Genomic DNA, 144179 nt, shown 5'->3' on the forward strand with positions numbered 1-144179 from the left:
ATGGACAGAGGATCCGCCGACACCAACGACCAAGGACCCGCCGGCACTACACACGGAATCCAAACAGAATGTGTCAAGTGTTCGACCGTATGGCCCAAGTTCGCTGCTGAAGGCGCCGAAGCTAGAACAGTTTACGACGAACAATGACTGGAGAGAAGTCCTCTCTTGGATGGACATTGTTTTGTTTTGAGGATCGAACACTGAACTGTTGTGGAACACTTTGTTGTTTTGTATAGTAGGGTCGTCGTCATTGGTCTGTTGTATCTTTGTTTGATTTCTGTGTGAACATTTTGGGGACCAGAAGCAACATTGATCAACATCCTTTGAGGACACCATCATTGTTTTCTAGACAAAACTAGTTATTGAAATGATTTTGCTTTTAAAGTAGATAACAAATAAACCTGTAAATAATGTGTTGTTGAGGGTAGCCCCGTCGATTGTGGATCCTTGCTTGATTCTGTGTCCCCAAGTTGTGGAATAGAATCGTCATCGATCACCATTCCCCGAGGAAACCCCATAAATTGTTTTGCTTTATGAATGTGCTGCTGTATTGAAGCTGTTGCAGCTATTCCGGAGAATAGGCTGATTCTAAGGAGGGGGCAATGTAACGAACTGAAACTGTGCGCCCCGCCGGTGCGTTGGAGTGGCCCCGCCGGATCTTGGAGGACAACGCTCCCACGGCAGCTGGCTTGAACTTTTGGTGAACTGTTCTGTGATTGGACGAACTATCGATGATGTATAACATTGTATAACATAATTATAAGAGATTATCCAGGTGCGCGGACCGGATGCGTTGTTTTGGCGCCTTTTCTAGCAATGTATTGTGTATGATTAAGATGTGTAGACAGACCAAATGTTGAGTTCAGTGAGTGAGCATGGAATAAGTTGTTCTTCTCGAAGTATTAAATAAATCAGTGTGTTTCATATTGAACGGAATTTGAGTTCGTTTGTTTTCTGTCTGCGTTTGGCTCCAGAGCAAACAAGGACCCTGGCCTGGCAGTACGTTACACTATCAACAGCTCCCCATTACTGTTACCAAAAAGGTTTTATATGATACAATTATTTTGAGTAATTACCAATAGTGTCCACTGCCTTTAATGTACTTAGATCAAAGTTAAAACCCCATGTTAAGTCACGTACTGTATGTGTAGTTTTTTCTGCCTTTTCGTAATGATGTTAGAATGTCGCACGAAGAAGACTAAAAATAATGTCCGTCTTATCAACAATGATCACCACAAGAGGGCGTTGTACAGGTTTGTTGAGTGTGCAAATAAATCACAGAGCGCCACATTTTGCATTTTGACAGCCGGTGTGCATACTGCATGCTCTCTATTTATTAGTATAGTAAAGAGTTTTGTTAAACAGTCAAAAGTTTAGTAATGCAATTAATGTTTCAAAATGAAACGGACCAAGTGTAAAAAAAAGTGTTCAAACAAACGTGTGTGAGTTGCATCCAGAAACAGCCCCCCCCCGCGCTGTGTGATTCACACAGCAATCCACAGCAAGGTCAAGGAAGGAGGACCAAACAACCGAAGTCTGCGCTGTGATTTTGTGTGCAGTGCACACACCGGTACACCGTTCATATCGTCGGGCATCATCAAGTGCCCCCTTTTGTAGTAGCAGAGAGGTTCTTAACAACCAATTGACAAGTAAGTACATAAGGAGAAACTATAAATAATACTTACACGTATCGTAGCGTCATACGTTATCGACCCTCATATGTTTTCGGTCCCCAACTTTGATTCCCGTTTACCTCGAGATTGTGCAAGCTGCACCGGTGACAGAAGCTATGCAGTTTACTCACTGTCTGTATTTTCATCAGGCTTAATCATGCTGAGAAAAAAGTTTCCTGTCGTTGGTTATGCTCAAACATTTATAAAATGATTGATTTTTGGTACTAATCACTAAGTGCATTATTATGCCAACATTCAAATGAGTCAAAGAAACATCATCCAACCTCAAAAGTTCAAATAGTAGGCCAGCCAAAGTGTGAAATTACACTTTGGACGGCATAGTTTGTTAATGGCTGGCATCCATGCTAGATGTATGGATCATGGGCTCGGGAAGACGATTAGGGTGGATGCCCAGCTTGATTTTGAATTTTAAGGTCATTTTGGGGTAAAAAGGTAAAAAAAGGTCAAAAATCAATATTTTCAAAATTTGTGTCAAATTTATTCAGATTTGATAGATCTATCCATAAAATGTATTTTAAACTTTATGTTGATACTACAAACCTATGTAATTAACGTATAAACTTTGACCTTGTGCACAAATGTATAGCAAAACGAAGTGTAAAAGTGTGATTATCTTGAAAAGGGTACATTTTGAGTACACCAATTATTTTTGCACTCCCCATCCTCATTGGTGCATATATTGGTTTCAAACAACTTTTTTTGAAAGGTAAATATACCCAGGCAGTTTTTGAGAAAAAAAAAATAATTCAAATACCACCTTCATGTGGGGGTCTTACCGACTCATTTTAAGGTCAAAATTTCAAATAAGGCAAAAATTTTGCATTTTTTTAATTTTCACAAAATTTAACCCCAAGTGATAGATCTATCAATAACATGTATTTTTACGTTCATGTTGATATGACAAACGTATGTAATTAACGGATAAACTTTGACCTTGTACACAAACGTATACAAAAGCAAAACGTAAAAGTGTGATTATCTTGAAAAGTGTACATTTTTAGTATACCAGCATTTTTTGGCACTCCCCAGCTCATTGGTGCATATATATGTTTCAAACAAATTTTTTGGGAAAGGTTAATGTACCCAGGCAGTTTAAAAAAAAAAAAAAAAATCAAATACCACCTTCGTGTAAGGTCATTTTGAGGTCAAAAAGTGCCAAAAATGTCAAAATTTAATTTTTTTTGACTTTCTGCGCCTAATTTTACCCCAGGCGGCAGATCTATCCATTTAATATAGTTTCATGCCAAGTCTGTGAAATTATGAGTTAATCTTTTGTCTTGTACACAAACGTGTAGGAAAATTTAATCTTAAGTTGCAATTTTCTCAAAAAGTGCGTATCTTGAGCACAATACGGTGTTTTGCACTTCCTATCCCAGCAATGCATATAATTGTTTGAAAACAATTTTTTTTTTGAAAGGTCAATATACCAAGGCATTAAAAAAAATCATATCAGACTTTCTTATGTGGTAAAATGAAACAAAAAGGTACTTGTATGCTATTCACGCAGAACAGTTTGACATAGTTTTACAGTTTGACTTGGTGCCCTTTGATTTGCACCTTAATAAAACTAGCTCAAATCAAGCATCTGAGATAGGGGTAGTCTTCCAGGTAACCCCACTCTTTCTTTTAAGCTCATGTGTGTCCGTGTCAGTGTGAGAGATGAGACGTCCATGTATTCCTAGTTTATGCTGTGTGAAGTTTCAGTGCATCTCTTGTTGGCGGTAACATCTCCAGGCACTTCTTCGCCTTATTTATCAAAGAGTTGGAGCCTGACAAGGTTGATGATTTTATACCAAGGTGCACAAGTGTTACCAAACTGCTCAATGAGAGCAAGTTCTCCTTAACGGCCGATTCCCTTGACACATATTAACTTCGCTTTTCGGAGACTTGCTTTTCCCAATGGTCATGTAGGAGAGGCTGTGTTGCATCATTTAAGAGCATGTAAGCTTGGCAAGTCTCTCAGTTACTGCACCGATCGGGTAACTAATGTGCATTTATTTCCAAGTTTCTGACGCTTTTGAACACACAAATGTGACATTTCTCCACCTGCAAATCACTCTTATCCTTCATTGACTGCCTCTATGCATGGAGCATCAACCGGGTGTCAGCCTGCTAAGGTGTCCTCAAAACGTCATCTCTCCTAAAGGACCATGGCTTCCGTAACATAAAGGAACCCCCGCCTGTACTATTCCTCATCTTTCCAGTAGACCCTTGCCCTTTCTACAAAAACGTCTGACAAGAACTTGAGATCAGGTTTGTTCAATAGCCCATACCTGACGTGTATAGGTGTGGAACCCCGGTCTATCGATGAACTTTCGAATTGGCTTTTTCTTTCCCATTCTCTTCGACTGTGTCACTGCCTTGGTGGAGCCCTCTCCAATCTAGCGATCAAGACCAGGTTGTAGGTTCCAGTGGCAGCATTGAGCAATTGTTGCAGTAACTTTCTGTCCGTTTTGATAGGCTTTTGTACCGTACATAATTCGTTTGTTTGAAACATTTGCATTGTACAGATCAGAGAAAGTTTTTGCGCAATGTTTTCTTCAGGGCGTCACTAAAACCATCAGTTTCTTGAAGCAGACGGTGCTTCCAGATGGTTATTATATACTGCGTTTCATGATTTGGAGTTGTTAGAAGATCACTTTACCACAGCAACTGGTGCATGTCTTTGGTTGTCAAAGACACCAGTGGTATCTCTCTAACAATATCAGAGTCTGTGTCATCTTCTTCGCCAAGGTTGGGTTTAGTCGGAACACATCAAATCTTACTGTTTGTTATGAAAGCTTCTAAACATCATCAACATCTCTGCCTTCTTGAGGAGTTTCATATCTGCCAGATGAACACATCCATATCGATCAAAGTTACTGTGGTCATAGATGATGGGGACGGCAGCATTACGGAAAAAGCTTCCAGATTGGTGATCAAGTATCTGTCTTTCCGAGTCCTGGATCTCAATCTCCACCATCACAATGTAATGAGACCACAGTCGGGAGTTTGGATTTCTAGAGTGCTTGTTGAATTTGTTTAAGCAGACGTAGTCCTCCCTTGAAAAAGATTTAAATCTCAAACTTTGGACTTGCCCGTTTAAGTTCATTTCTTCCTGAAGTGTATAGTGGCCGGGCAACTGTGATGATGGAATGTTTCTGACCTGTGTTATGTCCACAAACTGATTGATCAAAGTGATGAGATTGTCATTGCTGTCTGCTAGTGCCTGAAGAGTAGTGAGAATTCTTTCATCAAAGAAACTTGGCATAAAAGTATGTCAAGCTGTATTGGTTTTGGTGTGCCTGGTTACATGTAGCTCTGGAGTTAGCTTTGACTAATGGCACTCCAGATAAGAAAGTATACAATGTTCCACTGCACGATACCCCATACCCCCAATCGTAGCTACAATGTGTAGGCCTACCTAGGAAAAAACAAAATTTTACTGCAAAAAGAATGTTCAACTTTGTTAATTCACTAATAAAAGTTGTGTATTTAACTGCATATAATGTACTTGGAAAGATTGGGAGTGTTGGAATAACTTTGATACAAACATGCATTTTTTGAGCACATCAAACTATACAACTACTATATCAAACTAATTGCATGAATCAGCATACGCATTTCTTGTTTCAATTTACCAATGAGGAAGGTGTAATATGAATATAGTTTAAACTAAAACTGCCTTGGTATATTGACCTTTCACAAAAAAAGTTGTTTTCAAACATTTATATGCATTGCTGGGATAGAAAGTGCAAAAACACTGCTCAAGATACGCACTTTTTGAGAAAATTGCAATTGAAGATTTAATTTTCCTATACGTTGTGTACAAGACAAAGGATTAACTCATAATTTCACAGACTTGGCATGTCATTTTGACGATGAAACTATTTTTTATGGATAGATCTGCCGCCTGGGGTAAAATTTGGCGAAAAAATTAAAAAAAATTAAATTTTGACATTTTTGGCACTTTTTGACCTCAATATGACCTTACACGAAGGTGGTATTTGAGTAATTTCTTTTTTCAAAAACTGCCTGGGTACATTAACCTTTCAAAAAAAATAGTTGTTTGAATACATAACTGCACCATTGAGTGCAAAAAAAGCTGGTATACTAACAATTTACACTTTCAAGATAATCACACTTTCACGTTTTGCTTTGCTATACGTTTGTGTACAAGGTCAAAGTTTATTCGTTAATTACATATGTTTGGCATATCAACATTAACGTAAAAATACATTTTATGGATAGATCTATCACTTCGAATCAAATTTTGTGAAAATTTCAAAAATGCTAATTTTTTGCTTTATTTGAAACTTTGACCTTAAAATAAGTCGGTAAGACCCCACATGAAGGTGGTATTTGAATTATTTTTTTTTCTCAAAAACTGCCTGGGTATATTTACCTTTCAAAAAAAGTTATTTGAAACCAATAAATGCACCAATGAGGATGGGGAGTGCAAAAACAATTGGTGTACTCAAAATGTACCCTTTTCAAGATAATCACACTTTTACACTTCGTTTTGCTATACATTTGTGCACAAGGTCAAAGTTTATACGTTAATTACATAGGTTTCTAGTATCAACATAAAGTTAAAAACACATTTCATGGATAGATCTATCAAATGTGAATAAATTTGACATAAATTTTGAAAATGTTGATTTTTGACCTTTTTTGACCTTTTTACCCCAAAATGACCTTAAAATTCAAAATCAAGCTGGGCATCCACCCTAATCGTCTTCCCGAGCCCATGATCCAAACATCTACCATGGATGCTAGCCATTAACAAACTATGCCGTGGTTTTTTTTTCTAGAGCACTTTTTAAAGTTTGGCTGGTCTACTAAAAACAAAATTACTATCTGCTAGATTGAGTTTCATTCTGCTTTAGTCACTAGATGGATGATGTGAGGTGGTTACTATTTGGGATTCTATGGTGTGCCAATATGGGGAAAATATTAAAATATTTTAAGTGAAAATGACCAAAAATAATTTTTATTTTATTTACTGAATACTGTAATAAATTCCGATTAAGCGTAATAAATATTAAGTCTACATTATATTAAAGATAAAATATCATAGATTGGTTTATTATCTCCTGAAACCAAACATTACTGGTCTGAAATGGGGGAAAACGGATTGTTATGAAGTGTGTGTGTTTCAAGGGGGGGGGGGGGGGGTGGGGTGTTTTACTTTCATGCCTTATGATATCTCTGGATTCTAATATAGTAGCCAAAATGCCTTAGGACAAAATTGTAATTAAATTTGTTAAGTAGTAGTTGAATAATATTTTTGATTTACTTTGCACGCCATACTAGCTTCTGAATATTCAATAAAATCCAACCAATGAAAGGTGTTAAAACATGTGCGTTGCTCCAATGTCGTGCATGCATAAGCACTGTTAATGGCGGACTGTCTCTCGCAACGTAAAACCAAAACTTGAAAAATTTCGACACATCATGAAGTGTAAGGGTTATTGTTAAAAAATTGGATAGATGATTTGAAAAAAAGAAATTTAGTTTTTGATTGTGAACAATTTTCCTGTTATCCTACTGAAAACACATGACACCAGGATAATACTAGTAAACTTGCGGGTACAACCATCATGACCATGTGTAAATCTTTTTTATAAAAAAGGTGAGTGTTGGCTCTGAAAAGAGCCGGTTGGGCCTCGACTACTCCTAGAACTATCGGTTTCGTCCGGCTATCGTAATATAGTCGTACGAACCCGAAATAGTTCTAGGAGTAGGTCTCGACCAGAGTATAGTGTTCGAAACATCGAGACCCGACCGGTTCTTTTCAGAGCCAACACTCACCTAATTAAGAGATTTACACTTGGTTGTACCCACAAGTTTGCTATTTATTTATATACACATGTACATGTAGTTTCTTCTTATCTCTCCACACCACCATGCAAAGCTTCAAACAATACTAAGTAAGTACATCACATATGTATAAGGGAATTTGAGAAAAAAGGTAGGCCTAACAAATATAGTATGAGCATGATGAGATGAGAGAGTGAGCATGGGTGAGGTGGGGGGGAATTATGGTCATGAAGGTCGTCGAGGATAGCGGAACGAATGTCATCATCATGTTCCTCTCATCATGATCATAGACCTTTTCGCAGATACCATTGTGCACGCGCAGACTGTCTAATGAGGTGCATTGCTAGACCACAATGCACCTAATTCCAAGCTTTACGTACGGGCCCCAGTATTTGCGAAAAGGTCTATTGAGTATGGAGTAGGCAGGCGCAGGGGAGCTAGCCATACTCTTGGATGACTAGTGTAGTACATGTATACACATATTGACTGGCAACGAGGTATTTAGTATACTTCTATTCCCACGAGGGACTTTGAGTGACCAGAAGAGCAGGGAAATAGGCTACTCCTCTGGTCACTCACAGGCCCGAGGGGGAATAGCCGTAAACTAGTTACCGAAATATGCCAGTCAACATGTGTTTTATAACACAGCTCGTCGGTCTTAAATGTCAAATAAGAACAGAAAAAGGAGTTTTGTAGTTCACGGTTCAAGTTAAGAGAGGGCGCTGTTACCGCGGGCACTGTATATTCAAAGACTATTGCCCGCTCTGGTACTATTCCCGAAACACGCGCGCGATCACTAGCCTATCTTATTAGTTCATCCCACGTGACCGTGTTTCAGCCAACCAGAATACAGAACGAGCAAGAGGTGTGTTATAATGAAATTTACTACTCGGCTAGTCGCGACTATGACACTAGTCGTGACTAATTTTGAGTTCTCAAAAAAACGCAAATATAGTAAAATTTCAAGCTGAAAAGGGTTGAAGGTTTGTGTCATTGATGTCTGATGATTGTGTTTTTAGTACATAAATTATGTTGTCATGAATAGTCGTGAGCGACACAATAGGAGACTTTCCAACGCTAGGCGGCAGCAGACATACCGGGTAAATTTCCATTGTTTACGTAGTTCTGAACATGCGCATAATTCTGAGAACAATGGATTTACCCGGTAAGTCTGCTGCCCTCTATCGTCCCAGAAAGTCTCCCATTGGTTCACCAAAAACAAGTAGTCGCGATTTTTTGTGTAGTGGTCATGGTAGCACCATTAACCGAGTACTTGAAAAATGGTAGCAAGACTTATCTGCTAATGACGTACCTTGTTTGATTTAATAATTATTTTTCTGGTTTATTCATTCACTGCACTGGCGGCCAAGCAGGCTGAAAAGCACATAATTACAAGTAAAAAATACAAAAACTATATTATTATTGTGTAATTGATGCTTCATCAATCAAAGAATAAAATCCTGTGGTACGTGACGCTCAAACGAATATAAATTAGTAAATTTTTGGTATAGATCACTGTCGCTTTATTATACCAACAATCAAAATGATCGTCTGCTAGATTGAGTTTCATTCTCCTCCAGTCATTCAGTAGATTACATGATGTGGTTGCTATTTGGGATTCTATGGCTCGCCATAGTGGGGAAACAAATTCAAAAATATGTAAATTACATTTTTAATTTTTTTTTTATTACTGCATACTGTAATAAATTCTGATAAACATAATACATAGTATGCCACGTAATGTGAGATGCACGTATACGGCCTGCCCTACAAGATGGCCACTTTCGTTGCAGCAAAGTGTTTATTCAACACGGTCTATTGGAGCACCATTGTGACCACCTGGATCCCTTTTGTTAGAGTCCTTGGATTCATTGTGTGGACTGCTCAACAATAACTAATCACATAAAAAACACTCTATACATGTACAGCCAATTAACATCTGGTCCCAATTTCATAGAGCTGCTTTCAAAGTCAGAAAATAGTGCTTTCCGTAGTCTGCTAAGCAGAAATGAGCAGGATAGGCCTACTGGTAACTACATATTTAGTGACATGGTAATTTAGCTACTTTTTGTGCTTTATAAAGGCACTGAACACGTTTGGTAATTCTCAAAACCAGTATTCTTGCTTGGTATATCCCCACATGCATAAAATAACAAGCCTGTGAACATTTGGACTCAATTGGGATTGAAGTTGCAAGAAAATGATAAAGAAACACACCCTTTTTGTAGAAAATAGTGTGCTTTCAGATAGGAATAAAAGGCTTCTGGCCAGTAGTATTTTATTATTGTAGTGAGAAATTACCTCTTTCTCAAAAATTACAATACTTCAGAGGGTTACACACCTTTATTCCGACCCCCCTATAGATGTTCCGACACCCCTATGTTCCGACACCCCTATGTTCCGACAAGTCAGCCTATATTCCGACACCCCTATATTCCGACACCCCTATGATGGAACATAAGGGTGTCGGAACATAGGGATGTCAGAATATAGAGCAGTCACCTTTCAGAGGGAATTGTTTCTCACAATCTTTTATAGGCCTACTATCAACAGCTCTCTGTTGCTCACTACCAAGTAAGGGTTTACTCTAGTATACACGTATGAGTAATTACCAAATGTGTACAGAGCCTTTAGGCAGCTCTATTAAATTGGGCCCAGACGAGGTCTTCTGTTCCCAGCTTTCCCCAAAATGTTAGGGTGTCTTGGGTTGGGAGTGCTTTCTGAGTTGAAAATATGATGGCCCTATTGCTCACTTGCATGATGGAGGTTACATCATAATAATATCGAAGTCTTAGGGCCTATAGCGCACACGTGTATCTACCAAACTAGGTACTCAAGGCGCTGAGTATTCAGAAAGATAGGTTATTGCAGTGATGTATTCTGAGACGCAATGGCGCATACAGCAGCCACAGCCAGAAACACCGGGGCGAACCCCTTCTTTTTCTAAAAAGTGCACTGGGTTCTTTTACATACATTACACAACACATGGGATCAATGCCTTTACGCCCCATCCGAAGGACGAAGCAGTGGTAAAGAGTTTTGCTTTTAAAGGACACAAGTGTCACGGCTGGGGATTCAAACCCACACTCTGCTGATCAGAAACACCAGAGTGTGAACTCGGTGCTCTTAACCGCTCGGCCACGACACTTCCACTTCAAGTTGGAAGTGGGTGGGAACAAATTCAAAACTCTGTGCCCTAATGTGCAGTTCTGTAGACTGTGAAAAGGAGACTGTTTGTACAATCCGCATTAAGCAGGGCCAAATTTCACAGAGCTGCTTCAGCACAAAAAGGAGCTAAGCACAACAGAAAGATACTTTCTGGAAAAAAGGATAACAACTAAAATACCATACTGCTTATTTTTGCTTAGCAGAGACTTTTTTAAAAGCAATGTTTGCTTTCTAATACTACACATACTTATACTACCGAATTTGGCTTTTTAGAGCCCCCCCCCCCCCTTATGTCTTTGAGCATTGAGTCAATACCATATCACTCAATGCAAAGTTATTCTCTTTCAAATTACTACACACCCAAGCGCGCTATTACAAAGGGCACCATCAATCATATCAATGTTTTTTGGGGCGGCCAGTTATCAAGGCTGCTAATTTATCATACAAACAGTCCCCTTTATTGTACTGTACAGTGTGATTGGTTTGTAACCATTGTTTGCTCTTATGTCTAGCCGTGATTTTGCCCTTGTAAAGGTCAATGTACAGAGTCACAGTCCTCAGTGGAAACCACTCAACATGAAATCAGTATACGATTTAAGGGGCATTAGTTTAGGTAGGATTCAAGGGGAATTAGTATAGGGTTCATGGGCATCAGCAAGGCAATCAAAAGGGGGCAATCAATAAGGGCACACTGGAGATATAATCAATTACTGGTTACTCATGTGCTTATAAAGGGCTATGTGATTTTGCCGTATTTAACAGGCCTCCCCCCAAACGAACCCTAAATAAAAAATTAACCCAAAAAATAAAAAAATAAAAAAATTATTTCCCCCCTTTTTTATGATTATATTTTATAACTTAGATAAAATCCATATAAGACAATGAAGTGAAAACTATATGGAACACCCCAGATTGCAGAATATGGCTTTCAAAAGCAAAGATAAATTTACTTTTAGAAGCAGGCTTCGTTCCTTCAAGCTGTCGCCCTCTCTAGCTTTCACACTTTGCGGTCGCAAGCTTTCAAAATTTTCACTCACAATTAAGTTTTTTGTTCAACAGCCTATCCTTTAATACATGCCAAAAAGGCTGCAATAATTTAACATGCACTGTTTGTATACAATCTGCGAAAGTCATAGTTGGAAATTTCCTCTCAGGTTTAATTTAACATTCATAAATACCTCAGACAGTTTCGCTATTCCTTTTGGTGGAGAGCCCGTCACGTGGGTGTGTACAAACCTTTGTTTAGGACTAGTAAAAAGTGTTGGAAACATGGGGGTAACACGCGTGCTTGCACCTGTGCTTATAAGACAGTTTCTTCATTCCTATTGGTCGAGAGCAACGGCTGAACATCACGCGACATCACGCGACATCACGCGATACGCTCGACGCGCATAGCATTTCCTTATTATAAGGAGTTGTTTACCCGAGGGCCTTTGAAATCATAGCTGGAGGGGTGTTGTGTTGAAAGAAATCATTGGACACTAATAATTTTTGCATTTGTTTTACTTTTTGACCAAAAAGTGTTGATGGTTTTTGACCGAAAAGGTATTTATGAATGGGAATCAAAGTGTGTTGAATCGGTTTTCAACTAGTGGTTTAAACCCGTCGTCGAGGCCTCCTAGTTCTTGATAATTTACCACACATTGATTCCCTTAATCTAACGCATGGTGGAGGAAGGAAGGGATGGAAGGATCATCTATTTGCTTATTCAATATGTATACCCCCCCCCCCCCTAGAAAAAAACTGTGTACCATCTGGATATTTAAACATGATTGGCTTCTCCATCTACAACTTAAAACTCACATCTACAACTAAAAATTCTCTATGGATGTGTCAGCTTTGTTCTATAACCCTGTAGGCCCGAATCATATAATACTGAACATCGCCATTGCAGTGAACGTCCACATTGTTCGTATACATGTACAATACTTACTGCTTTGACAAAAACAAAAAAGTACTCGGTTTAGTACAATCATATCAGCTCAATGTGTATCTTGTGGCAAATACAGAAGAGGAGTTTTGAACCATACCACGGGAGTTGGACTGTGGTTATATGAAAATATGTACGTTTATTAGGACCCTGGTATTGTCCGTGTAGGCCCCCTTGCGTACAATGATGTACCACTTTCAAGCAGTGCCCTACCTGGTGGACAAAGGAGGCAGATCATTGGATGATCGTCGTTCTTGATGCGTAAAAGAAGCGTGTGACCTCAGCTTACCAGCAGGTTTCGCAAGGGGTCAACTGCAGGTAAGGCTGGGTCTGAAACGGCGACTTAGGCTAGAGCTACACATGTACAATGTATAGACAAATTCAGACGCGCACCAGGCGCACATGTGTTGAGCACCGCGCGCCACTGCTGTGGTGTACATGTGTCTAGTTTTGTGCACAAAGACATGAGGAAATCATGTTAATTTTCACTCTTTATGGAAATTAAATGTTGTCCTCAACGACTTACACAATTTCCTTTCCAGGACACCATGAAGTAGATCACTGACCAGAAATATTTGCAACTAAGTAGAAACCGAATCATCTTATAAAAGGTGATGTCTTAGGTGAGCTTGGGGAAAAGACGCGGAAACTGCATAAAATAGTCACTAAAATGAGTATTTTGTCAGAATTTCAGTATTTTCCTCTGTGCTTAATTAAAAAAAAAAATATCAAGAATGTTGTAAATCGTCATTTTACATGCAGCCATGTCAGAAAAATCACATAGACTGTCAAGGAAGACATTAAATTTCCATAAAAAGTGAGAAGGGAACGATTTTCTTGTGTCTTTGTGCACAAAATTAAGCACAGCTACACCGCAGCAGTGGCGTGTGGCGCCCATGGCGGCGCCCAGGACTTGCACGCCTGGATTTGTCTATACTGCTAGATCAGCCCATTTGCCAGTGTTGAAGAATAGGCAGATGCGCGCGATCTAGCCGAAGTCACCTTTTCGGACACAGCCTAATTTAAAATTGAGGGAATTTGGCCTACCATGTTTTTCTTGGGTTAGAAACATACATTGAGATGTGATAGCGAAATCAAAGTAAATTTGATAACAGTTTTGTATTTCATTTTCTCACCAGCACTGATCTCGCTATCAAAAGACTTCATCTTCAAAATGGCTGATAAAAAAGCTGAAGTTGCGTCACGGTGAGTATTTCCATACCAGTCATGATAGTTGTTTCAGTTTTTCAATCTTTTTACTACTAGCTTTGTAGAACTTTATCTCCTTGAAAGAGAGCATGGGAAATTTATCTTGGGCCCTCGTAAATGCATCTTGGGGTAGGGGCATCCTAAGCAAAATAAAATAGCTAAGCACAACAACACTTTGTCCTATAGGGCCTATTGCCTAGTAGAAAGTTTTTAAGCAATATTTCATAGAACTGCTTGTGAAAAAAGTATTGCTTTAAAATGTTTTCCTGCTGAGCAGAAATGAGCAGAATACCAGTAATAAAATTATGACATTAGACTTTGATATTTTTGTGTGTAACCTTTATTCTGGTGAGAATGATTTGGTAGTGCTACCTAGGTCTGTTGTGCTTCCTAAGATTGTTTTCCTTTGTATAGACTCCCTGTGTAGGCCCTCGGCGCCGAGGTCAAAGGATTGAAATGCAGAGACCAGAAGCAGAGACCTTATTGCAAAGGCTCGGTACAGGCGTTTAAGGCGTGGAATGTGGTGCATTCGGGTCTAGCCTAGCAATCAAGCTTGATTGCTAGCTATATAGCTAGTTTATACTAGCATGCACCTCATTCAACAGTTTGCGCTTGTGCAATGGGTATTTGCAAAAAGGTCTCTGTACATGTATGCACTGCGCACAATTCTTATTCAATGATATGTCGCTTTTGACCTCAGTGAGGGCGCTGTTCAAAGTTATAGACGTCACATACAAAGGGGTTTATAATGAAACCTGTTTCGTTTTTCAAATGCTCGTTTTTATTATTTTACAGTTCAGAGAGGTTTCACTACAATGGCTTCCTGCCGGACACACTGAATTCCTCCTACCATGAGGTGGATCTCAATGCTGAACCTCCTCCCTCTGATGCAGACGTGGTCATAATTGACGGGCAGCAGTCTCGCACCTTGAAAGACAAAGAACTCTTGCAGCAAGCGCAGAGGGAGGAGGATGATTCAGATGAAGAGCTGGACTTTTATGAGGCAAGCCCGTCACAGAGACTTCTTCCATTGAGTGAAACACACGTAGGCTTTTTTATTGTATAGTGCTTACTTGCTCCTTCCATGTTGTAGTATACTGTGTACATGACAAGCATACGTGTATACATGTAGCACGTACAGACAAATTCAGGCGCGCACCAGGCGCACATGTGTTGAGCACCGCGCGTCACTGCTGCGGTGTACATGTGCCTTGTTTTGTGCACAAAGACATGAGGAAATCATGTTAATTTTTGCTTTTTATGGAAATTAAATGTTTTCCTCAACGACTTACACAATTTCCTTTCCAGGACACCATGATATACTAATGTAGATCACTGACCAGAAACATTTGCAACTAAATAAAAACCGAATCATCTTGAAAACGATGATGTCTTAGGTGAGTTTGGGGAAAAGATGCGGAAACTGCATAAAATCGTCATTAAAATAAGTATTTTGTCAGAATTTCAGTATTTTACTTTGTGACTATTTTACTTTGTGCTTAATTTAAAAAAAAAAATATCAAGAATGTTGTAAATCGTCATTTTACATGCAGCCATGTCAGAAAAATTGCATAGATTGTCGAGGAAGACATTAAATTTCCATAAAAAGTGAAAAGGGAACTGTTTTTCTTGTGTCTTTGTGCACAAAATTAGGCACAGCTACACCCAGCAGTGGCGCGCGACGCCCATGGCGGCGCCCAGGACTTGCACGCATGGATTTGTCTATAGCACAGTAGAGTTATCTTTAGCACTCTGTATGTTTTTTGAAGGCACTGGACACCTTTGATATTGTCAAAGACCAGTCTTTTCATTTGTATCTCAACGTGCATAAAACAACAAACCTGTGAACGTTTTAGCTCTATTGGTTGTCGAAGTTGCGAGAGAATAATGGAAGAAAAAACACCCTTGTCGCACAAGTTTTGTGCTTTTAGATGCTTGATTTGGAGACCTCAGCTGAGGTCTCAAATTCAATTCAAATACTTTAGTGAGAAATTACTTCTTTTTCCAAAACTATGTTACTTCAGAGGGAGCCGTTTCTCACAATTGGTTATACTATCAACAGGTCTCCATTGCTTGTTACAAAGTAAGTTTTTATGCTAACACTTGTTTTGTCGTTAGTGTCCAGTGCCTTTAAAGCGGAACAACCGGTAGGGCTAGCTCGGTGGTCTAGAGGTGAGACATCTCCCCCCGCAGTGCAAAGGTCAGGGGTTTGAATCCCACCCGAGGTAGTCTTGGTTCCAAGACCATTGATGTTGCGCGGTCACACACAACCAACGTTCCGATTATGCACGGCAAAAACTATACACGCTTGTAATGAACGAACGCTAGCGGGCGCTCTGTTTCTCTGATTTCCGGATCTCACCATGTCCTGTCAGAGAAACAGAGCGCCCGCTAGCGTTCGTTCATTACAAGCGTGTACAGTTTTTGCCGTGCATAATCGGAGCGTTGGTTGTGTGTGACCGCGCAACACCAATGGTCTTGGAACCAAGACTACACCCGAGGTTACATGCCTGTATTTTTTTCCACAGAACTCATGGAAAGTGTTGAGTAGTGCTTAATACATCGGTGTAAGGATGCAAACAAAATGTATTCTTTGTCTCCCTGATGAAAAATATATTAGAGTGTGATAAACAATTTTGTATTCCTTATCTAATCTGGAAGGTAATGTATGCAAAATTCAAGTCCAGATTAATGTGTGTATTTCTGAGAGGGAAAAAATTGAACTTAAAAGCGAAAACCCTTGTTCCTAAATAAGGAACCATTGGAAAAGTGTTGGCCCGTGAATCTGGAGGTCTTTAGTTCAAATCCTGCTCTAGTAATTTTTTTCTTTCTTAAACAGCAAATCAATTTAGTAAGAAACAACTAGATTAATTCCAAGGGCACTTTATACTGAAGCTTAAACAAAAATTATACGCCACACTGAAAAAAAAAAAAATGGCACGAAAGAAATTAATACAAAGGGAGGTATATCCCAAGTGGGGTGTCAAAAAGATCCCCCCTCCCCCCATTTTGAAAAGGCAAATTTTATCAGCACATCAGTGAACGATTTCCTTTGTAGAGCTACACATTTGCTACTCATTTGCTACTCAATGAGATGCATTCAGTGTGAACAAAACATGTTCAGGCTGATTCTGTTTTTCTATGCAAATTTCCTGGAAAAAATTTGTCACGGCATTTAATGACTTAAGCCCGGTTCATACTTCATGCGAATGCCAATGCGAATGCGAAGTGAATTTGACGTCACAACCCTCCTTTCGCAGTAATATTCGCAAGTGAGTTGAGCGGAGTTCAACTGCTGCGAATTTTTCGTTGCGAATTTGTGACGTCAACATTCGTATCGCATTTGCATTGGCAGGAAGTATGAACCGGGCTTTACATGTAAAAGTGAGCTGTTTTGATTATGTTGATACTGTTTCTCACTTGAAATTTCCTCTGTACAGCTACATAGTTGCTGCTCAAAAACTAGCATTTGCTACCCAATGAATTGCATTCATTCATTCATTCAGTAAAATTTATTTCAATGCTGTCATACATGTAAATTTACAAAACAATAATACAATAATGACACATTTATGTTGAAAAATACAAAAGCAATAGTATTCAGTGTGCACATAACATGTTCACAGTCTAATTGTTCTGCTATATGTACATTGTACAGTGTATACAAAATTACTAGACAAAATCATTCCCTGCATCTAATGACTTGCATATAAGTGAAAGTGAGTAATTTTTGCACTGTTTCCCACTTAATATTTCCTTTGTACAGCTTCATAAAATGTTCCAGTTGCTAGTCAAAAATTAGCATTTGCTACTCAATATTAGCATTCAGTGTGCACAAAACACGTTACAAGTTTTGCTATAATGCAAAATTGCTGGACGAAATCGTTACCTGCACCAAATGACTTGCATGTGAATGAGCAATTTTTACACTGTTTCCCACTTGGAATTAAAACTTTAATTTGTGCATGGTAGAAAGATTGTTGATTGAAAGTATCACCATCTGCTGTATGAATTATACCCATCCTTCAGTTACATCCCCGTCATGTACAGTGCAAAGCATAACACCCTATTTTTTTTCCAAACACTGGTTTTCTTTTTGTCCATGGTCCAACTAGCATTGACTAGCTTTTAAAAAGCACTATGTACAGGGATTATTTTGTAAGAACATCCTATTGCCACTTTGTCAGTGGCAATTTCACAGGTTTGCGATCTATATGTATTCTGAAGTTGTCAAATCGAGCTTTTATATTTGATATGCACCCAAAAAGTGCCTTCAATCGTACAATGTACAACCCATAATATTATCACAAGAGGGCATTAACACTAAAAAAATACTATTAATTGGGATTAACCAAGGCAACACAATTCAACAAGATGGATATTTTTGTTTGGTTAGAAAAATACAGATTTGTTTATTTGTTATACAGAATTTCAAAAAGCCTCAAAAAGCTGGTAATTTTAAGTTTGAAGCTCAAACATAAACTGGGCACATTCGAGCCCTGTAACTGTGTCCCTTTGGAATGTGATACTAAACCTTTTCGCAAATACCCATTGCACAAGCGCTAACTGTTAAATGAGGTGCGTGCTGGTCTAGCTAGCGATCAACTTGATCGCTAGCTAGAACAGCATGCACGCCACGCCTAACACGCGTGTACTGGGTATTTGCAATAAGGTCTCAGATGCTGCATACATTTTCTAAAAGAATCTTGATCTATGTGTTAAACGGTGTAGAAAAGTTTGTTTTCTCTTTTTGATTCTGGTCTTGGAAAACAAATTTCTGGTCATCAGTAAAAATGTTGAACCATAAGCCGTGTGAGTTGTTTCCCGAAATTCGAGCTCTGTTACCGTGTCCCTTTAGAACATGACACACAACCCTTTACACAAATGCCCATTGCTCTTCCTTACAGGTTGCAACACAGCGGAAGAGGACGCCCTCTTTGACTGCCCTGAGGGACGGCCAACAAGGACACGATGAGCTTGAGGAAATCAGCAGCGATGAGGCCCACGATTCTCAACAAGGTAGGCTTTTGGAGAGACCTGGACCCTATTTCACAAAGATCTAAGATTGATCGTAAGGCCATGTTTCGCGTCCCCGCCCGCTTCCTTTTTACAGGCCGCCTCCTTTTTTATTTTATTTTTTATTTTATTTTTTTATGCACATTTTTAATTTTTTTTTTTTAAATAGGGTGATTTTAAATGATCTCAGCAAAAACAATCTGAATGTCTTGTCTGAATGCCTCGACTAAATTGTTTCATTTATGTTTTGTGTATTTCAGCAGTAGAAAAAACAATGGATATTTGACATTTTAACAAAGAATGGCGGCCATCTTGAAATAAAAAATAAAAAATAAAAAGCCCCTCTTCCTCCTGTTTTTGAAAAACCCGGACGTGAAACATGTTTTTTTTTTTTACTCGGCCTAACTGCAAATCAATCGTAGTTGCTAAGAAAAGTGTCACAATACAAATCACTATGGTACATGTACAAGTATACTGAAAATATGCCTTGCGATGAATTTTATTGCTGTGTGAAATCGGCCCCTGGTCCCCATTTCATTGCTCTGCCTACCAAAGCAAAGAACATGTTAGGGAATTCGCGCATTTCACTGGTAAATAGGGGGTGTCGGCTTGTGCATAGTGTGCACTCCACGTTACTAGGCATGCTTTGCTAGCACGCAGAAATTCAGCGCTTGGCCTGTAAGTGGAGAATTACAGATGCAGGGATTTCTGTTGAGCTTATTTCATAGGTTAGCAGGGAATTTTGGCTTGTGCACTTGTGTACTCCCTGTTACGAGGCAGTCTTTGCTTACACGGCTAGTGCAGAAATTTTGTCCTAATTAGTTATGCAATTTCTATATTTACATATGTTGCAATGTTTTACAATGACACTGGATACCATTGGCACATGTAGGTGTCAAAGACCAGTCTTTTCACTTGGTGTTGTGTATCTCAACACTTGACAATTACTAAAGGTGCCGGGTGCCTTCTATACAGTTTGAATCAAATTGAAACTGTGGAACCCATTCATAATTTCTGAGCATCAAACAATATTTCTGTTCTACAGTGGATGAGCATGATTGTAAATAATACCTGTAGAAGTCATGGACATGTTCATGTAGATCCTTCAATGAAAACCTTGATTTCACCACTTGATTTCATCAAGCTCATAAGTGTATGAATAGCAATATCGAGATTCCCCGAAAGAGGGGAAAAATAAGACTGTTGAAGTAGACATTAGACGATTTTCTAAAAATCCTAGAGTTTTATCCTGATGAGAACAATTTGACAATAACACCTACCTCCCTCCTTGACAATCCACTCGACAATGTAGGCTTTGTATACAGTGGTAACAGACATCGGTGTATTGGTAAAAACCAACAAAGAGTATTCTTTATTCCTGATGCAAACTTAAGTGTAGGCTTTGCAAAGACCTGTACAAATATCATGAGGTTTACATGGAACGACCAATTGAGTTCATATTTTCACAGTGTTATTTTTGTGAGAAGACTAAATATGAATAGTAACTTGCGGGTACAACCATGAGTAAAATGTCTTTTGAAGGACGTTCCAAACAGTATACTCTGCACACTGTTTGAAACATTGAGACCAAACCAACGGCGCACCCAAGGGGGGGGGGGTTGAGCCCCCTCCCAAGAGGGTCCCCCAACAGAAAAAAAGAAAAAAAACGGGGGAGAAAGAGGGAAGGAAAGAAGAAGAAAGGAAAAAATAATAATGGGGGAGGGGAGGAAGGGGAAAGGAAAAAAAAACGAGGGAGAAAAGACGCAAATGCATGTGTAGTTTTTTTTAATTTTTATTTCCGGTGGTAGTATTTTCTTTTCCTCCTTTGCCATTCGCATTTTTTTCCCTGCCAAAATAACTCTTTTATCTGGGATATTCGATAACGCGAGGTGCGAGGTGTGAGGTGTGAGGTGAAAGATTTTAATTGTGTAAACTTGCAACAATAACATATTAAGCATTTGAAACCCGTTGTCCAGGATAAAATATATCTCACGTCGTTCTTGGTCGCTCCGGCATTCAATGGTTTTCTAGTACTTAAATTTGAAAAACGCCGGAGAGTAATGTTTTTTTACCCGCGATGTTTTTACTGAATATGCATGAAACCAGACACCGACCGACCCGATCATGTTTGACGCCGCCTTATTCATGGAATTTGCCGCCCAGTGATGAAAAGTAGGTAGCACCGCCTATAATGTTCTCTTTTCAACCACGTCCGCAGCATTACTATTTAAAACAAAAACCTTTGCTGACAATGTACCTTGCACAAGTTGATGTTGCACATCATTGTTTTTAGGACTCCATGCGGATTGCGGGCATTATCTGCCTTTTTTATTGAGACAAACCCCAACCCAGATGAGTGACAATCCAGAGACGGCTTCATCATCGGTATGTACTTTATAAATTGGAAGTACAGTGGGCTGTTTTTGCAGCACTGTACACGTATTTCACCAACATGCCATAACAATTTGGGGGTTCATGCTGGCATCAGCCTAACCCATATGAATGGCAATAAGTCCTACCATATACACATACATTTATTGACTGGTTTGTGCAGTTCGTAATTATAGACGATACATTTATATGAATCAGAAGTGCTTAAAAAGTATGTTTTTCTTCTAAATTTATGCATAAAGAGGCTATATTTTTCACCCCCAAAACGCTAGAAAGCTTAGGGGTCCGGGAGAAAGCCCCGGACCCCACATGGGGCCATAACGCTGGTCCCTGGACCCCACCCAATAAATTGGTTTGAGACCCCCGCAAAACATAATCCTGTGTGCGCTGTTGGACCGAACCGTCTTTTTTCAGAACCACCACTCCTTCAAAAAAGACTGATGCAAAGCTTCAAACACCATTTAAAAGCAGATTTCTAGGATTCAAATTTTTGCGTGGTGGAAATAGGATATAGTAAGGTTTGCGGTAACACCATGTAATGATAATCTCTGAATGAGTTGGGGTGGTTCTGAAAAGAACCGTAGGTTCCCATGTTAAGTGAGGTACTATTCTTACTGGGAAACAACTTGGAAGATGTTTACTGATTGTTCTGCTGCCACTACAAGATTGCCAGATGGTGTGAATGTGATGTCATAGGCATGACCACATTCCTCAATGACACATCCAATGTACTTGCCATCAGGACTGTACTGGCATATTCTATTGGTTCCTCCATCAAATTGAGCAACAAAGATACTTCCATCTTTATCACAGCAAATACCCCAGGAACCTTCAGACTGATCAATATCTACTGAGAACACCTTTCCACCCTGATAATCAACTGAGTGTAAATGTTTATTACCTCTACGGTTGTAGATAATCCTCTCATTGTATAAAGTCAAATAGTCTGCTCTTACTGGAGTAGAGAATGTTCTGATGAGTGATCCATCAGGGTTGTAGAGTGAGATCTTCTGCCCTTCTGAATAACCCACTGCTATAAGATTGTTTTCATCCACCGCAAGTCTTGATGGGGAGAAGTTTCTTACCATTAGTTGGAACTGATAGAGGGGCATATACTTCCTGTTAAAGACCTTGACTTCTAGATTGTCAATCACATACAGGTGATCATTATTGCCCACAGTGAGTGCTGATGGTTCAGAAAGACCTTTTAGTTTGAATCTTTGTGGGCAGTGAGTAGACTGTGATGTGTTTGCTGCTACTTGAGGTTTTAATGTAGAGAAGGCAAATTGGTAAATATTTATATCTAATACTACTATTTCATTGTCGGAGAAAGCTGCAACAAACCTTACCATCTGAAATTCTGGGAAGTCAAGTGTACTGAAACTTTCCTTCAGTTCCCACTCCTGTTTTGTATGGATTGTTTCATGTTCCTTGGCTTGAGCCTCTGCTTTAGCTTGTTGCTCATCTTCCAGCACCAGTCTTCCCACTGACCTTTCACCTTCTTCAAACTCAAGAAAGGAAAGCCTGTCAGACACAATCTCATTCTGTTTTTTAGTTAGTTCATCAAGGTTGTTTATAAGTTTCAGCTTGAAATCCAGAATCTCATGACAGCTTGCTTGGGTCATGAACTGATTCACTTCATCCAGCTTGTGCTCTACCTGGGTCACTTCTTTTGTGTTGGTTGCCTCTGCAGTTTCAAATGTCTGGACTCTGTCTTTGTAAACACTCTCTGCCTCTTGCTTCAGCTGATTTTCCTCTTCGGTAATCTTTGATCTCTCCTTGGCAGCCTTCAGGGAGATTTTCATACTGGTTTCAGCATATGAAGATTCCAGTTTCTTGCGAGACTCACTAGCTTGTTCCATGGCAGTTTGAATATCAGCCTTGCATTTCTCAGCTTTTGCAATCAGCTCTACAACTTCCTGTTTGCATTTGTCTAAAGCCTCGGGTATGCCGATGGGGTCATGTGGTTGGTTTGCATGATCAAGAATGGTACAAGTTGAGCATTCTAACTTCTGGCATGTGTTGCAGTAGATGTTGAGAGTCTGATCACTGTGCTTGCCACACTTTGGAATGTACTCCCTGATTTTACTCCTGTACGTGTAGTTGACTTCTCCGGAATGCAGCTGTGCCAGCATGTAGACCTGATGAGATTTAGTAACAGGAAAACGTTGATGTGCATTTTGGCAATCCTGACAAAGGAAATAATCACAGTCTACACACCTGGCAATTGCTGCATGCTGTTCATCATTACAGGCTTGACATTTGACCTCTGACCCATGAGCCTCCATGAGTTGCTCCTGGACAGTAAACTCATCCACCAGGGCATTGAGTTTAAAGTCCTTAGGTAGACTGTCAACCTTGTTGTCCTCTAGTGTTGTTTTCTTTCTGCACAGAGGACACAGTAGGATGGAGTTGTTAGGATCTTGTTGGTGAAGCTCCTTGAGGCATGTGAAGCAGAAGCTGTGTAGACAGTCTAGCATTGTTGGATTGATGAAGCGATTGGTGCATATTGGACATTCTAGATGATCCTTACTGATCTTATCAAGCAGTGAATGGACTGTGATACTGGCAGCCATCTTTGACTTAAGCTTGTTACAATCTTTCCCTGTTGGTACAAAAGGGTAAATTCATTGTAGTTTAGAATTTGAATGTTTTTATCAGTCATGTGTTAAATGATTTAGGTAGGCTAGTGTACTTGCCTTGTAGTGTAAAGTCAGTGTTCTTGAACCACGTTCTTACAAATTACCAATGTACCCATTGTAACACTACTATACTTTAATTAATGTGCTGACTTGGGTAATTATGGATGAAGCTCCCAAACCTACACCCTCTTCTGGTAACTGCTTGTATACAATGTACATTTAAGTCTAACGTGATTCCTATCTGTTGAGGAACCTCAAACTGATGGAGTTTAATTCGCCTCTTTAAGGTTTCTCAGCTATAAGAAATGTTCATCAATGCCAAAATGTATTTGTATTTGTAGTCAACCCAAGGGCTGTAAGTACATAGGGACAACAGTTAAGGTGACACCAGATGAAGAGGGTCCTCTTTATATCAGTGAAAAGCACAGTCATTATATATCAGATGCTTTGACAGTGAACGTATTTCATTTGAAAAGGTTTAAGAGGCCCAAGTTTTTGCTGTTGCTGGAAATAAAAGGTACCTCAACTGATAAATGAATCAGGGATGATGTGGTTCTTCTGTTTTTAATGAACTCCCCTCATAAAAACATGAAGATAAAACCATGCGAATGCCCTGGATGGCAGAGTGGGGCTTTCAAAACTAATGACAGCTTTGCACTTTTTCAACAGGCTATCGTGCACACCCCTGATGACTATAGGCCTTTAGGATAATTGAGTAAATGTAGCTTGCCCAGCAGTTTTGAAGAATTTAAATGTTAAGTACCTACAAGCACCCCTCCCCATTTTTTTAAATTTTTACAAAAACAGTAAAAGGAAAGATACGTAACTGTTGAAGCCCTTTTCACACTTACTACCAAGCCAAATGCCGAATCACAGGAAATAAAACCCCAGCAAATTCATCGCATTAAATCCACAACTACATGTTCCTTGATGTAGCCTTGCTCAAGGCAGTCGAATTATTCACTCAGAAAAAAAGACCGTCGCTGTATAAAAACCCACCCGTATACACTGTGCGTAAAATGTGTACCCATCGCACGACATGATGCCCGTACACTATCCGCATGCGTCGGCCGTCAGGCCGACAGCCTTGTATGGTCTGTGTTGAAGCCACTGACCTCATTACTATAATAAGCGAAGAGTTCCCACGGTCAACTCATTACCATATTGCCCGCGAAAGACGAGACATGTTTACATCACACACCACCACCACGAACGCTCTGTGAGCATAATAGGGTCAAAAGGTCGTGATAAGGGAAGTGCGTGATTGGACGTCAAAATGAATAATTAATTTGCTTCACATCCTGTGGTCTGATAGGTCTGAAGAAAGATATACATATTCATGAGATGCATACTATCATATCTGAGAGCCCCCCCATTTTTTTCCAATAATGGATTTTTTTTTCATGAAACACATTAAACCCGGAAGTTATTTTCCTTGATGGCCTTACTTCCTGGGAGTTCGCAGAGGTATAAGCAATTCAAGTGTGAAAGGGTTAAATATATCATACCAGGAAGTTCACATAGGAATGAAAACAACCCGTTAATTTCCTGCCGTGATATATTTTACCCTTTACACACCTGATTTGCTAACCCTTTCAAACTTCCAAAAGGCCATATGAAGAGAACGAAGGAGGTTTGCCGATGATGACTAAGTTGAACAAAAGATCCACAACTATTTTTTCATGCACACCCTATTGTGCAACAACTTTGTCAACAATCACTGGCTAATTTTGCCTCTTTTTACCCCATTCTTAAATCATTGTCCCTATACTATACTTCATGGAATAATATACTTACAACTGTATATGATAATAGAATTATTGATGTCGATTGAGGTCTTTCTTCGTCAGTAAGCCCAACAAGGTGTGACTTCTGGTGTTTTACACCCTCAACCTCCTTTAGTACACTGCTGTGCTGTGCTGTTTGAGGCGTACCTGTTTATAGTGCCAAGTAGTCGGGGTACATGTAGTATCATAGTTTGCATAATGGCATATATTGCTCAGCGATCCCTGAAAAAAAATCCCTTTCAATTTATATCCCCAATGAGGTCAGTCATGTGTGATTCATAAGTACAGTATAAACATTGTATGTAGACTACACCTATAGTAGACAGGTCCTTTTGTACGTTTGAGCACAACGAGTGGAAGATTTCAAGCTGGTTTCAGGTGTGAACCAACAGAAAAGGCTTCAAAAAAATGCTGCATATAAATATGTCATTCCTTACAACACAAAAATATTCATATACATTCCCTTGAACAAATACGCTGTACAATTTCAAAATGCATCTATTGTATGAGCATGTGTAAAGCACTCTTACACCATCTACCAGATGGCTTAATACTTGGCTGAAGTTGGGGCTGGGCGGGTTTTGGAGGACAGATATTACGTAATCAATTGCAATATATTGTCTTAGGTTGACAATATACCCTGAGATCTGCGAGCCCCATCACCAAGCTCACAAGAAGGGCAAAAACTTCTGTAATTTTCTCACTTTGGTCAGTCACCCGCATCCAGGCAAGGGAAGCCCCTAGAACCAAGGACCCTGGGGACCGTCGCCAGGTATGTCCTCTTGCCTGTTTAGGCCCGGCCACTTGTTTGGGAGAGGAACTCATGGAATCCCATCGTCAAGTGCCAAGGAAGGGCAAAAACCTACAAACTATTTACATCTTTGGTCACCTATGCCACAGGCCAGGGCATCACCTACCCCCCACCCCAAAACCCTGGGGACCCCAAAACCCTGGGGACCCCAAAACCCTGGGGACCCCAAAACCCTGGGGACCCCAAAACCCTGGGGACCCCAAAACCCTGGGGACCCCGAAACCCTGGGGACCCCGAAACCCTGGGGACCCCGAAACCCTGGGGACCCAATAACCCTGGGGACCACAAAACCCTTGGGACCATTGCCCGATTGCTGGTCTCCAATACTAGAATCATGTCGTATCATCTTTACATCATCAAGTCGCTTTGGACTTTCAAGTATAAGTTAAAAAAAAATATCTATTCCCTTGACTGAAGCCCAAGATTCTCAACAAGGTTAAATCTGGAACGTTCAGTTTGTGGACTGTTCAATCTCACCATTCTATCTATAGCAAAAGCACGAGTGTGGAAGAAATCAAACTATTCAAACTTTTGAAAAGTAAATGTTACAACTTCATGAGAAACTTTTGCAATTGTAATAGAGTATTATTCTAAACTTAGCATTTGACAATAACAAATATCATGTTTTTTGATAGACAAGAAATTACTTGGGTGTACCGATTAAGTCTAGGATTACACTTAGTGATCATTTATTTCCAATCTAAATGGATACAAATGATTATGTACAAAGTGCAATAGTGCAGCACTCACAGGCTTTCAAGTGTGTTGTTACCTTATGTTCCTGCTTTACAATACACTCAGAACAAACTTTCAAAGGTCAACAATGATGATCCCTCTTCTGTCATGGTAGGTATCTCATACCATGTACCATCACAATGACCCCTGTATGCGGGGATGTTGTACTAGCAGTGAATGGGACCTGGCTATAGCAGTCATGTTGTTTCTTCAGTTCAGTAATTCAAGTAATAATTTGCTCAAGATCTGCTCTAAAATCAATTGCTCTTTGTTCAACCTAAGATCATTCATAGAACTATTGATAGTACTAGAATATACATGCTCTGTTTATTTGAGTGTTTTTATGAATGGCACCTTTGTACAATGTTTCACGTTAAGAATGACAAACACCAGCAAGCTCATAGTGAAGTGTGCTACCAGCTAGGACCAGTACATAAAGCTGCTGAATGCACAACCAGTAGCTGAGTATAACAACATGGTCACCAATAAGGTGTGGAGCCAAAATACCATGTCATGGGAGTACCCTGTTATTAGACTGGTATTCTATTTAATCTTAAAGAAATCTTTTCTGCTCAAGCAACTCCATGAAACTGGGCCCAGTCTTCATGTAGGACACACTGGTGTGGAAGCAAAGTAGCTGCTTCTATTCCATTGCAAGTGTATGGTACTCTTTAGTGAGTATGGTCATTACAGTACAGGACATAAATTGTACACTTTGACATGAGTGCCACCTACGTAACCTGTGGGCCCAACTGGAGCTAGTCAGGAGTAGATATTGCTTTTAAAAAGTCTTCTGCTTAACAACAAAAATCAGCAGTGTATGAATCACAGATGGTACATGTAGAATACATGGTATGATTGGATTTAATCTTTGTTTGTTATATTTTTATTGTGCTTGCCTCTTTTTTTAGGACTGAAGCAGCTCTATGAAATTGGGCCCAAAATCCAAACCAGACTCCAATAGTACCAGAGCCTCAGTTCAATGTTCTATAAACCACTCAGCCAGCTTTAAAACTAATCAAATACATTCCAAACTTTTCATTTCCATTTACACAAGATACTTTTGTTTTAAAAAGCTTTTAAAATGAAAGCATTATTCGTTACATTTGAGAGCATATATGATGATGTGTTTATCTTAACTAACAAGCAAAATGGAAAATATAGAAAAAGTAGTACAAACAAATTAACAATAATCATTAGTTTACTTGAACAGTGGTGAATACATTGTCTGATTTCAGTTGGCAGGCATTAAAAACAAAACAAAAAAACCCTATTAATATGAATAAATGTGACCTTATTGAACAACAGTGCCCTCTAATGCATGTTTGAATAACTGTGTTAGGAATACTTAAATCAGTGCTCTATAAACCAATCAGCTGTAACACTTAACACGCTATTAGCAACTACATTCCAACCTTTTCATTTCATACATTTATTTTGTTGCAATTTACACACAGTACTTGTCGTTTCTTTTAAAAAGCAAACAAGAAAGCAATTTTATATACACGTGACAGCTAGCAGATGATAGTGATGAAGTGTTTGTGTTAATTTACAAGCAAAATGGAAAATATAAGAATAGTAGTAAAAGAAAATAACAATAATCGTCAGTTTATTTAAACGGTGGTGAGTACATTGTTTGAATCCATTAGACAGGCATTAGAATTAAGAAAACAACTATTAGTTTGAATAAAATTTAATGTGATCTTATTGAACAACAGTGTCCTTTAATGCATGTTGGAATACCAAACTTCATCGTTAAAGATAATAGGTGGGCATGATAAGCCATTCATTGTATTATAAGTACTCACAAACTCTGCAAAATGTGAAGAGACAGACAGTAAATTAGTTAGGGGCAATAAATCTTGCTATTTGTACTGTCCACTTATTAAATTGTTGTTTCCATGCAACCAAGATGCAACAAGGTTATTTTTGAGTAGTTGTTGTTCCACATTCCATCTTATTTTAACGTGATTCTGCACCAAATTTAGATGTCACATGGAAGTGGAACACCTTTTTTTGTATCCCTTTTCTTTTTCTTTTTTTCCCTTTTTTTTTCTTCACATAAACAGTAATTTAGGTGATTTACAATTTTGTTGTTGTGAAGCATCGTAATGTACATAATGCCATATTGCCTCCTTTGCCTTTGGCTTCAGAAATTTCAGATTGTGGATGCTCTTCAAGGATATATTTAGGTTTGGGAAATTAATTGTCCAGATATTCTGATGAATCAAATACAAGGTGTCCAAAATGTTCACTTCCAACAATAATACTTTTACAAGTGTACAAAACAGATTGACCAGCAGGACAGGAAGACTTAACTATTAACAGATTGTCCGGATGACGCCCATAAACCCCTCTTTCTTTTACTGTACAATTAATCCTATTATCTGTGTCTTTGCTTTGGTTTGAGTTGGTTTCAATGAGTCTTCCTTGAAATTTTAAACAGTGCATCTCTGACAACCTTGTATTACAACAAATAGTTTATGGCTTGACATTTCGACTCTAGCAGGAGTCTTCCTCAGAGGCTAAATGACAACACAACAAATATAAACCTTGTAATCCTATACAACATACAGTGTCTCAAAGTTATTTCAATCACGTTGTTTACCCATTGACATTGTATGTTATTGTTAAAAATGTGACTACTGCAACAAGTCTCCTAATTAGGTAGGAGCCAGCAAATTGCTACATTTACAATATCATAAACTAGTGTAATGTGTATGTTATGATACTATTAGATCAGTTGTTTTGTTTTTATAGTTCACTTTCACATGTTAAGTGAGGTACTATTCTTACTGGGAAACAACTTGGAAGATGTGTACTGATTGGTCTGCTGCCACTACAATATTGCCAGATGGTGTGAATGTGATGTCATAGGCATTACCACAATCCTCAATGACACATCCAATGTACTTGCCATCAGAACTGTACTGACATGTTCTATTGGTTTCTCCATCATATTGAGCAACAAAGATACTACCATCTTTATCACAGCAAATACCCCAGGATCCTTCAGACTGATCAGTATCTACTGAGAACACCTTTCCACCCTTATAATCAACTGAGTTTAAAAGTGTATCACCTCTACTGTTGAAGATAATCCTCTCATTGTATAAAGTCAAATAGTATACATTTACTGGAGTAGAGAATGTTCTGATGAGTGATCCATAAGGGTTGTAGAGTGAGATCTGCCGCCCTTGTGAATAACCCACTGCTATGAGATTGTTTTCATCCACTGCAAGGCATGATGGGGAGAAGTCTTTGACACTTAGTTTAAACTGACGATGGGGCATATATTTCCTGTTAAAGACCTTGACTTCTAGATTGTCAATCACATACAGGTGATCATTATTGCCCACAGTGAGTGCTGATGGTTCAGAAAGACCTTTTAGTTTTAATCTTTGTGGGCAGTGAGTAGACTGTGATGTGTTTGCTGCTACTTGAGGTTTGAATGCAAACAATGTATTGTGGTCTATATCTAATACTACTATTTCATTGTCGGAGAAAGCTGTAACAAACCTTTCCGTAGCAAATTGTGTGAAGCCAAGTTGACTGAAACTTTCTTTCAGTTTCCACTTTTGTTTTGTATGGATTGTTTCATGTTCCTTGGCCTGAGCCTCTGCTTTAGCTTGTTGCTCATCTTCCAGCACCAGTCTTCCCACTGACCTTTCACCTTCTTCAAACTCAAGAAAGGAAAGCCTGTCAGACACAATCTCACCTTGTATCTTATTAAGTTCATCAAGATTGTTTACAAGTTTCAGCTTGAAATCCAGAATCTCATGAGAGCTTGCTTGGGTCATGAACTGATTCACTTCATCCAGCTTGTGCTCTACCTGGGTCACTTCTTTTGTGTTGGTTGCCTCTGCAGTTTCAAATGTCTGGACTCTGTCTTTGTAAACACTCTCTGCCTCTTGTTTCAGCTGCTTTTCCTCTTCTGTGATCTTTGCTCTCTCCTTAGCAGCCTTCTGGGAGATTTTCATATTGGTTTCAGCATATGAAGATTCCAGTTTCTTGCGAGACTCACTAGCTTGGTCCATGGCAGTTTGGATATCAGCCTTGCATTTCTCAGCTTTTGCAATCAGCTCTACAACTTCCTGTTTGCATTTGTCTAAAGCCTTGGGTATGCCGATGGGGTCATGTGGTTGGTTTGCACGATCAAGAATGGTACAAGTTGTGCATTCTAACTTCTGGCATGTGTTGCAGTAGATGTTGAGAGTCTGATCACTGTGCTTGCCACACTTTGGAATGTACTCCCTGATTTTACTGCGATAGGTTACTACACCTGATTGCAGTTGAGCAAGTGAGTAGATTTGATGTGATTTCAAAATAGTCAGTTGCTGATGTGCTTGTTGACATTCATGACAAATAAAATGTTCACAGTCAATACATCTGGAAACAGCCATATGATCTCTTTCACAAGCTTGACATTTGACCTCTGACCCATGACCCTCAAAGAGTTGCTCCTGAACAGTAAACTCATCCACCAGGGCATTGAGTTTAAAGTCCTTAGGTAGACTGTCAACCTTGTTGTCTTCTAGTGTTGTTTTCTTTCTGCACAGAGGACACAGTAGGATGGAGTTGTTAGGATCTTGTTGGTGAAGCTCCTTGAGGCATGTGAAGCAGAAGCTGTGTAGACAGTCTAGCATTGTTGGATTGATGAAGCGATTGGTGCATATTGGACATTCTAGATGATCCTTACTGATCTTATCAAGCACTGAATGGACTGTGATACTGGCAGCCATCTTTGACTTTAGCTTGTTACAATCTTTCCCTGTTGGTACAAAAAGGTAAATTCATTTTTTATTAATCTACTCATGTTTTCAGTCAGATGTTGTATCTTTCATTGTGTCAAATGACTTCAGGTGATTCAACTTGCACAAAAGACCATGTGCTGGACCATGTTTTTTGCACGTATGTACAGTGCAGAATTTGTGCATTGTTCATGTTGAACACTACATTACAACACATATTGATATATTGCGCTCATGGCTGTATTGAGGTTGAGACTCAAAATTTAGTGCCCTCTTCTGGTACAAAAAGGCCTATAAATATAGTACTCCACTTGTTTGGAGAATTTGCTTAACTGCCCTTTATAGATAGTTTTGCCCCTGGCAGTTGCTCAACTATTGACTGACCCTATTTAAAAAAAAATAATTAGTTGCAGACCTACCAAGTCTCACGCATTAGGCGTGAGACTCACGCATTAGGCGTGAGACTCAAGAAAAGAAACAAGAAAATAATGCACAATCTTCAGAATGCACGCAGTTTTTCAGAATTATTAACTTGAGCTGGCATGCAAACAGAGTGCAAATTTGAAGATTGCGCACGCTTTTTGCTCTATCAGATGATTCAGCCGACAATTCGGCAAAGCGCAAAACGTGAATTGGGCACAAGTTTGTCTTAGCAAATTTCTTAGCAAATTCGTTGAGTGCGCTCCACGAGCCTAGACTCAACAGGCAGGGAGGTTCTAGAAGTGGTGAGCGGAAGATTCCGTTAAAACTCTTTTTTTTGGGGGGGGGGGGGTATCCCTGAAATAGCCCTTTTTATCTACAACATTATCTACTTACAACATTCCAACGATTCCCAGGAAATGAAACCTTGGGAAATTCCCCTGGAAGATTTGTAACCCCACCACCTCCCCATGTGTAGTTCAGCCATTTTCTCACGGAAATGCACACCCAAGGTGCAAAAACCTTGAGGGTTCTGGCTCTAACGTAACACCGCAAGGGGTTTTCCTTGGAAATTGCCTTACTTACTGGGTGTTTACAAGGGTGAGAAATTCGAGTATGAAAAGGCAAAATCAATTTTCTGGAATATAATTCATGTATTGTTTGAAAGACCTCTGTAAGAGATTTGTTCTGATAATTACTAAAGTTAAATGGAAAATCCACAACTACTTTTCATGCATGTAGCACTAGCAGTCAGTGGCTGTGTGTCAGTGTACCTTCGTCAATAATCACATGCAAACCATATTTTACAGGTACATGGTATAAATAATTTTCCCTACAGTTCACGGTGTAACAAGTACTTACAATTCTTGGTGTTGTTTGATGTCTTTCTTCATAAATTCACCCAACAAATAAGATGTGACTTCTGTCTGGTGTTTTTAATATCCACACCCTATTTCCTTGTATGTGCGGGGTCTGTGCTGTATTGATTCATACAGTCCCTAGTGCACTCTGTAGCAGTTGGCATTATTGCTCTTCACTCCTTGAAAAAAAAAAATCCCCTTTCTATTTATAGATCCAATGATGTCACCGTGAAGTGTGGTACATCATGTACATTACAAGGCAAGACTTTAGGCCCTAACACCTCTACAGTGGACGTGTTCTATTTTAACGTACATGTAGTCGAAGATTTCAAACTGAGTGATTGGCCAAGTAAACATAATAACATGTTGCTCATCCCTGCTCTGTTGGATGCCGCCCTGGTTTAAAAAAACATATAATAATTAATAATCAATGAAATCATACACATTTTCAATCTATCTTTTCTGCATTAAACCATATCTATACTATTAAAAGCGTAACCCGCGCCATCTTGGATTGAAATTAGAAGGTCCAGTGGCATGGCATCCTTGTGGAAATCAACACAGTTGTGTGTATGGAATTCAACACGTTCGTGTCTTTTCAGACGTCGGGTTGCAAGTCTACAAAACCCTGACCCAAACTCCCACTTACGAGTCATATGATTGGAAGAAGTTTGGGCGGCGACCGTGTGTCAACCACTGGTCGATGTTGTTACCAGACTTCCTAGAAATCCTTCTGACAGGTGACTCATTGGACAGTGTTTCGCAGATGGTTCTCCGGATTGGTTCACTCTTTGCCCCTTGCCCGCCCACCTGCCATTCGATCCGCCCTTTTTGGTCGAATACTTTTGTGTTGTACTAAGCATGGTTCTCCGGATTGGTTCATTCATTGCCACGCAGGGTCGAAGAGGCTGGGTGCCAGGACAAAACCGAAACAAATCTCACGAATTTGCATTGCATGAATGAAGTAACTCACAGATTGATGTTTCGCTGGCGACCATGTGTCAACCACTGGTCGATGTTGTTACCAGACTTCCTAGAAATCCTTCTGCCATGGTGACTCATTTGTTGAAAAGATTAAATGGATAATAATTATAAAAAAGCATTCACTTCCAAACGGCATGAGAATTATGGACAAGGATGGGATCAAACGGAAGCTATATAATTTCAAAACATTGGGTAGGGCTATAGGTTGGAAGGAGCCTGTAAGGTGTCTAAGGGAACTTTACAATTAATAACATTTTGGGGTTTGGGAGGGGGGGGGGCTTATACAAATAAAGTAAGCATGTCAAATAGAGCCCAACCTCTTCTTACATTCTGGTCAGTGTATTGTGAGTGGCGTGTTGTCTGGTTTTTAGACAGGCCACCTGTTGCTTGGTGAAGGAGGTCCCTGTGGGACCACTTTAGGTTGAAAGTGGGTGGCGACCTCGGACTTACAATAAATCTCCATACAGAAATTGCATTATTGATGCAAAACGTATCTTGCTGTTTTTAAACTATGGACACTATCTTTATAGAACAAATTATTTACAAGAAGAGAGTGTATACATTGTGATTTTTTTCGTATAAGATTTGCCAGTAAACTCAAATGAGTACATGAGTACCGTTTTAGAATACGGTCTGTTCATGGAGGTATAGTGTTGCAGTTTCAGAGTTTATCCCATCACGGAAGTTTGTGAAAAACTTATACACGTACGTCAAAGGCTGTTTGGAAGCTGTAAAAAAAGAACTTTGCATTTGGCCAAAGTTGTGGAGCAAAACGACATTAAGTTTCCTTTTGAACAAGTCCATTCACAAAATTGGTTAGAGCAGTGTGTCGGTCAGGTCTCAGAATGTACATTTTGCCAAATCCATTTTGAAGCCTACTTTAGCAATCGTCCCGTCGTTTTTTTTACTGGAGATAATGTTAACAAAAGAGCCCTCATGCGGCTGAATGGGGTACATTTTTAGGAGTTTGTCTATTACAAAATTGACCATCACTGGACTTAACCAACCCTAAAAAATAACTTGACATCATGCTTTCTGAAATTGAAATAAGTTAGAGAAGTATTAAGGAGTGAGGACGAATTTACTGTTTTTATTTAGTTTGTACGATATAGGGTTCCAGAGATGGCATGTATGGAGGTTTGTTCCTATAGCAGCGTGAACATGAACGGTCAGAAATTGTGTTGTTAAAATTTTGCGAGATGCAATAAGCCCAAAGAGACAATAAACAATACACTTTTTTGACGTTCACGTTTAGTGCTCCCTTTTGGTGCAGCCTATTGACCAGAAAATTTACAGGACCAATTCAGATGAGAATAAACTAAAAAGAGGCCTACGCTCTTACCGCCCCCCCAAAAAAAAAAAAAAGAAAAAAAAAAAAAAAAAAAGCAATAGACAGATTAGATTTGTGGCACACAGCATGTTCCGAAAACTCGCTATCGTGGGACGTGACGCTCCATAAATCGCGATGAAGTATCGGGCCCAATATAGACTGGGTAAATTTTCAAAAGAAATCAACCCTGAAGGCAAATTGTGTTAATTTATGGCATAAAAGCTTTTAAGGGGTATTGAGGGGTGCTGAGCTCGAATTTGCTGTATGCCAAGCTAAAAAATGTCCCACAGTGCGTGCAAGCTTTATGCGCGAACGGCGGGTATTATAAACGGACAGCACCCACGCATTGCTGCACTGCCTTTCACAGAATGGTTTAGTCCGACTCTGCCGCGGCTCGGCAGTTCGTCGATCTACATGTAGTAGGCTGGTGCGATGCAGCAGAAAAACAACAGTGAGTACCGAGCAGAAAATGTCATTTTTTGATGATGTTTTTTAATTTCACTTAACAAAAAGGAAATTCAAGCATTATGAATGTATATTGAGTGTGTGGGGAAAGTTTTGGTAGTGTAGTACAAAAGAAACTTTAGTTATTGCTGGCTAACGGTCGTAAAACTTTCACCTATCAACGCTGATTTTAAAAACGTATAGCGTTAAGGTGGCACAAAATATTAGACCCCTATAAGGCTCACGGGGGAGCCTTATAGTTTCTCAGAAGTATGCATAGGGTACGTCGTCTAACCCAATACGAGGTGGGCGCAGCCACTGCAAGTAGTGGCAGACGTGCGCAATAGCTTCATTTTGGGTTAGAATTATGCGCCATGCATAAATATTAAGAGAGGCGTATAACACCCTCACCCACATTACATTTCGTAATATTTGTGTAAAGGATTTTCATCATCTTGCGGGGTGCCGCGCGAAGCGCGAAGCGCGGCATCCTGCTAGTATTTGTTATGGTGGAACATAGCATGGGGAGGGGCTTTGGGGGGGGGGGGCGTATTGCAATCAGCTGCAAAAGCATTTTGGGGATCATACATGTATTCCTTTTTTTTTAAGCGATGATCAGTAAAAAAGAATTACCATTGAAATGGTCTCAATCAGCACTGAAAACATAAAAGTAGGGTCTAAAGAGCAGTTTCATTTGCTGCAGCTACAACAACCTTAGGGCCTATTCAAATCTTGTATAAATCGTAGAGTTTTGGTGGTACTTTTTGTACGTGGAACTCCAAAGTGTTCGATTGCAAGAGTGTGGATGGACTTTTTTCAACGTTTGGGCTGCCCACCCTTCCTGGCCGTTCCCCTGGTCAAAGGGATCTGCTCCTCCTATAATCTAAAAAACCTGTTTTTTTTTAATGAAAATCAAAAGGGCAACTGTAGAGGACCGGACCTTCTCATGATCAATGGCTGGTCTCCTGTGCTATAGAATCCTCTGTATAATCACATTGACAACAACATCAACACCGCGTTCAGACTTGATCCTGCTAGGAGGATCAAAGGAGGATCTGATCTCAAAAGGGCGATCAAAGGGAGATCACCAGCTATTGTGAACGTGATCAGGATCACGATCAGATCCTCCTTGTTGATCTCCCTTTATTGCTAGATCAAAGGGAGATCAGATCCTGTAAAGGCGATCAAAAAAAAAGTGTGAACACCGATCCAGATCAGATCCTGCAACTTAAGCTGCTCACATCCGGTGTGTCAGGTCGTTAAAAAAACTAGCGCACACAATCAATGACCTCGCACAGTAACCTTTGCCGTCAGCTGAACTGAACTTCCATTTATCTATGCGAGATCAATGCGAGATCACACTCAAGTGTGAACGCGGAGTGGGGATCCCTGCACAAAAATGCTTGATCTCGCTTTCGGGATCTGATCCTCCTTGGATTCTTGTAGGAGGATCAAGTGTAAACGCAGTAAAAGTCGCTTCGGACCTTCGAGGGTAAATTTGATAAATATCTGTTCGAGAGACCTGTACAAATATCATATGAGGTTGTTAATCTGGACTGATAAATTTCTGGACTGTTTAATCTCACCATTCTATCAATAGCCAAAGCAGGTTTCCACGAATGCAGACGAAAACTTCAAACTTAAAAAAAAATAAATGTTACTAACAGGGGCTACAGGACAATCTCAATATTTTAACTTTTACCCTTTTTTGGCCAAATAGACTTTGAGTGTTTCGGAGAAAACATTTTTTACCATATTTTTACTTGAGGTAAGAGACTCGTTATATTTTTTCTGTTTCCTATGGACTCCATTTAATAGAAAAATGTAATAACTATATTTCAGAGCATCCTGTAGCCCCTCTTTAATAAATTTGCAATTGTCATAGAGTCTTGTTCCGATTAAATAATAACAATTATCATAGTGTTTGATGGACAAGAAAAATCTTGTATCCGTTTAGGTTTAGGTTTACACTGTGAACATTTATTTACAATCTCATTGGATACATTCAATATGCTGATGCTGCACAAAGTGCAGTAGTGCAGCACTCACAGGCTTTCAAGTGTGTTGTTACCTTATGTTCCTGCTTTACAACGCACACAGAACAAACTTTCAAAGGTCAAAAATTATGATCCCTCTTCTGTTATGGTAAGTATCTCATACCATGTACCATCACAATGACCCCTGTATGTGGGGATGTTGTACTAGCAGTGAATGGGACCTGGCTATAGCAGTCATGTTGTTTCTTCAGTACAGTAATTCAAGTAATAATTTGCTCAAGATCTGCTCTAAAGTCAATTGCTCTTTGTTCAACCTAAAATCATTCATAGAACTATTGATAGTACTAGAATATACATGTTCTGTTTATTTGAGTGTTTTTATGAATGGCAGCTTTGTACAATGTTTCACGTTAAGAATGACAAACACCAGCAAGCTCATAGTGAAGTGTGCTACCAGCTAGGACCAGTACATAAAGCTGCTTAATGTACAACCAGTAGCTGAGTATAACAAACATGGTCACCAATAAGGTGTCCAGCCAAAATACCATGTCATGGGAGTACCCTGTTATTAGACTGGTATTCTATTTAATCTTTAAGAAATCTTTTCTGCTCAAGCAACTCCATGAAACTGGGCCCAGTCTTCATGTAAGACACACTGGTGTGGAAGCAAAGTAGCTGCTTCTATTCCATTGCAAGTGTACAGTACTCTTTAGTGAGTATGGTCATTATAGTACAGGACATAAATTGTACACTTTAACAGGAGTGCCACCTACGTAACCTGTGGGCCCAACTGGAGCTATTCAGGAGTAAATATTGCTTTTAAAAAGTCTTCTGCTTAAAACAAAAAAAACGTAGACTTTGACAGGAGTGCCACCTACGTAACCAGGGCCCAACTGGATCTATTCAAGAGTAAATAGTACTTTTAAAAATTCTTCTGCTTAACAACAAAAATCAGCAGTGTACGAATCACAGATGGTACATGTAGAATACATGGTATGATTGGATTTAATCTTTGTTTGTTATATTTTTATTGTGCTTGCCTCTTTTTTTAGGGCTGAAGCAGCTCTATGAAATTGGGCCCAAGATCCAAACCAGACTCCAATAGTACCAGAGCCTCAGTTCAATGTTCTATAAACCACTCAGCCAGCTTTAAAACTAATCAAATACATTCAAAACTTTTAATTTCCATTTACACAAGATACTTTTGTTTTAAAAAGCTTTTAAAATGAAAGCATTATTCTATACAAGTGAGAGCATAACTGATGATGTGTTCATCTAAACTAACCAGCAAAATAGAAAATAAAAAAAAAGTAGTAAAAATAAATTAACAATAATCATTAGTTTACTTGAACAGTGGTGAGTACATTGTCTGATTTCAGTTGACAGGCATTAAAAATTAATGTGACCTTATTGAACAACAGTGCCCTCTAATGCATGTAAATGCAACTACATTTCAACCTGTTCATTTCATACATTTATTTTGCAATTTACACACAGTAACTGTCTTTTAGTTTAAAAAGCTTAGTAAAACAATAAAGCAATTTTATATACATCTGGGAGCTAGCAGATGAAAGTGATGAAGTGTTTGTGTTAATTTACAAGCAAAATGGAAAATATAAGAATAGTAGTAAAAGAAAATAACAATAATCGTCAGTTTATTTAAACGGTGGTGAGTACATTGTTTGATTCCATTTGACAGGCATTAGAATTAAGAAAGCAATGCAACCAAGATGCAACAAGGTTATTTTTGAGTATTTGTTGTTCCACATTCCATCTTATCTTAACGTGATTCTGTACCAAATTTGGATGTCACATGGAAGTGGAACACCTTTTTTTGTATCCCTTTTTCTTTTTTCTTTTTTCTTTTTTTTCTTCACATAAACAGTAATTTAGGCGATTTACAATATTTTGTTGTGAAGCATCGTATCGTACATAATGCCATATTGCCTCCTTTGCCTTTGGCTTCAGACATTTCAGATTGTGGATGCTCTTCAAGGATATATTTAGGTTTAGGAAATTAATTATCCAGATATTCTGATGAATCAAATATAAGGTGTCAAAAATGTTCACTTCCAACAATAATACTTTTACAAGTGTACAAAACAGATTGACCAGCAGGGCAGGAAGACTTAACAATAAACAGATTGTCCAGATGACGCCCATAAACCCCTCTTTCTTTTACTGTACACTTAATCCTATTATCTGTGTCTTTGCTTTGGAATAGTTGGTTTCAATGAGTCTTCCTTGAAATTTTAAACAGTGCATCTCTGACAACCTTGTATTTCAACAAATAGTTTGAGGCTTGACATTTCGACTCTAGCAGGAGTCTTCCTCAGAGGCTAAATGACAACACAACAAATATAAACCTTGTAATCCTGTACAACATACAGTGTCTCAAAGTTATTTCAATCACGTTGTTTACCCATTGACATTGTATGTTATTGTTAAAAATGTGACTACTGCAACAAGTCTCCTAATTAGGTAGGAGCCAGCAAATTGCTACATTTACAATATCATGAACTAGTGTAATGTGTACGTTATGATATAATTAGATCAGTTGTTTTGTTTTTATAGTTCACTTTCGCATGTTAAGTGAGGTACTATTCTCACTGGAAAACAACTTGGAAGATGTTTACTGATGTCTGTGCTTCTACTACAAGATTGCCAGATGGTGTGAATGTGATGTCATAGGCATCACCACAATCCTCAATGACACATCCAATGTACTTGCCATCAGAACTGTACTGACATATTCTATTGTTTTGTGTTGTCCCATTATATTGAGCAACAAAGATACTTCCATCTTTATCACAGCAAATACCCCAGGAATCTTCAGACTGATTAATATCTACTGAGAACACCTTTCCACCCTGATAATCAACTGAGTGTAAATGTGTAAGATCACCTCTACTGCTGTAGATAATCCTCTCCTTGTATAAAGTCAAATAGTCTACCTGTACTGGAGTAGAGAATGTTCTGATGAGTGATCCATCAGGGTTGTAGAGTGAGATCTTCTGCCCTTCTGAATAACCCACTGCTATGAGATTGTTTTCATCCAATGCATGGCATGATGGGGAGAAGTCTTTGACACTTAGTTTGAACTGATGATGGGGCTTATATTTCCTGTTAAAGACCTTGACTTCTAGATTGTCAATCACATACAGGTGATCATTATTGCCCACAGTGAGTGCTGATGGTTCAGAAAGACCTTTTAGTTTTAATCTTTGTGGGCAGTGAGTAGACTGTGATGTGTTTGCTGCTACTTGAGGTTTTAATGCAAACAATGCATTGTGGTCTATATCTAATACTACTATTTCATTGTCGGAGAAAGCTGTAACAAACCTTTCCGTCTGAAATTGCGTGAAGCCAAATCGACTGAAACTTTCTTTCAGTTTCCACTTTTGTTTTGTATGGATTGTTTCATGTTCCTTGGCCTGAGCCTCTGCTTTAGCTTGTTGCTCATCTTCCAGCACCAGTCTTCCCACTGACCTTTCACCTTCTTCAAACTCAAGAAAGGAAAGCCTGTCAGACACAATCTCACCTTGTATCTTAGTAAGTTCATCAAGATTGTTTACAAGTTTCAGCTTGAAATCCAGAATCTCATGAGAGCTTGCTTGGGTCATGAACTGATTCACTTCATCCAGCTTGTGCTCTACCTGGGTCACTTCTTTTGTGTTGGTTGCCTCTGCAGTTACAAATGTCTGAACTCTGTCTTTGTAAACACTCTCTGCCTCTTGCTTCAGCTGCTTTTCCTCTTCGGTGATCTTTGCTCTCTCCTTGACAGCCTTCTGGGAGATTTTCATATTGGTTTCAGCATATGAAGATTCCAGTTTCTTGCAAGACTCACTAGCTTGTTCCATGGCAGTTTGAATATCAGCCTTGCATTTCTCAGCTTTTGCAACCAGCTCTGCGACTTCCTGTTTGCATTTGTCTAAAGCCTCAGGTATGCCGATGGGGTCATGTGTTTGGTTTGCATGATCAAGAATGGTACAAGTTGTGCATTCTAACTTCTGGCATGTGTTGCAGTAGATGTTGAGAGTCTGATCACTGTGCTTGCCACACTTTGGAATGTACTCCCTGATTTTACTGCGGTAGGTTACTACACCTGATTGCAGTTGAGCAAGTGAGTAGATTTTATGTGATTCCAAAATAGCCATATGCTGATGTGCTTGTTGACATTCATGACAAATAAAATGTTCACAGTCAATACATCTGGAAACAGCCGTATGATCTCTTTTACAGGCTTGACATTTGACCTCTGACCCATGACCCTCAATAAGTTGCTCCTGAACAGTAAACTCATCCACCAGGGCATTGAGTTTAAAGTCCTTAGGTAGACTGTCAACCTTGTTGTCTTCTAGTGTTGTTTTCTTTCTGCACAGAGGACACAGTAGGATGGAGTTGTTAGGATCTTGTTGGTGAAGCTCCTTGAGGCATGTGAAGCAGAAGCTGTGTAGACAGTCTAGCATTGTTGGATTGATGAAGCGATTGGTGCATATTGGACATTCTAGATGATCCTTACTGATCTTATCAAGCACTGAATGGACTGTGATACGGGCAGCCATCTTTGACTTTAGCTTGTTACAATCTTTCCCTGTTGGTACAAAAAGGTTAATTCATTTTTGATTAACCTACTCATGTTTTCAGTCAGATGTTGTATCTTTCATTGTGTCAAATGACTTCAGGTGACTCAACTTGCACAAAAGACAATGTGCTGGACCATGTTTTTTGCATGTATGTATAGTGCATAATTTGTGCATTGTTCATGTTGAACACTACATTACAACACATATTAATATATTGCGCTCATGGCTGTGTTGAGGTTGAGACTCAAAATTTAGTGCCCTCTTCTGGTACAAAAAGGCCTATAAATATAGTACTCCACTTGTTTGGAGAATTTGCTTAACTGCCCTTTATATATAGTTTTGCCCCTGGCAGTTGCTCAACTATTGACTGACCCTATTTAAAAGAAAAATTAGTTGCAGACCTACCAAGTCTCACATGTCTCACTCATTAGGCGTGAGACTCACGCATTAGGCGTGAGACTCAAGAAAAGAAACAAGAAAATAATGCACAATCTTCAGAATGCTCGCAGTTTTTCAGAATTATTAACTTGAGCTGGCATGCGAACAGAGTGCAAATTTGAAGATTGCGCACGCTTTTTGCTCTATCAGATGATTCATCCGACAATTCGGCAAAGCGCAAAACGTGAATTGTGCACAAGTTTGTCGGATTCCTTAGCAAATTTGTTGAGTGCGCTCCACGAGCCTAGACTCAACAGGCAGGGAGGTTCTAGAAGTGGTGAGCGGAAGATTCCATTAAAACTCTTTTTTTTTTTTTGGGGGGGGGGGGGTATCCCTGAAATAGCCCTTTTTATCTAAAACATTATCTACTAACAACATTCCAACGATTCCCAGGAAATGAAACCTTGGGAAATTCCCCTGGAAGATTTGTAACCCCACAACCTCCCCATGTGTATATTCAGCCATTTTCTCACGGAAATGCACACCCAAGGTGCAAAAACCTTGAGAGTTCTTGCTCTAACGAAACACCGCAGGGGGTTTTCCTTGGAAACTGCCTTACTTACTGGGTGTTTACAAGGGTGAGAAATTCAAGTATGAAAAGGCAAAATCAATTTTCTGGAATATAATTAATGTATTGTTTGAAAGACCTCTGTAAAAGATTTGTTCTGATAATTACTAAAGTTAAATGGAAAATCCACAACTACTTTTCATGCATGTAGCACTAGCAGTCAGTGGCTGTGTGTCAGTGTACCTTCGTTAACAATCACATGCAAACCATATTTTACAGGTACATGGTATAAATAATTTTCCCTACAGTTCACGGACTAACAAGTACTTACAGTTCTTGGTGTTGTTTGAGGTCTTTCTTCATAAATTCACCCAACAAATAAGACGTGACTTATGTCTGGTGTTTTTAATATCCACACCCTCCTGTTCCTTGTATGTGCTGGGTCTGTGCTGTATTGATTCATACAGTCCCTAGTGCACTCTGTAGCAGTTGGCATTATTGCTCATCACTCCTTGAAAAAAACAAATCCCCTTTCTATTTATAGATCCAATGATGTCACCGTGAAGTGTGGTACCAATTACATTACAAGGCATGATGATGTACATGTAGACTTTAGGCCCTACACCTCTACAGTGGACGTGTTCTATTTTAACATACATGTAGTCGAAGATTTCAAACTGAGTGATTGGCCAAGTAAACATAATAACATGTTGCTCATCCCTGCTCTGTTGGATGCCGCCCTGGTTTAAAAAAATATATATATATAATAATAAATAATCAATGAAATCATACACACTTTCAATCTATCTTTTCTGCATTAAACCATATCTATACTATTAAAAGCGTAACCCGCGCCATCTGGGATTGAAATTAGAAGGTCCAGTGGCATGGCATACTTGTTGAAATCAACACGGTTGTGTGTATGGAATTCCACACGTTCGTGTCTTTTCAGACGTCGGGTTGCAAGTCTACAAAACCCTGACCCAAACTCCCACTTACGAGTCATATGATTGGAGGAAGTTTGGGCGGCGACCGTGTGTCAACCACTGGTCGATGTTGTTACCAGACTTCCTAGAAATCCTTCTGACAGGTGACTCATTGGACAGTGTTTCGCAGATGGTTCTCCGGATTGGTTCACTCTTTGCTTTTTGCCCGCCCACCTGCCATTCGATCCGCCCTTTTTGGTCGAATACTTTTGTGCTGTACTAAGCATGGTTCTCCGGATTGGTTCATTCATTGCCGCGCAGGGTCGAAGAGGCTGGTTGCCAGGACAAAACCGAAACAAATCTCACGAATTTGCATTGCATGAATGAAGTAACTCACAGATTGATGTTTCGCAGGCGACCATGTGTCAACCACTGGTCGATGTTGTTACCAGACTTCCTAGAAATCCTTCTGCCATGGTGACTCATTTGTTGAAAAGATTAAATGGATAATAATTATAAAAAAGCATTCACTTCCAAACGGCATGAGAATTATGGACAAGGATGGGATCAAACGGAAGCTTTATAATTTCGAAACATTGGGTAGGGCTATAGGTTGGAAGGAGCCTGTAAGGTGTCTAAGGGAACTTTACAATTAATAACAATTTGGGGTTTGGGAGGGGGGGGGGGGGCTTACACAAATAAAGTAAGCATGTCAAATAGAGCCCAACCTCTTCTTACATTCTGGTCAGTGTATTGTGAGTGGCGTGTTGTCTGGTTTTGAGACAGGCCACCTGTTGCTTGGTGAAGGAGGTCCCTGTGGGACCACTTTAGATTGAAAGTGGGTGGCGACCTCGGACTTACAATAAATCTCCATACAGAAATTGCACTATTGATGCAAAGCGTATCTTGCTGTTTTTAAACTATGGACACTATCTTTATAGAACAAATTATTTACAAGAAGAGAGTGTATACATTGTGATTCCTTTCGTATAAGTTTTGCCAGTAAACTCAAATGAGTACATGAATACCGTTTTAGAATACGGTCTGTTCATGGAGGTATAGTGTTGCAGTTTCAGAGTTTACCCCATCACGGAAGATTGTGAAAAACTTATACACGTACGTCAAAGGCTGTTTGGAAGCTGTAAAAAAAGAACTTTGCATTTGGCCAAAGTTGTGAAGCAAAACGACATTAAGTTTCCTTTTGAATAAGTCCATTTACAAAATTGGTAAGAGCAGTGTGTCGGTCAGGTCTCAGAATGTACATTTTGCCAAATCCATTTTGTAGCCTACTTCAGCAATCGTCCCGTCGTGTTTTTTTACTGGAGATAATGTTAACAAAAGAGCCCTCATGCGGCTGAATCGGGTACATTTTTAGGAGTTTGTCTATTACAAAATCGACCCAAACTGGACTTAACGAACCCTAAAAATAACTTGACATGCTTTCTGAAAGTGAAATAAGTTAGAGAAGTATTAAGGAGTGAGGACGAATTTACCGTTTTTATTTAGTTTGTACGATATATAGGGTTCCAGAGATATGGCATGTATGGAGGTTTGTTCCTAGAGCAGCGTGAACATGAACGGTCAGAAATTGTGTCATTAAAATTTTGCGAGATGCAATAAGCCCAAAGAGACAATAAACAATACACTTTTTTGACGTTCACGTTTAGTGCTCCCTTTTGGTGCAGCCTATTGACCAGAAAAGTTTACAGGACCAATTCAGATGAGAATAAACTAAAAAGAGGCCTACGCTCTTACCGCCCCCTGAAAAAAAAACCGAAAAAAGAAAGAAAAAAAAACAGTATACAGATTAGATTTGTGGCACACAGCATGTTCCGAAAACTCGCTATCGTGGGACGTGATGCTCCATAAATCGCGATGAAGTAAAGGGCCCAATATAGACTGGGTAAACTTTCAAAAAAAAATCAACCCTGAAGGCAATTTGTGTTAATTAATGGCATAAAAGCTTTTATTGAGGGGTGCTGAGCTCGAATTTGCTGTGTGCCAAGCTAAAAAATGTCCCATAATGCCTCAAAATCCCAAATCCAAGATGGCCGCCACAGTGCGTGCAAGCTTTATGCGCGAACGGCGGGTATTATAAACGGACAGCACCCACGCATTGCTGCACTGCCTTTCACAGAATGGTTTAGTCCGACTCGGCCACGGCTCGGCAGTTCGTCGATCTACATGTAGTAGGCTGGTGCAATGCAGCAGAAAAACAACAGTGAGTACCGAGCAGAAAATGTCATTTTATGACGATGTTTTTTAATTTCACTTAACAAAAAGGAAATTCAGGCATTATGAATATATATTGAGTGTGGTGGGAAAGTTTTGGTAGTGTAGTACAAAAGAAACTAGTTATTGCTGGCTAACGGTCGTAAAACTTTCACCTATCAACGCTGATTTTAAAAACGTATAGCGTTAAGGTGGCACAAAATATTAGACCCCTATAAGGCTTACGGGGGAGCCTTATAGTTTCTCAGAAGTATGCATAAGGAACGTCGTCTAACCCAACACGAGGTGGGCGCAGCCACTGCAAGTTGTGGCGGACGTGCGCAATAGCTTCATTTTGGTTTAGAATTATGACGCCATGCATAAATATTAAGAGAGGCGTATAACACCCTCACCCACATTACATTTTGAAATATTTGTGTAAAGGATTTTCATCATCTAGCGGGGTGCCGCGCGAAGCGCGAAGCGCGGCATCCTGCTAGTATTTGTTATGGTGGAACACAGCATGGGGAGGGGGCTTTGGGGGGGGGCATATTGCAATCAGCTGCAAAAGCATTTTGGGGATCATACATGTATTCCTTTTTTTTAAGCGATGATCAGTAAATAAGAATAACCATTGAAATGGTCTCAATCAGCACTGAAAACATAAAAGTAGGGTCTAAAGAGCAGTTTCATTTGCTGCAGCTACAACAACCTTAGGGCCTATGCAAATCTTGTATAAATCGTAGAGTTTTGGTGGTACTTTTTGTACGTGGAGCTTCATAGTGTTCGATTGCAAGAGTGTGGATGGACTTTTTTCAACGTTTGGGCTGCCCACCCTTCCTGGCCGTTCCCCTGGTCAAAGGGATCTGCTCCTCCTATAATCTAAAAAACAAATAAATAAACCTATAATCTATGAAAATCAAAAGGGCAACTGTAGAGGACCGGACCTTCTCATGATCAATGGCTGGTCTCCTGTGCTATAGAATCCTCTGTATAATCACATTGACAACAACATCAACACCGCGTTCACACTTGATTCTGCTAGGAGGATCAAAGGAGGATCTGATCTCAAAAGGGCGATCAAAGGGAGATCACCAGCTAGTGTGAACGTGATCAGGATCACGATCAGATCCTCCTTGTTGGTCTCCCTTTATTGCTAGATCAAAGGGAGATCAGATCCTGTAAAGGCGATCAAAAAAAAAGTGTGAACACCGATCCAGATCAGATCCTGCAACTTAAGCTGCTCACATCCGGTGTGTCAGGTGGTTAAAAAAACTAGCGCACACAATCAATGACCTCGCACAGTAACCTTTGCCATCAGCTGAACTGAACTTCCATTTATCTATGCGAGATCAATGCGAGATCACACTCAAGTGTGAACGCGGAGTGGGGATCCCTGCACAAAAATGCTTGATCTCGCTTTCGGGATCTGATCCTCCTTGGATTCTTGTAGGAGGATCAAGTGTAAACGCAGTAAAAGTCGCTTCGGACCTTCGAGGGTTAATTTGATAAATATCTGTTCGAGAGACCTGTACAAATATCATATGAGGCTGTTATCTGGACTGATAAATTTCTGGACTGTTTAATCTCACCATTCTATCAATAGCCAAAGCAGGTTTCCACGAATGCAGACGAAAACTTCAGACTTAAAAAAAAAAAATGTTACTAACAGGGGCTTCAGGACAATCTCAATGTTTTAACTTTAACCCTTTTTTGGCCAAATAGACGTGAGTGTTTCGGAGAAAACATTTTTTTACCATATTTTTACTTGAGGTAAGAGACTCGTTATATTTTGTCTGTTTCCTATGGACTCCATTTATTAGAAAAATGTAATAACTATATTTCAGAGCATCCTGTAGCCCCTCTTTAATAAATTTGCAATTGTCATAGAGTCTTGTTCCGATTAAATAATAACAATTATCATAGTGTTTGATGGACAAGTAAAATCTTGTATCCGTTTAGGTTTAGGTTTACACTGTGAACATTTATTTACAATCTCATTGGATACATTCAATATGCTGATGCTGTGCAATAGTGCAGCACCAGGCTTTCAAAAGTGTGTTGGTACCTTATGTTATTTTTGTTCCTGCATTACAACACACACAGAACAAACTTTCAAAGGTCAAAAATTATGATCCCTCTTCTGTTATGGTAAGTAGTATCTCGTACCATCACATCGCCCCTGTATGTTGTACTAGCAGTGAATGGGACCTGGCTATAGCAGGCATGTTGTTTCTTATACATTAACCCACACCTATGACGTCATGCTATTGTTAAATCGCTCCATTATTTTGCACGAATGGCGCGATGGGTACACAACTATTCACCCATTGTGCAAACTGGTGAAACTGTCATTATAAAGTTAAGGATTAGTAAGAGTAAATGATGCCATAGACCATATTTTGTTTTGAACACAAGTTAGAACTACGCATGTATTACAAAATGATCGTGAAGACTTTCCACAAGTTAGTGAACAGCTACATTGTTAAATTATTATTTAGCTGAGATGTTAAAAAATGTAACTTAACTACAACATTCATTTAAGCTTTTCTCGGATAAATCAATTTAATTTAACCAGTAGGCCTACTCTCTTAAATGAATTCAAACTGCTTAATTTATCATACACAAACATGGTAAGTGAGTAAGCTCCCTCAACATTAAGTTGGCAAAGATACTTATTTCAATATCATTATAAAATAACAGGAATTTTATTGAAATTGTTAATCAAAGTTATGTCAGAAATAATCTTAAACTACAGTCTTGTACGGTAGGTCACATCTTTTATCTTAACCTTTTGTTTTTTTTGTAGACCTAGCAAGTCGGCTACAACATCATCCGTGTCATAGTCACTTTCTATCACTTGACTTAATTTACTTTGAGTCAAAAAACAATAATTTTTCTGCTGCCACTTTCGCTCCCGATCCATGATGCCACTGTCGAAGGAACGAGCCTTTTTTATTTCCTGAATGTTGGTTTTTTATCCATGCACCACCAGTTGTGTTCACTGGAGTGAAAAAGCTTACATAATACATGCAACGATTGACTTAAAAATTAAACAATACCGCGCCATTCGTGCAAAATAATGGAGAGATTTTAACAATAGCATGACGTCACAGGTGTGGGTTAAGTCGCATAATTCCCTCGGTGAACGCGAGCACCTCGGGCATTATCCTGTATGTAATTCAATTTATAAATTACTTTGCTCAAGATCTGCTCTATAGTCAATTGTTCTTTGTACAACCTAAAATCATTCAAATAGAACTATTGATAGTACTAGAATATTATTATCATTATTATTCATTTGGCCATTTCATATAGAACAATACAATACATGTAATTGCAAATATTAGATTACAGTAATAGGAAAAACAAAATGAACAAATATGTTGAACAGAACTAAATAAAGGCATACATGCTAAATAATATGTACTGTTTATTTAAGAGTTTTTATAGTCAATTCTTTGTTCAACCCCAAAAATCATTTACAAATTTACCCAGTCAGTTTCCCTTGTGGTTTATATTGATATCTGAAACAAAAAGTCGCATCCCCTTAAGGTGATCCCCTAGCTGCCGCTTCCCAGGTTGTATCGTAATTTGGGTGTGATCCCTGGCTACACGACAGTTAACGGTTGTATGGCTTCAGACTGGCACCCCCGAACAAAGATATTGACAAAATAGGGACACCGCCAATATAGGGCTAGATAGCTCAGTTGGTAGAGCGCCGGCACGTTAATCCGGAGGTCGTTGGTTCGAATCCCACTCTAGTCAATTCTTTGTTCAACCCCAAAAATCATTTACAAATTTACCCAGTCAGTTTCCCTTGTGGTTTATATTGATATCTGAAACAAAAAGTCGCATCCCCTTAAGGTGATCCCCTGGCTGCCGCTTCCCAGGTTGTATCGTAATTTGGGTGTGATCCCTGGCTACACGGCAGTTAACGGTTGTATGGCTTCTGACTGGCACCCCCGAACAAAGATATTGACAAAATAGGGACACCGCCAATATAGGGCTAGACAGCTCAGTTGGTAGAGCGCCGGCACGTTAATCCGGAGGTCGTTGGTTCGAATCCCACTCTAGTCAATTCTTTGTTCAACCCCAAAAATCATTTACAAATTTACCCAGTCAGTTTCCCTTGTGGTTTATATTGATAGTTTTTATGAATGGCACCTTTGTACAATGTTTCACATTAACTTTTACAAACACCAGCAAGCTCATTGTGAAGTGTGTTACCAGCTAGGACCAGTACATAAAGCTGCTGAATGCACAACTAGTAGCTGAGTATAACAAACATGGTCACCAATAAGGTGTGGAGCCAAAATACCATACTATACTATACTATACTACAAAGGCATTTATAAAGCGCTCTTACAAAAAATGTATCACAGTGCTTTACACAGTGCTTTACACCATGTCATGGGAGTACCCCCTTATTAGACTGGTATTCTATTAAATCTTAAAGAAATCTTTTCTGCTCAAGCAACTCCATGAAATTGGGCCCAGTCTTCATGTAAGACACACTGGTGTGGAAGCAAAGTAGCTGCTTCTATTCCAGTGCAAGTGTACGGTACTCTTTAGTGAGTATGGTCATTACAGTACAGGACATAAATTGTACACTTTGACAGGAGTGCCACCTACGTAACCTGTGGGCCCAACTGGAGCTATTCAGGAGTAAATATTGCTTTTAAAAAGTATTCTGCTTAACAACAAAAATCAGCAGTGTATGAATCACAGATGATACATGTAGAATACATGGTAGGATTGGATTTAATCTTTGTTTGTTATATTTTTATTGTGCTTGCCTCTTTTTTTAGGGCTGGAGCAGCTCTATGAAATTGGGCCCAAGATCCAAACCACACTCCAATAGTACCAGAGCTTGTGTTCAATGTTCTATAAACCACTCAGCCAGCTTTAAAACTATTCAAATACATTCCAAACTTTTCATTTCCATTTACACAAGATACTTTTGTTTTAAAAAGCTTTTAAAATGAAAGCATTATTCTATACAAGTGAGAGCATAACTGATGATGTGTTTATCTAAACTAACAATCAAAATAGAAAATAAAAAAGAAAGTGGTAAAAATAAATTAACAATAATCATTAGTTTACTTGAACAGTGTTGAGTACATTGTCTGATTTCAGTTGACAGGCATTAAAAACAAAACAAAAAACCCTATTAATACGAATAAATGTGACCTTATTGAACAACAGTGCCCTCTAATGCATGTAAATGCAACTACATTTCAACCTGTTCATTTCATACAATTATATTGCAATTTACACACAGTAACTGTCTTTTAGTTTAAAAAGCTTAGTAAAACAATAAAGCAATTTTATATACATCTGGGAGCTAGCAGATGATAGTGATGAAGTGTTTGTGTTAATTTACAAGCAAAATGGAAAATATAAGAATAGTAGTAAAAGAAAATAACAATAATCGTCAGTTTATTTAAACGGTGGTGAGTACATTGTTTGATTCCATTTGACAGGCATTAGAGTTAAGAAAACAACTATTAATTTGAATAAAATTTAGTGTGATCTTATTGAACAACAGTGTCCCCTAATGCATGTTGGAATACCAAAGTTCATCGTTAAAGATAATAGGTGGGCATGATAAGCCATTCATTGTATTATAAGTACTTACAAACTCTGCAAAATGTGAAGAGACAGACAGTAAATTAGTTAGGGGCAATAAATCTTGCTATTTGTACTGTCCACTTATTAAATTGTTGTTTCCATGCAACCAAGATGCAACAAGGTTATTTTTGAGTATTTGTTGTTCCACATTCCATCTTATCTTAACGTGATTCTGCACCAAATTTGGATGTCACATGGAAGTGGAACACCTTTTTTTGTATCCCTTTTTCTTTTTTTTTCTTTTTTTTTTTTCGTCACATAAACAGAATTTAGGCGATTTACAATATTTTGTTGTTGTGAAGCATCGTAATGTACATAATGCCATATTGCCTCCTTTGCCTTTGGCTTCAGACATTTCAGATTGTGGATGCTCTTCAAGGATATATTTAGGTTTAGGAAATTAATTGTCCAGATATTCTGATGAATCAAATACAAGGCGTACAAAATGTTCACTTCCAACAATAATACTTTTACAAGTGTACAAAACAGATTGACCAGCAGGGCAGGAAGACTTAACTATAAACAGATTGTCCAGATGACGCCCATAAACCCCTCTTTCTTTTACTGTACACTTAATCCTATTATCTGTGTCTTTGCTTTGGTTTTAGTTGGTTTCAATGAGTCTTCCTTGAAATTTTAAACAGTGCATCTCTGACAACCTTGTATTCCAACAAATAATTTATGGCTTGACATTTCGACTCTAGCAGGAGTCTTCCTCAGAGGCTAAATGACAACACAACAAATATAAACCTTGTAATCCTATACAACATACAGTGTCTCAAAGTTATTTCAATCACGTTGTTTACCCATTGACATTGTATGTTATTGTTAAAAATGTGACTACTGCAACAAGTCTCCTAATTAGGTAGGAGCCAGCAAATCGCTACATTTACAATATCATGAACTAGTGTAATGTGTACGTTATGATATTAGTTCAGTTGTTTTGTTTTTATAGTTCACTTTCGCATGTTAAGTGAGGTACTATTCTAACTGGGAAACAACTTGGAAGATGTTTACTAATGTCAGTGCTTCTACTACAAGATTGCCAGATGGTGTGAATGTGATGTCATTGGCATCACCACAATCCTCAATGACACATCCAATGTACTTGCCATCAGGACTGTACTGACATATTCTATTGGTTCCTCCATCAAACTGAGCAACAAAGATACTACCATCCTTATCACAGCACACACCATAGGATATTCCAGACTGATCAGTATCTACTGAGAACACCTTTACACCCTGATAATCAACTGAGTGTAAATGTGGATCACTTGGACTGCTGTAGATAATCCTCTCATTGTATAAAGTCAAATAGTCTACCTGTACTGGAGTAGAGAATGTTCTGATGAGTGATCCATCAGGGTTGTAGAGTGAGATTAGCTCTTGTAAATAACCCACTGCTATGAGATTGTTTTCATCCACTGCAAGGCATGATGGGGAGAGCTTTCTCTCACTTAGCTGGAACTGATGAATGAGCATATATTTCCTGTTAAAAACCTTGACTTCTAGATTGTCAATTACATACAGGTGATCATTATTGTCCACAGTGAGTGCTGATGGTTCAGAAAGACCTTTTAGTTTTAATCTTTGTGGGCAGTGAGTAGACTGGGATGTGTTTGCTGCTACTTGAGGTTTAAATGCAATCAAGGCATTGTGGTCTATATATAATACTACTATTTCATTGTCGGAGAAAGCTGCAACAAACTTTACCACCTGAAATTCTGTGAAGTCAAATTGACTAAAACTTTCCTTCAGATTCCACTCCTGTTTTGTATGGATTGTTTCATGTTCCTTGGCCTGAGCCTCTGCTTTAGCTTGTTGCTCATCTTCCAGCACCAGTCTTCCCACTGACCTTTCACCTTCTTCAAACTCAAGAAAGGAAAGCCTGTCAGACACAATCTCGCCTTGTATCTTAGTAAGTTCATCAAGATTGTTTTTAAGTTTCAGCTTGAAATCCAGAATCTCATGAGAGCTTGCTTGGGTGATGAACTGATTCACTTCATCCAGCTTGTGCTCTACCTGGGTCACTTCTTGTGTGTTGGTTGCCTCTGCAGTTTCAAATGTCTGGACTCTGTCTTTGTAAACACTCCCTGCCTCTTGTTTCAGCTGCTTTTCCTCTTCTGTGATCTTTGCTCTCTCCTTGGCAGCCTTCTGGGAGATTTTCATATTGGTTTCAGCATATGAAGATTCCAGTTTCTTGCGAGACTCACTAGCTTGTTCCATGGCAGTTTGAATTTCAGCCTTGCATTTCTCAGCTTTTGCAACCAGCTCTGCGACTTCCTGTTTGCATTTATCCAAAGCCTCAGGTATACCAATAAGGTCATGTTTTGGATTGCCATGATCAAGAATGGTACAAGTTGTGCATTCTAAGTTCTGGCATGTGTTGCAGTAGATGTTCAGAGTCTGATCACTGTGCTTGTCACACTTTGGAATATACTCCCTGATTTTACTCCTGTACTTGTAGTTGACTTCTCCGGAATGCAGCTGTGCCAGCATGTAGACCTGATGAGATTTAGTAACAGGAAAACGTTGATGTGCATTTTGGCAATCCTGACAAAGGAAATAATCACAGTTTACACACCTGGCAATTGCTGCATGCTGTTCATCATTACAGGCTTGACATTTGACCTCTGACCCATGACCCTCAATGAGTTGCTCCTGAACAGTAAACTCATCCACCAGGGCATTGATTTTAAAGTCCTTAGGTAGACTGTCAACCTTGTTGTCTTCTAGTGTTGTTTTCTTTCTGCACAGAGGACACAGTAGGATGGAGTTGTTAGGATCTTGTTGGTGAAGCTCCTTGAGGCATGTGAAGCAGAAGCTGTGTAGACAGTCTAGCATTGTTGGATTGATGAAGCGATTGGTGCATATTGGACATTCTAGATGATCCTTACTGATCTTATCAAGCACTGAATGGACTGTGATACTGGCAGCCATCTTTGACTTTAGCTTGTTACAATCTTTCCCTGTTGGTACAAAAAGGTCAATTCATTTTTTATTAATCTACTCATGTTTTCAAATGTTATATCTTTTATTGTGTCAAATGACTTCAGGTGACTGTTCTTGTACAAAAGACAAATGTGCTGGACCATGTTTTTGCACATATATGTATAGTATGTATACGTATAGTGCATAATTTGTGCATTGTTCATGTTGAACACTACATTACAACACACATTAATATATTGCGCTCATGGCTGTGTTGAGGTTGAGACTCAAAATTTAGTGCCCTCTTCTGGTACAAGAAAAGGCCTATAAATATAGTACTCCACTTGTTTGGAGAGTTTGCTTAACTGCCCTTTATATATAGTTTTGCCCCTGGCAGTTGCTCAACTATTGACTGACCCTATTTAAAAAAAAAAAATTTAGTTGCAGACCTACCAAGTCTCACGCATTAGGCGTGAGACTCGCGCATTAGGCGTGAGACTCAAGAAAAGAAACAAGAAAATAACGCACAATCTTCAGAATGCACGCAGTTTTTCAGAATTATTAACTTGAGCTGGCATGCAAACAGAGTGCAAATTTGAAGATTGCGCACGCTTTTTGCTCTATCAGATGATTCAGCCGACAATTCGGCAAAGCGCAAAACGTGAATTGCGCACAAGTTTGTCGGATTCCTTAGCAAATCTGTTGAGTGTCAGTGTACCTTCGTCAACCACATTCACATGCAAACCATATTTTACAGGTACATGGTACAAATAATTTTCCCTACAGTTCACGGACTAACAAGTACTTACACACCCTCCTGTTCCTTGTATGTGCTGTGTCTGTGCTGTATTGATTCATACAGTCCCTAGTGCACTCTGTAGCAGTTGGCATTATTGCTCATCATTCCTTGAAAAAAACAAATCCCCTTTCTATTTATAGATCCAATGATGTCACCGTGAAGTGTGGTAAATCATGTACATTACAAGGCATGATGATGTACATGTAGACTTTAGGCCCTACACCTCTACAGTGGACGTGTTCTATTTTAACATACATGTAGTGGAAGATTTCAAACTGAGTGATTGGCCAAGTAAACATAATAACATGTTGCTCATCCCTGCTGCGTTGGATGCCGCCCTGGTTTAAAAAAATATATATATAATAATAAATAATCAATGAAATCATACAAATTTTCAATCTATCTTTTCTGCATTAAACCATCTACATGTATTTGTTATGGTGGAACATAGCATGGGGAGGGGCTTTGGGGAGGGGGTATTGCAATCAGCTGCAAAAGCATAATGGGGATCTAAAAGAATTACCATTGAAATGGTCTCAATCAGCACTGAAAACATAAAAGTAGGGTCTAAAGAGCAGTTTCATTTGCTGCAGCTACAACAACCTTAGGGCCTATTCAAATCTTGTATAAATCGTAGAGTTTTGGTGGTACTTTTTGTACGTGGAGCTTCATAGTGTTCGATTGCAAGAGTGTGGATGGACTTTTTTCAACGTTTGGGCTGCCCACCTTTCCTGGCCGTTCCCCTGGCCAAAGGGATCTCTGCTCCTCCTATAATCTAAAAAACCTGTTGGTTTTTTTATGAAAATCAAAAGGGCAACAGTAGAGGACCGGACCTTCTCATGATCAACGGCTGGTCTTCTGTGCTATAGAATCCTCTGTATAATCACATTGACAACAACATCAACACCGCGTTCACACTTGATCCTGCTAGGAGGATCAAAGGAGGATCTGATCTCAAAAGGGCGATCAAAGGGAGATCACCAGCTAGTGTGAACGCGATCAGGATCACGATCAGATCCTCCTTGTTGATCTCCCTTTATTGCAAGATCAAAGGGAGATCAGATCCTGCAAAGGTGATCCAAAAAAAAGTGTGAACACCGATCCAGATCAGATCCTGCAACTTAAGCTGCTCACATCCGGTGTGTCAGGTCGTTAAAAAAACTAGCGCACACAATCAATGACCTCGCACAGTAACCTTTGCCGTCAGCTGAACTGAACTTCCATTTATCTATGCAAGATCAATGCGAGATCACACTCAAGTGTGAATGCGGAGTGGGGATCCCTGCACAAAAATGCTTGATCTCGCTTTCGGGATCTGATCCTCCTTGGATTCTTGTAAGAGGATCAAGTGTAAACGCGGTAAAAGTCGCTTCGGACCTTCGAGGGTAAATTTGATAAATATCTGTTCGAGAGACCTATACAAATATCATATGAGGCTGTTAATCTGGACTGATAAATTCCTGGACTGTTTAATCTCACCATTCTATCAATAGCCAAAGCAGGTTTCCACGAATGCAGACGAAAACTTCAAACTTAAAAAAAATAAATGTTACTAACAGGGGCTTCAGGACAATCTCAATATTTTAACTTTAACCCTTTTTTGGCCAAATAGACGTGAGTGTTTCGGAGAAAACATTTTTTTTACCATATTTTTACTTGAGGTAAGAGACTCGTTATATTTTGTCTGTTTCCTATGGACTCCATTTATTAGAAAAATGTAACAACTATATTTCAGAGCATCCTGTAGCCCCTCTTTAATAAATTTGCAATTGTCATAGAGTCTTGTTCCGATTAAATAATAACAATTATCATAGTGTTTGATGGACAAGTAAAATCTTGTATCCGTTTAGGTTTAGGTTTACACTGTGAACATTTATTTACAATCTCATTGGATACATTCAATATGCTGATGCTGTGCAATAGTGCAGCACCAGGCTTTCAAAAGTGTGTTGGTACCTTATGTTATTTTTGTTCCTGCATTACAACACACACAGAACAAACTTTCAAAGGTCAAAAATTATGATCCCTCTTCTGTTATGGTAAGTAGTATCACGTACCATCACATCGCCCCTGTATGTTGTACTAGCAGTGAATGGGACCTGGCTATAGCAGGCATGTTATTTCTTATACATTAACCCACACCTGTGACGTCATGCTATCGTTAAATCGCTCCATTATTTTGCACGAATGGCGCGATGGGTACACAACTATTCACCCATTGTGCAAACTGGTGAAACTATTGTTATAAATTTAAGGATTAGTAAGAGTAAATGACGCCATAGACCATATTTTGTTTTGTACACAAGTTAGAACCACGCATTTATTACAAAATGATCGTAAAGACTTTCCACAAGTTAGTGAACAGCTACATTGTTAAATTATTATTTAGCTGAGATGTTAAAAAGTGTAGCTTAACTACAACAGTCATTTAAGCAGGCCTTTTCTCAGATAATTCAATTTAATTTAACCAGTAGGCCTACTGTCTTAAATTAATTCAAACTGCTTAATTTATCATACACAAACATGGTAAGTGAGTAAGCTCCCTCAACATTAAGTTTGCAAAGATACTTATTTCAATCTCATTATAAAATAACAGGAATTTTACTGAAATTGTTGCTTATTAAGTTATCTTAAATTTGTTAATCAAAGTTATGTCAGAAATAATCTTAAACTACAGTCTTGTACGGTAGGTCACTTCTTTTATCTTAACCTTTTGCTTTTTTTGTAGACCTAGCAAGTCGGCTACAACATCATCCGTGTCATAGTCACTTTCTATCACTAGTTTACTTTGAGTCAAAAAACAATAATTTTTCTGCTGCCACTTTCGCTCCCGATCCATGATGCCACTGTCAAAGGAATGAGCCTTTTTTATTTCCTGAATGTTGGTCTTCGTCCATATACATTGTAGCATGTTCATGCGCCACCAGCTAGTGGTGTTCACTGTAGTGAAAAAGCTTACATAATACATGCAAACAGTTGACTTAAAAGTTAAACAATACTGCGCCATTCGTGCAAAATAATCGAGCGATTTTAACAATAGCATGACGTCACAGGTGTGGGTTAAGTCGCATAATGCCCTCGGTGAACGCGCCATTCGTGGCATTCTTACCCACGAATGGCGCGCACCTCGGACATTATCCTATACGTAATTCAATTTATAAATTACTTTGCTCAAGATCTGCTCTATAGTCAATTGTTCTTTGTACAACCTAAAATCATTCAAATAGAACTATTGATAGTACTAGAATATTATTATCATTATTATTCATTCGGCCATTTCATAAAGAACAATACAATACATGTAATTGCAAACATTAGATTACAGTAATAGGAAAAACAAAATGAACAAATATGTTGAACAGAACTAAATAAAGGCATACATGCTAAATAATATGTACTGTTTATTTAAGTGTTTTTATGAATGGCACTTTTGTACAATGGTTCACATTAACTTTTACAAACACCAGCAAGCTCATTGTGAAGTGTGTTACCAGCTAGGACCAGTACATAAAGCTGCTGAATGCACAACCAGTAGCTGAGTATAATAAACATAGTCACCAATAAGGTGTCCAGCCAAAATACCATGTCATGGGAGTACCCTGTTATTAGACTGGTATTCTATTTAATCTTTAAGAAATCTTTAAGCAACTCCATGAAACTGGGCCCAGTCTTCATGTAAGACACACTGGTGTGGAAGCAAAGTAGCTGCTTCTATTCCATTGCAAGTGTACGGTACTCTTTAGTGAGTATGGTCATTACAGTACAGGACATAAATTGTACACTTTGACAGGAGTGCCACCTACGTAACCTGTGGGCCCAACTGGAGCTAGTCAGGAGTAAATATTGCTTTTAAAAAGTCTTCTGCTTAAAAAAAAAAAAAATGTACACTTTGACAGGAGTGCAACCTACGTAACCTGTGGGCCCAACTGGAGCTATTCAGGAGTAAATATTGCTTTTGAAAAGTCTTCTGCTTAACAACACAAATCAGCAGTGTACGAATCACAGATGGTACATGTAGAAACCATGGTATGATTGGATTTAATCTTTGTTTGTTATATTTTTATTGTGCTTGCCTCTTTTTTTAGGGCTGAAGCATCTCTATGAAATTGGGCCCAAGATCCAAACCACACTCCAATAGTACCAGAGCCTCAGTTCAATGTTCTATAAACCACTCAGCCAGCTTTAAAACTAATCAGATACATTCCAAACTTTTCATTTCCATTTACACAAGATACTTTTGTTTTAAAAAGCTTTTAAAATGAAAGCATTATTCTATACATGTGAGAGCATACCTGATGATGTGTTTATCTAAACTAACAAGCAAAATAGAAAATATGAAAAAAAATAGTAACAATAAATTACCAATAATCATTAGTTTACTTGAACAGTGGTGAATACATTGTCTGATTTCAGTTGACAGGCATTAAAAACAAAACAAAAAAACCCTATTAATATGAATAAATGTGACCTTATTGAACAACAGTGCCCTCTAATGCATGTAAATGCAACTACATTTCAACCTGTTCATTTCATACATTTATTTTGCAATTTACACACAGTAACTGTCTTTTAGTTTAAAAAGCTTAGTAAAACAATAAAGCAATTTTATATACATCTGGGAGCTAGCAGATGATAGTGATGAAGTGTTTGTGTTAATTTACAAGCAAAATGGAAAATATAAGAATAGTAGGAAAAGAAAATAACAATAATCGTCAGTTTATTTAAACGGTGGTGAGTACGGTACATTGTTTGATTCCATTTAACGGCATTAGAGTTAAGAAAACAACTATTAATTTGAATAAAATTTAATGTGATCTTATTGAACAACAGTGTCCTTTAATGCATGTTGGAATACCAAACTTCATCGTTAAAGATAATAGGTGGGCATGATAAGCCATTCATTGTATTATAAGTACTTACTAACTCTGCAAAATGTGAAGAGACAGACAGTAAATTAGTTAGGGGCAATAAATCTTGCTATTTGTACTGTCCACTTATTAAATTGTTGTTTCCATGCAATCAAGATGCAACAAGGTTATTTTTGAGTATTTGTTCCACATTCCATCTTATTTTAATGTGATTCTGCACCAAATTTGGATGTCACATGGAAGTGGAACACCTTTTTTTGTATCCCTTTTTTTTTTTTTTTTTTTTTTCTTTTTTTTTTCTTCACATAAACAGTATTTAGGCGATTTACAATTTTGTTGTTGTGAAACATCGTAATGTACATAATGCCATATTGCCTCCTTTGCCTTTGGCTTCAGACATTTCAGATTGTGGATGCTCTTCAAGGATATATTTAGGTTTAGGAAATTAATTGTCCAGATATTCTGATGAATCAAATACAAGGTGTCCAAAATGTTCACTTCCAACAATAATACTTTTACAAGTGTACATAACAGAATGACCAGCAGGACAGGAAGACTAAACTATAAACAGATTGTCCAGATGACGCCCATAAACCCCTCTTTCTTTTACTGTACACTTAATCCTATTATCTGTGTCTTTGCTTTGGTTTTAGTTGGTTTCAATGAGTCATCCTTGAAATTTTAAACAGTGCATCTCTGACAACCTTGTATTCCAACAAATAGTTTGAGGCTTGACATTTCTTTCGACTCTAGCAGGAGTCTTCCTCAGAGGCTAAATGACACAACAAATATAAACCTTGTAATCTTATACAACATACAGTGTCTCAAAGTTATTTCAATCACATTGTTTACCCATTGACATTGTATGTTATTGTTAAAAATGTGACTACTGCAACAAGCCTCCTAATTAGGTAGGAGCCAGCAAATCGCTACATTTACAATATCATGAACTAGTGTAATGTGTATGTTATGATATTATTGGTTCAGTTGTTTTGTTTTTATAGTTCACTTTCGCATGTTAAGTGAGGTACTATTCTTACTGGGAAACAACTTGGAAGATGTTTACTGATTCTCCTGCTGCTACTACAAGATTGCTTGTTGGTGTGAATGTGATGTCCCAGGCATTACCACAATCCTCAATGACACATCCAATGTACTTGCCATCAGGACTGTACTTACATATTCTATTGTTTTGTGTTGTCCCATTATATTGAGCAACAAAGATACTTCCATCTTTATCACAGCACACACCATAGGATGATTCAGACTGATCAGTATCTACTGAGAACACCTTTCCACCCTGATAATCAACTGAGTGTAAATGTTTATCAGTGTTACTGCAGTATATACTGCTGTAGATAATCCTCTCCTTGTATAAAGTCAAATAGTCTACTCTTACTGGAGTAAAGAATGTTCTGATGAGTGATCCATCAGGGTTGTAGAGTGAGATTAGCCCTTCTGAATAACCCACTGCTATGAGATTGTTTTCATCCACTGCAAGGCATGATGGGGAGAGCTTTCTCTTACTTAGCTGGAACTGATGATGGAGCATATATTTCCTGTTAAAAACCTTGACTTCTAGATTGTCAATCACATACAGGTGATCATTATTGTCCACAGTGAGTGCTGATGGTTCAGAAAGACCTTTTAGTTTTAATTTTTGTGGGCAGTGAGTAGACTGTGATGTGTCTGCTGCTACTTGAGGTTTCAATGCAAACAATGAATTGTGGTCTATATCTAATACTACTATTTCACTGTCGGAGAAAGCTGCAACAAACTCTCCCGTCTTAAATTCTGTGAAGCCAAATTGACTGAAACTTTCCTTCAGTTTCCACTTTTGTTTGGTATTGATTGTTTCATGTTCCTTGGCCTGTACCTCTGCTTTAGCTTGTTGCTCATCTTCCAGTACCAGTCTTCCAACTGATCTTTCATATTCTTCAAACTCAAGAAAGGAAAGCCTGTCGGACACATTCTCACCTTGTTTCTTAGTAAGTTCATCAAGATTGTTTATAAGTTTCAGCTTGAAATCCAGAATCTCATGAGAACTTGCTTGGGTCATGAACTGATTCACTTCATCCAGCTTGTGCTCTACCTGGGTCACTTCTTTTGTGTTGGTTGCTTCTGCAGTTTCAAATGTCTGGACTCTGTCTTTGTAAACACTCTCTGCCTCTTGCTTCAGCTGCTTTTCCTTTTCGGTGATCTTTGCTCTCTCCTTGGCAGCCTTCAGTGAGATTTTCATACTGGTTTCAGCATATGAAGATTCCAGTTTCTTGCGAGACTCACTAGCTTGTTCCATGGCAGTTTGAATATCAGCCTTGCACTTCTCAGCTTTTGCAACCAGCTCTGTGACTTCCTGTTTGCATTTATCCAAAGCCTCAGGTATACCAATAAGGTCATGTTTTGGATTGCCATGATCAAGAACAGTACATGTTGTGCATTCTAACTTCTGGCATGTGTTGCAGTGCTTGATCACTGTGCTTGTCACACTTTGGAATGTACTCCCTGATTTTACTCCTGTACGTGTAGTTGACTTCTCCGGAATGCAGCTGTGCCAGCATGTAGACCTGATGAGATTTAGTAACAGGAAAACGTTGATGTGCAGTTTGACAATCCTGACAAAGGAAATAATCACAGTCTACACACCTGGCGATTGCTGCATGCTCTTCATCATTACAGGCTTGACATTTGACCTCTGACCCATGACCCTCCATGAGTTCCTCCTGGACAGTAAACTCATCCACCAGGGCATTGAGTTTAAAGTCCTTAGGTAGACTGTCAACCTTGTTGTCTTCTAGTGTTGTTTTCTTTCTGCACAGAGGACACAGTAGGATGGAGTTGTTAGGATCTTGTTGGTGAAGCTCCTTGAGGCATGTGAAGCAGAAGCTGTGTAGACAGTCTAGCATTGTTGGATTGATGAAGCGATTGGTGCATATTGGACATTCTAGATGATCCTTACTGATCTTATCAAGCAGTGAATGGACTGTGATACTGGCAGCCATCTTTGACTTAATCTTGTTACAATCTTTCCCTGTTGGTACAAAAGGGTAAATTCATTGTAGTTTAGAATTTGAATGTTTTTATCAGTCATGTGTTAAATGATTTAGGTAGGCTAGTGTACTTGCCAGTGTAAAGTCAGTGTTCTTGAACCACGTTCTTAAAAATTACCAATGTACCCATTGTTACACTACTATACTTTCATTAATGTGCTGACTTGGGTAATTATGGATGAAGCTCCCAAACCTACACCCTCTTCTGGTAACTGCTTGTATACAATGTACATTTAGGTCTAACATGATTCCTATCTGTTGAGGAACCTCAACTGATGGAGTTTAATTCGCCTCTTTAAGGTTTCTCAGCTATAAGAAATGTTCATCAATGCCAAAATGTATTTGTATTTGTAGTCAACCCAAGGGCTGTAAGTACATAGGGACAACAGTTAAGGTGACACCAGATGAAGAGGGTCCTCTTTATATCAGTGAAAAGCACAGTCATTATATATCAGATGCTTTGACAATGAACGTATTTCATTTGAAAAGGTTTAAGAGGCCCAAGTTTTTGCTGTTGCTGGAAATAAAAGGTACCTCAACTGATAAATGAATCAGGGATGTGATTCCTCTGTTTTTAATGAACTCCCCTCATAAAAACATGAAGATAAAACCATAAGAATGCCCTGGATTGCAGAGTGGGGCTTTCAAAACCAATGACAGCATTGCACTTTTTCAACAGGCTATCGTGCACACCCCTGATGACTATAGGCCTTTAGGATAATTGAGTAAATGTAGCTTGCCCAGCAGTTTTGAAAAGTTTAAATGTTAAGTACCTACAAGCATCCCCCCATTTTTATTATTTTTACAAAAATGGTAAAAGGAAAGATACGTAACTGTTGGAGCCCTTTTCACACTACCATGCCAAATCACAGGAAATAAAACCCCAGCAAATTCATCGCATTAAATCCACAACTACATGTTGATGTAGCCTTGCTCAAGGCAGTCGAATTATTCACTCAGAAAAAAAGACCGTCGCTGTATAAAACCCACCCGTATACACTGTGCGTAAAATGTGTACCCATCGCACGACATGATGCCCGCACACTATCCACATGCGTCGGCCGTTAGGCCGACAGCCTTGTAGGGTCTGTGTTGAAGCCACTGACCTCATTACTATAATAAGCGAAGAGTTCCCACGGTCAACTCATTAACATAATGCCCGCGAAAGACGAGACATGTTTACATCACACACCACCACCACTAACGCTCTGTGAGCATAATAGGGTCCAAAGGTCGTGATAAGGGAAGTGCGTGATTGGACGTCAAAATGAATAATTCATTTGCTTCACATCCTGTGGTGTCTGATAGGTCTGACGAAAGATATACATATTCATGAGATGCATACTATCATGTCTGAGAGCCCCCCATTTTTTTCCAATATTGGATTTTTATTTCATGAAACACATTAAACCCGGAAGTTACAGACCCGACAAGGCTGTCGGCGTGACAGCCTCCACATGCGGTTAGTGGTACAAGTGCGGATGACTTGTGTGCACAGTAGTCGTACGGTGTGATGAATGTTTGTATACGAGTGGGTCGTGCGGTGTGAATACATGCACCACGCACAGTGTATACGGGTGGGTTTAAAACGGCGTCTTTTTCGGAATGAATAATGCGACTGCCTTGAGCAAGGCTATCCTTGATGCTGTTTTTCTGAGAAAATGAAATGCTAAAGATGAAAACCCAAGGGAGTTATCTACTGGCTTAAAGGCTGTGGACACGATTGGTAATTACTCAAACAAATTATTTGCATAAAACCTTATATGGTAATGAGTAATGGGGAGAGGTTGATAGTATAAAACAGAAACGGCTCCCTCTGAAGTAACGTAGTTTTCAAGAAAGAAGAAGTTTTCCACGAATTTGATTTCGAGACCTCAGATTTACATGTAGAATTTAAATAATATCTCGCAACTTCGACGACCGATTGAGGTCAAACTTTCACAGGTTTGTTATTTTATGCATATGTTGAGATACACCAAGTGAGAAGACTAGTCTTTGACATTTACCAAGAGTGTCCTCTGTCTTTAACCCAGAGAGGGGTTATTATTTAATTTTCCTTGATGGCCTTACTTCCTGGGAGTTCGCAGAGGTATAAGCAATTCAAGTGTGAAAGGGTTAAATATATCATACCAGGAAGTTCACATAGGAATGAAAAAAACCCGTTAATTTCCTGCCGTGATATATTTTACCCTTTACACACCTGATTTGCTAACCCTTTCAAACTTCCAAAAGGCCATGGGAAGAGTACGAAGGAGGTTTGCCGATGATGACTAAGTTGAACAAAAGATCCACAACTATTTTTTCATGCACACCCTATTGTGCAACAACTTTGTCAACAATCACCGGCTGATTTTGCCTCTTTTTACCCCATTCTTAAATCATTGTCCCTATAATATACTTGATGGAATAATATACTTACAACTGTATATGATAATAGAATTATTGATGTCGATTGAGGTCTTTCTTCGTCAGTAAGCCCAACAAGGTGTGACTTCTGGTGTTTTACACCCTCAACCTCCTTTAGTACACTGCTTGCTGTGCTGTTTGAGGCGTACCTGTTTATAGTGCGTAGTAGTCGGGGTACATGTACAATGTAGTATCATAGTTTGCATAAATGGCATATATTGCTCAACGATCCCTGAAAAAAAATCCCTTTCAATTTATACCCCCAATGAGGTCAGTCAAGTGTGATTCATAAGTACAGTATAAACATTGTATGTAGACTACACCTATAGTAGACTGGTCCTATTGTATGTTTGAGCACAACGAGTGGAAGATTTCAAGCTGGTTTCAGGTGTGAACCAACAGAAAAGGCTTCAAAATAATGCTGCATATAAATATGTCATTTCTTACAACACAAAAATATTCATATACATTCCCTTGAACAAATACGCTGTACAATTTCAAAATGCATCTATTGTATGAGCATGTGTAAAGCACTCTTACACCATCTACCAGATGGCTTAATACTTGGCTGAAATTGGGGCTGGGCTGGGTTTGGAGGACAGATATTACGTAATCAATTGCAATATATTGTCTTAGGTTGACAATGTACCCTGAGATCTGCGAGCCCCATCACCAAGCTCACAAGAAGGGCAAAAACTTCTGTAATTTTCTCATTTTGGTCAGTCACCCGCATCCAGGCAAGGGAAGCCCCTAGAACCAAGGACCCTGGGGACCGTCGCCAGGTATGTCCTCTTGCCTGTTTAGGCCCGGCCACTTGTTTGGGAGAGGAACTCATGGAATCCCATCGTTAAGCGCCCAGGAAGGGCAAAAACCTACAAACTATTTACATCTTTGGTCACCTATGCCACAGGCCAGGACATCACCTACCCCCCCCTACCCCAAAACCCTGGGGACCCCTAAACCCTGGGGACCCCAAAACCCTGGGGACCCCAAAACCATGGGGACCCCATCACCCTGGGGACCCCAAAACCCTGGGAACCCCATAACCCTGGGGACCCCATCACCCTGGGGACCCCAAAACCCTGGGGACCCCAAAACCCTGGGGACCCCAAAACCCTGGGAACCCCATAACCCTGGGGACCCCAAAACCCAGGGGACCCCCAAAACCCTGGGGACCCCTAAACCCTGGGGACCCCAAAACCCTGGGGACCCCAAAACCCTGGGGACCCCAAAACCCTGGGGACCGCATAACCCTGGGGACCCCAAAACCCTGGGGACCCCATAACCCTGGGGACCCCAAAACCCTTGGGACCATTGCCCGATTGCTGGTCTCCAATACTAGAATCATATCGTATCATCTTTACATCATCAAGTCGCTTTGGAATTTCAAGTGTAAGTTATAAAAAATATCAATTCCCTTGACTGAAGCCCAAGATTCTCAACAAGGTTAAATCTGGAACGTTCAGTTTCTGGACTGTTCAATCTCACCATTCTATCTATAGCAAAAGCACGAATGTGGAAGAAATCAAACTATTCAAACTTTTGAAAAGTAAATGTTACAACTTCATAAGAAACTTTTGCAATTGTAATAGAGTATTATTCTAAACTTAGCATTTGACAATAACAAATATCATGTTGTTTGATAGACAAGAAATTACTTGGGTGTACCGATTAAGTCTAGGATTACACTCAGTGATCATTTATTTCCAATCTCAATGGATACAACTGATTATGTACAAAGTGCAATAGTGCAGTACTCACAGGCTTCCAAGTGTGTTGTTACCTTATGTTCCTGCTTTACAACACACACAGAACAAACTTTCAAAGGTCAAAAATTATGATCCCTCTTCTGTTATGGTAAGTATCTCATACCATGTACCACAACAAGGACCCCTGTGTATGTGGGGATGTTGTACTAGCAGTGAATGGGACCTGGCTATAGCAGTCATGTTGTTTCTTCAGTACAGTAATTCAAGTAATAATTTACTCAAGATCTGCTCTAAATTCAATTGCTCTTTGTTCAACCTAAAATCATTCATAGAACTATTGATAGTACTAGAATATACTTGCTCTGTTTATTTGAGTGTTTTTATGAATGGCACCTTTGTACAATGTTTCACGTTAAGAATTACAAACACCAGCAAGCTCATAGTGAAGTGTGCCACCAGCTAGGACAAAGCTGCTGAATGCACAACCAGTAGCTGAGTATAACAAACATGGTCACCAATAAGGTGTCCAGCCAAAATACCATGTCATGGGAGTTCCCTGTTATTAGACTGGTATTCCATTTAATCTTTAAGAAATCTTTTCTGCTCAAGCAACTCCATGAAACTGGGCCCAGTCTTCATGTAAGACACACTGGTGTGGAAGCAAAGTAGCTGCTTCTATTCCATTGCAGGTGTACGGTACTCTTTAGTGAGTATGGTCATTACAGTACAGGACATAAATTGTACACTTTGACAGGAGTGCCACCTACGTAACCTGTGGGCCCAACTGGAGCTATTCAGGAAGAAATATTGCTTTTAAAAAGTCTTCTGCTTAAAACAAAAAAACGTAGACTTTGACAGGAGTGCCACCTACGTAACCAGGGCCCAACTGGATCTATTCAAGAGTAAATAGTACTTTTAAAAATTCTTCTGCTTAACAACAAAAATCAGCAGTGTACGAATCACAGATGGTACATGTAGAATACATGGTGTGATTGGATTTAATCTTTGTTTGTTATATTTTTATTGTGCTTGCCTCTTTTTTTTTTAGGGCTGAAGCAGCTCTATGAAATTGGGCCCAAGATCCAAACCAGACTCCAATAGTACCAGAGCCTCAGTTCAATGTTCTATAAACCACTCAGCCAGCTTTAAAACTAATCAAATACATTCAAAACTTTTAATTTCCGTTTACACAAGATACTTTTGTTTTAAAAAGCTTTTAAAATGAAAGCATTATTCTTTACATGTGAGAGCATATATGATGATGTGTTTATCTTAACTAACAAGCAAAATGGAAAATATAAAAAAAGTAGTAAAAATAAATTAACAATACTCATTAGTTTACTTGAACAGTGGTGAATACATTGTCTGATTTCAGTTGACAGGCATTAAAAAAAACCTATTAACATGAATAAATGTGACCTTATTGAACAACAGTGCCCTCTAATGCATGTTTGAATAACTGTGTTAGGAATACTTAAATCAGTGCTCTATAAACCAATCAGCTGTAACACTTAACACGCTATTAGCAACTACATTCCAACCTTTTCATTTCATACATTTATTTTGTTGCAATTTACACACAGTACCTGTCTTTTCTTTTAAAAAGCAAACAAGAAAGCAATTTTATATACACGTGAGAGCTAGCAGATGATAGTGATGAAGTGTTTGTGTTAATTTACAAGCAAAATGGAAAATATAAGAATAGTAGTAAAAGAAAATAACAATAATCGTCAGTTTATTTAAACGGTGGTGAGTACATTGTTTGAATCCATTAGACAGGCATTAAAATTAAGAAAACAACTATTAATTTGAATAAAATTTAATGTGATCTTATTGAACAACAGTGTCCTTTAATGCATGTAAATGCAACTACATTTCAACCTGTTCATTTCATACATTTATTTTGCAATTTACACATAGTAACTGTCTTTTAGTTTAAAAGGCTTAGTAAAACAATAAAGCAATTTTATATACATCTGGGAGCTAGCAGATGAAAGTGATGAAGTGTTTGTGTTAATTTACAAGCAAAATGGAAAATATAAGAATAGTAGTAAAAGAAAACAACAATAATCGTCAGTTTATTTAAACGGTGGTGAGTACATTGTTTGAATCCATTAGACAGGCATTAAAATTAAGAAAACAACTATTAATTTGAATAAAATTTAATGTGATCTTATTGAACAACAGTGTCCTTTAATGCATGTAAATGCAACTACATTTCAACCTGTTCATTTCATACATTTATTTTGCAATTTACACATAGTAACTGTCTTTTAGTTTAAAAGGCTTAGTAAAACAATAAAGCAATTTTATATACATCTGGGAGCTAGCAGATGAAAGTGATGAAGTGTTTGTGTTAATTTACAAGCAAAATGGAAAATATAAGAATAGTAGTAAAAGAAAACAACAATAATCGTCAGTTTATTTAAACGGTGGTGAGCACATTGTTTGATTCCATTTGACAGGCATTAGAATTAAGAAAACAACTATTAATTTGAATAAAATTTAGTGTGATCTTATTGAACAACAGTGTCCTTTAATGCATGTTGGAATACCAAAGTTCATCGTTAAAGATAATAGGTGGGCATGATAAGCCATTCATTGTATTATAAGTACTTACAAACTCTGCAAAATGTGAAGAGACAGACAGTAAATTAGTTAGGGGCAATAAATCTTGCTATTTGTACTGTCCACTTATTAAATTGTTGTTTCCATGCAACCAAGATGCAACAAGGTTATTTTTGAGTATTTGTTGTTCCACATTCCATCTTATCTTAACGTGATTCTGCACCAAATTTGGATGTCACATGGAAGTGGAACACCTTTTTTTGTATCCCTTTTTCTTTTTCTTGTTTTTCTTTTTTTTTCTTCACATAAACAGTAATTACTACATTTACAATATCATGAACTAGTGTAATGTGTATGTTATGATATTATTAGTTCAGTTGTTTTGTTTTTATAGTTCACTTTTGCATGTTAAGTGAGGTACTATTCTTACTGGGAAACAACTTGGAAGATGTTTACTGATGTCAGTGCTTCTACTACAATATTGCCAGATGGTGTGAATGTGATGTCAAAGGCGTTACCACAATCCTCAATGACACATCCAATGTACTTGCCATCAGAACTGTACTGACATATTCTATTGGTTCCTGTTATCCAATTATTTTGAGCAACAAAGATACTTCCATCTTTATCACAGCACACACCATAGGAATCTTCAGACTGATCAGTATCTACTGAGAACACCTTTCCACCCTTATAATCAACTGAGTGTAAATGTACACCACCTCTACTGCTGTAGATAATCCTCTCCTTGTATGAAGTCAAATAGTATACATTTACTGGAGTAGAGAATGTTCTGATGAGTGATCCATCAGGGTTGTAGAGTGAGATTAGCCCTTCTTTATAACCCACTGCTATGAGATTGTTTTCATCCACTGCAAGCCTTGATGGGTAGAAGTCTCTTACACTTAGATTGAACTGATGATGGGGCTTATATCTCCTGTTAAAGATCTTGACTTCTCTATTGTCAATCACATACAGGTGATCATTATTGCCCACAGTGAGTACCTTTGGTTCAGAAAGACCTTTTAGTTTTAATCTTTGTGGGCAGTGAGTAGACTGTGATGTGTTTGCTGCTACCTGAGATTTTAATGTAAACAACGCATTGTGGCCTATATCTAATACTACTATTTCATTGTCGGAGAAAGCTGCAACAAACCTTACCTCCAGAAAGTGTGTGAAGTCAAATTGACTGAAACTTTCCTTCAGTTCCCACTCCTGTTTTGTATGGATTGTTTCATGTTCCTTGGCCTGAGCCTCTGCTTTAGCTTGTTGCTCATCTTCCAGCACCAATCTTCCCACTGACCTTTCACCTTCTTCAAACTCAAGAAAGGAAAGCCTGTCAGACACAATCTCGCCTTGTATCTTAGTAAGTTCACCAAGATTGTTCTTAAGTTTCAGCTTGAAATCCAGAATCTCGTGAGAGCTTGCTTGGGTCATGAACTGATTCACTTCATCCAGCTTGTGCTCTACCTGGGTCACTTCTTTTGTGTTGGTTGCCTCTGCAGTTTCAAATGTCTGGACTCTGTCTTTGTAAACAATCTCTGCCTCTTGTTTCAGCTGCTTTTCCTCTTCTGTGATCTTTGCTCTCTCCTTGGCAGCCTTCTTGGAGATTTTCATATTGCTTTCAGCATATGAAGATTCCAGTTTCTTGCGAGACTCACTAGCTTGTTCCATGGCAGTTTGAATATCAGCCTTGCATTTCTCAGCTTTTGCAACCAGCTCTGCAACTTCCTGTTTGCATTTGTCTAAAGCCTCAGGTATGCCGATGGGGTCATGTGGTTGGTTTGCGTGATCAAGAATGGTACAAGTTGTGCATTCTAACTTCTGGCATGTGTTGCAGTAGATGTTGAGAGTCTGATCACTGTGCTTGCCACACTTTGGAATGTATTCCCTGATTTTACTGCGGTAGGTTACTACACCCGATTGCAGTTGAGCAAGTGAGTAGATTGTATGTGATTCCAAAATAGCCATATGCTGATGTGCTTGTTGACATTCTTGACAAATAAAATGTTCGCAGTCAATACATCTGGAAACAGCCGTATGATCTCTTTTACAGGCTTGGCATTTGACCTCTGACCCATGACCCTCCATGAGTTGCTCCTGAACAGTAAACTCATCCACCAGGGCATTGAGTTTAAAGTCCTTAGGTAGACTGTCAACCTTGTTGTCTTCTAGTGTTGTTTTCTTTCTGCACAGAGGACACAGTAGGATGGAGTTGTTAGGATCTTGTTGGTGAAGCTCCTTGAGGCATGTGAAGCAGAAGCTGTGTAGACAGTCTAGCATTGTTGGATTGATGAAGCGATTGGTGCATATTGGACATTCTAGATGATCCTTACTGATCTTATCAAGCACTGAATGGACTGTGGTACTGGCAGCCATCTTTGACTTAAGCTTGTTACAATCTTTCCCTGTTGGTACAAAAAGGTAAATTTATTTTTTATTAACCTACTCATGTTTTCAGTCAGATGTTGTATCTTTCATTGTGTCAAATGACTTCAGGTGACTCAACTTGCACAAAAGACAATGTGCTTGACCATGTTTTTTGCACGTATGTACAGTGCAGAATTTGTGCATTGTTCATGTTGAACACTACATTACAACACATAATAATGTATTACGCTCATGGCTGTGTTGAGGTTGAGACTCAAAATTTAGTGCCCTCTTCTGGTACAAAAAGGCCTATAAATATAGTACTCCACTTGTTTGGAGAGTTTGCTTAACTGCCCTTTATATTTAGTTTTGCACCTGGCAGTTGCTCAACTATTGACTGACCCTATTTAAAAAAAAAAAAATAGTTGCAGACCTACCAAGTCTCACGCATTAGGCGTGAGACTCACGCATCAGGCGTGAGACTCAAGAAAAGAAACAAGAAAATAATGCACAATCTTCAGAATGCACGCAGTTTTTCAGAAGTATTAACTTGAGCTGGCATGCAAACAGAGTGCTCTTTGCTCTATCAGATGATTCAGCCGACAATTCGGCAAAGCGCAAAACGTGAATTGCGCACAAGTTTGTCCGATTTCTTAGCAAATTCGTTGAGTGCGCTCCACGAGCCTAGACTCAACAGGCAGGGAGGTTCTAGAAGTGGTGAGCGGAAGATTCCGTTAAAACTCTTTTTTTTTTGGGGGGGGGGGTATCCCTGAAATAGCCCTTTTTATCTACAACATTATCTACTTACAACATTCCAACGATTCCCAGGAAATGAAACCTTGGGAAATTCCCCTGGAAGATTTGTAACCCCACCACCTCCCCATGTGTAGTTCAGCCATTTTCTCACGGAAATGCACACCCAAGGTGCAAAAACCTTGAGGGTTCTGGCTCTAACGAAACACCGCATGGGGTTTTCCTTGGAAATTGCCTTACTTACTGGGTGTTTACAAGGGTGAGAAATTCAAGTATGAAAAGGCAAAACCAATTTTCTGGAATATAATTCATGTATTGTTTGAAAGACCTCTGTAAGAGATTTGTTCTGATAATTACTAAAGTTAAATGGAAAATCCACAACTACTTTTCATGCATGTAGCACTAGCAGTCAGTGGCTGTGTGTCAGTGTACCTTCGTCAATAATCACATGCAAACCATATTTTACAGGTACATGGTATAAATAATTTTCCCTACAGTTCACGGACTAACAAGTACTTACAATTCTTGGTGTTGTTTGATGTCTTTCTTCATAAATTCACCCAAAAAATAAGACGTGACTTCTGTCTGGTGTTTTTAATATCCACACCCTCCTGTTCCTTGTATGTGCTGGGTCTGTGCTGTATTGATTCATACAGTCCCTAGTGCACTCTGTAGCAGTTGGCATTATTGCTCATCACTCCTTGAAAAAAACAAATCCCCTTTCTATTTATAGATCCAATGATGTCACCGTGAAGTGTGGTACATCATGTACATTACAAGGCATGATGATGTACATGTAGACTTTAGGCCCTACACATCTACAGTGGCATGTTCTATTTTAACATATATGTAGTCGAAGATTTCAAACTGAGTGATTGGCCAAGTAAACATAATAACATGTTGCTCATCCCTGCTCTGTTGGATGCCGCCCTGGTTTAAAAAAATATATATATAATAATAAATAATCAATGAAATCATACAAATTTTCAATCTATCTTTTCTGCATTAAACCATCTATTTGTTATGGTTGAACATAGTATGGGGAGGGGCTTTGGGGAGGGGGTATTGCAATCAGCTGCAAAAGCATAATGGGGATCTAAAAAAATTACCATTGAAATGGTCTCAATCAGCACTGAAAACATAAAAGTAGGGTCTAAAGAGCAGTTTCATTTGCTGCAGCTACAACAACATTAGGGCCTATTCAAATCTTGTATAAATCGTAGAGTTTTGGTGGTACTTTTTGTACGTGGAGCTTCAAAGTGTTCGATTGCATTAGTGTGGATGGACTTTTTTCAACGTTTGGGCTGCCCACCCTTCCTGGCCGTTCCCCTGGTCAAAGGGATCTCTGCTCCTATAATCTAAAAAACCTGGTTTTTTTTAATGAAAATCAAAAGGGCAACTGTAGAGGACCGGACCTTCTCATGATCAACGGCTGGTCTCCTGTGCTATAGAATCCTCTGTATAATCACATTGACAACAACATCAACACCGCGTTCACACTTGATCCTGCTAGGAGGATCAAAAGAGGATCTGATCTCAAAAGGGCGATCAAAGGGAGATCACCAGCTAGTGTGAATGCGATCAGGATCATGATCAGATCCTCCTTGTTGATCTCCCTTTATTGCAAGATCAAAGGGAGATCAGATCCTGCAAAGGTGATCAAAAAAAAATGTGAACACCGATCCAGATCAGATCCTGCAACTTAAGCTGCTCACATCCGGTGTGTCAGGTGGTTAAAAAAACTAGCGCACACAATCAATGACCTCGCACAGTAACCTTTGCCGTCAGCTGAACTGAACTTCCATTTATCTATGCAAGATCAATGCGAGATCACACTCAAGTGTGAACGCGGAGTGGGGATCCCTGCACAAAAATGCTTGATCTCGCTTTCGGGTTCTGATCCTCCTTGGATTCTTGTAGGAGGATCAAGTGTAAACGCGGTAAAAGTCGCTTCGGACCTTCGAGGGTAAATTTGATAAATATCTGTTCGAGAGACCTATACAAATATCATATGAGGCTGTTAATCTGGACTGATAAATTTCTGGACTGTTTAATCTCACCATTCTATCAATAGTCAAAGCAGGTTTCCACGAATGCAGACGAAAACTTCAAACTTAAAAAAAATAAATGTTACTAACAGGGGCTTCAGGACAATCTCAATATTTTAACTTTAACCCTTTTTGGCCAAATAGACGTGAGTGTTTCGGAGAAAACATTTTTTTACCATATTTTTACTTGAGGTAAAGCGACTCGTTATATTTTGTCTGTTTCCTATGGACTCCATTTATTAGAAAAATGTAACAACTATATTTCAGAGCATCCTGTAGCCCCTCTTTAATAAATTTGCAATTGTCATAGAGTCTTGTTCCGATTAAATAATAACAATTATCATAGTGTTTGATGGACAAGTAAAATCTTGTATCCGTTTAGGTTTAGGTTTACACTGTGAACATTTATTTACAATCTCATTGGATACATTCAATATGCTGATGCTGTGCAATAGTGCAGCACCAGGCTTTCAAAAGTGTGTTGGTACCTTATGTTATTTTTGTTCCTGCATTACAACACACACAGAACAAACTTTCAAAGGTCAAAAATTATGATCCCTCTTCTGTTATGGTAAGTAGTATCACGTACCATCACATCGCCCCTGTATGTTGTACTAGCAGTGAATGGGACCTGGCTATAGCAGGCATGTTATTTCTTATACATTAACCCACACCTGTGACGTCATGCTATCGTTAAATCGCTCCATTATTTTGCATGAATGGCGCGATGGGTACACAACTATTCACCCATTGTGCAAACTGGTGAAACTGTTGTTATAAATTTAAGGATTAGTAAGAGTAAATGACGCCATAGACCATATTTTGTTTTGTACACAAGTTAGAACCACGCATGTATTACAAAATGATCGTAAAGACTTTCCACAAGTTAGTGAACAGCTACATTGTTAAATTATTATTTAGCTGAGATGTTAAAAAGTGTAGCTTAACTACAACAGTCATTTAAGCAGGCCTTTTCTCAGATAATTCAATTTAATTTAACCAGTAGGCCTACTGTCTTAAATTAATTCAAACTGCTTAATTTATCATACACAAACATGGTAAGTGAGTAAGCTCCCTCAACATTAAGTTTGCAAAGATACTTATTTCAATCTCATTATAAAATAACAGGAATTTTACTGAAATTGCTGCTTATTAAGTTATCTTAAATTTGTTAATCAAAGTTATGTCAGAAATAATCTTAAACTACAGTCTTGTACGGTAGGTCACTTCTTTTATCTTAACCTTTTGCTTTTTTTGTAGACCTAGCAAGTCGGCTACAACATCATCCGTGTCATAGTCACTTGCTATCACTTGTTTACTTTGAGTCAAAAAACAATAATTTTTCTGCTGCCACTTTCGCTCCCGATCCATGATGCCACTGTCAAAGGAACGAGCCTTTTTTATTTCCTGAATGTTGGTCTTCGTCCATATACATTGTAGCATGTTCATGCGCCACCAGCTAGTGGTGTTCACTGGAGTGAAAAAGCTTACATAATACATGCAAACAGTTGACTTAAAAGTTAAACAATACTGCGCCATTCGTGCAAAATAATCGAGCGATTTTAACAATAGCATGACGTCACAGGTGTGGGTTAAGTCGCATAATGCCCTCGGTGAACGCGCCATTCGTGGCATTCTTACCCACGAATGGCGCGCACCTCGGACATTATCCTATACGTAATTCAATTTATAAATTACTTTGCTCAAGATCTGCTCTATAGTCAATTGTTCTTTGTACAACCTAAAATCATTCAAATAGAACTATTGATAGTACTAGAATATTATTATCATTATTATTCATTCGGCCATTTCATAAAGAACAATACAATACATGTAATTGCAAACATTAGATTACAGTAATAGGAAAAACAAAATGAACAAATATGTTGAACAGAACTAAATAAAGGCATACATGCTAAATAATATGTACTGTTTATTTAAGTGTTTTTATGAATGGCACTTTTGTACAATGGTTCACATTAACTTTTACAAACACCAGCAAGCTCATTGTGAAGTGTGTTACCAGCTAGGACCAGTACATAAAGCTGCTGAATGCACAACCAGTAGCTGAGTATAATAAACATGGTCACCAATAAGGTGTCCAGCCAAAATACCATGTCATGGGAGTATCCTCTTATTAGACTGGTATTCTATTTAATCTTTAAGACATCTTTTCTGTTCAAGCAACTCCATGAAACTGGGCCCAGTCTTCATGTAAGACACACTGGTGTGGAAGCAAAGTAGCTGCTTCTATTCCATTGCAAGTGTACGGTACTCTTTAGTGAGTATGGTCATTACAGTACAGGACATAAATTGTACACTTTGACAGGAGTGCCACCTACGTAACGAGGGCCCAACTGGAGTTATTCAAGAGTAAATAGTACTTTTAAAAAGTCTTCTGCTTAAAAAAAAAGAAATGTACACTTTGACAGGAGTGCCACCTACGTAACGAGGGCCCAACTGGAGCTATTCAAGAGTAAACAGTACTTTTGAAAAGTCTTCTGCTTAACAGCAAAAACCAGCAGTGTACCAATCACAGATGGTACATGTAGAATACATGGTAATAATAATAATAATAATAATAATAATAATAATAATAAGACTTGTAATGCGCACATATCCACCCTGCTGGGTGTTCAAGGCGCAGTAAAACCAAAAACAAAACAAAAACAATACACAACACAAAGAAAAACAGACACAACAAAATTAGTCATTGAAAACCTGTGACATAAGATAAGTTTTGAGAAGAGACTTGAATTTTGCAGTACAAAGACAAGATCGAAGATTAAGTGGTAGAGAGTTCCAGATGCGTGGCGCGGCTGAAGAAAAAGACCTGTCACCCCATGAGTGTCGAGACTTGGGTTCAATGAGGAGAAGCATAGAACTTGATCGAAGATTCCTTGATGGAGTGTAAACTTGAAGCAGTTCAGAAATATAGTGGGGAGCCTTGCCATTAAGAGCTTTGTGGACAATGAGCATCAGCTTGAAGATGATTCGTTGAGAGATAGGGAGCCAGTGTAGTTGTTTCAGAATGGGGGTGATAGAACACGATTTTCTAGACAGTGTCACAATGCGGGCAGCAGTATTTTGGAGCCGTTGAAGTCTGGAAATCTGGTTGTTAGGAAGACTGTAGAGAAGAGCATTGCCGTTGTCAAGACGAGAAGTAACAAATGCGTGAATGACCTTTTCAGTGGCACTTTTGTCCAAGTACTTGCGAATCTTACCTATATTCCTGATGTGATATGATGATAAACGAACAATGTTGTTGATGTGTGGCTGAAGTGTCATTGATGAATCAAAAATAACCCCTAAGTTCCGAGCTTTCAGCGAGGGAGCTATCCGAGCATCACCGATGGAGATGTATGGCACTGAAACCTTAGTTAACTGTTGACGTGACCCAAATAGAAGGAACTCTGTCTTATCATCATTTAACTTCAGGAAGTTTTGTTGTGTCCAACGTCGAATCTCTTGGATGCATTTCTCAAGTCTTGCAATAGATGCATTGGCGTTTTCTTGAGAAGATTTAAACGTGATGTATAGCTGAGTGTCGTCTGCGTACACATGGTAATTCAGATTAAATTTCAGGATGATGTCACGAATCGGTAAAGTGTATAGCGTAAACCACTGCGGGCCGAGTACCGACCCCTGTGGCACAGAGTAGTTCAAAACAACAGGGTCGGATATCGCGGTGCCAATACATACATGCTGAGTTCTATTGTAGAGATACGATTTGCACCATGCTAGGGCTGTGTCCTCTATGCCAAGGTGATTCTGGAGCCGAGAGAGAAGGATGTTGTGATCGACAGTGTCAAAAGCAGCACTCAAGTCTAGCAGGACTAGTGCTGTAAGGTTACCATTGTCCATTGCAGAGAGAATATCGTTGCTCACACGGACTAGTGCAGCCTCGGTCCCATGGAAAGGCTTGTATGCTGACTGGAACACGTCGGACAGGTTGAAAGTATGAATGTGATCAGAAATACGTGATGAAACTACTCGTTCGATGACTTTTCCAAGATATTTTAAGTTTGCAACCGGTCTGTAGTTTTTGAATATCTCCTTGTCCAGGTTTGGTTTCTTGATGAGCGGCCTGATGTATGAAACTTTGAGGCTATCGGGGAAACAACCGGAACTGAGGGATTCGTTTACAAGCTTAGTGATGTAGGGTACAAAAATATCGATGTTTTGCTTTATCATGGATGTTGACACTGGATCCAGCTCACAGGATTTTGAAGGAGATTTCATAATAACCCTTTGAATCTCAGCAACAGTCGCAGGCTCAAACACAGATAGTCTACACTCTGGTTGAAGTTGTGGCAATGTCTGCGACACGTTGTAAGGGACTGATGAAAATGATGAGCGGATGTCTGAAATCTTGGTGACAAAGAATTTCTGGAACTCATTTGCTAAGTCCTGGTCATTGTAAGTGGATGGAAGGACAGGGGTTTTGGGTTTGAGCAACAACTTACCAATTATCTTGAAAAGCTTCTTTTGATCTCCTGAAGATTCTTGTACTTGAGATGAATAATGGATGATCTTTGCCTGGTTGATCAAATTCCTAACTACTTTACATTGGTTGCGATATTCTTGTCGTTGAATCGCCAATTTGCCATTTTTCCGCCACTTCCGCTCCAGTTGACGACAGATCTTGGTAGGATTGGATTTAATCTTTGTTTGTTATATTTTTATTGTGCTTGCCTCTTTTTTTAGGGCTGAATTCGAAGCAGCTCTATGAAATTGGGCCCAAGATCCAAATCAGACTCCAATAGTACCAGAGCCTCAGTTCAATGTTCTATAAACCACTCAGCCAGCTTTAAAACTATTCAAATACATTCAAAACTTTTCATTTCCATTTACACAAGATAAAGATATACCTGATGATGTGTTTATCTTAACTAACAATCAAAATAGAAAATATGAAAAAAAATAGTAAAAATAAATTACCAATAATCATTAGTTTACTTGAACAGTGGTGAGTACATTGTCTGATTTCAGTTGACAGGCATTAAAAACAAAACAAAAAAACCCTATTAATACGAATAAATGTGACCTTATTGAACAACAGTGCCCTCTAATGCATGTTTGAATAACTGTGTTAGGAATAATTAAATCAGTGCTCTATAAACCAATCAGCTGTAACACTTAACATGCTATTAGCAACTACATTCCAACCTTTTCATTTCATACATTTATTTTGCAATTTACACACAGTAACTGTCTTTTAGTTTAAAAAGCTTAGTAAAACAATAAAGCAATTTTATATACATCTGGGAGCTAGCAGATGATAGTGATGAAGTGTTTGTGTTAATTTACAAGCAAAATGGAAAATATAAGAAAAGTAGGAAAAGAAAATAACAATAATCTTCAGTTTATTTAAACGTTGGTGAGTACATTGTTTGATTCCATTTGACAGGCATTAGAATTAAGAAAACAACTATTAATTTGAATAAAATTTAATGTGATCTTATTGAACAACAGTGTCCTTTAATGCATGTTGGAATACCAAACTTCATCGTTAAAGATAATAGGTGGGCATGATAAGCCATTCATTGTGTTATAAGTACTTACAAACTCTGCAAAATGTGAAGATACAGACAGTAAATTAGTAAGGGGCAATAAATCTTGCTATTTGTACTGTCCACTTATTAAATTGTTGTTTCCATGCAACCAAGATGCAACAAGGTTATTTTTGAGTATTTGTTGTTCCACATTCCATCTTATTTTAACGTGATTCTGCACCAAATTTAGATGTCACATGGAAGTGGAACACCTTTTTTTGTATCCCTTTTCTTTTTCTTTTTTTTTGTTTTTTTTTCTTCACATAAACAGTAATTTAGGTGATTTACAATTTTGTTGTTATGAAGTAACGTAATGTGCATAATGCCATATTGCCTCCTTTGCCTTTGGCTTCAGAAATTTCAGATTGTGGATGCTCTTCAAGGATATATTTAGGTTTGGGAAATTAATTGTCCAGATATTCTGATGAATCAAATACAAGGTGTCAAAAATGTTCACTTCCAACAATAATACTTCCACAAGTATACATAACAGATTGACCAGCAGGGCAGGAAGACTAAACTATATACAGATTGTCCAGATGACGCCCATAAACCCCTCTTTCTTTTACTGTACACTTAATCCTATTATCTGTGTCTTTGCTTTGGTTTTAGTTGGTTTCAATGAGTCATCCTTGAAATTTTAAACAGTGCATCTCTGACAACCTTGTATTTTAACAAATAGTTTATGGCTTGACATTTCGACTCTAGCAGGAGTCTTCCTCAGAGGCTAAATGACAACACATCAAATATAAACCTTGTAATCCTATACAACATACAGTGTCTCAAAGTTATTTCAATCACGTTGTTTACCCATTGACATTGTATGTTATTGTTAAAAATGTGACTACTGCAAATTAGGTAGGAGCCAGCAAATCGCTACATTAACAATATCATGAACTAGTGTAATGTGTATGTTATGATATTATTAGATCAGTTGTTTTGTTTTTATAGTTCACTTTCACATGTTAAGTGAGGTACTATTCTTACTGGGAAATAACTTGGAAGATGTTTACTAATGTCTGTGCTTCTACTACAAGATTGCCAGATGGTGTGAATGTGATGTCATAGGCATCACCACAATCCTCAATGACACATCCAATGTACTTGCCATCAGAACTGTACTGACATATTCTATTGTTTTGTGTTGTCCCATTATATTGAGCAACAAAGATACTTCCATCTTTATCACAGCAAATACCCCAGGAATCTTCAGACTGATTAATATCTACTGAGAACACCTTTCCACCCTTATAATCAACTGAGTGTAAATGTTTATCACCTCTACTGCTGTAGATAATCCTCTCCTTGTATAAAGTCAAATAGTCTACCTGTACTGGAGTAGAGAATGTTCTGATGAGTGATCCATCAGGGTTGTAGAGTGAGATCTTCTGCCCTTTTGAATAACCCACTGCTATGAGATTGTTTTCATCCACTGCAAGGCATGATGGGGAGAGCTTTCTCTCACTTAGCTGGAACTGATGATGGGGCATATATTTCCTGTTTAAAACCTTGACTTCTCTATTGTCAATCACATACAGGTGATCATTATTGCCCACAGTGAGTGCTGATGGTTCAGAAAGACCTTTTAGTTTTAATCTTTGTGGGCAGTGAGTAGACTGTGATGTGTTTGCTGCTACTTGAGGTTTGAATGCAAACAATGTATTGTGGTCTATATCTAATACTACTATTTCATTGTCGGAGAAAGCTGTAACAAACCTTTCCGTCTGAAATTGCGTGAAGCCAAATTGACTGAAACTTTCTTTCAGTTTCCACTTTTGTTTTGTATGGATTGTTTCATGTTCCTTGGCCTGAGCCTCTGCTTTAGCTTGTTGCTCATCTTCCAGCACCAGTCTTCCCACTGACCTTTCACCTTCTTCAAACTCAAGAAAGGAAAGCCTGTCAGACACAATCTCACCTTGTATCTTAGTAAGTTCATCAAGATTGTTTACAAGTTTCAACTTGAAATCCAGAATCTCATGAGAGCTTGCTTGGGTCATGAACTGATTCACTTCATCCAGCTTGTGCTCTACCTGGGTCACTTATTTTGTGTTGGTTGCCTCTGCAGTTTCAAATGTCTGGACTCTGTCTTTGTAAACACTCTCTGCCTCTTGCTTCAGCTGCTTTTCCTCTTCGGTGATCTTTGCTCTCTTTCTTGCGAGACTCACTGGCTTGTTCCATGGCAGTTTGAATATCAGCCTTGCATTTCTCAGCTTTTGCAACCAGCTCTGCGACTTCCTGTTTGCATTTGTCTAAAGCCTCAGGTATGCCGATGGGGTCATGTGTTTGGTTTGCATGATCAAGAATGGTACAAGTTGTGCATTCTAACTTCTGGCATGTGTTGCAGTAGATGTTCAGAGTCTGATCACTGTGCTTGCCACACTTTGGAATGTACTCCCTGATTTTACTGCGGTAGGTTACTACACCTGATTGCAGTTGAGCAAGTGAGTAGATTTTATGTGATTCCAAAATAGCCATATGCTGATGTGCTTGTTGACATTCATGACAAATAAAATGTTCACAGTCAATACATCTGGAAACAGCCGTATGATCTCTTTTACAGGCTTGACATTTGACCTCTGACCCATGACCCTCAATAAGTTGCTCCTGAACAGTAAACTCTTCCACCAGGGCATTGAGTTTAAAGTCCTTAGGTAGACTGTCAACCTTGTCTTCTAGTGTTGTTTTCTTTCTGCACAGAGGACACAGTAGGATGGAGTTGTTAGGATCTTGTTGGTGAAGCTCCTTGAGGCATGTGAAGCAGAAGCTGTGTAGACAGTCTAGCATTGTTGGATTGATGAAGCGATTGGTGCATATTGGACATTCTAGATGATCCTTACTGATCTTATCAAGCACTGAATGGACTGTGATACGGGCAGCCATCTTTGACTTAAGCTTGTTACAATCTTTCCCTGTTGGGATAGAAAGACAAATGCATTGTCTTTATTACATCATAGATTTACATACAATTTCAGTAATTGTATCTGTCTTACTTGTAAATTGATTTCAAGCAGAGTACATCGTTGCAAATAAACACAATGCGCTGTAACCATGTCTTAATATGCAAATTACAAATATAAGACATGATCTCACTAGTGTTCATAGGTTTTGGAGGTACGTTGGCCGGTCGACCACGTCAGAGCCAATGAACAGCTCTCCCTGGGCAGCTACACCCACAATTTACATACACGACGAACGTTGCACAGGTTTCCTTTATTCTGATTCATTACAGCAGGGGTAATATTCATGTATCGGCCTCTGCGATGACGAAACACCTGTAGCTTACCTGCGCTGTTCAAAGGCGAATGATAGACTGTGTGCTGGTGACATACCAAGTAACACAAACAGTGCAGGACTGTCTCAACTCACGTTAGCTGTTTACTCGGTATGTCACAAGCACACTGCCTATTCATTTGTCTTTAGCTTACCGGGGGTTTCGGTCATCACAGAGGCCGATACATGAACATTCACCCTGCTGTAATGCATCAGAATAAAGGAAACCTGTGCAATGTTCGTCGTGTATGTAAATTATGTGTGGAGCTACCCAGGGAGAGCTGTTCATTGGCTCTGACGTGGTCGACCGGCCGACGTACCTCCAAAAACTATGAACACTACTTGTACAATACCATGAATACTATGTTACATTTGGTCCATTGTGCTAGCTGGGGTAAGGGTGAGGCTCTAAATTTTAGCGCCCTCTTCTGGTACAGGTTGGACTAAAGTATTTCATATATTTTTTGAGAAACTGCTGAACTGCCTTTGATTGAGTTTTGCCCCTGCAGCAACTATACTGACCCTAATTAAACAAAAACTATTAGTATTAGTTCATCCTGAATGTTTCTGTTTGTGTTAAATAGTGAACTCAAAGGCTGCATGTACCTCAAGATGTAAACCCTTACTTTTTATGTGTCACTGAATGCCACTGTCCCTTTGACTACTACGATCATTTGCTAAATCTATAAATAGGGCCTACATGATACAGGTGTATCATTAAAAAAGTGCCGTGTAGTAACAGGCCTTAGTTTTTTTTCTGTTACCAAAAATACAGGTACTTCAAATGAAATGACTACATACTAATGTAGGTAAAATAAATCATCCCAGGAAGTTCATGTGCTGTACAGTAGTGTGAATATGGAGCTTTTCTTAAAAGAAGTTTGTTCCATGATGATGTCTAAAGTGGAGCAGAAAAAAACATGGCTTTTTTCATGCATGCATAAATGGTCAGTGATTGTGTTGCAACTCTTTCACTCAGTTTCCCTGCAATTTTGTTTTTATTGATATTTGAAATAAAAAGTTGCATCCCCTGGATGAAGGTGATATCCTGGCCCTGGCTTCCAAGGTTGAATTGATTACTTTGGTAGTGATCTAGACTGGGCCACTGTCTTTATCGGCAAGGATAAAGACGGGTACCTGCTACTCAGATCCAGTGATTCCATTGGATACAAATGCTATCATTGGATAATGTGCAGTGACATACGAGCTTTCCATAGATGCCCAAATAATACACTCCTATTCCGTTCGCCATAGAATTTGACTGCGTATACATGAATGAATGTAGGTCAAAGGTGAATATGTACACGCCGGCTCGACGGCTGATCTCTGGCGTTATTCATGAGCCTCGAAGTGTGACATCAGATGTTCAGGCTAGAAGTGATCTGGCTAAAGGTCATACTTTGGTTGCATGATTTCTGACTCACCCAGGAACAATGATACTGACAAGGGAGGGCGACAATCAACATTGGTTGAAGTTTCACTCTAGTAATCTTGTTAACTTTAACGCCAAATGATTTGAAGTTTACAAAACCACACTTTCACTTGTGGTTTATTATTATGAACAATGTCAACAATCACAGGAGCAACCATTTATGTCATACCCCTATATTTCATTAGATACTTACAATGTGATAAGCAAATTATTGATGGTGTTTGAAGTCTTTCGTCATCAGTACCACCGACTTAGCATCCACAACCTCTCTGTGCATGTATATTGTGCTGAGTGAGTGGGTCCGTTCATGAGGCATACACACCCATACTGGTACTGGTACTCTGCTGCACTTACAATTCGGTATACTGCACATCCATCCCTTGAGAAAAAAAAATCCCTTTTCTATATATAGATCAAATAATACCAGTCATGTGAGGTATTGTATACATTGTATTATGCAGTGTCTGGCTTCGTACATTTCTTCATTGTACTTTTTGGGCCTGTTTCTACACTACTGAACTTTGAGGCGATGTTGAAGTTTTCTAGCCGACTACAGATGTAAACCAACTATAAAGGCTTCAATGCATACTGCATATTAAAGATATCATACTGCATATAGGATCCAGTGCCAGCTTTAATCTAAACAAATCCCTGCGCAAGCAAAAGGGTAACAGCGGATCAAGCCTTCACTATGTACCAGAATTCTGTAACTACTAGAATGTTGTGTTGTTACTGGAGAACAATTTATAGATTTGTGCCATTCCTAAAGATGTTGATAAATAAATGATGGCGCTCTCCAATTCAGTGACATTTTAAGACTGTTGACTCGATACCAAGGTTTCCAAAAAAGTTTTATGGGTGTGGCCCATGTCAGTTTAATTTATCTACCATGTTGGTTTTGTAACCATGGGGTATGGGTGGGTGGATATGGGGGTGACCGAGGAAGCCATTATGACGGTTGTGTTATTAAATCGTGTAGGTGGGGATGAGAATGCAGGGATATTTTTTCAGATCCCCTTCAGAGCAATAACATGTTTTCATGCCTTCCTGCCAATCATCAGTTGCGGGTGTCGTTGATTCTAAAAGAATCGATAGGTCTACTCATGTCTTGGGCGAGCTTGCCGATCATTCTTTTGACACCAAGATCATTAAAACAAAGAAACAAACAAATGCATAAACAAACAATCCCAACGAAGAGTTCTTTTGGCTTTTAAAAGGTAGATTTCAAAATACATTTGTCTTTTATCATACACCCTGTGTTTAAAGGGAAGGTACACGGTTGGTAATTACTAAAAACAAATATTAACTTGAAAACTGACTTGGTAACAAGCATTGGAGAGCTGTGGATAGTATAAAACATTGTGGGAAACGATCGGACTCCCTCTGAAGTAGCGTAGTTTTTTAGGAAAGGGGTAATTTCTCTCTAAAATATTAAAAGACTTTTAGCTAGGTCTTTATTCATATCTGAAAGCACACAATTTCGTCCAACAAGGGTGTTTTTCTTTCATCATTTTCTCGCAACTTCGATGACCAATTGAGCCCAAATTTTCACAGGCTTGTTAATTTATGCTTAATGATGGGATACACCAAGTGAGAACACTGATCTTGGACACAGTTACCAAACATGTACAGTGACTTTTACTGGATATGTTTGTGCATGATATGGAAGCTTGAAGACCGTTCTTGAGCTGTTTAGACCAAAATACTCGTCACATAAATTTTGTGATTTTTTTCACACTGATTTTTAATTAAAGGCAAAGTATACCTTTCATTTTCGAAACAATTTAATTTTGTTAATTTAATGCACAATCCCAGAAACTTACTGACAGAATTGCTTCTCAGGTTCAAATTTTGGAACATATACAGATATCTTGTTAATACACCACAGTACTTTGAGGTGGAATTGTCCTCAAAATGCTTAGCTGCTGTATATGTAGGCTTATAACCGGAACATTTTATTTTAAGAGTGATTACAAAATGTATCTTTCTAAGTGATCCTGTGGCCAGGAGGTTTAGAATGCCATACTTCAAACCTTTGGTGTTCTGTTCAGCGTGGGTTTGATTCCCTTGTCCTTGAGCATGATTGTTTATCACAACTGCTTCGTTCTTCGGATAGGACATTAAACCATAGTACTGGGATTGGTAGGCCTACTGCACCTAACACAAACCAGAATTTGTATCGTAGAAGAGTATGGTAACCCTAGGGTTTCTGGTTTGCATAGCAAGCATCCTTGTTTACAGATGCCATCATGCTTGCGAGCTCCATTGATTAAAGGAACACGTTGCCTTGGATCGGTTGAGTTGGTCTTTGAAAAGCGGTTGTAACCGTTTGTTATAAAATGCATGGTTAGAAAGATGTTTAAAAAGTAGAATACATTGATCAACACACATTTGCCTCGAAATTGAGTGGTTTCCCTTTTACTTTGCGAGCTATACAAGGTCGGCCACTTATGGGAGTCGAAAATTTGTCAACGAGGTAAAAGGAAAACCACGCAATTTCGAGTGATACTTGTGTGGATCATTATATTCTACTTTCATAATATCTTCCTAATCATATATGCATTTTATAACAAACGGTTACATACGCTTTTCAAAGACCAACTCGACCGATCCAAGGCAGCGTGTTCCTTTAAGTTCACTTATTGGGCAACCTTGGATTCATACCAGAAGTATCTAATAATAATAATAATAATTTAAAAAAAAACATTAATAGTAACAGGGGATAACCCCTTGGGTTTATGGCTACATTGTGCATGGATTCCCAACCTGCATATTATTATTATTTGGTTTTAAGTACTGGCTTTATGTATTGTATAATGCACATGCACACAAATGACCATATTATATAAACATACTGGTACATGTGTATCAAGTGTACATCTGGAGTGAGAAAAAAAAACCTTGATTATGCTGTATTTATCCTGGTAGAATAAAAATGTATGGCCATGAATTCAACTCCTTCCCTCTCTAGCACTGTAATAATGTTAAATGAAGCTTGTGTTCGTGAGGGTAGTTTTTTTTATTGCATTCACAGATTACTGCTGTTATTAAAGCGAAAGACAAACTTATATACGTTGGCTGTTGGTGGCAAAATTAATTAAAACTTATTAGAATGGTATTTGTTCTGTTCACGGACTGTGTCAGCTGCAACATAAACATGATTAACAACTGGCATGTTGTCCTGATGAGGTTTCTGGGATAACTCTACTACTCTGCAGTTGTAAAACCTCAGCTATCCTACTGAATAACATTGCATATCACCGACTGTAAGGTGTATTTTTTATGAGTCTGCGCTTTTTGGAAGTTGGAAATCTAAGTATTGGTCCTAAAGCCCAACAAACTCTTCATCATCTGACCAACAAGCACTTCATCAGTCTCTCTCGGCACATTAAACAATGGATTATAAGATATAGCTGAGTCAGCTGAGTATTTCTATTTTACATTCTGGTCTTTCTGAGAAACTGTACTGTCACTGATGGGAGTCTACATTTTGGAGAACATTTTTTTTGCAGCTGTAAGGATGAATTGAGCTGTGCCTGTCAACAGAACTGCAGTGGTTCTAACTGGTTGGATGTTTTTTGTAGTCACTGTGTCAACCACTGTGCAACATACACTTCAAGATCACCAGTAACTCCCAAGTCAAACTTCTCGTAATGAGCAAGTAGAGAGATGATTATTACTTTGGGCCATCCATACATGCATCACCTACCTATAGTCAACCACCAGGTAACCACAAAGTCAACCAGAAGCTAATGAGAAAACCAATGAACTACCACGAGTTATACTACCGCGTAATCACAAAGTTACCACAGTCAACCAGAAACTACTGCCAAACCAGTGTACCACCAGGTAACCACAAAGTAGCCATAAGTCAACCAGAAGCTAAAGAAATTAAACCAGTGAACTACCAGCGAACTACGCCACAAAGTTACCATAGTCAGCATACCATAGTTTGACCATAGTACTGACAAACCAGTGTTCAACCATAGGTAAACCGGTGTACTACCACCGCCAGGTAACCTGACATAGTAACAATAGTCAACCCGAAGCTACTGACAAACCAGTGTACTACCAGTGCACTACAAACACCAGCTCGCCACAAAGTGTCGATTGGGGATTTTAAGTACATCATAGTTTCCTGAAGATGGCAGACAATGACGATCTCGAGCAGTCTGCCACAACTGTTTCGACACCATTAACACTTTCAAAACAAATGGAATATACTTCAATGTTGGACGAGTCGGCTCCTCTAGAAACAGGTGATGCAGATGATACGCATAGTATGAGATTGCCAATCACCAGAGAGTGCTTGTTTTTTTGCTTAAACATTTCTCTCCTATTTACTTTTCCAAAAATGTCTTGTTTCAAGAAAATTTTGCTTGTGACCACTCCCCCAAAAAACTTCTGGGTACTGACACTCAATTCAAATCAATTAAATTTTATTATAAAAACAGCACATTAAACAACATTTTGTTCCAGTGTGCTTTCTTAAATATAAAATAAAAAAAAAACAGACAAAGATATATAACAGACTAATTTCTCTTAAAATAAAGCTTTTCCATTTTTAGCAGTGAGTGCTGTTGTCATTTTGATGTGTTGTGAAAATAGTTGTTTAATGTTCAAATTCCGTAATAACTCCCTGGAACTTTGTCCAGAATCAATCACAGCCGACCAACATGTGCGCCAATTGCAGGTGTAATCTTGGTGGGGATATATAAGTGCAATGTGCATATTGATTTATTTCAGTAAAAAATATTAAAACAATTCACTAACATCAAAATTCTTTTTCAGATCAATTTTGAAGAATGCTGTAACTTGACAAGTAACCTTTGGTTTGTTTGTTTTTATTTTATTTTTTCCTCAGAAGAGCTGACCATTGAGAGTGCAATTGACCAGATCGGTTTTGGCCGATTTCAAATCAAGATCTCAATCATGACTGGTCTATGTTGGGTAAGTCAGTCATAAAGTTATCTTGTATTTTGTGTACAGTCATTCCAATATACCTCTATCATGGTGCAGCCATCATGAACTTCTCCAGTTTATATCAATGTTTTCTTTCTTTTTTTTCTTGGGGGGGGGGGGTGGGAAATTAACACCTCACTGCATGTTTATTTAAAGGCAGGTGGACACTATTGGTAATTACTTAAAAGAATTATTAGCATAAAACCTTACTTGGTAACAAGTGATGAGGAGAGGTTGATAGTATAAAACATTATGAGAAACAGCTCCCTCTGAAGTGATCTAGTTTTTGAGAAAGAAGTAATTTTCTACGGATTTGATTTCAAGACCTCAGAGTTAGAATTTGAGGTCTCGAAATCAAGCATCTGATGGAAAGTACCCAACTTTGTGTGACAAGGGTGTTCTTCCTTTCATTATTATCTTGCAACTTAAACGATCGTTTGAGCTCAAGTTTTCACAAATTTGTTATTTTATGCATGTTGAGACACACCAAGTGAGAAGACTGGTCTTTGACAATTACCAATAGTGTCCAGTGTCTTTAAAATGATTAATATAAACTTTCAATGAGTAGGGTAATATTAGCTCATAAGAAAAAGGAGGTACGTGTATAATGTTCTCTTGATGCTTGTTCCAAGAACAATTACTTGAATATGAAACTGTGTAGACAGTTCTTCTCTTTTGATTCCAGTCATGTAACAAACTCTCTTGTCCAGTAAAAGATTTGAGCTAAAAGCCCTGCAGTCTTGTAGGTTCCCCCCCCCCAAAAAAAAGAAGAAAATTTGAGCCCCCCTGATTACGTCTCATTTGTCTCTTGTCGCGTTTGTACGATTATACATGTATTTCCTGTTTTCCGTCAGATGGCGGATGCATTTGAGATTATGCTGCTCAGCATCTTAGCTCCCGAGCTGCTTTGTATTTGGCATCTTGAGAGATGGCAGGAAGCACTGATCACCACCATTGTCTTTGTTGGGTATCTCATCAGCTCCCCTCTCTGGGGAAAATTCTGCGACAAGTTTGGCCGAAAAACTGTAAGTAACGAAAACGGGTCTTGTAATCTGCTGACGATGATGATTAGAGTAGGCTAAGCAAAATGTTGAGATCAAAAATACTCAGTCTGCGACAGTCAAGTTAATCAGTAGAAGTCCCTTCAATCCACCAAGCTAAACAGCAGTCCAAGGGTCGATTTCACAAAGATTAAGTCCTAACTTTAGACTAGTCCAAGGACTCTTTAGGAGTCCTAAGTTCGGATGATTAACTCGTCCTAACTCGAGAAAAGATTAGTCTTAACTCTTTGTAAAATCCACCCCATGCCTATTTTCCTTTCTACCCTCATGCAGGCCTGAATAAGTACACTGCAGAGGAAATTGATTTTCACAAAGAGTTGGGACTCGTCCTAACTTAGGACTAGTCCTAGGAGATATCAAAAACTTAAGGCTAGTAGGGATGAGTAACTCGTCCTAACTGGAGACAAGACGAGTCTTAACTCGAGACAAGACTAGTCTTAACTCTTTAATGAATCCACTCTAGTTCTTGTTTAGAATTAGAACTTGAATTCTGAAATCTACCATGAAATCTACCAAAAATAACAACAGGACAAGTTGTTCCATGAACAATCTACACAGCTCTAATACAATAATAAATGATGCCTGACCATGCAACATTGGCATGCAATGGCTCAAAGCCATACATTTACATGTGTCATTGTGGGGTGTCGTAGTGGACTGATGAGCGGATAAGAGCACTGAACTCAAACTGGTATTTCTGTTCAGCAGAGTGAGGGTTCGAGCCCCTGTCATCACTGGTCATACACTAGTGTTCGGCCCTGAGCAAGACACTAAACTGTAATTGCTTCTCTCCACCTGTGAGTAAATGGGCAGAGATGGTTCTTGTCATTGATTAAATAAAAGACACTGGACACTATTGGTAACTGTCAAAGACCAGTCTTCTCGCTTGGTGTATCTCAACATGTATATTCATAAAATAACAGACCTGTGAAAATTTGAGCTAAATTGGTCGTCGAAGTTGCGAGATAACTATGAAAGAAAAAGCACCCTTATCACACGAAGTTGAGTGCTTTCAGATGCTTGATTTTGAGACCTCAAAATATAATTCTGGGGTCTCGAAATTGAATTCGTGGAAAATTACTTCTTTCTCGCTAACTACGTCACTTCAGAGGGAGTCGTTTCTGACATTGTGTTACACTGTTAACCTCTCCCCATACTCGTTACCAAGTAATAATTAATTTGAGTATTACCAATAGTGTTCACTGCCTTCATAGCTTAGTTGTACATATTTTGCTACACAGGCTGTATACTCCCCAGGGAGCTGAGATGTTTAACTGAATGAACTATATGGCCCATAGTGACTAGAGGTGTTGTTTGCAGTGCTGTTCATGTGTGAAGATTCTTGTTTTTATTCATTCATTCAGTCATTCATTTTAATAAAAAGAACAACTGGCAGCACAAAGCTGAACAGGACATAAAATAGAACCACCGTAGTACGGGGGTACATTAATACATTTTAACAAATAATAATATTATAACTCATGAATTCATTCCAAATCGTTGAAAAGTAATCTTCTGAAAGAATCTACTTCTAGTATACTTAGATATAATGGTTTCTAGCAACTGCTCTTAAACAAGTCCTGGCACGCATTGATCACTTGCCTTTTTTTCTTCCAGGGTCTGATTTGTTGCTCCTCCGTCATTTTATACTTTGGTCTACTCAGTGCAGCAACACCCAACTATATGTGGCTGTTAATCATGCGGGGTATGGTCGGTTTTGGAATTGGTGGTGCTTCACAAACGTAAGTTATATAGCTCTCCAGTTTCTTAAAGCCATTGGACACTTTCGGTAAACAGTATTGTCCAAGGCCCACACTTTCTGTATCACAAACCTTTGAAAATTTAGGCTCAATCGGTCATCGGAGTCAGGAGAAAATAACGGGAAAACCCACCCTAGTTTCCGCACGTTTCGCCGTGTCATGACATGTGTTTAAAATAAATCTGTAATTCTTGATATCGAGAATTTATATTGTTTTAATGTTTTCTCAAAAAGTAAAGCATTTCATGGAATAATATTTCAAGAGAAGTCTTTCACCATTACCTTCTGTAAACCCTGAAAATTATTTGTAAATCTGTGAACTTTTAAGTTTCTTTCTGTACTGAAAGTGTCCAATGGCTTTAAAACTGTATCTCCACATATGCATAAAATAACAAACATTTGAAAATTTGAACTCAATTGGTCATCGGAGCTTGCAGATAGGAATAAAGACTTCTTGCTATAAGTCTTTTATTATTTCAGTGAGAAATCACCTCTTTCTGAAAAACTACGTAACTTCAGAGGGAGTCGTTTCCCACAATGTTTTATACTATCAGCAGCTCTTCAATGGTAGTTACCAAGTCGGTTTTACAGTTAATATTTGTTTTGAATAATTACCAAACGTGTACCTTCCCTTTAAGCCCTCTAGGCCTTGATCAATGTTTTTATTAACTGTGATTAGTATTAATACAGTAAACGTACTGATTAGATTTTATTTTTCAAGTTTTCAGATACCAGCTTTAAAGGCGCTGGACACAATTGGTAATAATTTTCATAGACTAGTATTCTCACTTGGTGAATCTCAGCATATGCATAAAATAACAAACCTGTGAAAACACCCTTGTCACACAAAGCTGTGTGCTTTCAGATGCTTGATTTCGAGACCTCAAATTCTAATTCTGAGGTCTCGTAATCTTTCTCGAAAACTACGCTACTTCAGAGGGAGCCGTTTCTCACAATGTTTTATACTATCAACAGCTCCCCATTACTCGCTACCAAGTAAGGTTTTATGCTAATAATTATTGTGAGTAATTACCAATAGTGTCCACTGCCTTTAAAAGATAACATATTTTTGCTGGTACAATGTAAAATGTCAGCACAACAAGGCATAAACTTTGTCTTGTCCTATGATTTTGTTGAATACATTGCAAATGTTCATTAAATGTGTTGGAAAATTCATTCATAAAGCATTACAATGTTTATTCTATTTAATTTTTCTTTTTTTGCAGAGTGACACTGTATTCAGAATTTCTTCCTGCCAAAACGAGAGGTTTCTGTATTGTCTTTCTAGAGGTACATATTTTTTATTACTATACCTCATACATATTCATGACCGAGAGTCGAGTTCTTACTGGTCCATTCATCATAGCGTGCCAGGTGCTACTTTTGCTATTTACCCAGCGCACGCGAGTATTCACGCACATGGATAATGCGCTATTCTACTTTGTATGCACATTTACCATGTGCGACCGGTCAGTCCGAGCGCTATTGTACTTGTCATGCGGTTTACGATCGTGGTACTGTTTTGTACGCACGCACGAACCTCGCTCTATAGCGACATCCAACACATAAACAAACTTTGGTGCATTTTATTTCACAGTCGTCATTTTGGCTTGCTCCAAGCATATGTATGAAGTATAATAAACAAATATTGGTTTATTTTGGGTGACTAGTCGATATGAGCTCCCCTCGGTGTTGGAAGTTGACAAACTGCCAATACCTGACGATGACTAGAGCAAACTAGTCGAATTGTTGAGACCAATTTAATTTAAGAACTCACTTCGTGGCAGTGCAGTTAATAATGATCCTATAAGCTAAGGTAGTAGTCCCAGCCATTTTTCTATACCTTCCACCAAGGAAGTAGTTAAAAAGCAGAACAGTTCTTTTCAGAACTGAGAAGGCTCCCGAACAATCCAATAAATCTACTCTGCGGAAGTAGAATAAAGAAAGACAGTTCTCTAAGAACAAACTCTACCTGGCAAGTAGATACACTGATAATGTTACCGCAAACCAAATATATATTAATACTATGTTGTTGTCTTCCCTGTGATTTTGTTCAGATTTTCTGGGTGCTAGGTGTTGTTTTTGAAGTATTACTTGGGATGATTGTCATGCCAACCCTAGGCTGGAGGTATCTGTTGTTGTTCTCTGCAATTCCATTGCTGTTGTTCGTTCTATGTTCAAAGGTAAGTCTAACTGCACTCATTTTGGTTTAACCCATTATTATTATTATTATTATTATTCATGGTTTATTAAAAACATTCATTTTAGTTGCCATAGGCAAAATTACATTGAATTTACCAAATATACACTTAAAACATTAAAATTACAGACAGAGCAAAATTGGGTTTGACATTAAAAAAAGGGGGGGGGTGGGCTGCATAAAAAGCAGACAGGGAATCAACTTATAAGATGAGTAGAACAATATTACTGCAATTTCTTTTTACAAATTTACAAAAAAAATTCATTAAGAAGTTTGATCGTGTTCAGGCCTTGAAATATTATCACAAAGCACCCACAGCAATTGTTGTGGTGCCTTCTGCTTTTGCTGTTTAATTGTGCCCTTAGCAAAGTTCCAATACAAATTTAGATTTGCCCGGGAGAGGTGTTCAAGGCCTTACATGTGTTAGAAATGTATACTCAGTACTTTCCCGAGCTCTGTGAAAGGCATATTACTCGGGTGGGTTTCGAACCCATGACCTTTGCAATTATAGGGCAGTGGCTTAACGACTAGACCACCGAGACTGCCTGGTAGCGAGAGTTGGTGCAAATCCCATGTCTGAAGTCTAGATAGTTACCCCAACTAAGACCGTTGTCACTGAAATAAACAGTTGTTGTTGCCTCATTGACGACATCGTTAGAAATTCATTTGATTCGTTCGTCAATGGTTTATTATACAAATTCACAAATCGCGGCATCAGCGATATTGTAAGTAAATTTACAATGGAGCAGTAACAAATATAACTTATTGTATGTACAATATTGTATTGTTGTATGTTAGTCAAAATGTTTGGTTGAATATTATACACATAATGAATGTTTATGAGTGCAATGGTGCGAATATGTTCATGTTCACCAGCTTTCAACGAATGAACATATTCGCACCATTGCACGAATGAAAAACATTCATTATTTGTTTTATATAACATCCAAGTAGAACTTTGTCATTTTGATTGAAAGAAACAACTTTCAAAACAAACAATTTCAACTGTAGAAGCCGAATGCTAGTAATTTTACTATGCCTTCTTGCAGTAACACCTGCTGCGTTACCAAAGACACGCGCACGCAGTGATGTTTTTACTCAGCTTTTTCGTTCCATCCGAAAAGTACCATTGCACGCTGGCAGCGTGCCAGCGTGCAATGGTACTTTTCGGATGGAACGAAAAAGCACGGCGAGTGACTCAGCGTGCAATGGTACTTTTATTTGCTATCACGTGACGGACAATCCTCCAATCAAATGGCAAGGATCTGCTTGGGTGTTATATAAATTATAATAATGAGTGTAATAATAATCCTAATAGTAGCCGCCCGAGCTGGAGTGCAATTTAGCGTAATGAGAGTCCATATTGAAAGTCAACTTTGACAAAGGGGCTTGTTCACAATGAATTGGATTGTAGCAGCTGTTTAAAGGAACACGTTGCTTGGATGGGGCGAGTTGGTCTTTGAAAAGTGTTCTGTAACCGTTTGTTATATAATGCATATGGGTAGAAAGATGTTGTAAAAGTAGAATACAATGATCTACACAAATATGCCTCGAAATTGCGTTGTTGTCTTTTTACCTCGTCGACTAACACGGTCGGCCATTTATGGGAGTCACATTTTTGACTCCCATAAATGGCCGACCGTGTTAGTTCGCGACGTAAAAGGAAAACCGTGCAATTTTGAGTGATACTTGTGTGGATCATTATATTCTACTTTTCAAACATCTTTCTAACCATATATGCATCTCATAACAAACGGTTTCAAACGCTTTTTATAGACAAACTCGTCCGATCCAAGGCAACGTGTTCCTTTAATCATGAAATGGCCTATGGTATAATTGAAAATTGTCTCGTTAATGACCTTACGCCTTGACCTTAGCTAAGTCTTACCTCGACCTTTGACATGTGTTTGAGAAATACCCTTCTAAACGTTAGGCCATTATTAAAATATTGTTTCCGCTATCATATATATTTTTGTCATTCATTCATTTAGTAACATTTATTTTGATGCTGTCATACAATACAATAATACACATTTAAAGGCAGGGGACACTATTGGTAATTACTCAAAATAATTATTAGCATAAAACCTTTCTTGGTGACGAGTAATGGGGAGAGGTTGATGAAACATTGTGAGAAACGGCTCCCTCTGAAGTGCCATATTTTTCGAGAAAGAAGTAATTTTCCACGAATTTGATTTCGAGACCTCAGATTTAGAACTTGAGGTCTCGAAATCAACCATCTAAACACACACAACTTTATGTGACAAGGGTGGTTTTTTTTTTCATTATTATCTTGCAACTTGATGACCGATTGAGCTCAAATTTTCACAGGTTAGTTACTTTATGTTGAGATACACCAACTTTGAAGGCTAGTCTTTGACAATTACTAATAGTGTCCACTGCCTTGTCAAAATTAAAACCTTATTTAGCACCTTACAAAAGCAATATAGTATGAGGTATGATTTATTAGGTAAACAATAATGGTTCAATAATAATGGTACAATAATAAGCAGCAATTTAAAGACTACATTAAGTTGTAAGGTTAAGCGAGATGCTTTTGTTCCCTAACCGGTAACATGAACCTAGGACAAACAACGGCAACGACAAGGGACTCGTACTATTAAAGTCAACTATTTAGTTATAATGAAAATGCATTGACTAGTACTTGTCTTAGTTTTTTTTTTAATGCAGGTAGAGTGATTGCAGGTTTAACAGAACCATCCTATTTATTCCAGCATGTCCAGTATGTAACACCATGCTTAACAAGGCTGTTTTTATACATTTTGATTTGCCCTGCACCTAATAGACCGATCCATTAAGCCCCGCCCCATTACTTATTGACCAATCACAACCCATTGCGCAACCAAAAGTCCGACAAATTAAGGTCCACCATGCGTGCGCGTATGCTTGGCGCGCGCGGCAGAGTTGTGCAGAATGGCATTGGAGAGGCCCACGTGTTCTTGCTCACACGTGCGCCGTGGGCGGAGCCTAATGGATCGATGTATTGCTATAATGACTGACCTGACAAACTCACAACGTGATTCTTGTATTATTCTACAGGTCTTCCCTGAGAGTGCCTACTATTATGTCGCATGTGGAGAAAGAGAAAAGGCTATGAGCATCTTAAAACAAGTAGCTGATGGTAACGGTAAACCAATGCCTAAAGGAAGACTAAAGATTGATGAAACCTCGGTAAGTTTAAAGACTAAAGGAAACTTGATAATTAAATAATTGTTTTATTATCATTGGACCCTGATTACGTTAAAGGGAAGGTACACGTTTGGTAATTACTCAAAACAAATATTAACTTAAAAACTGACTTGGTGGCGAGCATTGGAGAGCTGTTGATAGTATAAAACATTGTGGGAAACAACTCCCTCTGAAGTAACGTAGTTTTTGAGAAAGAGGTAATTTCTCACTAAAATAATAAAAGACTTCTACCTAGAAGTATTTTATTCTTATCTGAAAGCACACAAATTCGTCCAACAAGGGTGTTTTTTCTCTCATCATTTTTCTCGCAACTTTGATGAACCAATTCAGCTAAAATTTTCACATTTTGTGCTTATGTTGGGATACACCAAGTGAGAAGACTGGTCTTTGACAATTACCAAACGCGTACCTTCCCATTAAGCATATTATTTTGAACAATGTATGACTCTGGTTTTTTATTATATTTCATTGTAGAGTAAACGTGGGCGGTTCAGTGACTTGTTTGTCACCAGAGAAGCGGGAATTACAACACTTTTGCTCACATTTATTTGGTGAGTATTTTTTGTAATAATCTTTTATTGTTGTGACTGTGCAGCTGAGAGCACTGGTCTCCATCTCTAGTGTTTCTGTTCAGCAGATTGTGGGTTCTAGTGACGGTTCTGGCTCTGGTATCCTTAAGCAAGATGCATTTTTGTGGAAGTGTCGTTGCCGAGCAGTTAAATAAGAGCAACGAATTCAAACTCTGGTGTTTCTGATCAGCAGATTGTGGGTTCTAGTGATGGTTGTGGCTCTGGTATCCTTAAGCAAGACGCATTTTTGTGGAAGTGTCGTGGCCGAGCAGTTAAATAAGAGCAACGAATTCAAACTCTGGTGTTTCTGATCAGCAGAGTGTGGGTTCGAATCCCCAGCTGTGACACTTGTGTCCTTAAGCAAGACACTAATAACAATTGCTTTGTCTTTCGGATGGGACGTAAAGCCATTGGTCCCATGTGTTGTGTAAACGCATGTAAAAGAACCCAGTACGGTTATTAATTTTTGCTGTATCGTTTGTGTGGGACGCAATGCTAGTGGTCCCCTGTGTTGCGGAGTAGTGCGACTTGCGTAGCGTTCTACATCTACATCTACATCTACATCTACGGGGGCTCTCATCAAAGCCTGTTCAGCGTCTAGATGAGGGAACGGTGTGTGGTGCTTCCAGTAGTGGAAACATACAATGTGCTTTTGCGTTTTAATTGTTTAATACAGGTGCAATTTTGCTTGGTACAAGTAAAAGCTGTGTTGGCATTTTATGGCTCCCTTGAACTTCTCCTCAGTGGGCAGCTCAGTGTTTTTTTTGAGGAAACGAAACCTAGTCACTTAGTGTCCTTAGCCAGAAATTGTGCTTGTAAGCGTTGAAGAATTGAGTTGCATGAAGCGATGCTGTTGGCTGTTACGTGTTGTTCTGGTTCTTGGCTTGATGTAGTCTGGTATGGGGATGGTGATGAGATTATTTGTTATTTTGTGGAGCAGGGTCAGGCGAGCATGTTTATGTCTTTCCTCTAATGTGGAAAGACCGAGATCTTCTCTCATGGCGGTGACACTTGCATCTCTTTTGTAGTTTCCACAGATGAATCGTACGGCTCTTCTTTGGATTTTCTCTAGTGTGTCTATCTGGTTTTGTTTGTTTGGGTCAATTGCAGACGCATAGTGAGGTCGGACTAGTGAGATGTAAGCCTGCTTTTTTATGTCAAATGTGCATTTGCCAAGATTCCTTCTCAGGAAGACGAGGGTCTTAACTTCCTGCCTTTGATGCCACAGATGTTACATGTACATGGTTTTCCAGCTTCTCGCGTAGTTCCACTCCGAGATATGATTGGCTTGGAACTACACTCAATCTTCTCCCAAGGCGTAGGTGTGGGTAATTGGAGTCTTTTTCCTGTGGATCCGCATTGTGTAGCATTTGTTGCCATTAAATCTCATCTGCCAGAGGTCAGACCACTCCTTCAGGCTGTCCAGATCTGTTTGGAGCTTTGGTAGTGTCAGAATTGGTTTTGAAGACAGTCATCTGCGTAAAGCTTGATGGTGGAATTTATGTGGTCTCCCAAGTCGTTTACAAAGTGCAGAAACATGAGTGGCCCCAGTACAGTGCCTTGGGGTACGCCAGAATCTACGTGAACTGGGGGAGACGCTTCTCCATCTACGATGACTATCTGGGTTCTAGATGTTAGCAACCTTCTTATCCAGGCAATGGTCTTATTTCTGACACCATAGTAGCCAAGTTTCATTTGGAGACTTTGGTGGGCTACTGTGTCGAACGCCTTGGAGAAGTCCAATATCAAAATGTCAGTCTTGGTGTTCCTGTCAAGTGATAAGATGTCAGTCTTGGTGTTCCTGTCAAGTGATCTGGCTTTCACTTCCATGGTGATGACAAGATGAGATTCTGTAGAGTGTTTTAGCCAGAAGCCATGCTGGTACCCGGTCAGAATGTGGCTCTCATGAAGGTATTCCATGATGGAGTGATATATGATATGTTCCATTATAATAATAATAATAATGGACACTTAATAAAGCGCCGGTATCCGCCGCAAGCGGCGCTCATGGCGCTACTCTACAAAGGAACAACAAGCAATGAATGTAGCAAACAACAAAATAAGAAAATAAACTTTCCATGATCTTGGTAATAACACAGGTAGGTGACTGGACAGTAGTTTGCTGGTATATGCTTCTATTCCCTTTCTTGAAGATGGCTACGATGTTAGCAGAAAGCCAATCTTCTTGTAAAGTTCCCGTTTCGTATGATTGGGTGAAGATGATTCGTAGAATTAGTGCTTTCTGTTCGGCTGTCTCTTGTAGAATACGAATTGTAATGAGATCTGGACCAGAAGCTTTTTCGGGGATTCAGTTTGCCTATAAGTTTAAGTATTCCTCCCGTGGTGAGATTGATCGTAGGCATGGCAGGATAGGGACTTGGTCCCTTATCAGGAATTCCTGAAGTCTTGCTCTAAGACTACATCCTACATAGCTAGAGTAATACACTATACACTTAGTTTAATTACTGCATAAAATAGTTTAACTTTAAAAATGAGTTTTTAACTTTGAACTTTGCATGCAGTGTACTTGAAAGCTGATTCTCAAGAGCTATATTTTTCTTTATACCCTCAGGTTCGTAAATGCCTTTGTCTATTATGGTATTGTTCTGCTTTCAAGTGAGCTCTTCTCCAGAAATGACGAATGTTACGGTGAGTTACGGCATTAGATGGCAGCATTAGATTTAAATATCATGTGTGGTCAGTAGGTATGAAGTGCTCGTCTCTCACTTATGTGGCCCTTGTTCAATTCCTGTCTAGAGCCAGAAATGACCAATGTTATGGTGAGTTACAGCATAAAGATGAGAGCATTAGAATTATGTAGCATGGGTGGTCAGTGGGTATGAAGCACTCGCCTTTCACTAATGTGGCCCTTGTTCGATTCCGGGCTAGAGCCAGAAATGACCAATGTTATGGTGAGTTACTGCATTACAGATGGCAGCATTAGATTTAAGTTGCATGTGTGGTCAGTGGGTATGAAGCGCCACCTCTCACTATCATGGCCCTGGTTCGATTCCCGGCTAAGGCTTTACACTATGTTAGTAGAGTTCTGGGTTGGTTCTCTCCAATGCTACGAGTGTTTTTTTCTTTGGGCCTTTCATACACGTACATGTAATATGCACTGGACATCTTTGGTAGGCGTCAAAGACCAGGGGCCGATTTCACAAAGCAATAAAATTCATCGCAAGACAAATTTTCAGTATCACCATAGTGATTTGTATTGTGACATAACACTTTACTTAGCAACTGCGATTGATTTGCAGTTACGATCAATTTGAGATCTTTGTGCAATCGGCCCCAGGGCCCATTTTCATGGCTCTGTTTACTGCCGATTTCGGCGCTTACGATCACGATTACCCGCTTAAGTGCAAGCGCCGAATTTCTGCGCTAGCCTTGTGAGCGTAGAATGCCTAGTAACGCGCAGAAGCCAAAACTTGCCGCTAACCTGTGAAATATGCTTGCCGTAAGCACAGAATTCCCTTCTTCCGTGAGCACAGATTCTGTGCTTACGGTAAGCAGAACCTTGAAATTGGGCACAGTATTCTCGCTAGGTTTATTCCCCGAAATGCATAAAATAACAAATCTGTAAAAATTTGGACTCAATTGATATTGAATACTGGTCTTTGAAAACTACCAAAGGTTTCCAGTGCCTTTAACCTTCATTTCTGTTTTAATTTTGTTATTTTCTAAATTTAATTCTAGGGGGAGATGGGAGTGATGAAAACACATTGTCCGCCTGCTTTGATGAATGTACTACTCTTGACCCGAGTGACTATGGGTCCCTCTTGATAACTACCTTCGCTGAGTTCCCAGGTAAAGCTTAAAGGAACACGTTGCCTTGGATCGGTCGAGTTGGTCTTTGAAAAGCGTTTGTAACCGTTTTTTTATTAAATGCAAATGGGTAGAAAGATGTTGTAAAAGTAGAATACAATGATCCACACAAACATGCCTCGAAATTGCACGGTTTTCCTTTTACCCCTAAAAGGAAAACCACGCAATTTCGAGGCAAACTTGTGTGGATCATTGTATGCTACTTTTAAAACATCTTTCCAACCATATGCATTTTATAAAAAAAGGTTACAAACGCTTTTTATAGGCCAACTCGTCCGATCCAAGGCAACGTGTTCCTTTAATAGTTCCTTCTTATTGTAACTGAAAAAGGCACTGGACACTTTGGTAATTGTCAAAGACCAATACTTTCACTTGGTGTTTCCCAAGATTTGCATGAAATAACAAACCTGTAAAAAATTTGAACTCAATTGGTCATCAAAGTTGCAAGAGAATAATGAAATTAAAAAAACCTTGTTGCATGCTTTTGGTGCTTTTAGATGCATAGTAAAAGGCTTCCTCAGCTGGAGTCTTTAATTATTTGAGTGAGAAATTTTTCTCAAAAACTATGTTATTTCAGAGGGAGCAATGTTTTAAACAATCAGCAGCTCTCCATTGCTCGTTGCCAAGTAAGTTTTTATGCTAACATTTATTTTGAGTAATTACCAATAGTGTCCAGTGCCCTTAAGGGAAAGATACCTTTGGTAATTACTCCCAAAAATAATGACCATAAAAACGTACTTGATAAAGAGCAGTGGATAGCAGTTGATACTATACAATATTTTATAGAAACGACACCCTTTGAAGTAGTGAAGTTTTAGAGAAAGAGGTAATTTCTCTGAAAAAGTTTGAATGTGAGGAAGGCTTGTGTGCTTAAAGCTTTTCAGAGGCATCTGAAAGCACGCGATTGTATGCAACAAGGGGGGGTCTAAACTCAGACTCAGAATGTTCTTGTTCTGTTTATAGGAGCTTCCTGGTGGCATCACGGTGCAAACCTTAACAGACAAAGCAATTGTTTTTTTCTTTTCAGGAATCTTGGTGACTCTTCTTATGATTGAATACCTCGGCCGTAAAAAGTCCATGGCCATCCAGTTCTTCTTGTGCTCCATATTTATATTCCTCCTGAACATGTGCACAACTAGGTAAGAAACAACTTGTTGTATACTTGGTTTGTGGTAACGCCATCCGTATATATCTACTTGCTGGGTATAGAGACCAGCAGCCGATTTCACGAAATTTTACGCAACTGTGTAAATCCACTTGCGCAAGTTGCGCCACATAAACGTTACGCAAGTGGACTTTCGCAGTTGCGTAAAGTTTCGTGAAATCGGCTGCTTGTCTTGCTATTCCCAGGTCAAAATTCCAGTTGAACCTAGTTAACTGGTGTCAACTGGTTCAACTGGATAGTGACCAAACTCGTCCATTTTCCATATTATCAACTGGTTTGGACTAGGTTTAACTGTGTTCAACTAGGTTGAAATTATAAACCAGTTGGTTTCTGTCCATTTTCCATATTAAACCAACTGGTTTTAACTGTGTTTTACTAGTTTATCAACTGGTTTTCAACTAGTTCCAGTCAAACCCAGTTTAACTAGGTTCAACTGGAATTTTGACCTGGGTTATAAATAACTTGCTGTTTCACCAACTAATTTTAGACAGGCTTGATGAGCCTTTATGTTTTGCTATAGTGTCTAAAGCCTGGTTCATACTTCTTGCGAATGCGAATGTATTACGAACTTTGGCACCACAAATTCCCAATGAAAAGTTCGCAACAGTTGACCTGCTCTGTTCAACTCCTTACCTGTTGTGTTCAAAATTCACTTCGCTTCCGCATTTGCACGCAGGAAATATAAACCGGGTTTATAGGGAAGGTAAATGCAAAGCCAGTTTAATGTTGCAAATAAAACTGTCTGTTAAATGAGAAATTTAACTTTTATAATTTGGTTATAAGCAAAAACAAGCACCTCATTCCACGGCTAACGCGCTTTGCAAACATTTCCAAGAACAATGGATTTACCTTGTAAGTCTGCTGCCCCCTGGCATCCCAAAAGTCCCCTTTTGGTGCCGATGGCTAATTAATGCTTAGCCTATGCACCTACAATCCTGGCTAAAAATGTCTGAGCCATCCATTCGCAACATGGCTATAAATATTCACTCCCTTGCCCCCTGCTCATTTATGATGGGAGCGCAGACCGCCCAATGAGAGCCAACATTAAAAGGGGGCACGGGGCCTTGGTGCAGGGGCCAAACGAGATATTGCCATGACTTTGTAAGTCTGCTGCCCTCTGGCATCCCAAAATCCCCCATTGGTGCCGATGGCTAATTAATGCTTAGCCTATACACCTACAATCCCGGCTAAAATGGTTGGGCCCTCCATTTGCAACAGGGCTAAAAATATTCTCTCCTTTGGCCTTTGCTAATTTATGATGGGAGCGCAGACCGCCCAAACGAGAGCCAACCTTGAAAGGAGGCATGGGGTCATTGTGCGGGGGCCAAACGAGTATTGTTGCGATTGTACAAGTATGTAGATACCCAAAGCCAACCTTTTTTTGGTTATGTCTTTGTAGATTTGGATTAACAGTGCTGCTGTTTGCAGCGAGGGCTTTTATCTCTGGAGGCTTCCAAGCACTGTATGTTTACACACCAGAGGTAGGTCATAGGTCATCAGTTACAGGTCTTGGATTAGAGCATAGAGTTATATATAAGAACTAGAGGGCGCACTGGCCTATATACGCGACCCGGCATGCACGCAGGCGGCCATTTTCTAAGTTGACAAACAGGCATCGCACAGTGTGTGTTTGTGTGGCCATTTTGTAAGTTGACAAAACAGCATCGCGTCAGCGTTCAATAAACACAAATTCCAATGTGTACTTCATATTCAACGAGCGTTCAGAATGGCGCGCTTGTCTCCTTGCGGTCCCGTCGCGTTTGTGCTAGAAGTATCACCAGTGCGCCCTCTAGTTCTTGGGTTAGAATTATAGAGTTTATAAGAACTAGAGGGCGCACTGGCCTAGTTTGCAGCCCGGTGTGTGGCCATTTTGTAAGTTAATAACAAACAACAACATCGTATAGCGTATACTTAATATCATACACACACAGTGTACTTCATATTCAACATACAACTTTAATCTTACAAAAGAGCTAGCGTTAATTTGCATACAATAAATACAATAATCATATTTGTGTTATTTTGTATTAATTGTGTAAAACACATGGAAATGAATTGTCATTGAAATATTAGTTTCCATTGTAAATACGATGAGCTATTGATTAAACCGGCACTAATCATATTGGACTGGTTTTTTTTCTTGTTTTGACTTTGTGTTATTTTCAGGTGTACCCTACACATGTACGAGCCATTGGGCTTGGTTCATGCAGCTCAGCTGCCCGTATAGGAGCCATCATTACGCCATTTGTTGCACAGGTAAAGCCTTAGAGAAATGAGCTAGTGTTCATGGCCATCGCCTAATAATGATAATAATAGTATTAATAATAATGCGCTTTAACTCCATTTCGCTGGTTTTTTATTTTGGATTTTATGTCTGGGCGAAATTGCAGTACGAACAGGCGTGTAGTCTTTTCTACAGCACTACCGTTTACATGTGTCACGACCGGGAAAGCTTGAGTTCTGTGCTCTTATCCCCTCGGCCGTGATACGTTTAAATAAGCCTATCTAGACGTTAGTAAATAGTTGAACTTGCATCGGGGATAAAAAGAATATTTTTTTTGGGTTTTACTCTTACATCGTTATTGTTTTTAATTTGCTGAACTCTCCATTTGTACTGTCCTGTTCTCCTCCTAGGTCATGTTAGCCAAGTCTCCTTCGTTGGCATTCTGCATCTATGGTGTTTCAGCCGTTCTCTGTGCCATTGCGTGCATGGCTCTCCCTATTGAAACCAGAGGGCGAGAACTCCTGGTAAGTAGAAACGGCAGTCTTCTGGATCAGTTTACTAATGAAGTATTTTATTTTTGTCTTATGTTGTAGTGACCACTCTTTGCATTTGGTAAATGTCAAGGACCAGTCTTCTCACTTAGTGTATTTCAATATCTGCACAAAAATAACAAACCTGTGAAAATTTGAACTCATTTTTGTCATCAAAGTTGGAAGTTGCGAGATAATAATGGAACAAAAAACAATGTTACACGAAGTTGTGCGCTTTGATCTCGATACCTCATGCGTGAGGTCTCAAAATCAATTCAAATACTTAGATTAGAAATTACTTCTTTCTCAAAAACTATGATATTTCAAAGGGAGTTGTTTCTTTTAATGTTTTATACTATCAACAGCTCTCCTTTGCTCAATACCAAGTAAGGTTTTGTGCTAACAAATATTTGCAGTAATTACCAGTAGTGTCCAGTGCCTTTAAGTCACACCACCCCTAGTCCACAGTACCTTTAGTTAAATTTAAACCTGGTTATGCCAGGGCATCTAGAAGCAAGTTCGAGTGTGCACCCTGGTTAAATGTTGACTAAAGGCCCGGTACCACTGCAGCGATAACGACGCGAAGTGGACGCATTCTATTGGTTGAATGAGCGTGCGCAAATTCTGCGTGGAGCAATTCAACCAATAGAACGCGTTCTCTTTGCGTCGTGATCGTTATCGTTATCGCTGCAGTGTGACTTGGCCTTAAGTTGACTCAAACTCAGGCTGGTCGACCATTGGTTGACCATTTGGAACCAGGCTCAATAGTTATTCTAACTTGATTTTTTTTTCTTCCAGTCATCAGTCAAACAGCTAAAAGGAGAACTTCATCCTGGATAAAAATGCTCATCCCTTATTGTGTTGTGACACTGCCCTATTGGTGATCAAAGGTTCAAGAACACAAATATTTTTTTTTTTTGTGAAAAAATAAAACAGTTTTTAGTGAGCACATGATGGAGAAATGTGCATAAATCGTGGGTTGACTATAATGTAGGAACTTGATCGGTGTCCTAGTGAAATCTGTTCCACAGATCTGTTCCCCCATGCATAAAGGGTAATTGGCCTGAACATCTGACATCACACTTCGAGGCTCGTGAAAACGCCAAAGACTGGCCTCCAGCCATTGTGTATCTTCACCTTTCACCTACATTCATTTCACATAGAGATTTGTAGCCAAATTCTACACCAACATTACATGCAAGTACATGCACATGCATGTACTGTATACGTAATACACACGCATGTACTGTATACGTAATCTAACGTGGACACAGCATGCAGACGAAAAAAGTAAGCTTCCCATATCTGTGTTTTGATTGGTCCGAGGTGATGTTTGTCAGCGGCACTCAAACCACCCTCCCAATCAAAGCACATCTAGGGAAAGCTCATGTCACTGCACGTTTATCCAATGATATCATTCTATCCAATCGAATCACTGGATCGGAGTAGCAAGTACATGTTATCCTTGCGGATAAAGACAGGGGCCCAGTTTAATGGGAAATAAGCATGAGCTGAGCAGATTGATTCAAAAGAGGGCGCTATCAAAACAAATAAAAATCTCTCGCCACAACGGCCCTACATTCTCGTGCAGCACAGTGCTCTCAGTGATGTATCCACAAATAATAGAAAAACAAGACAAAAGGGAAGAAATTGGTAGAGTACTTATGATATAAATGGAGCGCATTAGTATCCTGTTGCGAAACATGAATTGTGTCATAGGCACTTGACATGTTTGGTAACAATTTTCAAAGACCAGTGTTCTCACTTGGTGTATCCCAACATATGCATAAAATGACAAACCCGTGAAGGCTAAATTGGTCATCGAAGTTCAAAGAGAATAATGAAAGAAAAAACACCCTTGTTGCACTACTTTGTGCATGTGCTTTCAGGGGTCGATTTCACAAACTTAGGACTAGTCTTGGAGATATAAGAAATGTATGGCTCGTCCTAAGTTAGGATGAGTAACCAACTCGAGATAAGACTAGTCTTAACTCCTTGTGAAATCCGCCCCTGATGCATAATAAAAGGCTTCAGCTGAAGTTTTTTTTTTTATTTGAGTGAGAAATTACCTCTTCCTCAAAAACTATGTTACTTCAGAGAGGGAACCGTTTCTCACAATGTTTTATACTATCAACAGCTCTCCATTGCTCGTTACCAAGTAAGTTTTTTTTGTTAACAATTATTGTGAGTAATTACCAATAGTGTCCAGTGCCTTTAAAACACTGGATGTTAACAAGGGGACTTGGGCCTTTCCTGTGTATTGTTTTGATGTGACAAGAAATGCTTGTGATCTTAATGGATGTTTTTGTTTATGCAAAGCAATGATGTACTTTCATTTTTTAAAATTATGTTTATTTCGCGATTAATAAGCGCTCTTGAGGCTGACTTTTATTAATTGTTTTTCAGTGTGTAACTTATATGAGTAAACAATTTTTATTTTACCTATTCATAAAAAATGTTCGGTTAATTTTTGTAATAATGGGATTGTACAACATTTTAAAAGGGTCTGCAGCCGATTTCACGAAACGCTAGGATCAATCCTATCTCGAGTTTGGACGAGTAACCCGTCCTAACTTAGGATGAGTTCAATGCGTCCTACGTACTTGAATACAGAACTGAACCCGTCCTAAGATGATTCCTAAGTTAGGAATAGTTTGGTGAAATCGACGGCTGGGTACTTTTTGTAGGACACAAAACACATGGTCCACAGACTTACATCAAACTCACACAGTTTGAAGATAATGATGGTAGAGAGCTTCCCTAAAAAAAATCATCTGCTGGGGTGCTGTTAGAAATAAGTAAACAAAATGACAAAATTTTTAGCTTGAAAAAGGTATTTTCGTGACATAATTTTACTCACTTCTCAAAAACTACAGCACCTCAGCAAGTAATATTTTCAGGTAATCTTTCTACTTTTATTATCTTCAAAAGGTGCAAGTTAAATGTAAACCTGTGGACATTGTGGTATGTGTTACCAAAAGTACCTAAATCCTTTAACATGTACAAACCAAATTAATACTTTGTAGCTTTAAAATTGGCTGAACCATTCCCTTCTGATTCTGGTCTATGTTGAGGATGCCGATGTCTTTATTTTGTCAAGTGTTAGAAAAGAACATTATATATTTTAACTGAAATTAATACAAACAGAAATTGTTTAACCACACATTATCAATATTAAGCAAAATTTAAACTATGGGGACTTGTTTTTGTAAACCTCAAAATACATTCCATGTTATTTCATTCTTTCCTCTCCAAATTCCATATTTTTGTAAAGGCAATATTCACTTTTGAACATTAGTGCTTGAATTTGTTTTAAGAATTGGTCACCAGAATGTCTTTCTTTTTCATGGAAATAGTCGTACTTGTGCTTTCAAAGCAAATAACATGAAATAAATAATTTTAGCACCCAGGCTCTGGAATGCAACCAGGCTCTGGAATTCACTTTCTGAAAACCTCAGAGAAATACACATCTCACTCTTCGTCAGCAGCAACTTAAGACACACCTGTTCACACTTGCCTTTCCTACCGCTTAAGAATTCCCTCTTTTCCATCTTATAACCGGCGCCTTTGAATGTTTTTTTATCAGATTCAGTGCGCCTTTATAACTGCTGTGTAGTAGTACAGATTATGATGCCAGTATATTATCTGTAATTCTTAACTTTTTGTATTATTCATAATAGTTCATCATTCATAATCAATCGATGTTCGATTGAATGATCGACTGATATTGAGATCGATTAATAGTCAAAGTTCATAAATCAATGAATAATCATTGGACGATTTAATAATCTAATTAAGCATGGGAGCTGGATGTACTTGTTTTACTAAGGCTTTACTTATGTTTATATAGTTACACGATTTTTGTTTAACGAGCGATGAATCTTTTTAACTCTATTTTACTAGGCTTTACTTATGTTCAAAAGAACATTACAGAATTGGTAGGACAAACATTGTTAAGATCACAGATTAACACAAAATTTCCCATTGTCTAATGATGATGATGGTAGAAAACATTCCTTGAAATATTTCTGTCTGAAATGTCGATGAGAAATAAACAAAACTAATTTCCCGTTTGGTGTGCGTTTTATTCATTATTCTTTTAATCGATGTCATGCAAAATGTGTTATCGGTTGTTTACTTATTTCTCATGACCCAGTTGGCCGATCGATCTCAAACTTCTACAGGGGTGTCACTGGTGGATTACATAAAGTGCTTACACTGCCAGCAACTGTTTTGTTAGCACAAACCAAATTTGTAATGTTCCTTAAGTTATACGATTTTTAATGGGCGATGAATCTACTTTTTAATTCTCTTTTTTATTATATGCTTAAGTTTATTACATATGATTTTATTGTATTTGTGTTTACTTGCCTGTGCAGATAGTTAGGCCTAGTTGGGTGACAAGTTCTTGTCGATTCGTGTTTGGTAACTTGATTGTTAGGGTATTTTTTAAAAACAATTTTGGTATCTGGAATCAGTTTAATGGAGAAGGCAACATCCATTCAGATCAGAAAAAAACTTTCATGAAATAACTATATTGAGAGAAATAAGCAGTTAAAGGGGTTTAACCTAGGAACCAATTAGTGGTAACTTCACTGTTGGAAGCAGTAACATGCCAGGGGTCGACTTCACAAAAATAGTCCTAACTTAGGACTAGTCATACGACTCTTTACGAGTTATTAACAATTTAAGGCTAGTCCTAAGTTAGGACGAGTAACTGTTCCGGAGGTCGATTTCTTGAGTCCTAACTTAGGACTAGTCCTACGACTCTTTACGAGTTATTAACAATTTAAGGCTAGTCCTAAGTTAGGACGAGTAACTGTTCCGGAGGTCGATTTCTTGAGTCCTAACTTAGGACTAGTCATACGACTCTTTACGAGTTATTAACAATTTAAGGCTAGTCCTAAGTTAGGACGAGTAACTGTTCCGGAGGTCGATTTCTTGAGTCCTAACTTAGGACTAGTCATACGTCTCTTTACGAGTTATTAACAATTTAAGGCTAGTCCTAAGTTAGGACGAGTAACTGTTCCGGAGGTCGATTTCTTGAGTCCTAACTTAGGACTAGTCATACGACTCTTTACGAGTTATTAACAATTTAAGGCTAGTCCTAAGTTAGGACGAGTAACTGTTCCGGAGGTCGATTTCTTGAGTCCTAACTTAGGACTAGTCATACGACTCTTTACGAGTTATTAACAATTTAAGGCTAGTCCTAAGTTAGGACGAGTAACTGTTCCGGAGGTCGATTTCTTGCGTCCTAACTTAGGACTAGTCATACGACTCTTTACGAGTTATTAACAATTTAAGGCTAGTCCTAAGTTAGGACGAGTAACTGTTCCGGAGGTCGATTTCTTGAGTCCTAACTTAGGACTAGTCATACGACTCTTTACGAGTTATTAACAATTTAAGGCTAGTCCTAAGTTAGGACGAGTAACTGTTCCGGAGGTCGATTTCTTGAGTCCTAACTTAGGACTAGTCATACGACTCTTTACGAGTTATTAACAATTTAAGGCTAGTCCTAAGTTAGGACGAGTAACTGTTCCGGAGGTCGATTTCTTGAGTCCTAACTTAGGACTAGTCATACGACTCTTTACGAGTTATTAACAATTTAAGGCTAGTCCTAAGTTAGGACGAGTAACTGTTCCGGAGGTCGATTTCTTGAGTCCTAACTTAGGACTAGTCATACGACTCTTTACGAGTTATTAACAATTTAAGGCTAGTCCTAAGTTAGGACGAGTAACTGTTCCGGAGGTCGATTTCTTGAGTCCTAACTTAGGACTAGTCATACGACTCTTTACGAGTTATTAACAATTTAAGGCTAGTCCTAAGTTAGGACGAATAACTGTTCCGGAGGTCGATTTCTTGAGTCCTAACTTAGGACTAGTCATACGACTCTTTACGAGTTATTAACAATTTAAGGCTAGTCCTAAGTTAGGACGAGTAACTGTTCCAGAGGTCGATTTCTTGAGTCCTAACTTAGGACTAGTCATACGACTCTTTACGAGTTATTAACAATTTAAGGCTAGTCCTAAGTTAGGACGAGTAACTGTTCCGGAGGTCGATTTCTTGAGTCCTAACTTAGGACTAGTCCTACGACTCTTTACGAGTTATTAACAATTTAAGGCTAGTCCTAAGTTAGGACGAGTAACTGTTCCGGAGGTCGATTTCACATAGAAAGTCCTAATTAGGACTAGTCCTAGGACTCTTGGGGATTTCATGTGTATTCATTTTCTATCGCAGCTGGATTTTGAGTGATTTCTAAAACTTTACCATTTTGTATCTTAAAACTAGACCATGAAGTATCTTAAAACTAGATCATGAAGTGTCTTAAATCTAAACTATGAAGTAAACTAGACCATGAAGTATCTTAAAACTAGATCATGAAGTGTCTTAAAACTAGATCATGAAGTGTCTTACATCTAAACTATGAAGTATCTTAAAACTAGATCATGAAGTGACTTAAAACTAGATCATGAAGTGACTTAAAACTAGATCATGACGTGTCTTAAAACTAGACCATGAAGTATCTTAAAACTAAACCACGAAGTATTCTAAAACTAGATCATGGAGGATCTGTTTTACTGTTTTGATCTCTTCCGCCTTTTGGCACAAGGTATTTATTTAGCTACAACACCACAAAGTGTTGTTTATTTATTTTTAATTTTCCCCCAAAATTTTTATTGTTTGCATCTTGGAACTATTTTGCATATATATTATTAATGATTGTTTTATGATGGTGACGGATATGATAAAAAATAAAGGAAATCTATTTTTGTATTATCCGTGTCAGGAATCTGTGGATTATTTTTACGAAATGACCACAACGTAAAGCTGAATAGCTCAGTTGGTGTGCGGTAACGTGTCTTTAAAACATTGTCATTGATCAACTGATATATTTTCACATTCCGGAATCATTATTGAAAAAACGATGACCTTAATGTCATTATGGAGTCCACCGTTGGGGAATATGTTGATTGCTATAATACTATAGCGGCTTCATATAGCGCTCAAATCCGTCACTCAGTGGCGCTGAAGGGTGCTTCAACACTCAGTTTTTTCCCGGCAAGGTACAATGGTGGACTGTACAATAGAATTATGAAAACATTGATTGCTTTCATTTCTCAAATTTGGGCACAGTTTGTCATCGAAGTTACAAGAGATTATTATAATAAAAGAAAAAACACCCTTGTTGCACAATTTTGTGTGCTTTCAGATGTTTAAAAGGTTTCAACTGAAAGTTTGTTATTGAGTGAGAAATAACCTCTTTCTCAAATACTATGCTACTTCAGCGGGAGCCGTTTCTCAAAATGTGTTATACTATCAACAGCTCTCCATTGCTTGAGTTGAATGAATGTAGAAAATATACAAATAAACAACGCACAAGAAATTATTCACGAGTTTTTAGAAGCAAAACATACCTGACATGTATCAACGTATTTATTTCAAATGCAGACAGTACTGCGATCAGTATACTATTACAAGTTGTAAATTAATTCGAACTCAAGTGTGAATCATTAGGTATGATCTGAGAGTCAGTTTTTTTTTACACCGCTATACATCGACGTTTTTCACATTTTGTTCACAGACACCATTGATAGTTCCAACCCTGCTTGGATATTAAATAAACTCAATGTATTTCAGTAATCTTGTTATTTTAAAGCGTTATCAATGTTTTTTTTCACGGAGCTTTAGGTGTAAAAATATTGCTCCTTGATTCGAGATTTAGTGTGTGGCTTTAAATGAGGTGTTTATCCCGAGACTTTCGAAGAAATCCCCTCGAATATTCGAATAGCTGATGTTGTATCACTTATAAAACAATTGATTATCTTTGAAATTTATATAATCTTTGATTATACGTGATTTGAAGTTGGAACTACCAAGACGCGACATAGTTTGAAACTACTGCACACATTAAGATACGAAATTACATTATTATCCACACTGAGCAATTGAAAATAATGTTAAAAAGCACTGAGCCCTTTGGTAATTGTCAAAGACCAGTCTTCTCACTTGGTGTATCTCAACGTCATGTGCATAACATAACAAACCTGTGAAAAGTTGAACTCAAATTGGTTGTTGAAGTTGCGAGAGAATAATGGTAGAAAAAAACTACTTTGTCGCACAAGTTGTGTGCTTTCAGATGCCTTGAATTCGAGACCTCATCTGAGATCTCAAATTCAATTCAATTATTTTAGTGAGAAAATACTTTCTCAAAAACTACGTTACTTCAGAGGGAACCGTTTCTCACAACCATGTTTTATACTATGCATTGCTTGTTACCAAGTAAGTTTTTATGCTAGCAATTATGAGTAATTACCAATAGTGTCCATTGCCTTTAAGAACAAATCCTCGAGTATGAGGTCATGAAAATCATTGATGGATCCAGACTGGCCGGTAAATAAAAAATCAACGGCCAAGAATCGTTTTTAGTTGTTTTTGTCTTCAATCAAAATACTTTATCACTTTTTTTTTCTTTCTTTTTTGTCTTTGTGGGTCGAATTCATCCACTTTTATATTAAGGGTTTTCATCATCAATATTTATAAGTATATTATTATTTTTTATTCATTCACGCTGGATCAATCAATGAATTATCGTTTTGTTATTTTAAGGATAGTTTTATTTCACATTACAAAATGTCACTCACCTATAGCCTAATAAAAAAATTACAATAAAATACTTTGTACATCTCAACAACAGCATGTGCAAACAATTTAAACCGTACAACATTCACCAATCTCGTTATCGTCTTTTTCAGATACCATGTAGCAGTAATATTTGATCAATATTTGTTCTTTTTTTTTTAGGGGGTGGCTCTTATATCGATAAAAGCACAGTAAACTCAGTACTTTCTCAGGTTCTGATTAAAGAAATAATTCAGTCACATCATTCGGGTGCAACAGACAATTTACCCAAACCCAACAGTGTCATATTAACGGCACTGTACACGTTTGGTAATTGTCAAAGACCAGTGTCCTCACTTGGTGTATCCCATCATAAGCATAAAATAACAAGCCTGTGAAAATTTGGGCTCAATCGGTCATCGAAGTTGCGAGAAAATGATGAAAGAAAAAACACCCTTGTTGGACGAATTTGTGTGCTGTCGAGATATGAATAAAAGACTTCTAGCAAGAAGTATTTTATTATTTGAGTGAGAGATTACCTCTTTCTCAAAAACTACGTTACTTCAGAGGGCGTCGTTTTCCACAAAGCTTTATACTACCAACAGCTCTCCAATGCCAAGTCAGTTTTTAAGTTAATAATTGTTTTGAGTAATTACCAAACGTGTACTTTCCCTCTAATGTGTTTACCATTATCTCAAAATGGCTTTTTGCGATGGTAGAGAAGAATGTGTAGTTTTATTTTAGCAGCGGGTATCGCAAATATTTCATAATAATTGCTAATGTTGTATCGGGGATAAAAAATACTTTCGGTTTTTGCCCACACACCGGTACTGTATGCTCAAATATTTTCAGGGTTCTGTTTGGGAAAAATCAACAGGCTTTACTCCGGTGTGGTGTATCATTAATTTAAGGTTATCAATGTTTTATGCAACCTTTGGTTTGTGTTGGAACTGTATAGACGCGAAATGGTTTTTTCTATGAATGAAACTACTCCAAAACTTGACGGTGAAACTAAATGACGCTGTTATCTACATTAAACCATTTAAAATGTGATTACAGATAAAAACCAAATCCTCGAGTGAGTTCATGAAAATCATTGATGGATCCAGACTGGCTCATAAATCGCAACTCAACGGCATTTTTTTGTTTTTTTTACTTTAATAAGTTACATTTTATTCATCACTTTTGATAATTCCTTAAAAACTAATTTTCTAGATCGAACCTTATCAGATGAATTCGTCCACTTTTGAATGGTTTTCTCCATCAGAAATTTAATTTTATATTTTATTTATTTCATGTGGGCTGGATCAATCAATGATTTATTAAGTATTCTTAAATTGTGCGAGTTAGTAAAACATTATAAACTGTCGCATACACTACCGTTACAATCAAGTACTTTGTCCATGCAAACAACTTGCATACAATTAAGTGATAAAGAACTGTTCAAAATTTTTGTATCGTTTTTTTTTTTTTTTTTTTTTTTTTTTTTTTTTACCTTTCGTGTTTTTTTTTTTTTAGAAAATTAAACTAATCACGTCAACAAGAAAAACAGGTAATACATGAATATTGAATTAGACATTAAAGCAATAATATATAGTATGTTTCAGGGTCATTTTGACCTGAAATATAAGTCAAAAGCGACCCAAAGAGGGTCAAAATGACGACCAAGTCTGACAATCAATTCCGGATCAAATCTGAGCTGGGTCCTGGTCAGGTTTGACCGGGGATCCGGTTAATTTCTTACCCGGAATCCGGGTCAAGTCAGAGCTTGGATTCGGGTCAAGTCTGAGATTGAATTCGGGTCAAGTCAGAGCTTGGATTCGGGTCAAGTCTGAGCTGGGATTCTGGTCAAGTCTGGGCCGGTATTCGGGTCAAGTCAGAGCCATGTATTCGGGTCAAGTCTGAGCTGGGATCCGGGTCAAGTCTAAGCAAGGATCCGGTCAATTCTTGGAACAAGGTCAAACTTGACCTGGGATTCAGGTCAAGTCTGAGGTGGGATCCGTCTTAAGTGTGACCAAGAATTCTGTCAGGTCTGACCCTGGATCTGGATCAATTCTTACCCAGGATCCGGGTCAAGTCTGAGCTGGTTTCGGGTCAAATCTGACCAAGGATTCTGCCAAGTCTGACTAGGGATCCGGACTAAGGCTGACCAAGGATTTTATCAAGTGTGATCCGGGAACCAGGTCAAGTCTGACGCAGTGAGTTTGTAGAGTAATAGGTATTGATCAACTTAAATTTCCGAGTGAGAATTAGTACATAGCTTAGACATCATTGATGGATCCAGAATGACGGGAAATCAACATTTCCACTGCACATGACTACATAGAAGGTCTAGATACATCAAGAGTTGATGATTTCTTCTACATAATTATAGCTTACACTCGTATTTAAAAAAAAAATGTTTAGGTTCCGATAGATTTTCAATTGATTACTGTATCAGTCTTTGAATATTTGATCAATCATTGATGAATAATTAAAATAACAACTACAACTTAATTGGAACTTAAAGCTGCATGGCCTTATTTTCACCAAAAAAATTGTTTGTTGAGCCTGTGCTTTTGAATTTTAACTCATCTAAAAGAAAAACACTTACAAATTAGACCTAGCATCTTTAAGTCATCTTTTAACGCCCAATCTGAACAAAAGTCACACTTCTATCACGTCTAAAGGATAAAAAAATTGCAACAATACATGAATTTTAGATAAAATTTATTTGTTCCGCTTGGACTTCATGAATTTATAGTTGCCTCTATTTATGCGTATACACACACTCTAAAAACTAAAGAGTTGAATCCAACACTTGCATGAGTCTGGTGAGTGACTACATTGAAAGTGTTGGATCCAGCGTTTTGTTTGTTAAATCTAGCATTTTAAATTTTTGATCCAACGCAAAAAGGGTTAATTGAACATTTTAAGTGTTGTTTCAACATTTCTCAAATTCATTTGAATTGTTGGATCAGCTTTTTAAACGTTAAACTGGCACTTAAAATTGTTGACCGAGTACATAAAAATGCTGGATTCAACACTTTCCAAGTGTGTCACTCACCGAACTCATGCAGGTGTTGGATCAAACTCTTTAGTTTTTAGAGGGCATCTCATGATTACAATATTGCTTTTCACAAATAAGAAGGAAAAAAAGAGAATGAAGTTTTCATAATTACCCTATGCTTCTTTGTGACGCGCATCTTATCGGTTTACATCTTGAGCCGAATTTTCATTGTGCATTCTTTTATTGAGAAATACTCGTAATTTTGCCCTTTGAGCTTCTTGCCACTGAACCACAATGATGAATTTGTAAAGTGGGTTCCTCCATGATAATAAAGGCCATTTAAATTACACTGGTAGCAGTCATTGTACCACCAACCTCCCTTTCCGAAGATGGCACAGTTGAGCTCATCGCCTGCTAGATCGTCGCCTGCCTCAAAGCGTTGGTCGTTGTCGTTGTCTTTCGTAGTAAATACCATACCATTGTTCAAGAATGGAGAGTTGAACCCTAGAGTATACATAAGGGCATCACCTGCTGTACTCTCAACATTGTACTCTCAACATTGTACACGTCGACATGGAGCTGAAATTGTTCTCCTGTAACCCTGAAATCTCCATAAACAGCCCAAACTTCTGCAGCCTTCCAATCCAATATATCAACACGCAGCTGCCACATTGGGCCGGACTCAGTCAAGATGCGTAAGTTAGTATTGCCAAGCCAGAACTCCCCATCCAAGTTGCCGAAACCGTTCCCGTAGTCGGCCCAGTTGCGATAAAAGTCAACACTGCCGTCTTGACGCCTCTGGATGACGATCCAGCCTCCGCCATCAGTCTCCATGTCGCAGTACACTTGCAAACCATAAGCAAATCGGGCAGGAAATATTGTAAAGACACCACTCACTTTCTGACCCGCCTCAAGAAGCTCTTGGCAGCTGCTGTTACGAGGCATAGAGGAGACGGTTGTATCAGGGTGTGCATGGGACAGGAGAGGAGTGTCCATATTGCCATCGTAGTACACACTACCAAAGTGTGTAATCAAGTTATCAGGAAACTGGGCAATGGTGGCATTATTCAGCTCACAAAGGTGATGAATGTCATCATAATTTACTGATTTACAGTTAGGATAATCACAATGACAGTTACGAACACAGCGGACACGCGAACTGACGTTGACACTCTGATATGTACAATACTGAAGTGCCCGATCTTCTGCAGCGTTGAATGTTTGCATCAGGTTACCACAGTAACACAAACGAAAAATAGCAATCACTATGATTACTTCGAAGGTGAGCTTTAAAATAACTGTAGTTCCAAAAGTTAGAAAGTTCCCATCGTGTGCCATATTTGCATATCGCTTCTTTCGTACACTACGAATAGATGATAATTTGAAATAAATCTATACATGTGATGGTCGGAGTGTCAACGCAGAAGTGAAACCACTGAGTCTGATATCGTTTTTCGTTATGACGCAGCTGAAATTGTTACCCTTGTTAAAAGCGATTTTATTGTTGAAACTATAACGTGCAAGAGTTTGATTGGTCAGTATACTGTCACGTGTTTCTTTTGATGTAAACTTATTAGGCCGTATCCGAATCGGCGTCTACAACGGTACGGCTATGGCTGTTGTTAAGGACGTTGTTAAGGATGTCCTATATTCCTCAACGCATGATGACACAACAATCTAGCTGTAGCTATAGCTGTAGCCGCAAATTCGAACACGGCCTAAAAAAAAAATCAAATTCAAAGAATTTTCATGATTAAATGAATTTTCAAAGATGACGAAGGTTGTGCCATTCAGAGAGGATTGTGGGATACGTGACGTCATGTGCAGAGATCCACCTGAAGGAATTCACTTAATGTTGAATTATGTGTTGGTGAAACTATAGCAACAGCACCCTTTCCCAATACTGCATGCACCGTTTATTGATTCTGGAAGAAACACAAAGGGAAGCTGCTTCTGCATGCTCTAAAAATAGGTGGAAGCTAGATAAAGAGCAACATGGTTTTGGTGTTTTTTAGTTAGAACTACAGGTAGAAACCAGGGAGAGCAACACGTTTAATTAAAGGGGAACAGTCAACCATGATTGTGCAATGACCGTGTTTGGAAAAATACACATGAATCTGTAAAAAAATAAAGATGATGGGCAGAGCCTATAGACCTTTATCCAGTAGCGGCCATCTTGATTTTCTTCCATTCAAATCAATGTAACCAAACTGAGGCTGGGAGGAGAATTAGTCTGGTTCCTTTTTGTACAACAAAAAATAGCATCCATTACTGGTGTTGGATCAGGGAACATGACTAAGATGGTGACAACGTGATAGTTCCAAGAGGTTCGGTTTAAAGCGTAGGGGTACTTTTTGTAGGACAAAAAAACACAATGTCCACAGATTTAAATTAAACTTACACAGTTTGAAGATTATGATAGTAGAAAGCTTCCCTAGAAATGTTTCTTTACCGAGGTGCTGCAGTTTATGAGTAAAACAAATAATTTTCGTCTCATATTTTATAGCATGTAAAAACTTATTAACCAGTTATTCTATGTTTATGGTATAGTATCACAACTGGTTAATGGGATTTTACATGCTAAAATAATTTTCAGCTCACTGAGACGAAAATTATTTTGTGGCTTGTCTTACTCATTTCTAAGAAACTACAGAACTTTAGTTAATAATAGTTTGAAAGGAAGTTTCCACTATCATTATCTTTCAACCCTTTAAGTTTAATGTAAATCTGTGGACATTTTGAAAAAGTACCCAAATCCTTTAAATGTGACTGTTACGTTTATTGGATTAATCTTCGGTTATAAAACCAAACAATCTCAAGGATGATTGTTTGATCATACAGGACTATGAACTGGATTTTGCTAACAAAACAGTTGCTGGCAGTGTATTGCACTTTTAATATGTAACCCACCATACATATAAAATGACAAACCTGTTGAAGTTTCAGATCGATCAGCCATCTGGGTTACGAGAAAAAAAAGTCAACAACCGATTACAAATTTGTGCATGAAACGCTCACTGAGCGATAAACACCAAACGGGGAATTAGTTCATTTTATTTCTCATCAATAAATAACATTTCAGAAAGAAATAATTATTTCAAGTGGTTTTTTCTACTATCAGCACAAATAAACAGTGTAATTTTTATGTAAATCTGTTATCTTAGATCCTAATGAGCTTTTTTCTTAAACCAAGTCTGTATTTAATACTCAAGTGTTCAATTTAACTGTATACTTGGGGCTCTCAATAACCCTTAAGAGATACAAGAGTTCTCAATAACTCGATCGTCGAGGCTGACAGAGTCCTCTCCCCGGATATATCAATGTGCAATGTGACACACCTAAATTTCTACTCCCGTTAAAAATAACTTCTATCTTAACAAATCTTAAACATAGCTATACCTGGCTTATTTTGGGCCTTGCCTCCACGCGTTTTCCGCCAGTTTATTATTTTTTTCCTATCATTTATATATACCTGTATGTATTACTATAATATTGTGGAAATGTTTTGTGGAAATAAATGTGTATTGAATTGAATAAAAAGAACTATTCTTGGTTGGCCAATCAGAAATTTTAACTCAAAAGTTTGCCAACCTTTAAAAAACTTTAACACAATAAAAGGAAATGACAAGTCATGATTGTTGCGCTTTGGCCATTCTATTCAGAACCTTGTTACTCCGGTAAATACAACGGAGACGGCACACTCCGTACGTTTGCCGCGACCCTGACTATTTCCTGTAACATCATACAAAATAAATAAGTGATTTGCATAAAGGAAGAAATAACCTTTCCACACATTTTGTTCAAATCTACTGCGGGGATTCGATAAACTAACAAAAATAGACATTTTCTGAGACTTAAAGGCAGTGGACACTATTGGTAATTGTCAAAGACTAGCCTTCACAGTTGGTGTATCTCAGCATATGCATAAAAGAACTAACCTGTGAAAATTTGAGCTCAATTGGTCGTCGAAATTGCGAGATAATAATGAAAGAAAAAAACACCCTTGTCACACGAAGTTGTGTGCGTTTAGATGGTTGATTTCGAGACCTCAAGTTCTAAATCTGAGGTCTCGAAATCAAATTCGTGGACAATTACTTCTTTCTCGAAAACTATGGCACTTCAGAGGAAGCCGTTTCTCACAATGTTTTATACTATCAACCTCTCCCCATTTCTCGTCACCAAGAAAGGTTTTATGCTAATAATTATTTTGAGTAATTACCAATAGTGTCCACTGCCTTTAAATTTTAGTACACAAACGTAAAAGTTTTCATCAAAAAACCTCTCGAAATATTTTTTTAAATTAATAAACAATATTCTGTTCACGTTCAAGTTGATCAAACGTGTTCTAGACAAGGACACCTACAGGCTATTTATTGTACAACAATGTTCACACGGCACCTTTTGTTTCCCTCGCAGCGACCTTTTTTTACACGGCTACTTCTTTTTTTCGTGACTTTTAGCGACTTTTTTGTTGTGTGTTTAATCATGCTTATAGTCGGTGTGAATGCCTTTAATCTAAAACGTGTACTAATTTACATGGGAAATTGACAAACGGTACCTTGTTCAACACCCAATTGGTATGTTGCACAAATTTAACTTTGACATTTAAAAGAGTATAGGCCTGCCGCTGCATGCATCGTTAATATAAAATGTATTATTTAAAATAAAATGATTTATGTTTAAACATTTCTACAAAGTACAAACGGTAAAACTTGTTGGGTCTATACCACGTGCACTCTAATCCAAACTCGCCTACACATTAACTTAAAAAATCATCTCAGAAAGCATTTGGATGGGTCGATGTATAGGCTTCTCTTTTGTACATATTTTTTTCCTTAATATGCACGATCACAAAAACGGCTACGGCCCTTTTTTAATCCACAGCTTCGGCTCCAGTTCACCTCATGTTAGCTTCTCCCCGCAGTTGCTTTGATAATTGCACGTGCTTTGCGTGCGGGCTCTAGGCTTCAGACGAGAGAACGGAATCTGAAACCGAACCCAAAGCTGAAGCCGCGGTTTCGAAAAGGGCCTCTGAAAGTATTCATTGCGTTCGAGCTTTCCTTGGTCGACCCCGCGGTGCTCACTTGGTTGGGACCCTGACAAGAGCTAATCGAACGATCACTCACCTCTCGTGGTAGACTTGACTCAAGTCCCAAGTCCCAAAACCTGTTCCGCACGCGGGACAGGGACTTTATGACGATGTTTTGCTTGCATGATATATAAATGTATTAATGGTTATGAATATGTAACATTGCTGCGTGATATGTGTTGACCAATCAAACGCACCCAAAAAGAAGACTAGTTCCTTTTGCTGTTTTTGTGTGTTAAGATTTTCCAATAACAACGTGCAGAGTAAGAAACGACCTGGCAAGTCCCATTCTCGGGACCACATTTTGACGGCGAGCGCGCACTGTACTGTGCTACGGGTTGGTTCGTTGTAAATTGACGTGATATGCTTAGGGACCTCTCACACGAGAATGGGACTTGAATCAAGTCTACTCTCGTGGTGAAGTCACGCACCTCGGGCCAGCCCCAAGACCCGTTCCACAAGCAGTGCATTATTGGGGCTGACCAGGAGTAAGGGGCTGACCCGGTTGAGCCCCTGCAATGACGTCAAAGCATACATTCGAACGTACCGAGGGCAGAATCCGGCAGATCATTGTTCAAATCTCTACTGCGTCACCGTCAATGGGTATTCCCATCAATAATGTGACCTTCTTTGCTGATAGGTTGCTGTTGCGATAAAGTTGCCGTACTGTGGATTTACCCGGTAAATCTGCTGCCACCTATCGTCGCAGAAAGTCTCCTATTGATTTCTTACTGGCCTCTAGCGTCGCTTTGAAAATCCCCATAGCACTAATTTTTGTACGAGAGGAAAGCCCTTGAAATTGTCCATCCAATGGTGCTAAACTTGTTTAGATTGAGCAACGATTTTGGGTCAAATTGACCCATTGTATTTTTGATTTTCTCTGTGCACAAAAATCCCGTAGGGAGGCTTGTTGAGTTCGTTTCAGAGCACAGCCGCCTACTTTTAATTTTCGGTATCAAGAAGTCTGGAAGCCGCTCTAAAACTCTGAAATTTTAATTCAGGGACATGCCAGGATGACGCAGGTACAAACTGCGTCTCTCTATCGTTTTTAGTTCCAGAATGATTCAAAAGCATAGCTGAAAGTTTTTATAAGTCCGGGTTTTTTTTTCAACGCATATGTTTGTTTTCTCCAATAATCACCACATGCCGTGTGTATCATGCATTAAATGTCCCAAATTTATGGGGTGTGTCGGGTCTACTCCCTGGCCTCTAGCGTCGCTTTGAAAATCCCCATAGCACTAATTCTTGTACGAGAGGAAAGCCCTTGAAATTGTCCATCCAATGGTGCTAAACTGGTTTAGATTGAGCCATGATTATGGGTCAAATTGGCCCGTTGTACATTTGATTTTCTCTGTGCACAAAAATCCCGTAGGGAGGCTTGTTGAGTTCGTTTCGGATAGAGCACAGCCGCCTACTTTTAGTTGTCGGTATCAAGAAGTCTGGAAGCCGCTCTAAAACTGTTAAAACAGCCGCCTACTTTTAATTTTCGGTATCATAGTGGAGGTTGTTGAAATCGTTTCTGAGCAACCCGCAAGAGCGATAGATTGAATTTCATTTTCCCTGTCTGAGTTTTATTCCCGTCTTCATTAAAAAAAAGCATTCAAAAGTGAATACAACAAATGTTGGAACATGCATCCAGGTAATATTGACAACATTCGAGTGTTTTCCATAACATATCGGATTTACCTAATTGCTATAAGGTAATATTTATGCGTGAAACTTTACATCAACAGTTCAGCTACATTTTCCTTGAAAGTATCCCATTCCGTGTGTACTATACATTTGCGCAGGGAAACCTACTTAAACACAACCTTCAAGGAAAAACGTATTTAGGACTTAAAATGGCGGCCATATTGAATTTTGCTAGATATTTTAAACAGCTTGAATTTGATTTTGTTATTACCCGTATTCCCCTTAACCTTAAACTTTTTTGGGGCGGGGCCTATAGCCCCCCCCCCTGATTCAACACTTTTGTTAAAAAAAAAATTCGGCGTTTGCCACGAATTGCCTCCACTGTGGCAAGCAACCGAAACCAAGCTGAGCTTTGCCCGACATGCCTAAGGGGTGGGTGTGCCTTGAAGAGGGTGTGTCCACAATGTTCAAAATCTTTAACACACTATTTTTCTCATGTACAGAATTACCCAATCCCTTTCTAAAATCCCCGAAAGAATTAATTTCTAAGTTCCACAGAACACAGCGAAGACAAAATATGGGGGGGGGGGGGGAAACACACATTTCGATCAACGAATGGCTCTGCATTGAAGGGGTGGGGGTAATTGCTATTGCTTTTACAATGAGTCGACCATAACTGTTTCAAGGTTTGGTGGTGGCGTTTGACACGCAATGCCGCCACTTTGCACGGGCCGAAATTTGGCAGGAGGTGTGCCCATAATGATCTCATAAGTTAACATACTATCTACTCTTGTACAGACCAATTCACAACCTGTAAACTCATGGAAATAATTAATTATCGACATACACAGAACATAATGAAAACACAATAAGAAGAAAGGAGGGCTTGCGATTGCTTTCACAGGGAGTCCACCACTCATGACAATTTTGTGTTGGCGTGTGCCATTGAATTGCCACCACTTTGGCAAGAAACCAAACGCTGAACACTGCTGGTATGTGACAGATGGTGACCCTATGGTTCTAATACACACTATTTCCCATTTGTACACAAAATACCAAACCCTCTAAAAAATCCTCGAAGGAGTTCATTCATAAGATCCCAGAACACAATGGAGACACATGAGGAGGGTGTTGGGGGGGGATACATACATCTCAAACACCAAATGGCTGTGCAGTATGCCAACCTTAACAAAAGAACATTCTTGGTTCGTCATACAAACAATGGCGAAGTTAATTTACTACAATACTTGGTCATCTTAAACCGTACTTCAGGTGGGTGAATGCTCTCGAGGTCACTGTATGTATTACGGTCAGCTTCCCAGTTCTTTAATACAAAGCCTTCAGTGCCGACACTAGTTTGTTTGCAGTCTCCCTGGACCAGCCCGTGGGTTGACTTTTGATGGTATTCTTCGTAAAACCTGTACATTTGAGTTACGAGGAAACAAAGACAACATCATGGTCAGAAAGGCAACCCAACTGGACAGGATTGTGATGGCCGAATGATGTGAAGTCCTTATTTCAATATTCAACTGGATCAATTTTGTTGTCTTTGGTAAGTTTCCTCTGTTCATTTGGACACAGAGCAAGCCCCTGCTTTGGCACACCAGGGACACAGTTTGCTGGGTTCAAGCTTTCTGGTCTCACCCGATGCTGGGACGGGCGCAGATGCTGGGTAGGGGCGCACAGATGCTGAAGGGTGCAAGTGCAATACGGCATTATGTTTTTGTACGTGAGGGCATGGCAATTGTCGCATTTTAAACTTGTTGTGCGAGTTAAACTGTCTTCATCAATGATTACACACAGCACACAATTATGTGAGATTCTGTGAAATTTTCGAAGTGGTTCACTGCGTCTGAAAACAACTCGTCCCTGCAATTGCGCCAAATAGCCAAGTTTGCTTTGTTTAGCTGTAAAACCAACATATATCAAAATAGCCCCTTGCCCTACCTCACCAAGCTCCTCAACACCTAAAACCATTTTAATGTCTTGCTAAATTTTCTGGTTTTAAGGGGTTTGGGTACTTTTTTGTACACAAAACACAGTGTCCACAGATTTACATTAAACTTTCACCGTTTGAAGATAATGATAATAGTTGCTGAGATGCTGTAGTTTTTGAGTGAGTAAAACAATGTCACGGAATTACGTTTTTACATGCTAAAATAATGTTCGTCTCATGATCACTGAAAATTATTTTCATGACATTGTTTTACTCGTTTGTCAAAAACTACAACAATTCAGGAGGTAATAACTTCAGGGAAGCTTTCTACTATAATTCTCTTTAAACTGTGTCAGTATCATGTAAATATGTGGACATTGCGTTTTATTGGTCTACAAAAAGTATATAGACCCTTTAAATATATGTAGTCAAACTGTTTGTACATTTCTGCCAGGTTTTTGTTTTTGTGATTTTTTGTATCATATTATTTTCACTTTGTTATAGAAAAACAAAGCTGCACAGGAAAGATATGGGGAAACTCGCGCCGATGGGCCATAATCGGCTGTATTTTCGACTAAAAACGAAGCCCTATTATTAAGTTGAATGTTGTGCTGTTGATTTAAATCACTTTTGCTGTTTGACATTTCAAGTATTCTTCTACAAAACGGGTTCTTTTGAGAGTATTGTTAGATTACGTTAGATTATTAGAGCGAGCTCACACGCCGTGGATTTTGTGCTGTGCACGACGTGAAGTCGGGCTGGACCAATGGCCGAGACCGCAATTTTTAAGACGTCCGACTCTAGCTACCCCTTCCAATTTAAAATAACTTGAGGGTGAAAATAAATGAATTTGCAGCTTCTTCAGGTGATTTGTATTTACAATATTAGCAGCAAAATCATTACAACGAGGGCAATTATACCACACTTTCCGTGCATAAACACATGACATCGTGTGAACATTCTCGTGGAATTTCCTAGTTGGGCGACTGTTGGTTTTACCTGTTACTGGCATTGTTCAGCCATCCGTAAGGTCTCACATGACAAAATCCGGGATATTCTTCGAATTGAGTCTTTAATGAGCCAGAAATTGCAACAGTAATTGTGTCTTCTTGTAGCACGTTTATATGCAGTACGCCGTGTTTGTTTACATTTTACCCATTGATTATGACCATGAAAACACCAGTTTTTAAGCACCAACACAATAGCGCAGCGCGTAAGGTGCTGGGACTGTCTCAGCAACTCGGATCATCCGGTCCGGGTTCGAATACCGTCTGTCTCTAATATAGATTCAAGGCTTTTTGCTGCCACTTCCTCTAGTTTTCGGGCAACCTCGGTAGCCTAGTTGACAATACACTGCTCTTGAACTTCAGGGGTCCCGGGTTCGAATCCCACCCGAGGACAGGACATTTTGTTCACGGGATATTTTTGTTCACGGGACTCGGGAAAGTATCCTGAGTTTACAGTGCTAACACACATCCGTGTATGCGTCAAAAACAAAATTTATTTTCTCTATAATATTTATTTTTATACGTTATTATTGTTGTTATTATTTATCACGCATACTGGTATAACTGGTATGTATCTGGTAATTGTTTTAAACAGTGTTTACATTAATTAACTAGGTCAGACTTGTTCTCTCTAATACGAAGGCGGGTTCACTTTTGTTTGAAAAGGAGGGAGCTACTGCCTTAGTGAAAACACATTGTTTTCGTACCTTGTTGGAAACTCTTGTTTTTTTGTGTATAGAATAGTATCCTGTTTAAAGGAACGTTACAGAACTGGTAAGAAACAAAATCGTGAAAATCACAGATTTACATAAAACTTACACGGTCTAATGATAATGATGGTTGAAAACATCCCTTGAACTATTTATGTCTGAAATCTCATATTTGATAAGAAATAAATAATTTAACTTTGCGTTTGGAGTTTATCGCTCAGTGAGCGTTTTGTTAATTTTTTTTGTTGCATCAATGTCATGCAAAATGTGTAATCGTTTTTTTACTATTTCTCGTGACCCAGATGGCCGATCAATTTGAAACTTTAACGGATTTGTCAGTTTATGTATATGGTGGACTACATAAAGTGCTTACACTGCCAGCAACTATTTTGATTTTAAGATCAAAAGGGGGCCCTTGATATTAAAAGGAAAAATTTTGTTTTAATTTGTTTTAAGGATCCGTGTTGAGAATATTGAAAGAAATACAGGATTATTGCTTGTTTGCGGAAAAAATATACTAATTTCTGTCAAAAAACAAGGTTTGATGATGACGAAACACAGTTCATGCGTCATTAATTTATCTTTGATACGAGAAGAAAGCCCTTGAAAATGGCGATCCGATTGTGGTAAAATTGTTAAGATTGAGCATGAAACTGGGATCGAATTAACCCGTTGAAACTGTTTTTGTTTTTTTGTCAGACAGCTCTGTGCACAAAACTCCCATAGGGGAGGCTGTTGAAATCGTGTCTGAGCAACCCCGCTTACTGGAGCTTTTTGTTATCATGAAGTGTATAAGTCGCCCTATACTTTTGAAAATCGGATGCAGGGACATGCCAGGATAACTCAGGTACAAACTTCATCTCTTTAGCATTTTTAGTTACATAATTATTTCAGAGCATGGCTGAAATATATTTTTTTTTCGGGCCAATTTTTGAATGAATATCATTGTAAACAGCTGGATCGTGATTTTTAACAAAGATTCCTAGTTTTGTTTCTTACCAAATTAATTTGCCTGAAAATTTGCCCACATTTTCCTCCCCCTATTTTTATGCAAAATGGCGGCCATATTGAATTTTGAAATATTTTAAGTGTAAAAAAGTACCAACCTAATTTTATTAGCAAAATTTTGGCAGAGTCGGCTTGTTCTTTGTAGTTATGTCAATGAGAGATTTGTGTACGGTTTCAGGGGGAAAACGGCGGTCATTTTGTTTTTGACGTAAAAATGCACTTTCGCCGGGTAAAAATTGTATACACTATCTTGACTGTTGTTCAAAGTGTATAACTGCACATGTTCATGTAAAAATTATGACAAACTGAAAAAAAAACACCGACAAGTTAAGGGTGCCATCCACCCAAAAATACACCAAAAATACTTAAAAGTCTTACAGCCTTGAAAGGGTATTAATAGATTCTTGAAATCTTTATTCTCTGCTCAATTGTATATGGGGACTCCCTGGGCCCGTCGAGTTATTCTCCCTCAAGTAAAAACACCCCTTCACAGGTCTAATTTTAAAAACGTCCGAACATCAACCTTGAAAAATGTCCCTACACCTCTCAGCAAAGAGGACCATTTAGTTCAGGGATTAAGTCATCCAACATACCTCAAGCTGGAAGTCAACAACCCCCAGGTCACAATTGGGCAACATTTTTGTACATTGAAACACCTTCTGGGGGCTCTCAAATCTGTCTAATATAGAATATTAGGTTGTTGAAATCGTTTCTGAGCAACTCCGCATACTTGAGCTTTTTTGCTATCAAGAAGTGTGCAAGTGGCCTTAAACCTTTACATAAATTGATGCAGGGACATGCTAGGATGACTAAGGTACAAACTGCATCTCTCTAGCATTTTTAGTTTCAGAGTTATTCCAGAGCATTGCTGAAAGTTTTTAATTGTCCGGGCCTATTTTTGAATGACTATTATTTTTGGTTGGATTCCAGACTGCGCCGTGTGTTTGTAAACATTGTAGACACGCACAGTGTACGTCAATTTCTAATGGGTGCCTGCTCACGTGATCCATCGGTACGAGTCTTCCGATGTCTTTACTGTGTAGAATATGGGTTGTTTTAATTGTCATTTTTTTGTTTGCATACAGCGCTTATTTAGAAACCTTGTATTAAGCGCAATACAAAATGCATGTTAGTATTATTATTATTCGGTTGAACAAAGCAAAACCGCTCATTTCTGATCGGAGACATCTTTAGAGAGAGGTCAACCATAGGGGGAAATGGTACTTTTATTTTCTAGAATTATTTGTATTGTTGGCAGGGTCTGGGAAGGCTTTGATGACGCTTTTTTGTTTACTTATGACCTACCCTTGACGGCCCCTGCCAACAAAGAGTTATGTCCGATGATTTGAAATTAAAATAATAAATAAATACTTGACAGATTTCTTTTATGTTTATTTTGCAGATTGAACGCATGTATTCGGACTACAACAAATTAAAAGCTGCTACAGTGACAAGTTCACTTTGTTAGTAACAAGAGACTGTCTTAAAGGCACTGGACACTATTGGTAAAATGTCAAAGACCAGTCTTCTACAAACCTGGGAAAATTTGGGTTCAATTGGTCATCGAAGTTGCAAGAGAATAGTGAAAGAAAAACACACTTGCTGCAAAGGTTTGTTTGCTTTTCAGATGCAAAGACTTCAGCCTGAAGTCTTTTATTATTTTTGTGAGAAATTACCCTTTTCTTTACTTCAGAGGGAGCCATTTCTTACAATGTTTTAAATTATCAAAATCTCTCCAATGCTCGTTACTAAGTAAGTTATTTATGCTAACAATTATTTTGAGTAAATACCAATATTGTTCACACCCTCTAAAACTAACTGTGAACCAAAACGTGAAATTCTGTCATACGTTGGCATCTTTATCACAACTTTCATTGGATTAAAACAGCCATCGAATAAATTATTCGATTTTTACTGTACTCTAATTTCAGTAAACGGCAGCATCATTATAGATGCCAACTGGAATTTACTGAGAGGCTAACAATTATTTTGAGTAATTACTAATTGTGTTCAGTGCCTTTAAAGGCAGTGGACACTATTGATAATAACTATTGAAATGTTACTCCGTGGGGACTAGTTGCAAGTCTACTTGTGCTGGCAACAAGGGTTACTGTCTCAATGACGGCGACTGTCACGAGAACAATAATTATATTATTTGCAAGTAAGTGGGATGTTTGTGGTTTTTGTTTTATAAACAGTATTGATGTAGCGCCAACGAATATTCTCAATAAACAAGCCGATAAATATAAACAGTAAACAGAAACAGGAATTTCATTCTACGCGCATGCGCAATGGTAGGTCAAGTCATTCCTCTGAGCTCATCAAGGTGGAACCATTACCTCATTCAACACACTCTGTTCTAGCAGGTTTATAGGAGACTTTCCAACGCTAGGTGGCAGCAGACATACCGGGTAAATTTCCATTGTTTACGTAGTTCTGAACATGCGCATAATTCTGAGAACAATGGATTTACCCGGTAAGTCTGCTGCCCTCTATCGTCCCAGAAAGTCTCCCATTAGGCCTTTAACTTGTGCCCAAACGCCTGGGAGCAAACCTTGGACTTTGGCACTCTATAAATGACTTTTGATTGATTGATGTATTTATTTGATTGATTGCTTACCTTTTTGATTGATTGGTAATCTGTGCAATATTTCTGTCTGAAATTAAGACGTTTTTGAGAAAACTGTATTTGAAAGCCTAAAAAAAACCCTGCTGATTTCGGTTGTTTCAACCAAACTTAAGGACGCACGATATGGTGGCTATTATACCTTTTCTTAAACTTCGAAGCAAAAGGTTATGTTTTCTGTATTTATTTTCTCTTTCAGAAAACGCTTATAATAATTATTGGTATTATAGCAGCTGCTGGGATCGCTGTTTTACTTCTACTGGTGCTGATTGTTGGGTGTGGTTTCAGTCGTTTCTCTACCATGGGAAAGGAATCCGACAAGTATGTATTTTTGTCCTTTTCTTTGTAGCACACCTGATACTGCAAAAACAGGGGTATTAGAATTGGCACCATGTGTTTTTGTGCCACATATAGATACCCAAATAACACCACTGTGTGTGCAGTTAGTGTTAATTTAATATATTTGGTGTACATTAAAGGCAATGGACAATATTGGTAATTGTCGAAGACTAGTCTTCACAGTTGGTGTATCTCAACATATGCAAAACAATAACAAACCTGTGAAAATTTGAGCTCAATCGTCGTCGAAGTTGCGAGATAATAATGAAAGAAAAAAACAGTCACCCTTGTCACACCAAGTTGTGTGCTTTCAGATGCTTGATTTCGAGACCTCAAATACTAAATCTGAAGTCTCGAAATCAAATTCGTGTAAGATTACTTCTTTCTCAAAAACTACGTACAATAATTCAGAGGGAGTCGTTTCTCACAATGTTTTATACTATCAGCCTCTCTACATTACTCGTTACCAAGAAAGGTTTTACGCTAATAATTATTTTGAGTAATTACCAATTATGTCCACTAGCTTTTGGAAGCAATCAACTATAAAAACTAGCCAGCCAAACCACCTAGGCTGTTCCAATGATAAAGAAACAAACTGCATTCAATGTTTTTTGTCTCAGTATATTATTATTAAAGGCAGTGGACACTATTGGTAAGTGTCAAAGACTATCCTTCACGGTTGGTGTATCTCAACATATGCATAAAATAACAAAGCTGTGAAAATCTTGAGCTCAATCGGTCATGGAACTTGCGAGATAATAATGAAAGAAAAAAACACCCTTTTGTCACACGAAGTTGTGTGCGTTTAGATGGTTGATTTCGAGACCTCAAATTCTAAATCTGAGGTCTCGAAATCAAATTCGTGGAAAATTACTTCTTTCTCGAAAACTATGGCACTTCAGAGGGAGCCGTTTCTCACAATGTTTGATACCATCAACCTTTCCCCATTACTCGTCACCAAGTAAGATTTTATGCTGATAATTATTTTCAGTAATTACCAATAGTGTCCACTGCCTTTAATTGTCATAGTGCTGTAACTCGTTATTTCCCTCACTTTGTAAGCGTTTCACTCACTTTATGAAATAATTAGGTGTACTGACTATAAATCTTCACAGGTATCACTCAGTTGCAAAAGTAAATCTTATTTACAAAAGGAATGCTTTTCAAGCTTTGTAACTTCATGGCGTCAGTGACAATATAAAAAACGTGTAATAATTTGAAATAACTTTTGAAATAATTTTGTGGAAACAAGGTCGTATAGTTGGTTCCTGTTGATAAGAATACCGTGGCGTTGGAGATGCTTGCGAACCACCTTCTGCCGTTGGGGGCGTCGCTTGTCAGACCATGGAATCCTTCCTGCTGTCGAAATACATGAGAAATGGTGTGCCGCCCAAACCAGGTATGTTCGTCTTGTGACTGAAAGAGGGATGGAAGAGTAAACGGGAAAAACGTTATTTTAGGCAATCTTTAGTGAGCTAAATGTGCTAAAAACTAGGTGTTCAAGTTTGAAAGTTCTTCGGCGGCCATTCATAGGTCATATAGGAATGTTAAACTCAGTATAAGAATTGGACATTAAGTAGCAACAAAACATGTTGTGCCATGTTTTTGCTGATCAACACTCCGAATGGAACGGGGGTCCAGCCTCCGATCGCCCCAAGTAGCACCTTCCGATGAGCCGCATATAGGGCCCGGGGTTGACGCTCCGGACAATGGTATCTCAAACGAGGCGTTCTTGGAGGATGAAGGGGAGATCGTCCCGACCGCTGATGCCGAGAATGGCGAGCCGGACATGGAAGGAAATCTGGGGTGGCAAAGAAGATAATCAACGTATAAAACATTGTTTGCGATTATTCTTGCCATAATAGCACTTCTTTTTATTAGTCTTCCTTTGAAGATTTGTTTCTCCAGTTACAAGTTTGTTGGGAGAAGGCGTTTACATTTTAATAAAATGTTTGGGTCCATAATAATAATAATAACACCTTCCTATGTATGACTTTATTATAGTCTGTCCTTTAGACTATAGGTCTAGACCTAAGCAGAAACATGGTAACTTTGGCTCTGGTTTCGGTTCCAACTTAAATCTTGTCAGGTCTTTTGAAGCCACTATGCAGACAACGCTGGTTTTAAGAAGCATCTACTGTAAGTCAGAGTCTGCAAAAGCCGTTTTTCGAAAAGACCAGCCGACTGTCGAAAGTAGATTGAGCCCTCTCAATTCTATGGGTGCGTTAGTTTAGCTTCCCTTGGTCGACCCCGGTGTGTGACGGGTTTTTTTTCCAGGACGAACGTGTGCAGATAATTACCCACGTTCGTCCTGGAAAAAAACACCACACACCGGGGTCGACCCAGGGAAGCTAAACGAACGCACCCAATGATTGTAGGCAATAGTATACAGGGTACCCGTCCAAGTGATCTCATTTATGGAAAGCATGACATGCCCCATATAGGGGCAGAGGGTACCCCCCCAACCAATCCCCATTGTTCCCGATTTTACCAGCACACTATTGTCCTCTTGTACATAAGTACCCACCCCCCCTTGCCAATTCTCTAAAGAATTCCTGATTTTCCAAGCACACATTGAAGGCACGATAAATGGGCATCAATGCTGGAAGTCGCCGTTGACTATAATTATGTACGATTTGTATTAATGTATTATGTGTTATTTTAATCCTCAACTATTGTAAATTGTTTTTTAGAATTTTAAAGAAGTGAAGAGACACGATGCTGGCTGTCAGTTTTTAGAGTTAACAACAGACCGATTGCGTCACATGACCTACGCGTATAGTGGGTATTGGATGTAAACAAACACGGCGCACTGCAAATTCAGAACTAATTGGGGAGGAAAGTGTGTGTGTCTAAGTGAAAACCACATCTATAATTGTAGCGCGTCTTGCGAGAGAGATAGATAAAATTTGATTTTCCCAATCTCAGTTTTATTCCCGTCTTCATTGAAACAAATTCTTTAAGTGAATCACAACAAATGTTGGATATCCCAGTTGAGATCAGATACCAGTCCTACTAGTATGCGTGATAAATAATAACACCATACAATGATAAATATATAATGAATAGGGTAATAATAAATAATAAATATATATAAATATATAAAGAAAATTAAATTTGTTTTTTACCCATACACCGATGTGTGTTAGAACTGTTTACTCAGTACTTTCCCGAGTCCTGTGCAAAAAAATATAACTCGAGAGGGATTCGAACCCAGGACCCTTGCTATTCTAGAGCAGTGTCTTACCAACTAGATTACCGAGGGTGCCCGAACTAAGTCAAGAAATTTAGTAATACAAATTATTTAATCTGGTGGAAAAATATAAAAGGTTACGCTCCGGAAGTGTCAGGCATTCAGGCGCCGGTTCAGTTAATGGCACACACTGGCCCCTCCCCATTGCCATATAGGACCCTTCAGGACTTGCATCCGACCCAGAGCACATCCCCCCCTGCCTCGAACCCTAGCCACTACGCGGGCCCTGTCCCTTTAGGGGAGAAAGCAAGGCAGATCCCAATCACACTGTCCCATCAGGGGCAGCAAAAAGCCTTGAATCTATATTAGAGACAGACGGTATTCGAACCCGGACCGGACGATCCGAGTTGCTGAAACAGTCCCAGCACCTCACGCACTGCGCTACAGTGTTGGTGCTTAAAAACTGATGTTTTCATGGTCATAATCAATAGACCGATTGCGCTCAGTGCCTCACGTGACAATAGTGGGTAAAATGTAAACAAACACGGCGTATACTGCATATAAACGTGCTATAGAAGACACGATTACTGTTGCCATTTTTGGCTCAATAGAGACTCAATTCTTGAAATCACTGAAGTATATTCCGGAGTTTGTCATATGAGACCTTACCAATGGCTAAACAATGCCATTGAGGGTAAACAAAGTTCAACCAATAGGAAATTCCAAGAGAATCTTCACACGATGTCATGTGTTTGTGCACGGAAAGTGTGGTTTTACATGCCCTCATTCTAATGATTTTCCTGCCAATATTTTCAACCAAAAAATATAACTATGAAGCTGCAAATCCCTTTATTTTCACCCTCAAATATTATTTGATTGGAAGGGGTAGCTGTCAGCTATGAGTCGGGCAACTTCGCGATCTCCCTTATCACAGCCCAACTTCACGCCGTGCACAACGCGAAATCCACTGCGCGTGAGGAGCTTGCTCAAACCCCAGTAATTTACGTAGTCTAACCCTACTCTCAAAATAAACCTCTTTTGTAGTAGAATACTGGAAACATCAAACAGCAAATGTGATTTAAATCAATGTCACAATATTCAACTTTATAAAAAGGGCTCCGTTTTAGTCAAAAGTGTTATTTATTGAAAATACAGCCAATTGTGATCCATCGGTACGAGTCTTCACATGTCTTTACTGTGTAGCTGTGTTTTTCTATACCCACTATAGGGCACGTGATCACATGTAAACATTGGTAGCGCAATCGGTCTGTCTCTTAGAGCCCATGTCATAGGCATACACTACCGCCATCTTGGGAAACTGAGGAGGCCTAGAGTTAAACACAAACATTCAACCTGCCAATCTGGACGCCATGTAGAAGTTTTCATTAAATATAAATATGCCAGGTTGTGTACCGGCCACATTGCTTCAAAATGGTGGATCGGGCGGTTCTGATCATGCGCATCGGGACATGCATAATTTTATGGGCTATTCCATCTCACTGCCGTACCGAAGAAAAGTTTACCCTCTCGGATACGGGTTAGGTCAACTGGGACCCGGAATCCGGGTCAAATCTGACCTTTTGTTTTGTATTTGAGCTGCTAAAGTAGTATGTCAATTTGTGCATTGCCTTGCCGGCTGAACTTTTAAAGTTACATTCACCTCGTCATAGGCCGTGTCCGAATCAGCCAACGCGGCTCCCCCTTTGATTTGATCTTCAATTATGTCCATAACAACACCTTAGACACAGACGGAATCAACAAAGCTTAAAGGCATGGACACTATTGGTAATTGTCAAAGACCATTCTTTTCACTTGCTGTATTGCATAAAATAACAAACCTGTGCAAATTTGAGCACACTCGGTCATCGAAGTTGTGAGATAATAATGAAAGACAAACACCCTCGTCGCACAAAGTTGTGTGCTTTCAGATGCTTGATTTCGAGACCTCAAATTCTAAATCAAGTGGAAATACCATTTACTTCTTTCTCGAAAACTACGTCACTTCAGAGGGAGCCGTTTCTCACAATGTTTTATACTATTAACCTCTCCCCATTACTCGTTACCAAGAAGGTTTTTTGCTAATAATTATTTTGAGTAATTACCAATAGTGTCCAACCTCGGCTAAACACTCATGGATATGATTTTTCCAGAAGTTGAGATTATGTGTATAAATTTATTTTAACGATTTTCGCCTTAAAGGAACACGTTGCCTTGGATCGGACGAGTTGGTCTACAAAAGCGTGTGTAACCGTTTGTTATGAAATGCATATGGTTGGAAAGATGTTTTAAAAGTAGAATACACTGATCCACACAAGTTTGCCTCGAAATTGCGTGGTTTTCCTTTTACTGTGCGAACTAACACGGTCGGCCATAAATGGCCGACCGTGTTAGACGACGAGGTAAAAGGAAAACCGTGCAAATTCGAGGCATGTTTGTGTGGATCATTGTATTCTACTTTTACAACATCTTTCTACCCATATGCATTTTATAACAAACGGTTACAATCGCTTTTCAAAGACCAACTCGACCGATCCAAGGCAACGTGTTCCTTTAAGTCGATTTGTAAACAATACTGAATTTACAATTGATGTTTTTTTTATAACTGGAGAATATAATGTTGATAACTTATTACCATTGTCTGTTTAGCTGATATAAAAAGCTATTTATAAATACCTCAGACAGTTTCGCTATTCCTATTGGAGGAGAGCGCGTCACGTGGGTGTGTATAAACCTTTGTTGATAACCAGTAAAAAGTAAAATTACATCTGTGCTTAAGACAGTTTCTTCATTCCTATCGGCCGAGAGCAACCGGGACAGTTGCCCACTTTTCCCTTAGTTATAATGTTCATAAATACGCCTGGCAGTTTCGCTATTCCTATTGGTGGAGAGCAAGTTACGTGGGGTGTTTAAACGGTTGATATGACCATCTGGGGCTGGTTATAACCGGTTGTTTTCGGATAGCATTTGTGCGGGTTAGCCCACAACCTCGTTCCCAGTGTTGATCGATCTCGCCGTGCCATTTTAGCCCACGGATACGAGGACGCAACAGTTGCTTTTGAAATCGTAAAGAACCACATACACGTGTTTAATTTCACGATGTCAAAGTGTGTTTAAAAAATGTACTTATTTTCAATTCAATTAAAAATTAACTACCAAACGTAATTGTTTTAAGTAAGATCTTGTAGTCAGTGTAAAGTTGAATGAGTATATAGCATGCATGCGATTTATTAGCCAACCGTATAGCAAGTGATAAAATATTCTGAGAGAGAAAAATAGTTAAGTAAGTTTGCTTGTTACGTTACGTTTTATTTTCAATGACACACGTGTACAGAGCTTCCCCCTACTAATGTGTGGACATGAATACTATCCTCAGTCGTAAATTCATGAAGCGTCAGACTTGTTTCTTCTTCTCACTCAGCGATGTTGTTATCACTGTGTTCAAGCGAATTGTGCGGAGGTGTCTTCCGCAGCGTAGTTATAGCTGTGTCTCAAGCAAGATGATGGAAATTGTGGATGCGAATTGTGCGGAGGTGCCTTCCAGCAGCGTAGTTATAGCCGTGTCTCAAGCAAGATGATGGAAATTGTGGATGCGAAGTGTGCGGAGGTGCCTTCCGCCCCGCGGCCGTGCGTCTGCAAGGGTTCGTTGGAAAATACCTTAAAACCTATGGGAAACGTTTAAAGGTGCACCAAGGAGGGCCAGACCAGGGCAACAGAGACATTGACCTCCATGGCATCTATGTAATTCCAGGCTTGTGTGTAAAAACCATTCACTGGTGATTATATCTTATGTATAACCTAAGTTCAGTGTTAATTTTGTGACTTTATCAAGTTGTATTTGAAAACTTAATATTGTACAGTATGCTGTTAAATACTCTAACAATCTGCTTGTAGCTATTAAACTCGCCATTATTATTATTATTTTAAATAAAGAACTCACGTCACGTTGTGTGATTTGGAATAATGATATCCTTAAAGTGAGTATGTTTATGTTAGTTTATTGTTTGAAATCAATCTGTTTGCTCTTTACATAAAACTCCTGTTTATCACATATCGGCCAAACATAAGCCAGGACCCAAACGAAGAGCTACTTAAAGGTAGTGGACACGATTGGTTATTACTCAAAATAATTATTAGCATAAAACCTTATATACTTGAAACTGAGTAATGGGGAGAGGTTGATAGTATAAAACATTACGAGAAACGGCTCCCTCTAAAGTAACCTAGTTTTTGAGAGAGAAGTAATTTTCTCTCGAGTAGATCGACACCAAGAGTATTTGCTCCACAAATTTTTTTCCCCCAAAAATTAAAGGGATTCTTTGTGTTTTTCTTGAATCAAATCTCAAGTAATGGGGCTAGGTTGATAGTATAAGGCCGTGTCCGAAACGACGACTTCGGCTACAGCTACGTCTAGATCAGCGCGTCTACCAGTGTTGAAGAATAGGCAGACGCGCGCGATCTAGCCGTAGCTGTAGCCGAAGTCGCCGTTTCGGACACGGCCATATATAACAGTGTGAGAAACGGCTCCCGCTGAAGTGGAGTACTTTTCGAAATAGAAGCAATTTTCCACGAGTTTGATTTCGAGACCTCGGATTTTCTCGAAATCACGCATCAGAAAGCACACAACTTCGTGTGACAAGGGTGTTTTTTTGTCATTATTATCTCGCAACTTCGATGACTGATTGAGCTCAAATTTTCACAGGTTTGTTATTTCATGCAGATGTTGAGATACAGCAAGTGAGAAGACTGGTCTTTGACAATTACCAATAGTGTACACTGTCTTTAACCAGCACAACAACTGCTTATCCAAGATTACATCGGGGATAAAGAATATTTATTTTGGTAACCATACCGATGTATGTTAGCAATGTATAGGCCTATACTCCCCGAGGTCCGTGAAAAAGCCTCAGGGAGCCATTTTGTCAGCCACTTTCTTGATGGTGAATCTGTAGACTCGGATTGTTGTGTTCTGTTCGAGTTTATTTTAGTTCTACTCAGGTCTCAGACATGTAATTATCCGTAGCCATCTCCCGTAAGTAACCTTATTCTGTTTACATATGTGTTATTTCTAGCATTTACTTCCATTATGTATAAATATTCTCTATTTAATCGGGGGAGAGTACAAGGGGCGGTTGTCAAAAATGGTCGGCCGTCTGTGTCTCTCCGCATTCGGCATACTCGAGGGTGCCAACTTCATCGGTAGGCCTACATCGATCACCTCTCGTTATCAGGCCGCGTTCGTGCGAACTGCGAACTGCGAACTGCATCTGTTGACTGACGAATCCCGGAAGAGGAGATGTTATCTCCGCCGATAAGTGTGTTTGTTGTATTGTATAATCATTATTGCTTCATGGTATTATCCCAAGGTATTTCTATTATTGTTTCGCCCGCCTTCCCCTTTATTTATTTCAACCACTGCATTCCTGGTATTTACTTTGTATTGCTTTGGAATGTTTAGTATGCCCGGGTACCAACGTAGTGGGTGTTGGCTGCGTATTTTATGCTTGCAGCGAACACAAGCTCATTTCTGTTCCTGATTCCGTTGTGTTCTGTTCCTGATTCCGTTGTGTTCTGTTCGAGTTTATTTTAGTTCTACTCAGGTCTCAGACATGTAATTTTCCGTAGCCATCTCCCGTAAGTAACTTTATTCTGTTTACATATGTGTTATTTCTAGCATTTACTTCCATTATGTATAAATATTCTCTATTTAAACCTTCACAGACAAAACTTTCCTTGATACACGCACGCGGGGCCTGCATGCGATTGAGGGCGCAATTTATATTTTGCGAATTTACTGTTCGTGGTGTGCAAATAATTATTATAGAGCGCCGTAGGCGCAAGATGCGGAACTCGGGCTGAAATGTGAAATCCCACTGGACGCCATTTCGGCAAGTAACTCTTTTGATACAACAATAGATTAGTGCAGATTAGTGCAGACAATGACCGTTTCTATCAATGGAAAACAAAACATTCACTTGCTGAAATGGCGCCCATGCGTATTTCACGTTCCAACAATAGATAAAGCTTCAGTTCCGCATCTTGCGCCTTCGGCGCTCTATAATTTTTGGTGGTGTGCCAGTGAGCGAGCCTCCATGGTAAACAAGAGAGAAAATAGTCAGGTGCCATAGGGACTCATTGGTCACGTAGTAGAATGTTTTTTTGAGCGCATCTGGCTCAGCGGTACATAAAGGGTTAATATTGATCATACGATTCGGAATTGAATGTACAGACACAGATATCCATACAAATCACTCTAAAAACTCCTGGTCCGACTTGACCCGGATTCTGTTTCAAAATTATTCAGAAATGGGTCAAACTGACACATATTACAATTATAAATCTCTTTGTTACCAGTTTCAGGGTCAGCCTGACACAGAAAACAGTCAGACTGACCCAGAAATGTGTCTGGTCCTAATGGATCTAGAGCAGCCACATGTTATTGCATTTTCGGGATTTACGCGATTCGTCCTGCACAGTTTTAATCCGCGTTCGATCACTTATGTTGTGCCGTATATTTTTATTAAGCTGTTTTATAGAGGTGGGTTGTAACGGCCCCTTTAAAATTCTTACTGTCCGTGATGAATATGTTGTCTGTGGTGGTAATGTTTTTCAGTCTTCAATAATTGTTTTGGGTATCCGTGTCACATTGTTAGTCAATAATAATGGAAATGAAGTCCCTCATGGTCTCAACGAGAGCCATCCTATCGTCAGCAGTGAAATTATCACTGCGTTTGCCTTTTATCAGCCATGGCTGTAGAGTATCGAAGTAACGACCTGCTGAATATTTCTCTATACTGAGGCGTATCATACATGTTCATCATGTTGCGCAATCCTCTATCTACATTACATGTATTTAACAATAGGGACCACTGTCAATAAGTTTAGACTATCCTATGTTAAACATGTAATAAGCAACTATTTGAGATATTTCGTAAGACATGTTTAATTCAGGTGTTTAGGAAGACGCGTGTAACTTGGATTTATCCATGTCTATTTACTACACAGAGTATAAAGATAAACGGCTTTCGTAGTTACAGTCCATAATGTTTGTAAACGCCCTCATGCGCGGAAAAAAAAACCCAGGGCATTACATTTCGAAGTTGAAGAAAGACGGTTTTGCACGCATTTGTTTTTTTGTTAATCTGTTTTTTTTCCTTCTCCTTTTTCAGAGATTCCGGGTCGACGATGGACATTCAGTTTTCAATCACCAACATGAATATGAGTGATATTCAGGAGTAGACTTGTGGACAAGTCGTTAAATCGGCCCCACGCGCTGAGATAGTGGTCTCGCGAGTTAATGAGGAGTCGAAATCGGGGAGCCATCAGTTCGCGCGAGAGCAGTGATCTCGCGAGACCACTATCTCAGCGCGTGGGGCAGATTTAACGACTTGTCCACAAGTCTAATTCAGGAGCATAGTGATGAACAGCTGCTGAGGGATCAGCTTGTTGTTGAGGTCATGACAACCATGTTCTTCTGTCTGTTATTTTTCATA

At 38.8% G+C, this 144179-nt stretch overlaps 8 protein-coding genes and 2 long non-coding RNA genes across 12 annotated transcripts in view; 4 read left to right on the forward strand and 6 right to left on the reverse strand.

Annotated features, from left to right (window-relative positions):
- The first annotated feature begins 1303 nt into the window (after positions 1-1303).
- On the forward strand, positions 1304-18914 carry LOC117290967. 2 transcript variants are annotated; one of them, XM_033772554.1, is made up of 4 exons: positions 1304-1649; positions 13734-13800; positions 14599-14848; positions 18711-18914. In XM_033772554.1, exons 2-4 carry the CDS (start codon positions 13769-13771, stop codon positions 18864-18866), a joined length of 438 nt encoding a protein of 145 aa, XP_033628445.1. In that variant the 5' UTR covers positions 1304-1649; positions 13734-13768; the 3' UTR covers positions 18867-18914. The 2 variants fall into 2 exon arrangements, with proteins under 2 accessions (XP_033628445.1, XP_033628446.1); XM_033772555.1 differs by having other exon boundaries at positions 14599-14806.
- A 1510-nt stretch (positions 18915-20424) lies between these two features.
- LOC117290314 (tripartite motif-containing protein 42-like) lies at positions 20425-43990 on the reverse strand. Of its 2 annotated transcripts, none has more exons than XM_033771635.1 (3): positions 43835-43990; positions 41494-42565; positions 20425-22734 (listed from the first exon to the last, which is right to left on the reverse strand). In XM_033771635.1, the coding sequence occupies exons 2-3, from the start codon at positions 42534-42536 to the stop codon at positions 21822-21824; spliced, it is 1956 nt and encodes a 651-aa protein (XP_033627526.1). In that variant the 5' UTR covers positions 42537-42565; positions 43835-43990; the 3' UTR covers positions 20425-21821. The 2 variants fall into 2 exon arrangements, with proteins under 2 accessions (XP_033627526.1, XP_033627527.1); XM_033771636.1 differs by lacking the exons at positions 41494-42565; positions 43835-43990 and adding exons at positions 30885-31956; positions 33218-33335.
- A 7917-nt stretch (positions 43991-51907) lies between these two features.
- LOC117290205 lies at positions 51908-56069 on the reverse strand. The gene is made up of 2 exons (XM_033771463.1): positions 56018-56069; positions 51908-55246 (listed from the first exon to the last, which is right to left on the reverse strand). The coding sequence occupies exons 1-2, from the start codon at positions 56064-56066 to the stop codon at positions 53256-53258; spliced, it is 2040 nt and encodes a 679-aa protein (XP_033627354.1). The 5' UTR covers positions 56067-56069; the 3' UTR covers positions 51908-53255.
- Positions 56070-57978: 1909 nt separating this feature from the next.
- Positions 57979-82178, reverse strand: LOC117290316. The gene is made up of 3 exons (XR_004519035.1): positions 80648-82178; positions 59913-60299; positions 57979-59806 (listed from the first exon to the last, which is right to left on the reverse strand). It is a non-coding gene; the product is annotated as an uncharacterized LOC117290316 (long non-coding RNA).
- On the reverse strand, positions 61157-73001 carry LOC117290313 (probable E3 ubiquitin-protein ligase MID2). The gene is made up of 2 exons (XM_033771634.1): positions 72437-73001; positions 61157-63328 (listed from the first exon to the last, which is right to left on the reverse strand). The coding sequence occupies exons 1-2, from the start codon at positions 72982-72984 to the stop codon at positions 61912-61914; spliced, it is 1965 nt and encodes a 654-aa protein (XP_033627525.1). The 5' UTR covers positions 72985-73001; the 3' UTR covers positions 61157-61911.
- Positions 82179-82223: 45 nt separating the features above from the next.
- LOC117290206 (E3 ubiquitin-protein ligase Midline-1-like) lies at positions 82224-86409 on the reverse strand. The gene is given in 4 exon segments (XM_033771464.1): positions 82224-83253; positions 83377-83478; positions 83480-84240; positions 86227-86409. Coding segments are annotated over 3 exon segments (1773 nt in total). The 5' UTR covers positions 84212-84240; positions 86227-86409; the 3' UTR covers positions 82224-82314.
- A 3617-nt stretch (positions 86410-90026) lies between these two features.
- Positions 90027-109350, forward strand: LOC117290315 (synaptic vesicle 2-related protein-like). The gene is made up of 15 exons (XM_033771637.1): positions 90027-90292; positions 90901-90983; positions 91850-92020; positions 93674-93798; positions 95042-95105; positions 95873-95998; positions 99076-99207; positions 99700-99776; positions 102367-102443; positions 103494-103604; positions 104650-104761; positions 106187-106268; positions 106954-107043; positions 107422-107535; positions 108340-109350. The coding sequence occupies exons 1-15, from the start codon at positions 90178-90180 to the stop codon at positions 108379-108381; spliced, it is 1521 nt and encodes a 506-aa protein (XP_033627528.1). The 5' UTR covers positions 90027-90177; the 3' UTR covers positions 108382-109350.
- A 4036-nt stretch (positions 109351-113386) lies between these two features.
- On the forward strand, positions 113387-114315 carry LOC117289928. The gene is made up of 2 exons (XR_004519002.1): positions 113387-113595; positions 113698-114315. It is a non-coding gene; the product is annotated as an uncharacterized LOC117289928 (long non-coding RNA).
- A 5138-nt stretch (positions 114316-119453) lies between these two features.
- Positions 119454-120376, reverse strand: LOC117290207 (ficolin-1-B-like). The gene has a single exon (XM_033771465.1). The coding sequence runs from the start codon at positions 120374-120376 to the stop codon at positions 119654-119656; it is 723 nt and encodes a 240-aa protein (XP_033627356.1). The 3' UTR covers positions 119454-119653.
- Positions 120377-135120: 14744 nt separating this feature from the next.
- The window catches only part of LOC117290208, a 12666-nt gene continuing 3607 nt past the window's right edge, over positions 135121-144179 (forward strand). The window contains exons 1-3 of the mRNA XM_033771466.1: positions 135121-135305; positions 135586-135639; positions 143856-143921. Coding sequence (XP_033627357.1) covers positions 135121-135305; positions 135586-135639; positions 143856-143921 — 305 coding nt within the window. The remainder of the gene's footprint in view (positions 135306-135585; positions 135640-143855; positions 143922-144179) is intronic.

This window comes from Asterias rubens, chromosome 5 (genome assembly GCF_902459465.1).
Source record: "Asterias rubens chromosome 5, eAstRub1.3, whole genome shotgun sequence".
In the NCBI taxonomy this organism is placed as follows: domain Eukaryota; kingdom Metazoa; phylum Echinodermata; class Asteroidea; order Forcipulatida; family Asteriidae; genus Asterias; species Asterias rubens.

What these genes read in the sequence shown, in the direction of transcription:
- LOC117290967 (XM_033772554.1), top strand. Translation starts at nt 13,769, where the DNA reads ATGGCTGATAAAAAAGCTGAAGTTGCGTCACG. An exon ending in AAAGCTGAAGTTGCGTCACG is followed by an intron (nt 13,801 to 14,598) that starts GTGAGTATTTCC and finishes ATTATTTTACAG; the next exon opens with TTCAGAGAGGTTTCACTACA. An exon ending in TTCCATTGAGTGAAACACAC is followed by an intron (nt 14,849 to 18,710) that starts GTAGGCTTTTTT and finishes TCTTCCTTACAG; the next exon opens with GTTGCAACACAGCGGAAGAG.
- LOC117290314 (XM_033771635.1), bottom strand. Translation starts at nt 42,536, where the DNA reads ATGGCTGCCCGTATCACAGTCCATTCAGTGCTTGATAAGATCAGTAAG. An exon ending in GGTGAGATTGTGTCTGACAG is followed by an intron (nt 22,735 to 41,493) that starts GCTTTCCTTTCT and finishes TGTGTCTGACAG; the next exon opens with GCTTTCCTTTCTTGAGTTTG.
- LOC117290205 (XM_033771463.1), bottom strand. Translation starts at nt 56,066, where the DNA reads ATGAATCAATACAGCACAGACACAGCACATACAAGGAACAGGAGGGTG. An exon ending in TACAAGGAACAGGAGGGTGT is followed by an intron (nt 55,247 to 56,017) that starts GTAAGTACTTGT and finishes TTGTACCAACAG; the next exon opens with GGAAAGATTGTAACAAGCTA.
- LOC117290313 (XM_033771634.1), bottom strand. Translation starts at nt 72,984, where the DNA reads ATGGCTGCCAGTACCACAGTCCATTCAGTGCTTGATAAGATCAGTAAG. An exon ending in CTCAACATCTACTGCAACAC is followed by an intron (nt 63,329 to 72,436) that starts ATGCCAGAAGTT and finishes GCACTGCAACAC; the next exon opens with ATGCCAGAAGTTAGAATGCA.
- LOC117290315 (XM_033771637.1), top strand. Translation starts at nt 90,178, where the DNA reads ATGGCAGACAATGACGATCTCGAGCAGTCTGCCACAACTGTTTCGACA. An exon ending in CAGAAATGACGAATGTTACG is followed by an intron (nt 102,444 to 103,493) that starts GTGAGTTACGGC and finishes ATTTAATTCTAG; the next exon opens with GGGGAGATGGGAGTGATGAA. An exon ending in CCAGAGGGCGAGAACTCCTG is followed by an intron (nt 107,536 to 108,339) that starts GTAAGTAGAAAC and finishes TTTTTCTTCCAG; the next exon opens with TCATCAGTCAAACAGCTAAA.
- LOC117290207 (XM_033771465.1), bottom strand. Translation starts at nt 120,376, where the DNA reads ATGCAAACATTCAACGCTGCAGAAGATCGGGCACTTCAGTATTGTACA.